This window comes from Chionomys nivalis, chromosome 6 (assembly GCF_950005125.1).
Source record: "Chionomys nivalis chromosome 6, mChiNiv1.1, whole genome shotgun sequence".
NCBI lineage: Eukaryota > Metazoa > Chordata > Mammalia > Rodentia > Cricetidae > Chionomys > Chionomys nivalis.
In genome coordinates, this window is record NC_080091.1 from 30,373,089 (window position 1) to 30,517,267 (window position 144,179).

At 44.3% G+C, this 144,179-nt stretch overlaps 1 protein-coding gene across 5 annotated transcripts; it reads right to left on the bottom strand.

The window, feature by feature from the left end:
- Nucleotides 1-201: 201 nt before the first annotated feature.
- Nucleotides 202-90,637, bottom strand: Ikzf1 (IKAROS family zinc finger 1). 5 transcript variants are annotated; one of them, XM_057772268.1, is made up of 8 exons: nucleotides 90,561-90,637; nucleotides 76,150-76,203; nucleotides 67,629-67,748; nucleotides 26,873-27,133; nucleotides 21,567-21,734; nucleotides 17,167-17,292; nucleotides 13,079-13,213; nucleotides 202-3,386 (listed from the first exon to the last, which is right to left on the bottom strand). In XM_057772268.1, the coding sequence occupies exons 2-8, from the start codon at nucleotides 76,187-76,189 to the stop codon at nucleotides 2,683-2,685; spliced, it is 1,554 nt and encodes a 517-aa protein (XP_057628251.1). In that variant the 5' UTR covers nucleotides 76,190-76,203; nucleotides 90,561-90,637; the 3' UTR covers nucleotides 202-2,682. The 5 variants fall into 5 exon arrangements, with proteins under 5 accessions (XP_057628251.1, XP_057628250.1, XP_057628249.1 ...); XM_057772267.1 differs by lacking the exon at nucleotides 90,561-90,637 and adding an exon at nucleotides 89,989-90,037; XM_057772266.1 differs by lacking the exon at nucleotides 90,561-90,637 and adding an exon at nucleotides 89,273-89,476.
- Nucleotides 90,638-144,179: the final 53,542 nt, after the last annotated feature.

Consider the following 144,179-nt stretch of genomic DNA (forward strand, 5'->3'; position numbering starts at 1 on the left):
CTGGTAACAGGGAGGAGATGGAATGAGAAATGGTGACTTAGCTGTCACTAACAGGTCAGCCTCCTCTTAGGAACCTTCCTGCCTCTGACAGCTACTCTTAAAAGACAACACGAGGGCGTGGAATCTCGGCACACTTCATCACACAGCGATACCGAAGGTATACATCACACAGCAGAACAAACCACAGAACAAAAAGTGAGGTCATGCAAAACCCTACTTTACCAACTAAAGAAAAATATCATCAACGTTTGATACAGAATATAGCCACCTTCAAACATAATTTAATTACTTGTGGACATAATATGAAACCTTATCTTAAATACAATAGTTTCAAAAAAATGCTGTTACAATATAAAACCACAACAAAAGGTGTGCAAATAGACATATCAGCTAAAAAAAAAAAAAGGCAGTGAGAGCAAGGGGCAAAGCATTCTAAAAAACAGCTCCTGAAGCCACTATTTACAATTCTGCTTTAACCTCTGAATGCCAGTGGCAGGGGTAGGGGTGAGGGTTGGAGCCATCTCCCTTGGACCAGCTGACCCTGAGGTTCTCCTGGATAAGGACAAGAGTGAACAGGAGCTGCCAACAAACTGGAGGCTTGGAAGGCTGTCACTGGAATATATGAATTTGGGTAAGGCCAGCCTTTCTCTGTAACTGCATATTGAACAAAAGTTGCTCACAGCTCTGGTTCCTCAAATTCTTACTGTAAATCATTATAGTCGCAATTTTATTTTTACTTTCAAAATGCCACATTGTTCTGGAAGCAGAGAAATCCACACTTGAGAGTGCTACGTCCGTGAACTTCATTCCTGCAACCGAACTCAGAAGCATTTGAGGAAGTGCATTCTCAAATGTGCATACGGAATTCATCCACTTCCCAAAGAAAGTGCAGCTGGAGGCTGCTGACTGGGAAAGGCTTCAAGTGCTTCTTATTTGTGGAAACTTTCCCACACTTTCCACCAGCTTAAAATTTAGATCAGTGGTGTGCCCCCAGGGAACACCTGGGAGACAGGTTTGGGTATCAGCTAGGATGCTACTGGCATCTACTGGGCAGTGACAAGGGATTCTGCTAGGTAAGCTACAATTCACAGAACAGTCTCCACCCGCCATGACAAGCCCCCTGCATCAGGAGGGTTGCAACTAAGAATGCTTGCTTTAACCCAAGTGCTGCTATAGACAATCTCCCTTCCAGTTCTTTGGAATCCCCTCAGAGAGTTTCTATGAAGACAGTGCTGTAAACATTGACAATCACATGCTTTTCATTTCATTGAGGTGGTGGAGGGTCATGACCCTAATATTGACTCTTAAGTGAGGCCTGTCCTGTTAAGAACCTCCAGCTACCTAACTTGGTTTCAGTGTGGCATCCCTGTCTTGGTTTGACTGGACCAGATCTCACCTCTACCACCTTACCTGCCTCTTTTCTGTGATATCTGATGGGCATTTCTCTCTGGGAACCCGAACTGGTCACACCGTGACCCCAGACATTCCAATATCCTAATACCTTTACCTGGTCAAGGATACATGGTTCCTGTCCTGTTTATGTGAAAACACGTGGTATTTGGTGTTTATGCTGAAGAGTTTCAGACCATTTAGAATTTTTGTTTAACAGCAAGAATATTCTGTGCTTCAGCCACTGAGATGCCGGGCTCATATATTTCCTAAAAATGGTCATTCTGAATAATGGTTTTATAGGCTTTCAAACAAAAATAACACACAGTGTGAGCAGAAAAAGATGGTTATCAGACTGAGATAGCCAGGTCCATGGCTATAATCGGAACAGGGATTCAGCTGAAATGAATGATGGGGTTGGACTTCCCAGACAGTTCAGGGAAGAACAGACACCCAGACAATGAGCATGGGGCCTAGAAGAAAGCTTTGGCTTCAGAGGGATCTTACAGTGTGAGAAGTTTAAAGGAAGGTCTCAGTTTCGGGACTGGGGTCTAAAATGCAGTGATAAGCTTCGGGAAGAGGGCTACTCCAAAAATGCCCACAGGAGAGCTCATCTCACTGGGTGACAAGCCCCCAGAGGCTGGGTGTGATCAGGCCAATGAAGAGGAGTCTACAAGGCTCTCCAATCCCCTTCCCTTCTTGCCCAGATGAATCCTAGACACTTGTCCAGACACCATGTTCCCATTCCTTATGTGACTTACTAGCATCTTTAAAAGATCAACCTTCTGCCCTGGTCTCCACACAGGCTGTGTCCTTGCTCCTCCCCAGCTGCCTTTGATCTATCTGGTCTTGCGGCTCACCTGTGGAGCTCCCTGAGATGGCCCCACCCCAGTGACTATGATGTTTTGGGGAGATTTGGAGAATCCATGGGGTATAAACTTTGCTTAGGGAAAGGTTCTCTTTGCTCCTTCTTGGATAATTCTCTTATTCAATTCTCTGAAAATTCAGGCTCTGTTGGGTGGTGATGGTGTGGGTCAGAAAGCCACTGGTCAAGGGAAATCTCAGCTGGCAGTCAACAAAACCGTCTAGAAGGGTGGATATTCTGAATGCTCCCGATGCAATGCAATCCTGTCTCTAACATTAAAAACTTGTCTTCTAACACAAATCAAATCCCAAACAACCAACTTAAAGGAACAAATGCTGCCTGCAAATCCACACCCAACATTGTCCGCTGTGGATCCAGCTGCCAGGAGGGAGGCATAGGCTTTGTGCTTCTGTGGGGCCTGGCCTGGTTTAGTTCAGGTGGTAGCGATGCTCCCCCCGTGTGATATGGGATGAGAACTCGTACCTGTCCTGGCTGTGATAACCACACATGTTACACTCAAAAGGATCCCGGAAGCCATGGCAGCCCATGTGGATGGTGTACATGACGTGATCCAGAAAGAGCACGCGGCAGTGTTCGCACTTGTACACCTTCAGCTGCTCGCCGTTTGTGCTGACCACGCGGAAGGCATCCTGCGAGTTCTCTGAGGCCGCCCTCAGCACCTCATAGGCTCGCTGCTCCTCCTTGAGGGCCAGCCCGTTGCGCACATGCGGGGTGATGTGGTTGGTCAGGTAGATGAGGCCACTGCGCTGCTCCTCAGCGTTGCTCTCGGTGTCCGTGGAGTCTTGGCAGCTGTTGCTCGGGGAGGCCTCCCGTTCCGATGACACAGACTTGGCCTTGGACAGCAGCAGCAAGTTCTCCACGGCGCTATCCTGCGCCGAGTGGTTGGGCCGTGGGGGGCCGTCTGCGGGGGGCTTGTGCAGCTGGTACATGGAGTTGATGACGGGCACCACCTCGGAGCTTCCGGGAGGTGTCTGCACCAGCGGGCGCAGGGACTCAGCCCCCAGGTAGGTGATGGCATTGTTGATGGCTTCATCCATCACGTGAGATGTCATCATCCCATCCTTCTCATAGCTGGCACTGTCATAGGGCATGTCTGACAGACACTTGTCTCCTGTGGGAAGTAGGTGACCATTAGTAAACCTATACCCAGGAGATTGGAAGGTGTCCCAGTGTTACAGCAGACAGGAGACATTTGCCCAGGCACAGGAGGGAAAAAGAGAACAGCCTGTTCAGGGTCTTACTACGGGCTAAGTGTTTTGCGAAATCCTGCTCACCTATGAAGAGGGAGACTAAAGATTGTCCATGTCAGCTTAAACTGTGCATGTTTCACAAGGCTAAACCTCATCTTTCATTGAGTAAGGTGAAATTAACACTATTATATTGACTTTAAATGTTTTAAAAGTTTTCTAAATGCATGATTTAATTTATCCCCAAATTGTTTAATTAACATACACAGCCATGAATTAATTCATGTAATAAATTTAAGATACTATATTATATTTATTATTTTAATCTAGAAAAACATGTCCTTAAAACATGATTATATATTCCTTATAATAAACTAAATATTTCTTATAAATATTTCAAAAGTGGATGGACTCTAATGAACGATGAAAGGAGAATGAATACATTAACATAATTGGATGCACCCTCTCTTCAGAGTTAGCAGCGGTGAATTATCTCAGCAGAAATCGGAAGTGGGAAACAGAGCTGGAAGGCAGGCACCATTCACTTACTGTTTACAGGTGTGCCTAATACTAAAGATGGAGGGAACTGAGAATTCAGTGGTGACTTGTTATGGAGTATTTGTTGAACCATGTAAAGATGTGTTGCATTTGTTGAACTATGTAGACATGTGTTGCATTTGTTTATGCTGTATTTGTTTAATTATGTAAAGATGCGTTGTTGTTTTATATTGTCACCTGATAGGTCTAATAAGAAGCTCAATGGACAACAGTTAGGCAAAGGAAGGATAGACAGGTTTGGCAGGCAGAGAGAAAAGGGGAAGCCAGCTGGGTCCAGCCAGCCAGACACAGAGGAAGCAATAAGCAGGATGAACAGAACATAGATGACATAAACAAGCCTTGGAGCAGCAATAGCTTACTAGAAATGGGTTAATTTAAGTTAAAACTAGCTATAAGCAAGTCTAAGCAAAGACTGAACATTCATAATTAATAATGTCTTCCTGTCTTTATTTGGAAGCTGTTTGTTGGCCCAAAGAAAATCCCAACTACAAATGGTACCCGACATGGGGCACAAATTTCTACATAGGACCTGAGAAAGCTGGAAAGAAAAACAGCGTGGTTTCCTAGTAGCCTGGCTCATAGCATACACAGGTGAAGCTCTGCCACACAGCAAGCACCTGAGCAGCTGGCATGTCGTTAAGCAGAAACAAGCTAAGTAAAAATGCCTGCCATATTGTGGGCACCGACTTCCTAGAGCTGGGGTGATTAAATGCAACCCCTGACTAAACTCAGCTCTTGGCCAGGTCTATGGGACATCAAATTTGGCTCTCACAGACCCAAGCAGGGTGGATCCAGCACCAGTGCAAAGTTGTATAGCGAGTTTAAAGTTTGGTTTACACGGTCAGAGAACACTACAGGTACACAGTAAAGCAGGTCCAGAATGAAAAAAACCTCTAAATAGGTTACAGTGTGTTTAAAAATGTACATAGAGGCTTAAGAAAGAAAATGAGTATAGATAGTCATAGTAAAAAATAGTTTAAAAAATAAGTCTTAAAAAAGAGAGTAAATTAGTATAAAGTGGAAAAGAGCCACGCAAAGATGGGAATACACAGAGATTCTGGATCCCATATGGTGTGCTAACTTTGAATTTTTTTGAACACCGATGAGCAAACAACAGCTGCTGAGAGACACTGGACCGTAAAAGGGACTGCTGAATTTAACCAGCCTGGACACTTTAGGAATGTCTTAACTTTAAAATGGAATTTAGAAAATATATTGCATTTGGAAAGAGGTTATCTTTCTATTTCCTTAGGAAATAAAAGGTTGTGGATTTCTTCAAAGTTAACAGAAAAGACTTTCTGAAAATTTTGGCTACAGACATAAAGAAATAAACCAAGAAAAAAGTACAAGACAGATAATGTATATGCTGATCCCTGTGCATGGGAACAGTTCTGAAACTGGACAACAAATGTTACAACTAGTTTTCCCAGAACTTGATCATTGTCTCAATTTTCTCAGAGTTGCCTCCAGACAATAGGAAACAGCCTAGACAATACAACACCCACATTCCTGAGAGGTGGGGCGAGTGGTTTTTGGTCATTTGGTGGGTTTTTGATATTTGCCATCATTTAGGGGGCATATAGGAATATAGGATGATAAAACAACTATTAACCTCAAATATTTTATAATGGTATGAATTTTGGTATGTTTGTACAAATTTAAAGTTATTTTTCTGTAATATTGTATGTATGTTTCTACTCTTGTTTGGGGTGTTGTGCTTATGCAGCTCATTAAAAACGTAATATACAATTAAGAGATGTAGGTTAGTAGTTAGTCATCTATAATAATCAAACTTGTAGCTATATTAGGTATGTTTTCAAGGTTAAACAGATATATTTTAGATAGGTGATCTTCAAATACTTCAGAGACCTGCAGAATATGGCATTTAAGAAGTTTAATAACCTAAGGCTTTCATGACAGTGAGACACATCTTCTCCTTGCAGCACCAATCTATTTCATAAAAAGACAATGGGCACTGAAGAACCTCCATATGGAGTTGGTTTTTATTGTGGCAAAGCTAGACATCTGGGCAAGAAACTGTCCTTGCCTCAACAGTTTAATACTTTAATGTTTACACTGGACATGCAGGTTACAAAAGAAAGTGACTGCAGAACGTTGTCAAGACAAAGCAGGACAGGCCTTCGAAACTGTGTTACAGAAAAGTCTACCAGACATTCTAGGCTGAAGATGGATGCCCAAATGTTCCAGAGGAACCTTGGGTGACTGCCCAGACGGCCACATATCTCTGTTGTTTCTATATTTTTAGAATTTGCTTGCGCTGTACTTCCGGTTTACTCAGGTAATAGCTTATCCTATTAAGTTGAAGACTAGATAGTTATAGTTGTTTCCCTTAGTTATGATAGAAGGTATAGAGCTTTTGACTCATCAAGATAGGATAGATAATAGATGATTTCTTTGAATATGCCAAATACAAAAGGACTGGATTTTGTAAATGTAATTTTGACTTGATAATTGTTCTTATTGTTTATAGTTTTTCTATGTTAAAGTTAAAATTTTTCCTTTTATTTAGACAAAAGGGGGAAATGTTGTGGAATATTTGTTTAACTAGGCAAAGATGTGCTACTTTATTTTTGCTGCATTTGTTTAACTATGTAAAGATGTGTTGCATTTGTGTTAGTTAAATAAAATTAAGCTGGACTCAGAGGTGCAGTGTTAGCAACTAGTGGACAGGAAGTAGCAGGGAGGAGTATAGTGTGAGAGTATTTTAGTTGGGGAAGTGTGGAAGGAGAGAGGTTCCAGGGACACCAGCAAAGAGAGAAAGCTAGCCAGTTTCTATCCTAATCCCGAGCTTGCAGGTCTTCACTGTAGCCTTTGAATCTCGAGTTTTATTAGACTGATAGAGATTTAGTTAAAGCTACCTTTAGTGGCAGCAATAGAACCATTGTCTTGGGGGATCTATATGAACTCTGCTACAGTCTGGACCTCAGATGCCCTCAAAGGCCCATGTTTTCAAGTATTGTCCAACCTGTGGTTCATAAACCAGATGTATGAATGTGTCTGAGCCAATTCATAGATATGCTGTTGGGATGTTCTGGACTCTTTAGGGAGGACTTATATTTTGGAGATTATATTCTCAAAGGGGATCCTGGACCCTGACATCCATATATTCCTCTCTTGCTTCATAGTCACAGGCAAATATTTCTGCTCTATGATCTACTTATGTTTCCTTGCCACAGCCCCAGCACAACAGGCCCAATCTTGGGGAGGAACCCTCTAAAGCTGAAAATCAAACTCCTTTTTATAAGTTGAACATCTCAGATGTTCTCCTGTAGTGAGGGAAACTGAGCTAACGCAAACCTCCTTCCCTAGTCCCAGTGGGAGATAAGACTAGATCTGGCTTCAGGTAATTAGTTTTGGAGCAAATGTTTTGATAATGAAATAAAATGAATTTCTTTAAAGATTTATCTTATATCCAGGCTGTGGTGGCATAAGCTTTTAATTCTGGAATGCAAGAGACAGAGGCAGGCAGGGCGGTGGTGGTGCACACCTTTAATCCCAGCACTTGGGAGGAAGAGACAGGCTGATCTCTGTGAGTTTGAGGCCAGCCTGGTCTACAGGGTGAGTTCCAGAGTAGCGAGGACTACACAGAGAAACCCTGTCTCAAAAAACCAAAAAAAGAAAAAAATAGTTTTTCTTCTAAATGTTAAGTTTAACATGAAATCATGACTCTGACAACAAAGACATTCTTTAAAGCAATTGTTTATATTCCTATGGGCAGGATTAGCCATGCGTGTGCCTTCTCAGCCATGGTAAATGATGCAGCCCACAGAACCAGATGCCCTGTTTACATTTCCCTTCCCACTCTGCCTCTTTCATCTTCAGTGCATCTGTCTTGACTAAAAGGAAAGCCAGCGCGACAGTCCCTGTCCTTGGATGCACACAGCTAGCACGAGACAGACACAGTAGTGATGTCAGACTCCATCCCCACCTAAGAAATCCCATGAGCACAGGAAGGCTTGCTGCCGGTGTCGCACAAGCATCTCATCTCGTGAGAGCCAGATGTGTGTGTGTGGGCTTCTGTGTCCCATGGCTGGGGACAGCAGCAGTGAAGGTGCTGAGGACAGAAGGGCCTGGAGCTTTGGTGGGACAATGCTAAGGTCCGGGGGCCAGAGCTCTAGGAGCATAGGAATTGTCCAAGTCGAAGCCAGGATCACATCCTGGAACCTTAGACTAAACTAAGTTTCTTTAAATAAAAAGGAGAACTTCTGAAGGGTCTGAAGACAGTGACCTACCCAGGCACAGAGAGAGGACAGACCAAAGAGGCACAAAGATGAAGGGCTGCTCACAGTCAGGCTGGACCTGACAGCAGCCGATGAAGATGATGCCAGTGTTTTTCACATAGACAATGATGTCGTCACCCCGCCCTAACTCTTTATTTACAGTAGGACAAACTATTCCACAATTCATGAATCTACCCACAGTCCTTGAAAAGAAAAATCAGCGATCATTAAATAGTAGGTTGGGATTGTCTACCTGCGAGACTCCCAGCAGCAGGCATGCCTGTCCCTGATGCTTGGCAGGTTTTTGAGAACCCATTCCTCACATTGGGTTGCCTTAGCCAGACACAATTTAAAAGGAGGAGCTTAGTCCTACCTCAACTTGATATGCCATGCTTTGTTGACACCCATGGGAGGCCTGCCCCTTTCTGAAAAGAAACAGAGGAGGAGTGGATGGGTAGGAGCAGAGAGGAGGTGGTGGGGGGAAGGGAATAGGAGAGGAGGGAGGGGAAACTTCAGCTGGGATGTAAAATAAATGAATAAATTTAATTAATAAAAAATAGTAGCCAAGGAATATACTCCCCGTGGCTCAGGATCTTTCTTTACATTGCGTTTGTGTCTTACTGCATGTGTATCACATGGCTACTTGTTTTCATTGGCTTCCATCTACCTGTGTCAGAAGCAACACATACCCTGATAAGGGCACAGAACGAGCTTCAGATTATAGAAAGCAAACTTGTCTAAGTCCAGTTACATCTTCTTAGAGACTGAACAGGACAAAAAATCCCTGTGTAGAGACAATGAACGGTTTTCTCTCTCCATTATGGGGGAAGGAATTGGGGAGTATTCTTAAATTACATAGCATTCCTAAAACCAAAGATTGCTTTTCCTGTAAATTTTGTTTTTAAAATCAAGGTGCTAACCTATCTAGTTGCACAGACAGAAGGAATTCATTCTTGCTGCTCTTGTGTCTCACTGGCTGCCAAAGCCTAGCGATGGAGGAGGGTGTGGGCCTGGTGCCCAGTTCTGCTCGCCGGCGAAGTGTGTGTTCTCTCACCAAAGGTGGTGCTTTCCTGTTTCTCCCCAGAGTCATGGTTCTGTGGTTTTCTAAGCAACCATTGAAGCCTGCTGTTTCAAGAACTTAGTTTCAACAACAAGTGGGTGTAGCAAAGAAAGCAACATACATTGTAGATGAGCATGAAGTGATAAATTTACCCATAGAATTTCTCTACCCATATGTGAAAAATTAAAAGCTACAGTGCCTCAGTGAAACCTCTTATCAGTCAGTCTGTCTATCTATCTATCTATCTATCTATCTATCTATCTATCTATCTATCTATCTATCTATCTATCTATCTATCAATCATCTACTTATCGTTACTTTATATTCATCTATCTACGACCAAGGAAAGACCAGTCCTTGAATGAGACACAAGACAAAGCTTTGGGTAATATCACTTCGAGAAACAGGTGGGATCAATCACATTTCCAGCACCCCCCCCACACACACACCCTCACGCTGACAGAAAAACAGTCGAACAGACTTGTTTTTTCCCCCTTTTCTGATCATGGAGCTGAAAGCTCTGCTGGCAGGAAGCACATGGCATCAGTGACCTTAGCATGAGGGCTAGCTCCCCTGCGTGGAAGCAAAGGCCTTGAAGAGCTGCACTTCAGGGGCAGGAAAGCCCTGAGATATCCCCTGTGGAGACAGGAGGCACCATCTGCTGGTTTAGGGCTTTAACCAAATGTGAAGAATGAGAGAGAGCTCTCAAAGGGGAACATTTTAAAACAAAAGCCGCACTTTGCCTCACCTGAACTCCCCTAACACCATCCTTGGCATTCTTTCAGGATTTAAAAAAGTCATAGTTCTCATAGGAAAAAGTCTCAGATACAATGGGAAGAACATTGAAATGTCAATCAAGCCCCATTAGACCAAATAGAATGAGCAGGATAAAAAGAAATGTCATGGTTACAGTGAAAATATTTTTTGGCGAGAAAGGAATTAAGACAAACCAATAAGTCCATCCTAGGAGAAAAAGAAACTTAATTCCAGGAAGAGAAGAAATGCGGCATAATTACTTCATGACATGGAGTGAAATTTTTTTTTTTTAAGTTTTAGCTATTTTAATTTTTGGAATATGCAAGCAGTCAAATTCAGAAAATATTCAAAGTCAATAATAAAAAAAACCCCAACAGGATATGGGAAGAGTTCAGATCTCAGGAAACAAAATGAAATTCAATCCAATAAACACTTAATACATGCATTAGAAATAGCAAACATTAGAAAAAAAATGACTAGGAACTGAATTTCTGACAGCGCAGGGAAATATGAAATAATAGTGAATAAACTTAAAAATAACAAAACGCTAACAGACATGGGAGACAATTTTTCCAGCTTATGAAAAGCCAGTACTGTGGAGTAGAGAGCACACTAGGCAGAACAAAGGGTATTTATGCAAGGGAATGTTTCCACAAGGCAGGAAAGAAAAAGAAAGGAACCTCCCAGGTGAAAAGGCAAGCGTTCATCCAGCCTGTAGAACACTAGAATGCTTCTGACTTCTGGGTTAAAAAGCACATTAAAAGAAAAAACCAGGCTGGATTCACCATCTCAGCACCACCCCACAAACAATGCTATAGGCAACGAGGCATGATCTATCACCCTCGGGGAAGGAAGAGTGGTCCAAGGGAACACCCTCCTGAGGATACGGGTGGACACCCTCAAACTCAAAGCAACGGTGGGGATGGGATGTCGACACAAGGATGCTTGAACGTAAAGTCTACTCAATGAAGGGATTAATCAAAATAAACAGAGAGGATGCTAAGACGCCTGGGTCTGACTCTTCAACCTGGTAAAATGTAGAGGGGTGACTATCTACACTATATTAAGAATAATGATTACTGAATAGAATGTGGATACTGTAGAGATGCACAATGCAAAACCAAAGTCAATAAAAATGACTCATGAGAAAATACTTTTATTCCAAGAGTAATTCTTTTTAAAAAGCAGAATCCCCTCTGGAAGTAAATAGTTATTTGAGGACTGGCCACCTCTTAACGTTTAAGGCATGTTTAATAGGTTGTGGTCACTTGAACGTACTTTCTAGTAAGGCACAGGAAGAGGTAAACACAACAAACCGATACATCCCACCCCCCAGGAAAAGCTAGAAAAGTTGGAATCTTTCTGAGGGGGCATCTTTGGAAACTTCAAAAGGCATTTACTTCCCATCTCTATATTGTAATCTACCTATTATTCATCCTCCAGCTGGAAAATACATGGCAGAAAGATATTTACAATGATGCTCATTTAATTTAGTTATGGGAATGCCTGGATGTTTGATTTGGTTCACTGAAAACCATCAAATATCTCTATCAAAATTCTTATTAGCTATCTATCATTTTAGTAACATAATAATATATTATCCCAAATGTGGAGAGGAGCCTCCGAGGGCCACCTGTTTCTGTTTTAGAGATGGAGAAATGGAGACAGTGGAAACCGTCACACAGCAGCGAGAGGGAGGCAGGCATGTGAGAGCAGAAAGAGGCACTGGGTAGGGCATGAACTGCCAATCACCTCTGGGGAACACCAACCGAACACAGCTGCTGGGAGCTCTTCCTTGCACACTCCACTTCTGCTATCCTGGTCCTTCTGTTCCCACAAGGCCACTTCCTCCTGTGTTTAACCTCTCCCCTGGAGAGAGCTGTCTCATCTCAGCCTTGCTTCACCAGTTTTGCTGCTCCCTCTCACCCAGAAGCGTGTGAATCAAGACAATGCCCATTCACCAGGGACAGTCATGGTCAGATTGCAGATGCTCCATTTGGCTGGACATCTCCCAAAGCTTTAGGACACCGCATAAGGTCATTACTAAAACATGGGGCATTCTTCAGGTTCCTAATCGAAAAGAGGAAGTCCACACCCTGCCTCCTGAGGTCAGGAGCTCTTCACAACCTCTGAACACACTTGCTGATCCTCTCTGCCAGTCTGTCTGAGCAGTCCCTCAGACTCTTTCCACGAGTCCAGTTCTTGGTGCACTCCACAGGGGGAAGACAGGGACCCTGCCCCTGAGACTGTCTAAAGTCTCAGCCATCCAGCAACTGACTCCGTGACCAAGATTCCCCCCTTCTCTGATCAGGAAACGGGGTCTCCTCCTTTTTTTTTTGGTCCAGAAGCTCCCATTTGCACAGTCAAGTCCATAAGCAATATTTCCAATAAGTTTTGTTTTGTCTTGAAGGTCTTTCTTCTCCTTCTTCCTCCCAACCCCTATGCCATGAGAAACCTCTATTTAACCAATAGATAAAATTGGAGTTCTATTTGTATTTGGAAGAGGAAAGCTGTTGCCTGAGAACCTGACCCTCAACCATATACTAATTATAATCAACCCCTAAATGATGTCCCTAAACCCGAGGACAAACTTTGCTGGGAGAGGGGACGTCGCCCTCTAGCAATTCTAGCTGTAATACCCCTTCACTAGAAATTCTGAGGGTCATTCTCTGTTCAGTTCCTATTAACCTTCAGTGTCCTTTGAGGGCAGTGATACACAGCCTCCTGGGAAAACCAGAATTGAAGCTCCAGGAGGACTGATCTAACTGCTATATTAGTGGCCACGGAAACATCATACCAAGGGTTCTAATTCCTGGTGAGAGGCCTTTCAATTTCAAGAAAATTATTAGAAAAAAACTTCAATATTTAGGAAATACTAACTTTATCACTCTCTTTTAAAAAAGTAAGATTTCTTTTTTCTTCTACTTTCAACTAATTTTCATTTGAGTCTAGAACAAGCACATAGTTGTATGTTAAGAGACAGCAAACATTTAACTCTTACCAAGAAATTTCTGAGGCATAGAGCTCTTACGTTTGGCGACGTTGCTTGCCAGTCTGTCCAGAACAAGGGACCTCTCTGCTCCTATCTTGCACAGGTCTTCAGCCATCTCACTGTGGTTAGTTTCTTCCTTAATGACTAAAGCCAAAGACAGTTAGAAAGGCTAGTTTAGACATGCTTGCACTTCAAGATGCTGCCATATCCTGTGCCAATGTTACATTCAGAAAATGCCAACACGAGCCTATGTCTCATCTTCCAGTCCCCTGGCAGAACCAGCCACTAGCCACCTGCAACCAGCCACCTGCTAACACCCCTTCCTCTGCCTGCTCAACCCCACAACAAGCTGCTTGTCCACCATCCAAGACGGAACCACAGAGAATTAACTATGTCACTTTGGAGGGCCCATTCTCAAGATTACCTTAACCAACTCTCACAGCAACCATTAGAAGCAAATACCATCAGGTACAGAAATGATCAAAGGATCTGAAGTCACACTGTATAGGGAACAGTCCCTGACCACACAGCAAATTCCTAATCATCACACAGCACTTACAAAGGGTAGGAAGCCTAGCAGTCATGAAGGAAAATGTAGAAATATGAGCTAGTTCCATCTATCTCCTTTTCTTTTTTCTTTCTTTTTTAAAAAAAGGTTTTCCCACCTATTTATTATGTATACAGTGGTCTGCTTGCATGTATACTTGCAGGCCAGAAGAGGGCGCCAGATCTCATTACAGATGGTTGTGAGCCACCATGTGGTTGCTGGGAATTGAACTCTGCACCTCTGGAAGAGCAGCCAGTGCTCTAAACTTCTGAGTCATCTCTCCAGCCCCCATCTCTTTTTCTTTACTAACTCTCCCTATTGGTTAAGTCAAGATCCAAGCCTGTCTCCTGCATAGTCTCACCTAGCTGACTTCTGGTTTGCATGGCAGGAATTTCTAAAATATAATTCCTTCATTCCCCTGAAACATTCTTAAATGTTTTCCTATTGTTTAAGGAGCCGAAAATGTAAAGTGATCAGCTTTCACTTTTGAATCAGCTCTTCCAACACTGTTTCTGTCTTGTGCATTTTCCTTCTCAGACAGATTATGTTGATTGACCATAGCTTTATCCAGTTCTATGCTGGTTTATGTCCATGTTCTTCAAATAGTTCCTTGAGGCATGGCTACATCTTCATGTAACTCTAGTCTTGCCAATCTTCTCATTTATTTTTTCAGATAGTTTTTTATAACAAGTTAGACTACCAAATGTAGTGATATTTCATTTGTACTTTAATAAATAGAGCTTGCCTGACGATCAGAGAATAAAACAGCCCCACTGATCAGCCTTACAGACAAGCCGGTGGTGCACACACTTTTAATCCCAGCCCTAGAGAGGAATATAAAATGGAAGAAGACAAGTCTCAGACACAGTCTCATTCTGAGATTCCTGGAGGCAGGATCGCCATTTCGGACTGAGGTAGAGGTAAGAACCAGGGGCTGGCTGTTTTGCTTTTCTGACCTTCAGGTTGAACCACAATATCTGTCTCTGGGTTTTTATTAATCATGCTACAACCAAATGTTAACAACATGTATAAGACAATTTTGTGTGAAAACTATGCCTAGATTTGGGAGGGTGTTTGCTGATGGACCAACCTTGTTTCCCTCTTCCATCTCCTACATTTCTTCCTTGCCTGGGATGACAACGTAGCTTTCTGCCCCTTACTCTATACTCTGCATGACGACAGGATCCGTGTGTACTTTATATCTTTACTGCTATTGTGAATGGCACTTTAAAACCCGCATTTCTAGTCAATGACTACTGCTGTGTATTCTTTTTCACAGTGGGTTATAGGTGTGTCTTGTTAAATAGTTCCACACTCAGCCCACATGCTGATTAACCGGAGGAACTACAGAAAGTCATAAAACCCAATTCCAGAAGTCATTCATAGATGTGCTCCATCAAACTAATATGCTCATTTGCATGTCCTTCTCTGTGTACTGGGCTCAGCCACCAGCCCAGGTTCCCTATCCCTCAGGTGAGACCATACCACACCTCTGAACCCAACACTTTTCCTATGTCTTTCGTGCATGTGAGGCCCAGGAGAAGGTTCTTTATCCCATGAAGATATTAACAAAGTGTAACAGGTGACCTCAACCATTTTGCTAAAGGAAACTTTGTTCAGGAAAACAAACCTTTTCTACCATCTCCTGAGTCAGGCAGTTTTTACTTAACGGACTCAATGAAAATAGGTCTAGGGAGTTAATGCGGTGACCTGAGGGACATGGAGGGTTAGGAGAGAGAGAGAGAGAGAGAGAGAGAGAGAGACAGAGAGAGAGAGAGAGAGAGAACGGGTTTATTGGCAGGACTTAGACTAAAGTTCATTACTGGGGCTGTCAATGCCAAGTTTCTTAACCCAGCACTCACTGCGTGTCTACAAGGGAGGTGTTGGAGGGGAAATAAACATAGCTTTGGCAGTCTCAGCTTAGCTTACATGTTCGAGTCCTGGGCTCTAAGGTGACCCAAGTAAGAGGTGCTGGAACCCTTAGGGGTGGAGTCTTGGGTGAGGTCCTTAAGTCACTGGGATATGTTCTCAAAGAGGAACAAGGGTGCCTAGGCTTTTCTTTCTCTCCTTCTCCCTGACTTGTGAGACTCCCCCACTCCTCCCCCAAAGCAGGGGATTTCAGTATACCCATGCTTCCTGCATGGCATGCCCAAAGCAATGTGGCTGACCAGTCATGGGCTGAAGTCCTCAACATTCCAGGGAGAAAAGCATTGCAGTGACGGAAAGCTAACTGACACTGGTCGGGGTGGTGGTGGTGGTGTAGGATCCTCTGACGTATCTTAGTGTGACATGCGGCAGAGGCAGGAAGAACCCAGTGGAATTAAATGCTGGTGCCTGCCTCTGTGGCTGTGCTGAGGGCAGACTGCTGCTTCTTGCTAGAGTAATTTCTCACTTTTTTTTGTGTGTGTTTTGTTTTGTTTTGTTTTTTTGTTTTTCGAGACAGGGTTTTTCTGTGGCTTTGGAGCCTGTCCTGGAGCTAGTTCTTGTAGACCAGGCTGGTCTCGAACTCACAGAGATTCACCAATTTCTCACTTCTTGAGAAAGAACTGGAGCATGAAGCCATCACTGCAGTGTTCTGAATCACCTGGCCAGAAGTTAGAGTACACTAGATGCTCAGAGAGACTGAGTCTCACGCGGCAGTGTTCTGGGCCACCTGGCCAGCAGTTAGGACACACTAGATGTTCAGGGTAAGACTGAGTCTCTTGACAAGGTAAAGTTTAGTAAACATCCCAGCACTCTCTCCACAGCCTCAGCACCGATGACTTCTGGGTCTTCCCACAAGCCCCCCCCCCATCTTCCCAGGTAAGGACACCCAAAGCTCAGTGTAAGTCCCAGCCCGGTGAACTTAATGAATAGCTAGTTAAAAAAAGAAAAAAAAAAAAAAACCTCACATTTTTTTTAAAAAAGATTTATTTATATTGTGTTTATGAGTGCTCTATCTGCACGTATGTCTTTATGCTAGAAGAGGGCATCAGATCCCACTATGTAGGTGGTTGTGAGCCACCATATGGGTGCTGGGGTGCTGGGAATTGAACTCAGGACCGTTGGAAGAGCATCTAGTGCTCTTAACCTCTGAGCCATCTTATTTGGACTTCTAAACACAAAGAAGCAATCACCAGACTACCCTAGCTTTTTACTTTCCTGTGTGTGTGTGTGTGTGTATTTGTATGTATGTTTGTATGGTGCTGGGGGTCAAACCCAGGGCCTCCTGCATACCAGGCAACCTCTCCGTCACTTATCTCTTTGCTCCTACCAATTCCTCTTGGTTTAAAAATCACCTCCCACAAAAAAAAACCCAAAACCAAAAACACCCCACAACACAGAATCTTATTAAGGTCACTTCTGGGAGGTCTTAAGACAGACTATGTCTGGTCAGGTGAGAACTTGGAAAACAGAGGAACACAATCAGTTGTCTCTACTGTAGCTTCAGTACTATTGGACAAAAAGTTCCTCCTGGACAGCACGGCCAGAAACAGGCCGCAGAGCCCCCTCCTGACCCAGGTGCTGGGAGGGGGAGGGGCCCAGCTCAGCAGGGAGCCTCAGCGCTTACCTGGGTACATCGTGCCTGGAAGGCCCATGCTTTCCAAGTAGTTGTGGCAACGCTCTTTATGTTCCTCTAAAGAGCTTCGCTGTTTATAGCTTCGGCCACAATATCCACATTTGTGAGGCTTACCAACTGCAGAAAACACAATTGAGTTTAAGACTCCAATTAAATATTGGCCTTCTGGGTAATGGGAATGCATGCAATACAATTATAACAAAAAAAAGGTAAAAAAAAATAAAAATATACTCTCTGAGAGCTGTGACTATTATGGATTGGGTCAAAATGAGTGAATTTTAAAAAATGCTCATGCCCAGGCAACTCACTGATTGTACCAAGTGTCCATGACTCTTGTTTCATCTTAATTTATCACACTGGCTACCACACTCCTTTCTAAATCACTAAGGTATGTCCTTTAATGGGAAGTGCACCACAGTGTGGACAGAAACATGAGGAGACTACAGATGCCACCTTCAGGGTGGACCTCCTACCAGGTCTGACCCCTCGCTGGGACAACAAATGAGGTCACTCAGAGTCTCTAAGAAGCCATGACAGCAAAAGGCTTGAATGAAATGGGTATTTGCAAATTGTATCTTTCTATATAACACAAACATACTTGACATTTGTAGTGCATACTGTCTTGCTTAAGAATATACAATATGACGGGCGGTGGTGGCACACACCTTTAATCCCAGCACTCGGAAGACAAAGGCAGGCGAAGCTCCATGAGTTTGAGGCCAGCCTGGTCTACAAGAGCTAGTTCCAGGACAGGCTCCAAAGCTACAGAGAAACCCTATCTCAAAAAAAAACTAAAAAAACAACTAATATGGATAAACCAAACTTCATTTTCATATACATGTAGACTATACAATGTATTTTGCATGGGAGAGTCTATGGAAACCCTGTTTTATCCCCATTAACACTAGGATGATAGAACTTCCAGACAGCCCTGTCCACTAGAACTCACTACGATGCTCTAGGTGTTCTCTGCATGTCCATTCCGCGTGTTATTCACTGTGCTCTTCAATTCGGCAGCCACCTGTTACATGGGGCTACTGGACTGTTCAAGTTTGGCTCGTGACATGGAGGACTAACATTTTAATTTCGTTTCATTTTAACTTGCCAAAGCTTAAATGCCACATATGGTGAGTGGCTTCTATGCAGAGCAATGTTGTTCAGTGTGAGTTTAGCCTTTTCCTAGGTTTTCTGGGTGGAATTTTAGGAGACTCGCCAAGGGCCCATACGATGCCTATTTTTAAAGACTTCAGTAAAAACAGTTTTTAGAGAAAACATTCTCCAATTACTTTATGAAGAATATAGATTTTTTTATCCCCTCATGACAACATAGCATTTCTCATGTTGTTGGATTCTGTATCTTTCAGAGTATGGTACAAAGTCATGCCTGTAGGAAAGCTTACAGCTGGCATCACTCAGCTCTCTTTCCTAGGTGATCAGATGCTCCGAAGAAGAATTTCTTATGGAAGCCAAAGCTTCAGCTGCAGAATCCAAAGCAGATTTGAAGCCTACAGGTGTTTTGCCTGCATGTATCACTGTGTACCAAGGGTGTGCAAGGCTGGCACTTGCCTTCAAAGGGCACAATCGGGGGCTAGATGCCCTGCAACTGGAGTCTCATGGTTATGAGCTGCCATGTAGGTGCTGGGAATGAAACCCAGCTCCTCGGGAAGAGCAACCAGGGCTCTTAGCTGCTGAGCTATCTCTCCAGCCCCTTTTGTCTAGAGATCGTGAGGCACCCCAAACACTAGGAAATAATAATGAAGGATGGCATGCATGCTGCCTAAAATTACATATTCATATTCTGTTGTCATAGAAATTAGTGCAATATAAATACCTACTCCTGAAAAATTTATAACTTTAATGATTTACTGAATCAAAATTGCCCCCCCCGTATAAGTGGTATCTGATTTTTCTCAGTGTATGATTGATTTTAATGTTAGAATGCAAGAAACAAACTGTCTCTAACAAAGCTTGGAGTTTCCAAAACAGTATATATCAAATTCTTTTACTATACTGGAGTCTAGAACCTCAGGTCACCTCCGGATGCTAGGGAAAGCTATATGGTCAATTTCATGTATCAATGAACTATGGGTACGGTCACTCACAAAGGGAAAACATGTGCTTTGGGGGCCTTTGAGGCTTGTCATTCTGGTAAAATCACTTTGAAGAAGCAAACACGGTGCTTCTTTTCTCCCAGAGCTGTGTGCATCAAGGGCACTTTCATCAACAGAGTCATTGACACCCAGGTCTATGACAGGTGTCTCTACCAGTTCATTGGTGACTCCGTGACAGAGATAACTTGGGGGGGCGGGAATCCACCACCTTTTTGACTATCCATCATTAGCCCCACAGAGAGGAGGAGTCCATCATGCCTCAAATGCAATGAGCAAGCATCTAGGCAAAACACAAACCCTGTGGCAATTTCACAGGATTTCATCTCGCCATCTCGCGGTTTAAGGATATGCAGGAAAGAGTTATACTGCAAACCAGGAATTAAAGAGCGACAATGCTGTGGCCGGGGTCAGCCTAAAAGTAGGTCTTTGTACTTCCCACTGACCTGAGAGCATGGTGTCTGCTGATTGGGTTTATGTGTCTTTTCATACATGACAGATGGGCAGCTGCATTCTTAGTCACCAGCTAGCATGGCATGGACCGTACGAGTCTCACACCTGACGCCTACACAGGACTGTGTGTCACTCTGTCCCTGGCACCACCCAAACTTGGTGGAGCGCACATACTCATCATTAATACATGTAGACAGTGTTACCCCCATCTCAGGAAGCCTTCATTTCTTCTCATTCCTTGCAGAAAATCTGGGTCCGCTCTGAGCTAGTGTCCTACCTAGGACAGTGAAGTGCTGGTCCCGTCTTAGCCTCTGAGAGAACAGCTCCTCAGAGGAAGGCAGCACCTTTCTCAGCAGTGCCAAGAGGCTCACCGCAATCACAGCTTTCTGCTGTAAGCTTTGAAAGTCTCCTGCATGTTCACTGTCAGTCAGAGAGGAAAGCAGACCAGAGGGGAGATGGGTCTTGGACTCAGTTCTTTTCCTTCTCTACAGCTGTCTAGGAATGCCCCTCTGGAGGGGACCACTAACTAGAAAAACCAGCTCTGGCAGACACCTGTTAAAATGTGCACCATAGTAATGTCCCATTCTGACTTGTTTAGGGTTCCCCTAGAGCAAACTCAGTTTGGGCCAAACATGTTGTTTAGTCCTTCTGCAGTGGGAATCTCTCCTGATCCTCTTATCGGGACAGATTGTCTTTTCTTTCTGCTTCTGTAGAACCCTCAGGTGCTTCCATGGCACACACACATAGGATGCTGTTGAGGGGCTTAGGAAAGGCGGGCAAAGAGATGGGTAATTTACACTGTGAAAGGCATCTTTCCTGTTTGGGAAGAGGGTAGCAGTGGAAAGTAGGCGGACTGAGGGCCTCCCTCCTGCATAGCCCCTGTCTCAAGGGTGCAGCTGCTGCTCAGAGAAGCCACTGAACAATGACAGAGTGATGGCTGGCTGAGACGGGGCACTCTCTGAGGGCAGGGACAAAGCCCATCAACCTAGTGCTCCTAAAGACAGTGTAGCACACGGCACCACACGACAGGGCAGAATGGGGGCTATATCATGTTGACTATGTTGCAAGCAAACCTAACACAATTGTCGGACAAAATCTCTTTCTCTTCGACCTGGAGCTCGTGGGGCTACTGGGTAAGAAGCCACCCAAGAGACAGACGATGAGATCTAATTAAAAACAGGTCTTGTGACAGTTTGAGAACATTTGGACAATTGTCCAGCATTTATGTAGACTGTGTGCCAAGACTCCAGCGTATCTGGGACATCCTGACAGGGAAATTTTGCTGTCTGCTGAAAATCTTGACAGCTTGCTGACGGCTCCACAGACGGGCCAGTCCCATCAAAGCCTCTGCTGGTTCCTGGCACGGGAGCTACTCTCTGGCTGGGACAGTGTGCCCTGGACTGGTGTATTCTGACCAACCTATCTGTGTCCTCTCTGCTGGGAAAAGTATGTCTATTATTGCTATTCAACATATTCTCCACAAGCCAGCGGTAGGCGTGGCATAGCAATGAGTGATCCTAAAGAGATGTGTTTGGAAGGTCAAGGGCAAGAGCGGAACCCTTCAGGAAAATCCCACTTACCCGAGACGGTGGGAGGGAGAGGCTTTTCTGAAGCACCATGGAGGTGGGGCTCCCTCCTGTGTTCACGCCCACTCACGTCCCCTGGTTCAGTAGGGACAGCAGGTCACCATGTAGGAGGCCAACACCCCCAGAGGGCTGTGGACTGGGTGGAGCGGAAGGGTAGTGACTGGGAACTTGGATCACATGATCGAGGGCCCCCTTTCCTGAGACGGCCAAGGCCTGGCATCCCCGCCATGCCGAGGAGACCTACCAGAGTGTGTCCTCAGGTGGCCGGTGAGGGCATCCCTGCGGCGGCAGGCATAGTTGCAGAGATGGCACTTGAAAGGCTTCTCGCCCGAGTGCAGCTTGATGTGGCGCAGCAGGTTGCCCTTCTGGGTGAAGGAGGCCCCGCACTGGTTACACTGGAAGGGCCGCTCACCTGGGCGAGAAGGGAAGAGGGTAGTCTGGTGAGAAGGACGGCCACAAGAAAGTTGTTTCCCGCGGGCTTGGTGACTTCCACCGGCTGCAGGTTTGATAGAACACGGGGCTTTTAGACTAAACCTGCCAGCTACTTAACGCTTCACTGGCTGGGTCAATTTGATCTGAAAATCTAATTTTTTTCCCCTAAATCAGAATGGCACATCACAATGCAAATTCAAACTCATTTAAATAAAGTGACTGCAACATTTTGTGATGAGGAGTCACTCTTCCTGATCAGCAGTTTTGGAATAAACCAATATCCAATTTTGCGTGTTGTGGCATTTGGTGGGGTTTTTAATGTGGCTTTTTTCAAAGGGTCTTTAAAATATGCCACTGAAGCAGCAAAATAAAAAGGAAACTCATTAAAAATGCATTTCAGGATCACAAGTTCATTTCAGCGTTACATTCTTATATTTAAATGAAAGGCACTTCATTATAACAGTTATAATAACTTCTTTTCATTTACATTTTCCCTGTATTTTCCCTTTCAATTTCTCCTCCATTACCTGTCTGTCCCTAAGCAGGCAAATCAGGAGAGAGACAGCCAGAGAGAGTGCGAGGGTGAGAGGGAGATTGGAGAGAGATTGAATACAATGGCAACTTAAGAAACAGGGCAGCTACGGCCTGTCCTCCACAGGGAATCCCCAGGCTCCTGCACAATGCATGGCCCTGAGACTTCCTGCCCGGTTCTTCCTTCACAACTCGGACATCCTCACATTCGTTTTTCTGTCCACACTGGACAAGCTGCAGCTCAGCTAGAGATGTCGCTGCCACTGAAGGAGTCTTCCAAGGAGGTTCCTCGGTTTGTGACTGAGATAGCCTAGCATCTCTGCAGTGTTAAGAGCTGCAGCTTACATCCCGGGTCTGGAGAAGGTACAGGAATCCTACTTATGAACAGGGAGTGAGGACTGTCCTGCTGGGTAGTCATGGGTACCTCTTGAGTCTTTTTCAGTGAGCAGTGTAGACACAAAAGTTAAAATTAATTTACAATGGCATTTAAAGAACTGTAGGCCAGGCAGAGGGGCCTTGATACTAATCAGTATGTATTCAGCGTTTTCCAAAATCTCCATCTGGGTTAGACTCAGCTGAACAGAAAGAAAGTGTTTAAAGTCAAGGAGCTGGAGAGTGATAGCTGAAGCAGCTCACTCTCCATCGCCAAGTCTGGGTCCCAAGTGCCCAACTCAGCTGACACTGCATTCACCAAGGTTCCACTCCAATGGGATGAATGGAAGAAAAGTGACCAGCGTATGAAGAAGACTCAGCTGGGGAGCTTGACCATATTTAATACCACAGCTCTTACTCAGAGAGGGTAGGCCTGTACAGGAAAGCCCATGGCACAAACATGTTCTGGAGACTCATTTCCCTCCTACAGCAAGGGAAGGCTGGCATTCTGAGGAGACTGAGACTTGCCTTCTCACTTGAGTCAATGCACCTTTTTGGGCACTGCTTGCCTAGTGTCTTAATTCCTGCCACAAACAAGGTAAGGCAGGCTTACTGCAAATCCATTGCTTTTCAATGGCTTGTGTGGGCGTGAACGATAGTTCAAGGTCGGAGGGTCTTAAAGACCACATTCCCTAAACGGACCACAGCTTCCACTCAACAGAGGTGTTACACATAAAGGGGTGTGTCCAAAGAGCTGGATCTTAAGACACAGCCCATCTCTCTCTGTTGCCAGTGGCCATGGCCTGTTTCCTGAAGGACAGTGGCTTGATACTGTTTCTACATTCAAGTTTCTCTAAGCCTGTATCTACTTACATTTAACTGGGATGAGGAATTAGATACTGCAAAATTCTAAATTTCATTTTTATCCCAGGCACGCCATACTTTTCATGTACAGGTGTTCTGCAAAATGTTTGAGACCTCTTGGATAACTTATTTGGGTAATAAATAATATCTTTGTGTTTTTTTTTAAAACTGGTAGAACTTTTGAGGGTATGTCTGCAGAAGGAAGATTTTTGTAAAAAGTATGGCATACAAGAATAGCTGTGTAGGTACTGTGCCCTTGGCTGCGCCTGTTAGACGGGAGATCACAGTGGGCCAGCGTTTTTGATCTCCTCAGACCTCTTTGGTTTTTACTATCCAGACTAATAATGCGATGGGCGGGGGCCTGCTACACTTCCTTCAGCTTTCCTACCACCTCAGGATGATTCTCCTACTCGGCCTGAGATGCTGGTGGGGACACAGAGGTTGTGACACTTGAATCCACTATGAGGCCAACTGAGCACCCAAGGGGAAGTGACACACTGCTGCCCACAAACCATTTAGGAAATGGCAGCCCTGGAACTTCTCTCTGTGAGAGGAGCAGAGTTGAGGCTACGCCTCTGAGGTTCATGTCTATCAGCAGAGGGGCAGGGAAGCCATGAGTCTCGATGACTGTGCAGAGGTCAAGGGCAGAGGGAAGGGAGACTGGTGTACATCCTAGCTTGTTCATTGGGGCATCACGTCTTACATAACTTACACACTGATGGCTCTGCTCCTTGTCTGCTCCTCAACAGCATGTCCCCAGAGACTTATGGTGCTCCAGACTTCACGCCCAGTGTTCTTGGGGACTTCTTGGGAATGCCTGCTCTCCAAACTTGTCTGGGGTCTGAATCAGAATCTGCATTTTCTCAAGATTCCGAGCTTCTTTCAGGCTGGGGAAGCATTCTAACTAGCTGCTGTAAATGTCAGCGTGTAGAACACAGACCTCCGCTGACACATTCCACCTGTCTGTCATGTCTAGTTACTCAAACCCAGTGGGCTAAACAGGGTTTTTAATCTCCACCTGTGGCTTTGTCTGTTCACATATATGAAGATAGACGGTGGAATCAGCCATAAGTAAACTCTGACGGTGAATCTCTTCCTGGCAGGCCTGATACGGTGGGTGGTATGTACCTCTTTCTGGAAGTTATTTGTTCCATAACTGAAGGAAAATCCTAGTATATTGAGGTACTTAGTCACTATTTGTTGGGGAAAGTACGTAGCAAACATGAGGTACCCTTCAGAATCTGTGCCTGGCAGGTTTATTCGTCACATGTAATTCTTCTTTTTGAAAATCAAGGCAGCCAGTCACATTTTGGCAATTTAGTATACCAGAACTCGATTCACCTAAGGGAATTTTCATTGCACAGTTAGGTCTTACAGGAATTAGCAGGACAGTGGTTCACTTGAGGTTTGCGTCTCTTCAGGAATGTATTACTACAGGGCTAAGACTGGCTGAGTGTCTGTCCTCTTCAGGAATGTGTTACTGTAGGCCTTAGACTGGCAGAGTGTCTGTCACAGTAGTTTGCCTCCTTGCTAATTTCCACCTTACCACAGAAGACAAGGGCAAGATTACCCTCACATTTGTTTTCTCAGGGCTGGAGGTGCCAGGTCTATTTCAATGGGTAATTTGAAGACTAAGGGTTTTCTTCAGAAAATTCAAATTTACCTAATTTTAAAGCTAAACTTTGGTTGAAGAAGAACATCTACTAGAAAAAAAATCATCTTATCCATCATTTCCACATATAGTATACATGGAATATATCAGTTTGGAAACAGTTTCTATTCATATATAAAACCGCAACCTTGGAAATACCTCCGTCCCGTGATGGCAACCTTTCTGCTTTATGTATGTTCTGGCTCTTGATTACTTCTGGATAACACTCCCTTGTTGGGCCTCATGTAAGAAAAAAACAAGGCTGCCATTTTCAAGGCACCGTCCTCACTCTATAAAACATGCTATTGTTTATTTTCTTTTTTTTCTTTCTTTTTTTTTTTGAATTTTTTTTGATTTTTCGAGACAGGGTTTCTCTGTAGCTTTTGGTTCCTGTCCTGGAACTAGGCTGGCCTCGAACTCACAGAGATCTGCCTGTCCCTGCCTCCCGAGTGCTGGGATTAAAGGCGTGCGCCACCACCGCCCGGCCTATTGTTTATTTTCATTGTCTTTTCTTCCTCCTGGATGCTGCAGTAGCAGATGCCAGCAATCTCATGCCCCCAAAGAAGCCGGGGCACAGATAGCGATGGCCCAGGGTGTCTAATGTTACAGGTAAGCTTTCTGTGGCTGTGAGAGCTGGTGAACCCACCAGAGGACACCTACCTTTCAAGAAACCTCCATGGAAGGAAGAGGGATGTTTCTCTTTAGTGCTAAAGAAACCTGCGGCATGCAAAACAAATGCACCGAAGGCCATCAGTGTTTTATACGTAGCCTCTTTAGTGCCCTTAGTGATGGTGGTATGACAGCTATGTTGAAGAGGAAGCTGACTGTTCATAAACATGATTGCTTCTACAAGAGAGGTGGAACAGGGGTAGCACAGCCAGCTGAAGCTGGGAGGCTTCCTACACTGCCAAGGCAGGGGCAGGCACAGCTCTTGAACACTGGATAGCCTACATTTACTCTCGTGGAGCTGACTACTTCATGCGCCTCTCCCAAAGCCTCCTGCAAACCTCCCACGACAAGAGGATTTTGGCAGACAGCTCCTTATGGCTCTGGGGTGAAAACTCGTGACACCCCAGCCAGCTGACCCAGAGACTGAGATTGCAGGGCCAACCATCTCAAGCTCATTGGTACCCTTTCTGAAAAATGTTTTGCTGCTAGGCCACCGCTTGCTAGGACACTCACAGAGAGCCCTGAGTGTCAACAAGACCAAAACAGGTGTTTTATTTATAGTTTCTCAATGGGAAAATCTGTGAAGTCAGTTTTGGTGTATCTGTAGCTTTTGATCTTATCTCGGAAAGGATGGACGCTTTATTAAAGTCAACACTGGGGCTGAGATTTTTTGGTGAGTCTATTGGGCCCTCAGAAGATGGTGTGCATATGCGGTCAACCTGCTCTTTCATTTATGGGCTTGACTAGGTGCTTGCTGAGCAGACCTTTCAGATGCTGCCCTAGAATAAGGAAGCTGAACCTCAGTACAACCTAGGAGCCAATTGTGTGCAACAGTTGCCTTGCTGGTCAACTGGAAACATGCTTCCAGACCACATTCCCCTCCTCACCCTCCTTTTACACTCTGAACCCAGGAACTCGTATGTGCTAGCTCTCCTACTAAGCTCCGTTTCCCATGCGTGACAGTAAAGTTTGCGCCTTCAGCACCCACAGGACCTCTTGAGATACTAAAGGAAAACTATGCCGGGCCTTACCAGTATGACTTCTTTTGTGAACCATGAGCACATTGGGCCCGATGCAAATGATCCCACAGATATCACACTTTAGTTTTCCGTTAGGAAGTCGAATGCCTCCAACTCCCGACAGAGCCGAGCTGCCTTGGTCCCTGTGGGAGCCATTCATTTTTTCTCCTGAGGCATCAAGCATTCGTAAATCCTCTGCACATTCTTCCCCATTCATTTCACAGGCACGCCCATTCTCTTCATCACTCTGAGTCTCTACTTTAACATTACTGGCTGAAAGAGATAACACAGGAGGCCCACTCAGTGTCATGGCAAAAAAAAATAAGTCACAAGACAGCAACACAGCAACATCAGCATCAGCAGCATCAGCATCAGCAGCAGCAAGTCATCAATTAGACAATCCGAGCTTCGGAGTAGTTCTGAGCCCGTACCTCAGGGCAGGCAGCCTGGTTTTGCATGTGCTAGCCCTCCAGAGAGCGTGGATGGCACCTATGGGTTGCACAGAAGGTGCAGGGACACAGGCAGGTCTGGACAGGGAGTATTTTCTAAAGCAGGAAGAGGCTATTTAAAGAGATCACACTTCACTGGGGGCTTGTGGGACCTCTCGGGGTGGCGGGGGACCTGGAGCTGAATCCTGTGTGCTCACAATGAGAGCACTTGGCAGTAGGTAGTGACGTGCTATCTAGATACAGAGTCAGCCTCCCTAGGACTGGTGAGTATTAGAACAACTCGTAAGAAGCTGGTTTTCAGGACTGAAAAAGCCCTTTTGCAAGAATGCACAATGAATCTGGAACAAATCTTTGCTGTTTGGAGCTCTGATTCCCAACTCCTTCTTCCAAGTTCCACTTTCTTTGCATTTGGCTTCCTTTTCATCTTAGGTGGCCCACCTCAGCCTGCGCCCTAGGGCAGAGCTGTTCCTTTTACAGCTCCTTCACCTGCTGAAGGGTTGGCTGGAATGGTCTCTGAGTGCAACAGGTCAGAGTTTTTCAAACAGAAAGATGTTGGTAGGTTAACAAAGATAAAACTCGCCTCTGACTCTGCATTCCTGCATGGTTTTATTATTCACCTATTTTTTTTAAAAGAAAATACAACATATTGCACACATATTCTCCTGAAACACTAACTACAGTGATGAATCCCACATGCAACGGCCAGTAGGGACTGTAGTGCTATGAGACTATCAGAAACTATCATGTCTCTCTGTTTTTTACAGGCTCACGAGAGATAGGGAGGCATGTTTTTCTGAGTAAAATAATCAGTGTGGGGATTATCTGACATAATTAAGAAACAATTATTACAATTATTTGTTTTTACTTGGTGTGTGCGCGGGAGTAGCTGTATCTACATATGCACACCATGTGCAGGCTTGTGGGCCAGACCCTCTAGAACTAGAGCTAACGGGCTGTTGTGAACCACCACATGTGGACGCTTCCTTAGAACTAAGTCTGGGTCCTCTGCTAGAGCATCAAAAATGATTAAAACCATTGATCCATCTCTCCAGTCCCTATTGACATAATTTTTGTTTTTTTTTAAAATATTTATTTATTTATTATGTATACAGTATTCTTCCTATGTGTATGCCTGAAGACCAGAAGAGGCCACCAGACCTCACTACAGATGGTTGTGAGCCACCATGTGGTTGCTGGGAATTGAACTCAGGACCTTTGGAAGAGCAGGCAATGCTCTTAACCGCTGAGCCATCTCTCCAGCTCCTTGACATAATTTTTGAACAGCATTTTCAGTCAAGAGTTCTCAGCTTGGTCCCAGAGAAGCAGCTGGGACATGACCCCAGAGCATGCCTGAAGTGTGTACTCTTGGATTCCTCGGCACTGTTGGTTCCAAGATCCTGGGGCGATTCCAGTCCTGTGTTTGAATGGACTCTTGGAGGTCCAAGGTCACTTTACAATGGAGAATATTCAGTTTAAGTAGCCCACCTGGTTCTCAGACTGCTAGATGATTCTATTCACCAAATTCCTCTTGACTGGGACATTTGAGGTCCAGACACCAAAAGATAAGTGGCTGGCCGGAGGCATGGCTCCTTTATTTAAGGGTGCAGAGATATTTACGATATTTATTTAAGGGTGCAGGCTATCTCAACTTCTCTATGCTTGATTACTCATCACTAAGTAAAGGAACTATCACGGCCCTGACCAGCCTGAGGGAATTGAGGAGAGCTAACTGGGATTGGGGCTGGGCGCAGCAAGTGACACCCTGCTCCACACACAATGTTCCAGAGCACAGGGCTCGGTCTGACCACCACCAGTGTTTTTGACACTTACCTTGTACAAGACCTCTGGTAACTGAATGGCACTTGCCATTTAATCTCACATGAACTCAACAAGGGCATGACATTACCATCCTGTATTCTGTCATGGTTGAGGTACAGCTCAGTCAGAGCTTGCTGTGGTCACACAGCTAGAACGTGACAGAACTGGGAGGCAAATGCAGTACAGGGGTCCCCCATCCCCACTTATGGTCAACACTGTCCCATCAGCTCTTGGCAGAAATGACTTCCTGACGAATCCTGGAATGTGTTGTACAGACCAGAACATGGGCTCTGAGGTCCCGGAAGCGAGAATGTACTCCGAGGCTGAACTCAGCCCATGAGTAACACTGAGAAATTCTGAAATGGGGGAATTCTCAAAAACACTTTTCCCTACAAGATTCTGATCTGAGACTTTGCATATCAGCAGCCCTTCCAACTTCCCTCCGAGGCCAGATCCTATCTAGGTGGCTGTGCACATCATGGTGTTTAGTGACAATGAACTCTGGGGTATCAGAATTCTTTTGTGTCTTTTGGGGGTAGCTACAAACTTGTCAGTGTCTGTACCCACTTTGCTGGGCTTCCCCTACAGCTATGGTTTGGGTATATACCAACAGACTCATTCATTAAAGGCTTGGTTCACAGGGTGAGGACGTGTTTCGAGGTGGGACCTATGGGAGGTCTCTGTGGCTGGTGGTACCCCTCAGAGAGGGCTTCGGGACTCCGTTCTCCCAGTCACTCTCTGCTTCCCAACACCTGATGGATGGTCTGCTCTAACACATACGCCCCATCATTATCATTGACTGCTCTAACCAACACACCCCTTCCTTTACCCCCAGGTGAGAACTAAATACAAACTTCTCTGTAAACTCCTTGCCTTGAGTATTTCACTTAGCAATGCAAAGCTAACTATAATGTGTTCTCTAAGATGAGGAGGCAGGCCTGGGCTAGAGCAAGTGTTCTTTCTAGCCACACGATGCCTCGGGGTAGAGATGGAGCAAGAAGACCCTTACCAGCTACGGACACCGCACTTGACTTCTCTTCCTCCAGAAGTAGAAGCGAAATGAACCTCTATTCTTTATATGCCCCTAGCCTCTGGAAGTTTTGCTATAATGACAGACCATAGACTACATCAAACTTGTTCTCTCGGGAGCACAATAAAGGTACAAAAAATCCTCAATCTCTGGTTATTTTGCAATTATTCATCTTTTTTTTTTTTTTGAAGTGAGGCAGTGTAGCTAAAAACACCCTGGAGCAAAACACAGCTTGTTGTAGCAAGGCCTCCTGCCATGACTGCTACGACACAGGGCTGCAGTAAAGAGTTTAACCCAGAAGCACCCACAGCGGGACAAAAGCCACCCTGCAGAAGAACACGTGTTGGGATGATCCCTGACTCGGCTGGATTCCATTAAGGTGAAGGAGCCTCGTCAAAGGGAAGTGACCCTGTTTTCCTGAGCGCACTGTACACAGGGCACAGAAGCACATGGCAGTCATAAGCACTTTTCTGCCCGAATAAGAACTGCAGAGTTCCTGTGCGGTCCTCTGGGGAACTCCATGGCACATGTCACCAGTGCCTATGTGGGTGCTTCCCAGAGAAGACCGGGATGGCAGGGTGCATGGGTAGTGACCTTCAGGCCTCCAGGAAGAGTTCTACTCCAGCAGGCTGCCCAGGACAGGGAGAGCAGAGTCAGGGAGGAAGCAGGTGAAACATCAGGAGGAGGGTGCTTCCTCAAAGCCACCGGGGCCACCACTAGTGTGACGAGGGAAGCTGAAGGCAGGGCTTTGGCATTTCTACCCTACAAGATGGCGCTGCCGCCAGCTGCAACAGAACTGAGAGAGAAACGCAGCTCAAATGGCACAAGAGTTGTCCATAAGTTGTCCCATGATCAGTGTGGGCACCAAATACAATTTGGGGAAGAGATGTGTGGGGAGGAAATAGATGGATGGTTACTATGGACACAGAGCAAGGATTTCAAACTTACTTGATCTGACTTTTACTGGAGTGGTAGTATTTTCATTTACATATATAATTTAATATATATAATTTATATATCAATATGTAATCATATACAATTGTGTGTGTCATGTGTCTGTGTGCTGGGTGCGGAGAGATCCACGGTGAGGGGAGGATGAACAGTAATGAGAACTTTTTAGCATCAGAAAGCTCTTGTTTCTGAGAAAGATACAATGCCTGCAGATGCCTGTGGGCGTGGCCAAGGACCATAAGTCGTGGAAATAAGGCAGAGGCTCACAAAAGGCCCTCCATCGATTCTGGCATAGGAAGAGTTCCATGGTAATTGCTGAGTGCTCTAGCTTTGGGAGCTTGGTGGTTGTGATGAGGATGTTCCTGGCCATGTTTTGAGTCCGGAAGTCTGTGATGTCTGAGATGGCCAGAGAGAAGAGGTTTTGGTGAGACACAAGTTACACTGTCAGCATGAGGAATTTCAGATCCCTGCAGTGTAGGGGATTTTCTGTACAGAGACGGGGAAGGCCCTCAGATCTCTGGGGATAAAATGCAAAGTGGGTGCTAAAAAGTAGAAGAAATCTGCCAGATTGCTGCCCATGGAAATGGGGGGCTCTGTTTAGAACTACTTAGCTGTGGTGTTCCTTCAGTGAAATGCTGCAGTCTCTCTGAATATAAGGAATAAAGACTTGCAAATATCCTGAAAAGTCTATTCCTCCTCCACTACTTAGAACAACGAGGGACTCAATAAAGTGCTGCATTGAGCTGATTAAATATAGAACACGGATCGAGTCTTCTAAGTGTTTCCTGGGAAGGTTCTAGGTTCAGCCAGCCCCATGCTCTTCCAGCAACTCACAGATAGTGGACAAGGCCCGATGTAAGTGTTCCCCAAACGTGGCTAATATTAACATGGATATTTCCAAGCCCCTAACAAAAGCCACGTTGTTTCTCAGATGCTACTCAAAATGGGGAGAAGTGAAAACCTCATCACTGTGTATTTTAGAGGTGGCCCACCAGCCCGGTGACCTCATTGTCCTAAGAGAATACTCCTCCAGTGTGCCAAGGTCCCTAGCGGCTAGAAAAAGGTTAGAATCAACCAATCCTGAGAAACTAAGGAACTCAGGCCAACAGGAGCCCAGAGGCCTGGCTTCACCATCAACTGTGCTGTACCCTTGTGAATAACTGGACATTTTAATGCAGAGGTAAGGCACACTGGCAGTTTCTGGCTCACAGATGCTGTGCTGATTCCATTGATGTTCTCTTTTCAGAATGCATCCCCATAGTTACTAGAAACGTAGTTTTGGAACTTAGACTGTGAATTTTGGAGGGAAAAGATTGAAGTTGTCCCTTCAGCATGGGTTTAGACCGTATAAATGAAATCTTAACACTGTAAAAAGGAAAATGAGATAAAGATAGCAAAATCTAATGGGATAAAAGTACTTAAGGTGTATTTCGACTTGTCTGTGGTTATTAAGTGATGATATGAGACACCTGTGTATGTGCCGTTGGTGTTTTTATGTCTGTGGTGCACAGCCATATGCCAGCATTTGGGAGGCAGAGACAAGGAGTCTTTGGTTATCCTGCACTACATGGGGAGCTCGAGGCTAGCCTGAGCCACGTGACACCTTGTCTCAGAAAACAAAATAAAACAAAATGTAAGCATTAGTTAGAACAAATTCTCTAACTTAATACCCCTTGAAACATAGTTAAAATAGTAGGGTTTCTATCTGATCCAGTATATTTTTTAGAAATAGTCCTACTTGGTGCTTTAGACTTTCAAGTATAGTGAAGTCAAAGGTACAAGAGATACAGTGAGTAGCTGATATTACACAAAAGGAGCAGTATCAAGCATATTTCTATTTCTCTCAGAAATCTAGGGAGCCAAAGTGGGGTAAAGGTTATTTTAACTTCAAGAAGGGAGTTGCCTGTGAGCCTGTGGGTCAGTTCTTCAGCATTACCACAAGGTGGCGATATTGGCCCAGAACAGTTTGGTTGTTGTTGGGTGGGGCCTTGAGGATCAACTATCCATTTGTTCCAGAAAGGGACTTACAACTTAGGGATACTGAGGGGGCGAGAGGAAGAAGACGAGATAGTCCTATGAACTAATTTTTATAAGTACATAGACATGAAATACACGAAAACATCTACAATGGCTCAGAAAATTTCCCACTGTCTTTTGTAGAATGCAGCACTGTCTCCATCTGGAAAACCTCAGCCATCTGCTTGAACGTTAGGCCACGCTGGGCTTTGCCCCTTCCGCAGTTTTAATGACAACACGTCTTAGAATGTGCTGTTTTACTATTATGAGCATCTGACATATCAAAACGTTCCAAAAAAAATAATGAGATCGATTGTCTCAAAATTCACAAGAGTTCCTGCCCTGGCACATTCACGTCTACTCACACATAAAAGATGTGCGTGCGTGCACACACGCCTACAGGAAGAAAGAAACCTGAAGCTCTCATCTTCCAGCTGAGCCCCAGGGATATCAGTAGGACTGACACCCAATAAACTTCTTATGTTCTGGCAGGAGAAGTCAATCCGGTCTTTGACCCTAAGCATACATAGATGGGTACTGCCAAATCCTGTACTTCCCAAATAGTATCTGCTCACAGGACGTCAGAAGCCTGACCTTCCTGTTACCGACACTTCAATGTCAAAAGTATAGTTGTAATAGCACAACGTCAACAGCTGGCCTAAGGGCGTGATTTTGGTGGTCGAGCACTTGCTTGGGATTGACCGAAGCACTACGCAAACAAATCTCTCCTCAAAGTGAAATCCACACAGTCTGTTTTCTGGTGCTGCTTCATAATACCAAAAAATTATTGATATAAGGCCTGAAAACCGAAAACCTAAGGGGATTAACAACGTGTAACGCTTTTGTATTAATTTTATTTGCATTAAGAAAAAAAAAGCTGAAGCTGGAGAGATGAGATGGCTCATCAGGTAAGAGCACTGACTACTCTGCCAGAGGACCCAGGTTCAATTCCCAGCACCCACGGCAGCTCAGAACTGTCTGTAAGTAACTACAGTTCCAGGGGCTCTGACACCCTCACCCCACCATGAATGCATGCAAAATAAAAATTAAATTAAACATTTAAAAAACAAAAGAAAAAAGGCTTCTCTATTCTTGAAAATACTCGTTCTGGTTGATCAAATATAATTACCATTTTCAACTCACAATACACTAAGAAACAAAATTACTATCTAGTTTTTGGTGCAACAGCTCCAAGGAGCGCAGGCTAGCTTGCATGCATGCCAACAGGGTGCATGTTCATGCAGTGAGCCACCGCGGAAGAACGGGCTGGAAACCCACGGGTTTTTTGTCTTCTCTGTTCTGAGGTTAGCACTCCAGAGCAAGAAAAGGAGAATGTGCTCCCTTCCCGTCACACAAAATTGCACAAGTTATCTGAAAAGATGTTGGTTTGTTTGATGGTGGCAGGAAGCATGGACCACAAAGTTGTTGATCACAACTCTAATCAAGACCCTGCTGAACAGACTCTCAGGGACAGACCCACTGCGGCTACATTAGCTCTTCCTTCACTATTGCTCCAATTTCACGCTCCTAAAACCTTACTTGTAAACTGGGCATGGGTGTGCCCAGCTCCCAGAAGGCAGAGGCAGGAAGATCATCACAAACTTAAGGTGAGCCTGGGCACCACAGAGCATTCTAGGCCAGGCAGGGCTAATAGGGAGACCCTGTCTCTTTCTCTCTCTCTCTCACACACACACAAAAAAACAAAAAACAAAAACAAAAAACAAAAACCCAAACCAATCAAACAGCCCCCTCACCCTCTACCTTTGTACTTTATTGAATCAGTGACGTGACCAATCATGGGTGTTAATGAGCAGAATGGCAACCATTTGGGTCATCACATTGTTTTTCCAAGTGTAAAGGAGGGCGCTGATGAGAGAACATGCAAGTTGTGGCGTGCGTGTGATGACAGAATTGTCTATGAAATGAGCGCATGCTACTGTTGTCTAGAAGCCAAGCATATACTTACGGGAGAAAGATTTGGGTATTATTGCATGAAAATCCCTAAAGCCATCAGCCCCATATGCAACTGCAACAAAGAAGGCAAAAAGAAAGCCAGGTTGGAATATCATCACACAGTACAGGTTTAGAAGACAGTGCTATTTTCAAAAGGATATTACTATGTAAAACCACTAGTTAGCTGCTAATTTGTTACCGTTGGTCAACAGAAGTTACTACTCAGAACAGGACGCCTGACCCCAAGGGTCTCAATTCAATGTTTCATCACACTGAAACTCTGTGAATAAGCTCTGATGGGCTCAGCAGCTTAGAAGTACCTGAAGACATTCTAGAACAATGAGAAACCATCTAGTAGGGCCGGTCCATGAGGTCAGCCGTATTACAGCATCTCCGGGGAGCGCACACATCTCCACAATAGCATGTTTCCTTGGGGTAGACTGTACCTCTAGTCTCTTCATTTGTTTTTGTCTTAGAATGTATTCAGAGAAAATAAAGTTTCCAATCTACATGTTGACTGGATTTCTGCAGGCTCCTTACCGAGCAGTCACCTTCAGAAAGTTTGCACTCTCTTCTCAGGCAGCTCCTGGTGAGTTCCTATTTCTAAGGCTTGGTATACTGTGTCTGTATGTGTGTATATACATGTACACACATCAGGTGCATACACACACACACACATGGTTTCTTTCTAAGAGTAGCAGTCAGAATTGTGTACACAATGCAGCTGGTTAAATTCAACTTGTTGGATCAACTACTGACTTAGCAGGAAAAAGGCTGAAGAACTCCAGGACTAGACACATTTATCAAACGTGGCTTAAACCTTTGTTTCTCAAATTTGTTTGGCCACAGACCCTTCCCTTTCTCCCCATGAAAAACTATATATGTGGATAGTGTATGTGCACTTGTGTTCACACGTGTGTTTACGTATGCAGAGATGTCAATGTCTGATGTCTTCTTCAATTGTTCTTCTTCTTATTATTATTATAGATAATGCTTTCACTGAATTTTTAGCTTGCCAATTCAACTATACTGGCTAGCAAAGACCTCAGAGAATCCCCTTGGCTTTTCCCTGCCACTGCTGGGATACATGTGTTTGTTGCCAAGCCTGGATTTCACTTGGGTTCTAGGGATCCAGACTCAGATTCTCATGTGCTCACAGTAAGTACTTTACCACTGGGCTACCTCCTCTCAGTCCTCTCCATGGAAAACAATAAAATATGGAGATAATGTATAAACGTAGTTAAGGAGATACTGTCACATCCCCTTAAGGGGAATGACACACGTTTTCGATCTATTTGTTTTGCTTCTTGGTCTAAATCTCTAGAGTTAAAGTTAATATCACACATCCCAGCAAAGTTGCCATGAATTAGTTTGTTGCCTGGTGAAATGGCTCAGAGGGTGGAGGCACTTGCAGCCAAGACTGAGGATCTGAGTTTGATACCCGAGTCCCTGCAAGTTGTCCTCTGTTCTGCTCCACACCTTCACCCTAACACGATTAATTAATACAATATTTTCATAAATCGCTGTGCCTTGGCAAACAGCTAAACCCCAGCCTATGCTGAAATCCAGTCTCTTATAGTGGGAACTCAGCGGGGCCCTTACAAATGTCAGGTACATTACAAGTCGCTTCCCACAGTCAGCCTCACATCCTCACGACGGGCCTTTGAGGTAGATGCCATCACTGCTTTGGTAGTAAGGGCTCAAAGGAAGTCCTACAATTTGCCATTTTGGTATCTAACATGTAAATATGAAAATGTAAGGCCATGGCTAGTTATATGGCACTCAGAATTTAAAAGACACACTTTTGCAAGCAGCCCTCTTTGGGTGCTTGTGAGGCTTCAGGAAATGTGTAAGCTATCGCAGCTGCACACACATTCACAGGGTAAGTGCACACACACACACACACACACACACACACACACACACACACACACTTGCCTGTACATGGCCACGTCGGGTGACAATGCATTTACGACAGAGTTCCCCAAACGACCAATAACCTACAGGGTGCTGCAAATACCATCGCCCTAGTTATGCCTGCTGCGTGGTCCTCACCGCTAAGCCTGGCATTCCTCACGCACACACGGGAGAGGTAAGCTCATGGGTCATTGAGAGTGCCTTGTGTTCTGGGAGCTGGCTGACCATCATGCCGTTTGACAACACTTCCAGGTTGCTCCCAGCAGCAGGCATATGAAAAAGGACACAGCTACTGGCTGCTCGTTCTTTTCCAGAGGTCTTCAGGTAAGGGTCACTCTACCCTGTGACAGCCTGTGAAGTCCCACCAGAAGCAGCTCATCCCACTGTGGGGAGGGCAGAGGAACCACTCAGTGATTTGCTCTTGGCTTCTCCCTCATTTACTGGACAGTCTATCCCCAACTTTAAGTTAGTGTTTTATGAAATGACAGGGATAAAATTTTGAGACAGGATTACACTTTTGAAGCCTCAGCTGTCCTGGAGTTTGCTGTGTACAGCAGGCCTTAAAAATACCCAGAGATCCACCTGCCTCTACCTCCCGAGTGCTGGGATTAATGACATCTGCCATCACTCTTGGCTGCATTGAGAATATTTACAAGTATTTCAACAATCACAAAATACATTTTTTTTTGTTTTGTTTTTGAGACAGGGTTTCTCTGTGTAGCTTTGGAGCCTGTCCTGGAACTTGCTCTGCAGACCAGGCTGGCCTCGAACTCACAGAGATCCTTCTACCTCTGCCTTCCTAATGCTGGGATTAAAGGTGTGTGCCACCACCTCTTGGCCACAAAATACATTGTTTTTATCACAATTCTCTGCTAGGGGATTCTGATGCCCCATATCTTGCCATCACCACCATATAGCACGCTGTAGTCACCTGAGATTCTGAACCCTGTTTGAACTGCCACCCTGTGAACATGACGGAAAACAGGTTGACAGGGCAGAGACCACACTCTTTGGCTGCATCAACTGCACCTCTCACGAGCAGCTCCTGATGCTGCACCTAACGGAGAGGCTGAAAGCTAGGTGAGATTTTCAGAATGAGAGAGAGGACATTTGCTCCACTTTCAAGTCCAGGTTGGACGATGACAGTTTTCTGTGGAAGGTAACCGACTCAGATTTGTATTTAAAAGCATTCAGAAATACATTGTAACTCGATTTTACACCCCACTCTTTAAGTCACCTTAGTTAACCCTTCAGCCACAGGGAAGTCATCAGTCTGTTACTAATGTGTCAACCATTCACAGCGACCTTGGCCTTCCTTACAGATCTACTGAAGGGGCAGGCAGCCTGTGGGTGTGGCTGAGTGAGCGAGGGTGACAGGGTTGTGGCTGCAAAGGGCCCTAGGTCTCCACAGACACCGTAGGCATCCTTCTCTGGGAGTGTAGGGGGAAGCCAGAGGTGGATCCTCTGAGAATCTACACACTTCACAGAAGGATACATTTCTTCATCATCCTCTCTGTTGGCTAGGTGGCTGGGGGCTTTCTCACCGGAAGAGGACACTAGCCAGCTGACTTCACTTATAGAAGATGCTGTGGTTCCAGCCTTGCAAAGAGACAGCTAAAATACAAAGAAGCTCCATGTTCTGCCCACAGACACGGAGCAGAGGAGTGCTGGTGTGTGGTCTTACACCTACTTAAGTGACTCCACCGCTCACCCAGATGCAGGTCAGAATAGCTGTGAGGCTGTCAAACCTCTTCCCCTGGGGAACCAGCTCTTCCTGTGCAGACTTCAAGGGTCCTGCTGGGCAGGTTCTGAGGTCCTGAATGGCTCCAGGCACACACATGTGGAAAGAGAGGGCAGCGGTACTATGCCAGGGCCCAGAGAACAGAATGCACACGGGCTTCATCCTGCCTGCCACGCCCCTGCCTTCCAGGCCCCAGACAGTTGCCTGTCTCCAAATTCATCCTCTTCCCAAGGACTAGTTTTCTTCCTACATCTCCACATGCATTGATGAACAAGGGTATAGCTAATCCAATCCACCAGAGCACCTCCACCATTGTTTGCAAAGTCCAATGATAACCCCAGTTTTTCCAATGAGCCTCATTTCCCCTGCTGCTCTCCAACCATGCACACCCCCAGCACCTCCACAAATCCACTACCACCACCCCTGCCACTGCTTAGTCAAGGCCATGGTCTGGGGCACCTCCTGCCTGTGCTCCCTGCTCACCATCATGCATCTGGCTTGTGTGCGCATTGTAGGCTGTGGCCTTCAGACTCCCATCCCAACACATCTGTCTGTTAGGCTCAGGCTGCCATCTTCCTTACTGCTCTTTATAGACCGCATCTAACTTCCAAATGCCCCAACAGCCTACAGAGCTATGTGAGGGGGGAAGCTTGTGTCAAAATTCCTCTAACCATGGCAACTGCTATCATGGAATCTCTTGGCAGATCACACTATTCAGTAAACAGAGGGATGAACCATAAGAAGATGCTAAAACAAACAACAACGCAACCACCAAAGCTCACAACTACCCGTGTTTGTAAATGCTGTGGTTTCTATTCAGCTTTGCACGTGCATAGCCCCAGCCTGGATCTGCACGTCTTACTTGCTCAAGTGACTTTTTAGACTTTGTGATTGGACATAGATACCCGGATCTTTTCTTCTGGAGAACTGGGTTCCCCAGTCTCCCGGCTCCCTGTGTTTGGTCCTCACAGGATTATGGAGTCTGCAAGGCCAGCTTTGGGACCCTAGCCTGAAGATGCTTCTTTAGAAGCCTGTCTCCCACCCTGTCTCTCTCTGACTATAGCCTTTGGTCTTCACCTGAGCCCATTCCAGGTCATAGGCATGCTCAGAATGAGGCCATGACTGACCAACACACAGTGTCCCCTTGGTGGTATGGACAGGAGGCACAGGCTACCCATGACAGGATTGGACTAAAAAGTACCCTACTTAATGACCACAATAGTTGGCTATTTTCAGAAATCCACTTGAACTAATTGAGAAATGGCAGAAAGCATTGGGTTTCACATGCAATTCCAGGACACAAGTCTATTTAGAGCAAAGTCAAAAATGGAGAAAATAATTTTTGACATTACTTTCACACAGTGTCATACATTACTGTCTGCTGGCTCTCCGATTCAATTGGATTTCTTTGGTTCTGGGTGTCCTTGAACTCAGACATTTACAAGTCTGTAGGAAACAAAGGCGGCCAGGATCTTGGATGAAGAGGCAGCTGACCACACCAAGTCAGTGGAGGTATCTATGCGGGGTTTGCCCTCCTGGCTGGAAAATGCATCACATGCTGCCTATCGGAGCTCACTTTCCTTATCCGCCAAGTGGGAATAATCCCATCTGCTTGGTCAGGTTCGCGTGCTCTTTCATGATAACCCTCCAAGGGCCTGACTGTCGCACTGTGAAGACAAGTAGTTAGCTTTGTGCTCGGCACAAAGTCACGGGCTGGGAAGATAAGGCCTTATCTCCTTGTCCACAAAGAATCCCATGGACCTATGGCATCAGCTACACCCAACTACCGTTTGCCACCTTCCTCAGATGGGAAGAGCCACGGGAAGACAGCTCGGCAGCCCACCCAAGACAATGGAGTCAGGGCAGGGGACGTCAGGGCGAGCACTATTCGTGTGTTCCAGCTCCGAAAATCCTAGCTGTGGTCTCCTGTGCCAGCACTCTGAATGGGACTAGCCCCACCTGGGAGAAACTTAAGGCCATCATCTCTGTGTCTTAGGCTGTTGGGTAGATTGACACTGGGGTTGTTTCCAGTGTCACTTCGCCTTGCTCCCAGTTCCACCTGCCGGATTTGCTTCCAGAGCAGACAACGTAGAGAACACAGGGGAAGAGGACAGGGTCGTTCTTGTGCTGATATAGCACACCTGGATTTTACAATCAGCAGAGCCTTGAAGATGTGAGTCAAGGACCCTGCTAGTAAATTACATCCCAACCCCTGTCCTGTTTTTGTTTATATTTTATTAATGCAGTATTAAATTATCACAGTGAGCAAGTTAGGGCAGAGAAAGCTCCAGCTGATAGAACCATGGATGGCTTAGAAAGAGATGGATTCAGAGTTTCCTCTAGAGAGTACAAGGGAAGAGCAGAGAGTAAAAACGACTGTTCTAATATTTACAGGAGGGTCTTCCAGTCATCATTATGGGGACATTTGTAAGTTCCCCGTCTTCTCTCCCCCTCCCGTTACACATCAAGTCTGTGACAGCTAGGTCAGGACCCGGGGTCTCACAGACCTCCAATTTGGAAAGTTGAATCTGGTGGGCTGAAAAAAAAAAGAAAGCTTAGAGATATTTTCTGAATGTTTTAAGCTTCATGCTCTTTCTGCATTTTTAAAAAGTGTTACATTTGGGGCTGGAGAGATGGCTCAGTGGTTAAGAGCACTCGCTGCTCTTCCAAAGGACCCAGGTTCAATTCCCAGCAACTACACCGACAGCTCACAACTGTTGGTAACTCCAGTTTCCAGGACCAGACATCCTCACATAGGCATACATGCAAGCAAAACACCAATGGACACACACACAAAAAATAAAAATAAAAAAGTGTTACATTTTAAGCAAGAACATTACTTATTTAGCTGCATGGTACTAAGTATACAGAGGGGCCATGAGGACATTCCTGTGATTCAGAAAGAGCCATGTGAGCAAGGGAAGATTAGCACAACAATTAAAGCTTTTTTTTTTTTAAAAAAAGGTTTATTAGTTTTTATGTGCATTTGTGTTTTGCCTGCATGTATGTCTGTGTGAGGGTACCAGATTCCCTGAAACTGGAGTTACAGACAGTTGTGGGTACTGGGAATTGAAACCAGGTTCTTTGGAAGAGCAGTCAATGCTCTTAACTACTGAGCCATCTCTCAAGACCCAATAATGAGAGTTTTAAAGACAGAGAAAAGGGATACTCTGATGAGTAAGATGAACACAGTGGAGGCAGAAGAAGGTGCTTGCCGGTGTCCCACGGCAGGATGACGTCATTTGAGGTCTTGGATCTGGGTTAAAAGACTATGCGTAAGAGGAGGGGGGAGAGATGATGTTACCATAATGATGACCTGAAGATCCTCCTGTAAATAGTTATTTCCTGTTCCATCTGAAATTCGGTGTAGCAAGAGACATATTTACCAGACTGCCTAAGTAAGCCAGTATACTGAGGATAGAGAGTATGTGGGGGACCTTGCTGGATAACCAGAACATGTACCAGTGCACTAATTACAGATGGCAGGAGGGACACCAGGAAATTTCTGGGGTTATCTTCCAACACCCCAGTCCTGGAAGGACTGGGAAGACATAGCCAGAGGCACCCACCGGGAGTCACAGGAGTGGTTGTGCTCACCAGACAAGTGGAGAGGCATGGGAGGACAGCAGCCTGGAAGGGTCACACGTGACAAGTCTAGTCATTATCGGAGTACTGAGGTATTAGCCAACCAATGAGCGTTTCCGTCTGCTGTATGGCTGTATGAGCTGAGCAAAGACGTTCCATACGGGGCAGTAGACTGGCCTTCCCAGCAACATGCTTCCAAGAGCAACAAGCTGAACTGTCTGCTAGTGCCAACTACCACTTGGCAAAATGTAGGGCTGTAAACATGTGAACTGCTCCACTTGACCTGGCTCCCTAAATATAGCTCAGAAGCGGACAGCTCTCACACTGGTGGGGTGTAGGATATGCCAGTCCATAAAATGAGGGGACATATGCCAAGTGAAGCGGAGTACTCTAAATCCCAAAGTCTTCAGGAGAAGAGGACCCCAAATGGGTTACTTCCTTGTGTGCTCTCCTTACATTTACGGTCATTCCGTCCCATCCCCAGAACTGGCTTTGTGTCAGCCCCAAAGATTCCAGAAGCCTAAGCCCAGCTTCAGGGAGGCCAGAGATAGTGTAATCTCTCCAGGGACACTCAGAGGGTGGATCCACCGATGTCCCTCCCTTCCAGAAGCCCAACGGGTCCCTGTCAAAATTCCAAGCAAAGAGTGACTCAGCGAGATGGCAGAGCGACGGGAAGGACGCCCTCTAGGCCATGCGCCCTGGTGCTAGCTCGCAGTGCAGGCCTTTGGTTGGGCACTTGTCTGTGGAAAGGTACTGAGACACACTCAGGCTGAGAAACTGGGGTGGGGGGATGGTTAGCAGACTCCCGACAATGCCACATGCTGCAGGAAGCTACGGAGCCCTAGTTCTGCTTTGGTTATTTCTCCATGAGCCTGTTTCTCAGGTACGAGCTCAGAGAGTGAGGAGCAGAGACGGTATCTGTAAGATCTGGTCACGAGCACCTGTGAACCTGGGACCAGTGGCCTGGAGACTAACAACCCTCCTATGGAATTCTGCCACCAGCTGCAGTTCACATGACGTTAATTCGCACGCTAAGAGGGCAGGGCACACAGAGAGTTCAAGTCCTTTACTATCTAGGGACAACTAACTGGTAAGGTCAGCCTAACAAAGTCTTTGCATTGTATGGTTCTTTTTGTAGGGAGGTCTTTAAGGCTCGTTCTCCATTTTCTTATTTTCCTTCCTCTCCTCTATCTCTCTTCTGGTCTCCCCTTATAAGAACTGAGCATGGCAAATGCTAACCACATCCTATCTTGTTTGGCCATCACAGCAAAGCTCTCAGGTGCTAGCAATGAACATGGCCCTAGCAACTGGCCTCCACGCTTTGGAAGTTGCCATGGAAATGGGCCCACAGAAGCAAGCACTGTTCAGGTCCCATCTCTACCTCATCATTTCTGTGGGACAGAAGAGTTACAGGTCGTCACCCCGCTGTAGCTTCCTCACAAGGAGACCCAGAAAATTGTCTGTCTCTTGAGAGAGCAGAGAAGACACCTGGCCCTCAGGAAATGTTGGTTGCTCTTTTGTTCAGGTGCCATTACCTTTTCCTGAGCTCAGTTCATTACTTAGAAAGCCTTAGGTTACTGGCACTTTCAGCAAAATGTCACGTCTCTCGGGAAGAACCTACAAAAGCCACATGTTCTTCCTAGTAGGGACCAGCAGTTTCTTAGGATCAGGGCATCTCAAAAAGTCCTGTCCTTCTTATCATTAGCACTTCTTGGAAATGAGAGAATTTCTTTCTTCCTTTCCCGTTTTTCTCCTTTTATGATTCAGTTGCATTTATTGGGAAATGGACAGAAATGAGTAGTTCAAGTCATGCGCTCTTCCCAGCTAAAAATCAGATGTATTGCACACATCACATCTCCCAATGGCTCCCCCGCAGCCCTCAAAGAAGCCTGGGAGCTTTCTCTAGGTGAGGGAGCTGAGTTGAGCATCTACTGTAGATTTCTTTAGTCCTTTAAACAACCCTTAGGAAAACACCCCCTATATTTTGCTAGAGAGAGAAGACTCACAGACAACAGACCTGCCCAGGGTCACCAGTGAGACTTAGCAAGTTATGGCTGTGCCCTAAGTCCATGGGACCTAAGAGCACACTCCGCCCAGGTCACCCCCTAAGCCCTGACATGGGTTTTTATAAACTTTCTGTTTCTCATAGTTAATGAAACAAGGCCTTTCCAATAAGTCAAACATCACTAGGGAATGCAGGCATTCCGGAAGTGGGTTCACAACCCCCCCGGGGGGGGTCACTTGAGAACTTACAAGAGGAAGATGTGTTTCTACCTCCAGAGTTTTTAAGCTGCCAGCACGACAGGAACACAACAAATGCAGCAGCCACTGCCAAGGGTCCCCAGGAGCACCAGCGGAAATGGGCCATGGGCCCTGGTTTCCTAGTGACTTGTCAGAATCATGTAGGTGACTCACGCCAGGGAGAGATCTGAGGTGGGCATGTAAGTGATCCTCTACCTGCTCAGAGTTATGGAGACAGTGTTCTGCCGTCCTGGGGTGGAGGGGTAGGAGGCTGGGAGCCATTCTAGGGCCCTCTGGAAGCAACAAGGACTGTCTGAGATGCTTGTTCAGTGGGTCACATAGGGACTGACTTAGGAATGAGGAGCCCTTCAAGGGAGGAGACCAAAACACCCCACAGGCAGAAATAGGGAAGTTGGGAGTCAACAGGCTTTTTGGAGGAAAAGCAGGATTATGAGGCAATGACGGGGAGGCCCTGCCCTCTGAGGCAGATGCATGAACCCCAGCTGCCATTGGAGAAAGGCACGGAATGGCCTGCTTTGGTCACAATACTTCTGGAACAGCAGCTATGAGGCAGGAAGCCCTGGACTTCCAGAGTCAGGCTTCTCTAATCTGTCCCTGTCCCTCCCGGCCTCTCCTAGCCCATCAACATCACTATCCCCAGGAGGTAAGGCTGTGCTCAGTGATTGTGACACTGTGTTGTGTGTCATATTGTAACTGGGTTTCCACATCCTCCTGACTGTATGGTAAGAGCTTGAGAAGAGGAACGAGGGTGAATATTGAAATATAGGAATACAGGAAAAGAGGAAGCTGCCCAAGACACCAGCCTAACTGAAATCAAAGAATTATGGAGAACTGACAGAAAGGGAAGTAAGAATAGGGAATCATACCAGGGGCTTAGCAGAGAGCTGGGGGACAACACACAATACCCAGACGCGCATACAGACATGCACAGGTACACACACACATGAATACTGGCACACACCCCCTACATACTTAGACACACGGAAGTGCAGGCATAGATACAGATACAGGCACAGGAAAATAATATACCCAACACACACAGCCCACATAAATACCCTCCTTCACACACACATGTAATGAATAGGCATGTATGCACAATTTGTACAACAATCATGCCATTAGATATATACAGGTACAAAAATCCAAACATACATACACATATATGTATGTTCACACACAGGCATATGTGCACACACATCCATACACAGCCCTTTCTTGAACTTAAAATAAGAGTTTGAGCTCTCCAGTCCTCGTCTCCACAGAAGAGTATGACGACCACCTTAGTTATTCAGTGCTAAAATCCAGGAACTAATGATACTTCTAGTAGACCACTCAAGTATTTGTCTCTTGTATCTTAGAAAAAAAAAAACAAACAAAGTAAAAACCACAATACGATTTTCTTACAGTCTAATAAAGATCCAGTGTTAGGGCGGAGACAAAAGCAAGCAAGCAAACAACAACAAAAATAGACTACAGAAACAGAAAACAAAAGTATATTTAGGAAGGGCACATTTAGAAACCTCTACAAGTCAGTTTTTGAATGAAGGGAACAGACGAAAAGAGAGTATCCCAGAAAAATGAGAACAAAATTACAAATCAACACGTTTGTCTGTGGCATTCTGTTCGTCGAGATAACCGGCAAGCAGAGTTGAGTCAAAGGCACCCACCGGCCAGAGTGTGGACACCGCTTAGCAAAAAGTCCTTATCTAACATGGCCACAGGCTTGCAGCAGAGCCGGCAGGGCCCACTGAAGAGGTTAGAAAACAGCCTGATGCAAATGGAAATTTCCCTTAGCAATCGGGTGAAAGTTCCCATTCTGCTGTCCCACGATGTCCCTGAAGTCACTGCTCCAGAGAAGCATCAGCCACCCCAGAGCTACTGTTGCTCTTACAACAAACTGATGCTCACACAGACTTCCTACGCCAGAGGCTCTGAGGATTGTTCCTGTTGATTTATTACTTTGTGATCTAGCATCTGACACTTCGACTTGCCACAAGAACGCCTTAGGTCAACTTAGTCGGTCTCTCTAGCCTCAGCTTCATGCGGTGGGTCTGTGTGTATGTCTGCCCCTGGGAGGCCACGCACTGAGCGGGCGAGGACTCTGCTGTGCTCGGAGCATTCTTCACACAAGACATTCTTACTCAGACACGACCATGTTCAGCCCTTCGCCAGGTCCCAGAAGGTGCACTGTCCCGCACAAGGACACCTGTATGGGACAGGTGTGTTTCTTTGTGAGTAAGAAGGAAAGTTCAGATGTCTCAATCCTTCCCTGGAAAATGGAGGCTGGGGAAGATCTGCCTCAGGAGGCTGGTGGGCAGGGATATGCAGAAGAGGGCTCTGCCACCCACTGAGTCCACCTTCAAAAAAAAAAAAAAACTCAGGCCCATCCCCACCTGTCAGGCTGTCTTCAAGGCCTCTGATGGGCACTCCCCTGGCTAGATGCTCTGAATGGTATCTTCTCTGTGTCACCTACCTCAACTATCATAAATTTTATCTTAAAGTATACACTGGAACCTGCAATGCCAGGTAAAAGAGCAGAAATACTGGAGACTATGTAAAACCACGTGCCTGGAGATTTATAGATGGCTGCCTGGGGTGCTGTGTCCCTGCTTTTCTGGTACCTCCACGTCCACACTCAGAATAAACAGCCCAATGCCATCTCCTCAAGCCTGGCATCCACTTTCTGTACTGGATGCTTCAGGCTGTGGGAAGGGCTGTGCTCACACATGCATAGGTAGAGAAAGGAGGTTACCCATCTCTGCCATGCCACCCTAGGGTAAGGGTAAAGAAACCCAGAGCAGTGGCTGCCATACAACCTTTATGCTGTCTTTCTCTCCATCCTATTCCCATAAGTGCCCCGGACCAGCAGCTGCACACAGCCCAGGGGAGCTGATAAATATGGACTTCAGACACGCGACAGGCAGACACGGCCCTTTAACAACCATGTTGCAGAGGGATTTAGCAGAGCCCAGGAACCAGTGCCCTCCAAGCAGAAGCTGGGGATTCTGCTTTCTCTGCACCCTTCTCCCACCCTAGTTCAGTGCCAGGCTGGATCCCAGAACTAAAGGTTCTGGATATAGGGTTGCCTGGTACAAGAGGACCTTCCCTGAAGAACTCAGGCCAAAGTTGTGACATGGAATGTCTTGGGTACAGAAATACTAAGAGGGTTGTTGATCCTTTGTAATAAATGAAATGAGAGTAATTTAGATATTTATAAAAATAATTAAAAACAATACAATTGAATAAAAGTTAATATTGGGAGAAAAGCCACATCTTCTAGTCCTTGGCCATCAGTCTGGCACTACAGTCTCTGGGACTTCACAGATGTAAGCTCAGGTAGGCGTGCTGGTTCTGGTGGCCTGGGCCTTCACTGGTGCTACCTTTGGTTCTCTTGCATATTGACAAGGTTTCCTTACTTGTGCCATTCGTTACCAGAATGTCCCGATGGTTGTGTAGATGGTTTAACTTGTGTCACCAGGGATTGCACTAGGTAGTCGGCCACACTATGTATGCTGTGACACCCACGGTGGCCTGGGAGAGGTGGTAAAGGCTGAGACAGCTCGTCATTGCAAGGTTGGGAGGAAGGGCTGAGGTCAGGAAAGTCAGTCCAAAAGCCTTGGAAATCTTGGATGCATAAGTTGCAAATGCCTTCTAGTGCAGGAATGAGCACTCTCCTTGTAGCCTGCTCCTGCCCCCCAGTAGCCCTTGGGACTCCGATCCTTACTTTTTGTCTTACGATCTTATGAAGAGATCTGACCGCGAAAGCAAGACCAGGGCAGAGACACAGGGACCCATATACCATCCATGAGCGCCAACCCATTTTCAACAACCAAGTTTAAACAACGTGAGACATATCTGAGGGGAAATGCACACTGCATGAAATTGGCAAAGTTTTACACTCTTCAGGGACAAGAAATTCATGTTACTGATGCTGCCAAGTTACGTCAGGGAAGGGGTCCAAGTAAAACACATTCTTAAATATAAAGACACATTTGGACAGCAGCTAAGGAGATGGGCATGTTTCACATCAACTTGAAGGCTTCTGGTTTAAAAGACGGAAATACAATGGAAGCTTAACTAGGAAGAATCTGAAGAGAGCAGGGGTTGAAAACGACAGCCTTGCAGCCTGACATAAAAATGCTAAGTTTAAAATGTACCCTCTTGAGAAGACCAGCGGATCCATACCTGGCCCCTGCTACCACCTCTCTGCTCACTCCTTAGCCATTCACGTCCATCTGCACTAAGCAATAAGCAGAATGGGGAAGAGAGAAGAGCCAAATACCAGGACGAGCAAATCCCTGAACTACTACAGCTCACCCACTTACCCTGGCAAATCCCCGAGACACCCACTCTGAGGATGAGGATCCCTGTTTTACACACTGCAGCAGGGAAATATCCTTTCTTATCTTAATCTTCAGCAGTTTAACAGAGGAAGAGACAGAACTCAATACGAGACCACAGCAGGCCTCTCAGAGCCAGCAGCTCCAGAGGCAAAGCAACTTCTCTTGAGTGGAGTGTGGGACCCGTGGGTTGACAAACACAAGCATGTTTTCTGCCCCTGGGGTTCTAACCATCTGAAATTTGAACAGAAGCGAAAACCTCAGGCCAATACCCCTGCTACATGGGAAGCAAGAGACACGCTTGCTGAAGGAGTGAATAAATCAATGAATGAGGCGTGGGAGTGTGACTCGGTTGTATACCATGTGCCAAGCACGCACGGCTGCTGGGCGCGGTCGTCATCAACACCATCACCATCACCATCAACAACACACATACGTCTTTAAGGACTCTCGGCGCAAGAGGTATCAAGCAGACTCAATGAATATTTTTTACACGCAATGGTTCAAGTGCACCAGAAATAGAATGGGGCAAGATTAAGTAGTTCAGAAGTTTTGGTCTCGAATGCCACCCCTAGCTCAATGACAGACTAAAAACACTGTCTGTGGTAGACTGGGAGCAGGAGAGCTTGTGCGTCAGACACGGCACATGGCTGCTCAATGACTGGCTGTGACGTTTTGAAGAGACTGCCCTCACAGATCTGTGAAAAGATAGCTCAGCATGGACGGCAGCTATGTGCAAAATGCGCGAATCTCAGGTCGGGCAAGAGTTTGATGTTGACTTCCAGGCCGTGCTACTGGGAGAGTAGATATGGAGCAAATACAGAACAACCTGAGATTAAAAACAGGAAACGGGTGAATTGAGTGCCCCTTCTGGGAAATGATGAAATGTGTTTCAACTTTAAGGTGTAACCATGAAAGGCTGAGTTTAATCAAGGTTCTTAAGTTGTACACTACAACATCTTTTTAAACATAAAAGCCTTCCAAATACTACGGTTCAACCCACTCCTCCAGTATCATAAGAATACCCCGGTGAAGCCCACAAACCATTCACCCCATCACAAAAACTACCTAACAAAGGGTACGACTACGAATAACTGCAAAGCGGTGAAGGTTTCAGAGTTCCTCGACCTGAACTCACAAGGTTTCTTAGTAGTCAGGGTGTTCGATTCTACCCAGAGATGTCAGCACACAAATTAAGTAAGCAACCAGGGATCTTTTTTTTTTTTTTTTGGTTTTTCGAGACAGGGTTTCTCTGTAGCTTTGGTGCCTGTCCCGGAACTAGCTCTTGTAGACCAGGCTGGCCTCGAACTCCCAGAGATCCGCCTGCCTCTGCCTCCCGAGTGCTGGGATTAAAGGTGTGCGCCACCACCGCCCGGCGCAACCAGGGATCTTAAAGCGAACCCCATAGTTCAGAAGCAGGGCTCACATTTAAAGGGGCTTTAACCCAGTAACTGCGTCAGACAGATCCACACTTTGTTTCCTCAGCCCTTGGCTCCGGGCCAGCTCCTGAGGCACCACCTGTGGCTCACTGACATCTAGCACTTGCAGACGAAGCAGCACCAGAGGCCAGCCCACCTAGCAAGGCCCTTCTGCCAAGTGACAGAGCAGTTGTCCAAATCATACCCAAGATCTACATTTATGAGTAACCCATGCAAATGAGCGGGATCGAAAGAATAGAAATGATGGGAAACCTGACAGTGTCAATAGTTTTACACTTCGGTGACACATTTCTAACGGTCAGGAGTGAGGCAGAGCTCTCTGCGGGCAACCTCAGCACCACTCGGCAATGGCCAGCAGCCCTCGGTGCCGGAGGGCCTGCAGTGCAGCTGCAGGGCTCCTTGCAACAGATGCACTGTAAAGAGCAGCGCAGAGGGGAGGGAGCTTCTTTCTCTTCAGTGCACCACAGGAGGGTGCAAACCAAACCTTGGAGACTTACTACTGGACCAGTGGCGAGGAGGAAGGTTTACAGAACTTGGTGAGATATCAGGGAAATATGTCTACACATGTCTCATCAAAACTGCTTTCTCCCTTCGCTTCTTGTGTGCATTGCAGTTTTTAAAAAATATTCTGTCCCCCCAGAAAAACTCAGGTTATGGCACATTCATCTATCCTCCCCCCCACCTGGAACATTAAATGCCTGGCAAATATGTCCTGAATGAAATTAGACTTGGTGCTAGATACCTGGCTGTAAAATGCCATTTGGCAAGGATTTGCTCTTTGGATGGCAAAGAAGGTTATGAACACATACACTTAAAGGAAAAGTCAGTAATAGCCTAAAGAGGGTTCATAGTACTGCAAGATTCAAAGACTAGAAAACTGAGCCTTTAAGCTGACCAGCTAAGCAAGCATGGTGACTGGCAACTCGACCCAGGGAACACTCTTTCAGCCTTGGACATGCACTTGGAAGTTCTCTGTCTACGGCATACAGGCCAGCAGGTCCATATCCAGCCCCTACAGCAACCATACCCTACATGACCCATGCATTAGCTGCCCATTGTTCAGGGTGTATCTCTTCATTCCTGTAAGTAGTTCATGGACATCTATTAAAAGATACAGAACAAGCACTCATTAAAGCTGTTGCCTCTGATCTCAAGTTCACTTTTCTCCATGTCTACCTACAGAAGCATTGCTCACTGCAACCACATCTGGTCCATCCAGTGTTCTGGTTGGTTTGTTCTTGATGGCCCAGTGCATTGTTCCAGGGAAGAGGGCCCCTGCTTGGGTGTTATCCATGGTCTTAAAACCATTTCACCCTTGTTCCAGTCTTCATGGCATGTGGCAGGGTGGCGGCACTTAAGAGAGGTGCTTTGCCTCAAAGAATGTGCCACAAATAACTTTCTGAGTGTGCCTATCCCCTCCTGTTTTTCTTTTTTTGAGGTGAGACTGTCACTAACAGCTCATTTATGAGGCATCTCTGACCAGCAAATGTTCTCCCATCTTCCTTGTTGGCACTCATGTAGATCTGAAAAGATTATGTGGTATCTCTCTGGATGCCACAATTCGAGGCTTCTAACTTCTCTGACAAACTCAAACAATTTCTGTCAGCATTTAACGGTGTGAGTGACATATGGAAAATCAAGCAAGGGCATTCTCTTGGAATTGCTCCAGGCACACAGCAGGAGAATCTTGGGATTTCTGTAATCCGTTCTAAACCAAAAGCTAAATATTTACATCTTGATTATAGCAAAACATTCTGTCTTCCAAGCCAGCTCCTGTTTCTTTGTGTATTGGAAGACGAACCTCTCTGACATGAAGGATGCAAAGGGGACTTCACCAGCAGCAAGCCAATGCATTTAACACAAGCCAGGAATGCTGTACCAACAGTGACAGATACATCTCCACACATCACGATTGCCAAGCATTCTTCCTCGCTGGTCCCCTGTCACTTAAACCTCCTAAGAAATCTTTCTGCATTTATATCCTGCTCTTGAAGGACTTAACACACTATGTGGCATGGCACCAAACCTCTCAGCTGACTCTCAGGAACTCTGAATGTTAGGAGAAAAATCAATTGCCAAAGTAAAAATCAAACTCAATCCAAGACCCAATGGATAAATCTCCTTGTGAAATAAACTTCACTGGAATAAGAACTGAACAGGGTGGGGCAGCAGTAGGTTCTTACTCCTCTAATTGAGAAGTATGGGGTGTTTGTGGGCCCCTTTAAAGAACTGTATTTTGAATAGATGGAAAGCAAGACTTTGACTTGAAGCCTGGTCCATTAGCTGTTTCCTCCTGCGGGTGTGTGTCTAGGGGAGCAGGGATCAACACAGAACTCTGAGCAGTTCAGCAGCCCAAACTCCACCATTTCCATATTTTATCCACAGAGTATCAAACTATCAAAACAGAAAAAAATGATGTTTTCAGCCAGACATGTTATGGAATAGAGACAATGAACCTCTTAAGGGCAGGGATCTTGTCCTATTCAACAATGCCCATGCATTCTACACAGACTGAGCTGAGATACACTGACCTAAGCAGGATAAAGACTATGAGCAGATCCTGCTGTTGAGTCAAATGTTCCAGGATGTGCAAGAGATACTTCTTCTGGGGAAACTGCTTAGGTTTGCTGGTAAACAGGAGACGAGGGATGTGACTGTAAAACTCTCATACATTCTTGTGTTTGTATTCAGGCAACGCACCAAAGGTGAGGGAGACAGCGGCCTTTCTACTCAGCCTTGTGTTTGCAGAACTGTAAGAGTTGATAACGATCATGTGCTTAAGAAGCCACATGTTCACAGGTCATTATTAGTGAGTCCCTTGGAGATCCATGCCTGGCTGTGACATGCTGTCTGCTAGCACACAGACGTAAGAGAAATGCATACAGGCAAGCACCCTCTAAAGAAGAAGCACAAATAGCAAGCCAAGGTACAATAGTTTTCGCTCTTTGTGTTTATTATATTCCAAGGTAAGGAGCAATTAGATAGAAGAAGGGGATGTTCAGTGGGCCTAATGTCTCACCTGCAATTGGAAGGGCTCTCACTGATGAGAAAGCAGTGATGTTGCAGACAGAAGCAAGGAACTCCAGATGGACAGACTGAGCTCAATGCTTGCTGTCTCACCCCCATCCCCTACCCCATGCTGCTAGCACCTACAGTGAGTGACCTGCCTGTTGACTGGTTTAAATGGATGGCTGAATCCACATGGTGTTTGAGTGGTCTTTTACCCAGCGTCTTTCGTGGAATTGGGACCTCTCGGCCTTGCAGCAACAGGATATTGCTCGTAAGCTGTGCTTGCATCTGCCTTGCTCCATGGGTACTGGGTGTGGGAGAAAGGTATTAGCATCAAAGGCCGGCCATGTATATTCGCTATCTGTTCCATCCATGTTCAGACAGAAGCTATTACAGAAATGTATCACTTGATAACATGGATATTCTTGAAGAAGAAACGTATCCTGAGGGGTTTCATCCCCATGTGATCATCAAAGTGTATGAGGTACAGACACAGATGGCTGTGGTACCATGAGCAGATACCATCAATGGGACTGTCACATACGTGGTCCGCTGGTGACTCAAATATCATTTACTAAACATGACAGCTTTTGCCAAGAGAATGGTCACACTGCCATCAATGAATTCAATAAAAGCAATGAAAGCTATGAACTTCAGTTCACCCAGCTAACCATTTCCATAAATATCTAAGAGAATTTTAGGTGTCCACAACCAGCAGGTGACTTCTGCCCAACAGGGTGCCTGGGAAGGAGCAGATACTTAACCCACATCTGTCTCAACAGCACCTTCAGTTGTCTCTTGAGTTCTAAAACGTTGAATCCACCGAGAAAACACTCCCCTTTAGGTTCAAGTCTGAAGAACAACCAGAGGTAAGACACAGTGTATATTTAACTCTTTAAAGGACCAGGATCTTGTCCACCGGGGACTCTCATGACACTCACTCCAGAGGTTGGAAGTAGGTGCGGTGGCAGTATTCTGGAGACTACACAGTTTTGAGAAATATGATGGGAATTATTTCGATTCCTTATTAGTTTTCACAACTAGGTAGGATTAAACAAACCCACTTCTACTTCAAAATTTGCTATAATAATGCTGGTTCCAATCTGGAGCAGTCAACAAAGTCAAGAATCTCACGTGCTCAGGAGCGCTGGATTTATAACTATGGAGACTGCACGGTAAGTTTTCTGTGATACAGCCAGCTAGATCATTGCACCACAACAGATCCCGAACCAGGGAATACCTAACTCACTTAACAGGAAGCAAAAAACAAAGCTAGTCACCTTGAGACATGTGGCTTTGACCCTGCTAGTTACCACCAATGGGCACATAAAGATGCTCCGGGTTCCTCAGGACAACAGGACTGTATCTGATGGTTCTGCCATGCCTCTTGAGCAGAGTGCTGAGGGTAGATCAATGCAACACAATCCATCTGTTGGTTCCTAGATCCATTCAAGCAACCAAATTCCGATGATAATGCATGCATGATCAAATAAAGGAATAGAGGGAAGAAGGAAGGGAGGAATAAAGGAATGAGGGAGGGAAATGAGAAGTAGAAATAGGGAGGGGAGTCAAGGGTAGAAGAAAAGAAGGGAAGGGAGGAGAGTGGGGACAAAGGAAGAAGGGTGAGCATGAGGGAGGGAAGGAGAAAGAATAAAGGGGGAAGGGAGAGGGAAAGAGGGAAGGAGGGAGAGAAGAAAGAAGAGAAGACAGAGGAAGAGACAGAAAGAGGACAGGGAGAAAAAGGGAGTGAGAAAGGGAAAGGAGGGGAAGGAAGGGAAGGAGGGGGGGAGGGAGGGAAGGAGGGAGGGAGGGAGAGTCATAAGACAATAACAATACAAAGCCACAACGACAGATCCTATCTCTGTGCTCTGGATCATGGTGTGCTCAGGAAACCCAGCAGCCGCATGCACAGGGACACGCCCTGTCTCCTGAGCTGTAAGAAGAGCAGTGGGCAGTGGCAGTGCAGACATCCGCAAGGCTGGGGTCTGTGCTGGCGCCAGGTGTGGCTGGAAGCCTAGGGGGTGGGGGATACCAGAGCCATCCGTGCCTGGGCCTTCAGAACAGCAGTGGGTGCTGAGGCAAACACGAGGTTTACAGGAAGGAAGCTGGCCTCTGTTTCTCCCTTAAAATCCTTTCCAACCCCTTTCCTCCCTGTTGCTTCATTAGGTTGCAGCAGCAGTCTGTAGGAAGTAGCAAGAGGATTCGGTGGCCACCATTTTTTTTTTTTTTTTTTTTGTCAAAACCAGTTTCAGAGCAGTGTCTCTGAGGCTCCATTTGCTGGGAGCTGTCTCCGGGCTTTTCCTGCAGAGCAACCGCCATGTTCTGTAGACATTTAATCAAATAAATAGCTTTGCACCAAGACCACAGGAGAACCCAGGAATAAATGAAGGGATGGATGGACGCCAGGTAGTAGTGGTGCAAGCCTTAAATCCCAGCACTTGGGAGGCAGAGGCAGGTAGGTCTCCGATTTTGAGGACAGCCTGGTGTACAAAGTGAGTCCCAGGATAACAGGATAGCACAGCCATACAGAGAAACCCCATGTGGGGCCAAATAACAAAAAAAGGGGGCGTGGAAACAAAAGCTAGCATTACCCCGTCTCTGAGCTGCGGTCCGCTGGGGTCAGGGAAGCAGATGGGCTCCCAGGCCACTGATGCTCTGCACATACCGCTCTCCGTGCTGCAGCAAACGCCTGCAGGGCCGGCTGCTAGAACACTGGGGTCCACAATAATTGAAGGGCACAAATGGGACAGGACTCAGACTGAGCAAAAGTCCGTACTTTTGACGTAGAAATAAAACTCAGCCTAACCCCATAATATTTTTCTATAATGTAATTAGATCCTTTTTCTCAGGAAGTCTCAAGCTCTGCCTACCTGGGGCTACAGCTCAGTGCTAGAGCACAGTACTGAAAAAAAACCAAATGAACCCCTTACAACCTGCTGGCTTAGTTGGTTCCTGAGCATAAGAAAAGCGACCAATTCAAATTGAGAGGTGATATAAGCATCAAATACACACTGGGCTCAAACACTTAGTCCAAGGGAAAAGTAAAAGTTCTCACTTTAAAAAAATCCTACTTAGAGTGAGTACATATCTGTAATAATATTTGGGTACATTGACTAAATAAAATATAGTAACATTAATTTACCTATGCTGTTTTTTTTCCTTTTTTGAAAAAGAAAATAAAATATAGTAACATTAATTTACCTATGCTAGTTTTTTTTTTCCTTTTTTGAAAAAGAAAAATTCCTTTCTCTAGGGAATTCAGAAACACCTTTGCATGTGACTGCATTTTCAGTAGATAGTGCCACACTAGGACAGGCGACTCACGCATAGATGCATTCCAGAAACACTGTCTACCATGTGTCTGGCGTCTATGAGGCTCCTGACCCAGACAAGGGTTGCTCATGGTTGTGGGGCAAGCCTGTCAAGGGATGGCAGCAAGTCTGGACATGTGTGTGGTACGAAGGCACAGAGCAGGTTGAGAGAAGGGTGAATATCCCACCAATAATAAAAGTAGTTACTGGACTATGAAAATACACCGGTAAACATAAACCCTTAACAGGTGTTTCTATACCCATCAGCACAAAGGCAAATGCAAAAACCAGCGCGAGGACCACAAGAAAGTAACAGGCCTCTAAAACTGTAAGGAAATGCACATGGTTTTACAGCAACCAGCCAGCATCTTCTCAGGACTAAAGCTTCTGCGCTGAAGTCTCAGCATTTCTCCCCACAAAACACTAGTTTCACTAAAGGCCATTTCAACTGTCAGGCCAGAATCAAACAAGTGGTCACCACGCCAGGCAATAGTTAATAGTCATTATTAAACATTATGGTGTAAACAGAAGCTGAAAGAAGCACTCTGGGGTCACTGGAGATTCGTATTTTTATTGCAACCAAGTTCAAGCAGAGTGTAGAGACATTGTGGGAGCAGTCAACATTTTGCCAGGTCCTAAGAATAATAATAATAACAATAATCATATAGTTGCCTACAGGGCTGTAATAAAAAAGTCTTTTTCTCATTTCAGCAAGGTTTCCCTTCTAGGGTGACAGTCTTTCATTCGGAAAAAGTGAATACCCACAATTGCCTGGGCCCTGCCGGGTAGCGGGAGCCAGCCTGGAAGCCAGCCGTTGATCACACGTCACAGGTTACACTCTGCTGGATGGGGAAGATGGCGGCTGTTCAGTGCTTCACCGGAATCCTGGCCTGGTGACTTCCGTGGAAATCACAGCCTGCAGCCACATCCACCGTAGGGGAAGTGCTGTCCTGGCAGCCAGCCTTGCAAAGACACACCTCAGAACTGTGGCCAGCAGTGCCTGCCTTGACCTGACTTCTGACAGAGGTGGCAGGGATGGCTCAGAACCAGAGAAGTGAGTTCCAGCAAGTGTCACGTGCTTCAGAGCCCCAAGAGTGCTGGGTCCTTCCACGGTAGGGTGAGCTTTGGATCACCCTCCCCCACATTTGCATACTGCTAAGCCTTACTGAGAAAGTAGCTTCACAACCACCCCAGGTGCAGGGGTCAGGGAGGGAGTCCGCTCTTGATCTGTGCCCGGACTTCTGGGCCCAGCATAACTGGTAGATTCGGCAGAAGGGCTCTGGTTTCTTATGAGGCAGAGGGCAGTTGCTACAGGAGGCCACATTTGTGATCCCCACAGCAGAGAGCCAATGGAAGCCACTACTTGGGAGTCAAATTTACCCTTTATTGGACAGATAGCTATCCAACCCCACCATACTTCATTGTAACTGTCAAGATATGAAAATTACATCAAGCCAGCTCTCAATTCAAACCAAACTAAAACAAAAGAAAAATAAAAAAGGCCTAATTTGTAGCATTGACCAAATGTCTGTGGTGTAAATACTTCTAACTATGGTAGACTACAAATTGTTCAATTAAGAGTCTGGGAGCATAAATAAATCTCTCCAAAGTGTGCTGATTTATCTGGCTCCAGGCTAACTGAAGCAAACATTCTGAATTCTTTCCAAGTTTCTCTTATTCCCCCCCGCAAAAAAAAACAAAAAAAAATTCCCAGGAAAAGTTTAAAATTTTGGGCAGACCTGTGATGTGTTGAGTGTATCGGGTACAGGCCAGAAGCTGGGACCCGAGCCTCAGGACCCGAGGAGGAAGCTTCCTACAACCCACTGCCTCCCCCAGCAGGCATCTGCACTGCACTCAACTGCTCCTCTGCAAACTTGAAGGGTGCTGGGTAGGTTTGCTGTCTCTACTTAAACCTTTCTGCTTTTGCATAAAAGGAAGGGAAGCTGCTTTTTTTTTTTTTCTGGGTTATATTTACACTTCCCAAATCAGAAAAATGTCCTAACCAGATAGGAGGACAGGTGGCAACTGGCAACCACAGCACAAAACCTGTTTTTTTTTTTTTTTCCATTTCTTTCTGAAACCCCATACAGAAGGAAAGTTAACGGAATGTCAGTTGACTGCTCTACATACAGAGTCCCCAATGCTTTCAAAACACGGAGAACAAAGCAGAAAATGACACTGAGACCAAAACCCAGAAACAGAAAGTAGAACTTGTCTTATCTACCCTGAGGCCCTTTCATCTTGGACTCTCCTTCGTCTCTCTCGGCAAATTAGTGGAGCACGATCTGAATTTTGAATTTTGAAACGGTCCAGAGTAAGGTGAAGAAGATAAGATGAATACTGGGTTTTAGTTTTAGAAACAAACCATTTTCCACAGTCAGTCTGAACATCTGGAGACACAAAGGGAGAAAACCAGGAAGAAAGGATTTACCTCCAAGATGGAATCCTGTTACCTCTTTTGGTTCAATTTTCTACAGTATACTTTTAATTTCTGTGTTGAGGTCTGGAACATCATGACCACAATGAAAAGTCTTAACCTGCTGAAGACGGCCTGTGTGAACTCGAAAGCTGTCCTGTCGGGGAGACACTGAGGATGACATTCAAGTCAGTTTCTCACCTGGAAGCTATATGGAGCTTATGTGGTTGCCACAGTGACCTGGGTGGGGTAGCGCTGCTGGTCATGTGGCAGGGACAGCCTCCCACAAAGCCTCTGACCTCTGCCCCCAGTAGGAGTTAAGTCATTATGAATAAATAAAGAAGGTGGTGAGCATCTGATCCTGCCTTGTTTTCTCTCCTTGACTTCAAGCCCTTCTGCCTGCCCTCCCCTCTTTCTCTGTCCTCAGTAAGACAACACCACCCAACATTCCATCCTCACTGCTGGGACACTGCCCTACTATACCGGACAACAGGTGCTGAGGGCACCTCAGGAAGGATATCAAGGCCAACACCACCCTGTAGGGACGAGGTGTGACTCTAGGAAGGAAAGGAAGGCTTCAGAACACCTTCTTGTGGGTCAGGCTTCTGAATCCAAAGGGAGGGAGCAGGGCGCCATGGGAACCACCTTGCTTGCCTCCTAGCACTCTTAGCTCAATCTTTTCTTTTTCTCCAGTCCTACTTCCTAAAGTGAATTTAAATATTCTCATCTAACGCACCAGCCTGGAAATCTTCTTCAGCTAGCAACTTTCTCAGCTCCTTTTTCCACCCCATCTGCTCTTTCCATCCCCCCTACTCCCCACCCCCATCCTGCTGCTCATCCTCCCCATTTGATCTTTCCACGCCCCCGCCCTCCCTTTCCATTCCCCCCTGCTTCCCGCACCCCCATCTTGCTGCACACCTGCTTGACCTCCCTGGCAGTCTGGTTTCTGCCTGCATCTTGTTGAGATGCATTTGGGAATGCTCAAGTGACCCACACCCTCCTTGGAGATCACTTCCTGTGCACCCTTTGGCATTTCTCACCTTGGCTACACGTCTCCTGTGTGGCTTCCATGCTCTATTTCTTCTGAGAAACTTCACCCAAACCATAGGACGTGTTCTCCTTCGCCCTTTTCTCTTTTCTACTCAATTAAAGACTACTGTTCCTACAAGGTTTCCAATGTTGGCCTGAGGTTACATATTGTCCTATGTAGTAGACTTTACCCAAAGACGGAACTTCTGCCTCTTCTATCCCTACATTCCAGCTAATTCCCTGGCTTGGAATCCTCATTGAATTTTATCTCAATCAACTTTGGATTCCCCACTTGGCTCAGCAGAATCACCGTCGCCCCAATCACCGCAGTTGGTCACTACACACAAGGACCTAGACCAAGTCAGTAGACAGACACCATCTCTACCTGCTTTCTTCTTAGCCACACTGCCTCCGGGCACAGGTTCAAACACCCTTCTGAGGAGACCAGTTTAAGGAGACCTGCAGAGACTATCATGAGAACAAACTCTAACATGCAGATCAGCTGGGCTATCACTGGGCCAGCCTGTTGGGAAGGGCCCCTTGCCAGCACCACTGCTCACACGCAGACCAAGCTGCTGAGGTCCTTCAGGGCCTTTGCTTCTCAGCATCCTTCTCTCTTTCCTCAACTCTACCTACAGTCAAAATAGGGCCAGGTCCCTCTCATACCTCTGCTCAAACCATGAATCTGAGCCTCAGTCCAGTTAGGGAAAACTCTTCCTTGTATATATTCTCTAAGAAAATCATATTCTTTCATTGCACCATTGGAATACAGGCATCACTATCCAGCCATTCCTTAGCTGTCATGGGTTCCAAGGCAGTGGCCCAGGCCATCTTGTACACTAAAGGGCTCTAGGAATAGTTCTGGGGTCTGATGGGTTTACCTGGTCCCCGAGGGGTCAGACAACCCAAACAAAGCCGAAAGGTGACACAAACAAAATCTACATAAATACTAAAATGAATTAAGCAGAGGATGGGGCGGGGCTGTGCTTTGCACCTAAGTGGTTCTGCTTTGGATCAGATATTAAGGAAATTTCAGGGCACTGTGGTCACCATTCTACAAATATAAGGAAGTGAACGGGTATAGAGTGGCCTTTGCGTACAGGAAGAGACTAGGGCAAAGTATGAGCCATACCCCCCCCCCACCTGACCCTCCATCAGCACACTTGTCTACACTCTCTCTCCACCAGGGCCTGGCAGAGGTGCCTTAGGCTTCTTGTGCTCAGGGGTTTGGAGTTGATGGTTCAGACAGGAAATTAGTTCTTTCAGGGGGCCTTGAGTAACCCTCTGTTGGGACCCAGGGAATGATCTCATTTTAGGCTGTGTCTAGGCTTCTGTGCCAAGCCACTTACTTAGGGACAGGGTCACCCAATTGAGATGACATGTAATTTTTGTCATTAGCATGACACGAAGACACTCACAACACCATGAGTGCTGGCCGGGGTAAACTCCACGCTGGGGTGTAACTTGCATGCATCGCCTGGGTAGGGTAAACTCCTCATCCTCTAGGTGCAGAGATGGTAGTCACAGCAGAGCTGATGAGACAGGGGCTCCAACAGCTAGCTGAGAGCCAGCATCTCCAGGAAAACAGCAGTGGTATACTATCAAGCTTTTTGGCCAGTGAGATGGCTCAGGAGGTAAAGAACTTGCTGTCAAGCCTGACTTCAATCCCTGGTACCCACTTGGTGGAAAGAAAGAACGAACTCTTGTAATTTGTCTTCTGGCCTCCACACATGCTCCAAGGCACATGCATATTACACCTCTCCACACCTCAAAATAAGTGCAATAAATATTAAAAAAGCAACAATCACACATTCATCTCACAATACACAGCACCTATACACATCACCATACATGCACACCCATACCACAAACATTATGTACAACATACACACTATACAAATTGCACACATAAATACCATATATATATATCATACACAAGCCCCTTACACATCACTCACAAGTAACTCATACCACACATATACATGCCACATGCAAGCTATACACATACCCCACACATAAATACCACACACAAGACACAAACATACATATCACACATAAACTACACAAATCACACATGCCACACACACACATACATAGAGCATATATATGCCATAAAAATGCCACAAACATACATACCACATGAATACCAGACTACCAGATACACTATCTACACATTGCTACATACAAATACACATGCGACTACACAATCTCAGATATATACTACATAAGACACCATACACACATACATACGGTGCATATGCACATATATTCACATATAACATATATGCATCACACACATGCCAATATGTCACACAGTACACATATATACCACACATCATATATACACATGTGCTATATAACATATGCATACATAGCATATACAAATACACATATACACACAACACACACATTTCTTACATGCCTCACACATATATGCCACACACATACCATACATGTTTATGTATCACAAATATACATGCATAAAAATATTACAATCCATATTCACACATATGTACATGTGCACAGATATACATATATGTGTATATGCCACACACAAGAACACATAAACAAGCATACATATGTCTACCACACACATAAACAAATACACATCCATCCATCATACATACAATACATAATCTCCATGTACACAGAAGCAAGTAAGCATGCACACACAGGTGCTGGCAAGCAAATAACAATTTGCATTTCCTCCAAGGTATGGTCTTAAATTCCTGCTGCTTGGTCTGCATCGTGTAAACCCAAGCCCAACCAAAGATGGCATGTGTTGCACAGAGTCACTTCCAAGATCAGGCATAACCAAGTGTCAGTGAAGATCACTGTGATTCCCACTGGTTGACAGATTAAGGGAGATACAGAAGGCATAAGGCTTGGTTGGCAGTCTGCAATTCTCATTTCTGGAGGCTGCAGACACCCATCAGCCTCTTGGGCCAAACGTGGAAAGAGAAAGAGGGTGGGAAAACCATTTTTATAATACTACTTAGTATCTCATGTTTTGAGAAATTCATGAAATAGGGATACTTCTCGGCTGGTTGGGATATGCCTATGGAGTGGGAGAGGGCACGCCAGTGGCTGTTACAAGCATTCCAAGGTAGAGATGGACAGAGTGTGACAGATCTGCCCCACTGAAACCACAGCATGGAGCATTCAGCTCCGAAGAGGAACAAGGGAGCAAGAAAGAGAAAGCAAAGTGCACAAAAAGTCAACCTACATTCTCCAGACATCCCCAGAGAAGAGAACCCGGGGTCAGCAGTGGCTCCTGAGGCTGGAGACGCTGCCTGCTTGCGCCTTCAGTCCCTGCACTTTCCGCAGCTGCTCAGATACTGCCAGATAATTCTCCTTCCAAGCTGAAGTGGGGCTATCGCTTCAGAAGAGATGCATTTCACCGATAAAAACAACTTCCTCTAGCTGCTGATTAGATAAGGGGGCTCACATCCGCACTTGAAGCAAGCTGCCCACTCTCCAGCCAGGCCTGCTGTCTCTCTTCAAGTCCTGAAAAACTCCATCAAGCCCCTCTTCCCTCTCCTAGGCCTAAGGGAATCCTCATAGCTGCCACCCACCCTGAGGATCACCCTTGCCTGCCTCAAGCTGACCATGGAGACAGGAGAAATGTAAGGATGGTAGTGTCGGGGGGAGGAGGGGATAAGCCTTGGTATATAAGTATGTCTGAAATGCCACACAGAAACCCAGAGTTTGGATGCCAACTGAAGCCCAAACTAAACGCCACCCTCTCCATAGGAGAGGACTTGGCTCCAAGACTATCAGTCAGTTACAAAATAAGTGACAATATATTTTATATGCCCTCATGTAACACAATACCATCTACACTGCCTAAACGCAGTGAAAACTTGAAAACTTGAAAGGATTGCTTATAGTTTCTGTTTCAGTCCTGCCCTCATGGCTGAATCAGTGTAATGAATGGAGCAGAAAACAAACCAAAAACAACAAACGAACAAAATAAAAACTAGGTTAAGGTTTTTACACACGTCCTTATTTCTCTTAGGATTCCTAGAGGAACGGAAAATGCAGATTTTACTTCATACCTTCTCTCCACTTCCATCTAAGCTAAGGAGAGCCAGACTCTGGCACAAGCACTCTTTAGAGGCTGTGCAGGGCCAGCCTCTCTCAGAACCAGCAGATGAAGATCAGACTGAGATGAACTCAAAGGGAAATGGAGAGTTACACAGCCTAGAATACACACACCCTCGCAGTGTTCCTCCCATTCCTTCTGTCTGGGTTCTGTACAAGGCTGTCCCAATGTCAGGGGCCGAGCAGCCCCTGAAGCCACCACTCAGGGTGATTTGGGAGCACCTAGTCCAGCCTCGGGCAGGCCTATGCCTCTGCTGGCTTTTCCCCTGGACACTATGCTAAGCCAGTGTCCCTTGCCTGGTCTTCTCGTGGCGTGTGTCTGTGCTGTTAGCCTGGAATACCCCTCCCTACACTCCAGGTCTCTTCTCCCTCTGCTCGGACTTCCCTGTGGTTGCATTCAACATGGAGTGGTACTCTGGATTCTCAGTGTTTGCCCACAGCCCAGAGTCCTCAGCTTGTCGAGTAGGAAGGGCGGTGCAGCTCTGGTCCCTTCTAGGTCACACGGGGCAAGAGCAAAGCCAAACCAGGAGAAAACTCCCCAGAAAGAAGTAGTACTGAGCAAAGGAGGGGAGCGTGGAGCTGCTATTCTCTTTTCCAAGTCGCCCAGCTCTGTCTAGACTTCAGCTTGGACATCATCCCACAGGAAGGCCTTCACGAGGCCCTGGAGTTCTGTGTCAGTGCAATGGTTTCTGCACTCCCTGCAGCAAACAAGCGAGACTTGGTAAACTCAGGGCTGCCTGAAGAGGTCAATGGGTGCTTCCTCAGCTTCAAATGGTTTCAGACACAACCACTTCAGAGAGCTGAGAGTTCTCTCAATTTTAAAGAGACCACTTCAGAAAGAACAAGCCACAGTGTCATTAAATAGACCATTCTGATGACTAAATCCCTGCTTGCCAGAAAGTTCTCCTTTGGGTCTGACTTAAATTCTTCAAGCTGCCCTTCACATCTTTTGTTTCTTCTCATTCAGACTTTGAAGAAAATGGGGGGGGGGGCAGTACTGGTGCATGTCTTGCTCTGCATGTGACTGTCATTGTCCCAATATTTATACATAGATCTAGGGTGGCCTTTCAGCATCATTAGAAAAAGCAGCAGTGTGTGAAACCCTAACTTTCAAGTCCTGGGAATGACCCACTAACCAGTTGGGGGTTGGTTTCTAGTGTTTCCTACTGTTGATTTTCCTACTTGGTCTGCTCTTGTCTGGTGCTAGAGATGCTTCTAGGATGGGTCACAGCTGTCAACAGCAGGCCTGCCTCTCTCCCATTGAGTGACCCAATCTCCTCCACCCTCACTGCTGGTCAGTTCTGACCATGCCTCCCTAAACTGTCCACTCTGATGGCTCACACCCAGATTTGAAGTCAGTCTCCCCTTCGGTACTGTCCTATTATAACACATTTTTCTCTTTTCTGGCTGATTTCAGTTTGCTTTTTTTATGGGTACGTCACCCTCTCCCCAGACAGAGGTTCTCTGTGTAGCCCTGGCTGTTCTGGAACTCACTTTGTCTACCAGGCTGGCCTCAAACTCAGAGGTTCACTTGCTTCTGCCTCCAAGCACTGGGATTTAAAGGCGTGCACCACCACTACCTGATGTACGTATTGGTTTTTAATTAATAAATCCATTGTCTCTTCCTGGTGACCTGCTGCCTGTTCCTCTCTCACTCCTGAAGCTACACTGAGCCCCTTTCTCCAGGGCTGTAAATCCTGGGATACACAATATATGCTTTCCCTACCTTTTACTTTTTGTCTGCCATTCTGTCTTCTGCTTTTTTTTCATCTGGCCCACAAAGTCATCCTGGGGCATGTGGTAGTTACTCTTGCTCACTTGAGGAAACTGAGGCTTGGGGAAGATGAGAAGCTCTGCCCTGAGAGTCACAACCCGGGACTAGGATTCTGGAATGTGTCCTTTCTGGGACTGGCCCTCCCGCATGACCACATCCCTCTTACTGACTCCCTATCTCTATGGTGACTCTTGCTTCCTCCTACTGCCCTCTGCTCCCATCCCAGACTCCCCTGGCATTTTTGACTCCTTGGTTCTCATGAGCCATACCATGGGACAGTGTGGTGAAGTACTGCTTCAACTTTATTTCCTTCAATCTGTGAATTCCCCTACATGTTATCTTCACACCATTTTATTGAATGTGATAGTCTGCAAGTTACGAAACCCACAGCCTGCAGCTGACATGTGGAACAGTTGGCGCTCCTTCAAGAGTCACACAGGACCAGCTGGCCACCATGTAATGTGGCTGGGGGCGTTTCTAGGGCAGATCCTCACACCCCTTTCCCACATCTTATCCTCTGGGCTTTTTCTCTCATTTTCCCGGCAAGTGACTCTTTGGCCTCTAGTTGCCCATGAGAACCTTTGCTCCCTCTATTTGTGGGACCCACTTCAAATGGTCTCCCCTGTCTCCAGGGCCGAGAGAACGGCTAATGTCAAATCAGGCGAAAAGGTTTACCGGGGCCTTTTATTTTCTCAAGTTTGAAAAGACTGTTTTCTAAACTCTGCTCTGAGAGGAAACTGAACTGAAAATTGTGCATGGGGACAGTCAGGGAGAGGAGACTCTGGAAATGACAAGTCCAAAGGAATTCCCACACCGAGAGTACCTGGGACTGAGTACTTTACTCGGGATGCAAGGGACACAGTCTGTCACGGAGTCAGCCATGGTTGGTCCCCACTCACACGGCATGGTCACAGGGATAAGGTGCCTACCGGCTTTTGCTGGCACTCGTGACCCATTCATCTATGACAAGTGAAGGACACGTCTTCCCTGCTCTCCAGGAACCAGCCTTGTTTTCAGTTCCCTAAAGCATGCCTGCAGCATGATGATTCTGCAGAGGCTCCACGGCAGCTGTGGGATTGCAGGGCAAGCCCACCTCTTTCTCCATGAGAACCAAGTCAGCAGCCCGACTCTAGCGGGGGCGCTCTCTGTGTGGCGTGGTCAAAGGACAATGCCTTCTGTTTCTCAGAACGAGCCTCTTGCTTTGTGACGAGAACCGCAGGCAGGTTGTGAACATCTGTCTATGCCTGGGTTACCTTGGAAAACAAACCCCTATCACACAGGGTGCTTCTGGGACTAAACAAAGGAGATCTCTATGTTCCAGCCCTAGTTGAATCCCTTGATTTAAACTGACCTTTAAATTTATGTAAATGTGTTTCAAAAGGCACCCATGCTAGCAGTTCAGCACACAGTAACACCAAGACCACTTGCAATAAGCAGAAAAACACCTTAAAAATATACGCATCAATTAAAACAGATTGCCCAAGTCCCAACTTTAGGAAACCCTAAAAAATGAGTGAGCTCAGAGGGCAAGCGGGACTGGCCACACCTACCTTACCCTACACAGCAGCCATGTCCTAACTGTGAGTGTGTCACAGCCTGAAGGACATTACAGTGACCCACTTACCCATGCCTCGCTCACTCTTGGGGTTCTGCTGTGCTCCAGACGTGGTTGAGAGGTCTTCGGGGACAGGCATGGGTTCATCCCCTTCATCGGGAGTGTCACTGACTGGGGGGCTCTCCTTCCCTGTAGACACAAATCAGAGACTGAGTTTCTGGCGGGCACTGTCAGCTGCTGGGAAAACCTTAGTGCCAGGCTTCCTCGATGGCATGAGAGGGTAGCATGGAGGGGTATCTGCTCTGAATTGCTGCTTCCCTGTTAGGACCAACACGTATTTCTCTTTCTAGGAATGAATATCACTGCCAAGCAATAAATAAACACCAGAGAACAAAGATTTACACAAGGCAAACAACACCTGTAGCTTTGGCTATTCCTGGGACTAAATTACTATATAAACATTGATATATTACAGGGCAGATGTGATGATGTCATTTTTCCAAAGGAAATCAGCTTTTAGATACTCTCGATACATTTTGGTGTTACAGAGCTATTTCTACAATTGTATTTGTAATGGGCACATGAAGGGTTCCAGTTTTTTTTCTGCCTTTGACTCTATATTTATTTTATTTATACTTTTAAACAACACTGAGCTGAGCATCCTAGCCGTCAGGTTTTGGACATATCCTTAAAGGCACCATTGTGTACTCTCTGGAAGGGTTACTGCTCGGCCAATGGCACCTGTATCTCTGAGGCTCTGCATGTGCTTGACAAACTCACAGTCCACACAGAGACAAAAGTTTTTTACATTTCATGAAGTAAGGTTTCCTCCCTCCCTCCTTCTCTTTCTTTCTTTCTTCTTTGCTATTATTTGACAATCCCTTACACCTATATACAACACTTGGTCATTTTTGCTCCCCGTTACCCTCACATCTCCTTCTTAGTCCCACTGACTCCCTTCTCCCCAGGAATCTTTGGCTGGATTAAAACGAAGTCCCTCTAGCTCTTTTAGGTATGAGAACAACACAGTGAAGCTGTCATTGAAAAGCGTCACCTTTCCAGAGCTGTTTAAAGGGGTTAATAGACATAAACGACACAGGAGACGGGGCTCGTGAGGCCCTAAGGCTATGCTCACTGATCCACCGTAGCTACTACAGAAGACAGTCTTGCTTAAGAGACCGAAGGTAGTACCAATATACCAGATGTGTGCCTGATGAGTTGGCAACGTGGCCCAAGAGGCAGAATGACCTCCACACAGACACTAACCCAGACTTTTGGGAGCACATGCAAAAAAAACCACGTCAATCATTAAAAATTTCTGAGAACATGACAAGACATGGTGTGAAGACTGGATCAACTCACAAGAATTGCACCAACATTTTAGGAGATGGAGGAGAGCAGTAAAAGTCTCAGTACACGAGACAAGCATTACTGGAATCTTTAAAATAGAATCTGTAAAGGCACCAAGGACATGCTTTGGAGGATAGCATTACAATGTCTAAGAAAGAGACATTGCAATGTAATATCCCAGGTTAGCTGTGATGAGAGCAACTGGCATATTTTCAGAAAGAGCATTATTGGGTATATTTGGATAGCTGATACAAGATAAATAGTTAAAGACGGGGTAAGATTATAATAATTTCCCAAAGAAAAGAAAAAGGCCCGAGAGACTGATAGAAAGTGTTATGCTAGAGTCTGGGTTCATTAGTCGGCGCTGTCTCCATCAGCTAAACAGATGACCTTTAAAGGAACAGTGGCTGGATGTGTGGCCTTGGCTCTCATCTTCACAGCAAGAGAGGAAAGACTATAACCAAGAGGATGCAGAAGGCATACGAACCATTTGACAACTCTTACTTTCATACAGAACCATGGCCCAGAATAAAGTTTGAGGACTTTAGGGAGGGGTTCAAAGATACTGACCACACAAAATTCTCAGCAGATCTTCTTTATAATATAGAGACACTGCAGTGGGGGAGGGAGGAGTCAGATGGACAATGACCTATACCGCTTGTCTTCTGAAAGGCCAATGAAGAACCTCCAAAGAGGAAAGGGAAGAGGGTAATGACGTAATTACATTATGACCTCAAATAAAAGAGAAATAACTATAAAAAGAGCCTCCATCGGATTGATAGTGGGGTCCCTGGCAACAGAGCCACAACTTGAGAAGCTGGTGCATGAGTTGATACACACAAAATGTATGGAGCATCGGGTTCCTGTGATTAAGCAGCTGTTACTAAGATTGAGTGGGAGGGGGGAAGGAGAAATGGAATTGCTTTGGCTTATTTTGTTATGGCGATCTTTCCTATAATAACTTCTGGACCCACGGAGATACCATATCACACCAGGGCTGGGGGGAGGGTATGTGTGATAAGAATCAGGTGTTAGCCAATGAAAGCATGCCACACTTCCAGCTCGATTCATGTTGAATTGTGTGCCCCCCCCAAAAAAACCCAAAACCCGAAAAAACCCTCTTAGTGACCCATTTTTAAAAGTGTGGCTGACCCATCTTTTAAAGAACAATATCAACTACGTCTTAGGGAGGATGTTCATAAAAACAGCTGTTTCTTAAGACTCACAACTGGCTCAAGTCATTACACTAAAAGGCCAGCTCCACAGCATTCCTGATCTTATATCTCCATACTTTATTTTTTCCCTATGTGGAGGACGAGGTGTAATGAAAACAGTAGGGATCATGACTCTAAAATACCCGTGGGCCAGACTGATCAATAGAAACTCTCAGAACAGAAGAAACCACACAGAGAGATGAAGAATAACAGATCACTCCCCATGTTTCTAGGGGCATGGAGTACAACACCGGACTGGAAGGAGCAAAACCAGATGTGCTCACAAGGGCAGCCGAGAGCGTGGCATTAATTCAACCCTGCCTCACCTCGGCTTGCTGATGGTTTTTAAGAGGTCCTCTGATTTGCCTAAAAGCCCCCCAGTGTGAATTATGTTGCAGAGCCATTCGTCTCTCTGGGGGGCTCTGTGCCCAAGGACCTTTGCATTCTTTTACTGCTGGAAGGTCTTCCTGAGGAAAATGTACCATTTCATGGAAACCTCCCTGAGAGGCCAAATCATTGTGCATACTACATTTCGCCCCACTCATCATTTGAGCCATTTCTTTATAAAAAGGAAGTGCTAGGTCAAGCCAACATGGCCCCATCATGGATACACTGAGAGATCGGGGTTACAGGTCTGAATAGAGCAGCTGAAGAGATGGCGGGAAGGAGAGATGGCAGGAAGGAGAGATAGCGGGAAGGAGAGATGGCGGGAAGGAGAGATGGCGGGAAGGAGAGATAGCGGGAAGGAGAGAGGGTCACCATTTTAGAACTCTCTCCTCAGGCAGAGTTGGAGGCTAAAATTCAGGATTCTGGTATAGCTCAGAGGGTTGTGGAGAAAATAAAGTTAACAACGAGCGTGAACGCTAACCTGTCAAGCTCATGTAACCTATCATGCACCATAGAAGCATAGGCTACGGCTTGTACCTTTACCCTGCAGCATGAGCAGTGGGGTGGAGAAAGCAAGCATTTAGTAAGTCACGGAAAAGCTCTGAAGAGGCGAGTATAATTTCACTTACTTGGGAAACAAAACTTCTGGCGAAATTATAAATGCATCAATTTATACCTAGTTTGCCTGTTGCCTTTGTGTCAAGTATGTCTTTGAGATGTTTCTGTGATCAAATTAAAGAAACTGTGCCCTTAATCTGAAACTAAAAGTAAATGATTTCTCAAGTAGATTATAATTTACCCTAGCTACCCAGCAAAGCTCTGGGAATCTCTCCCAAAGGCTGCGTCTTTAATACACTGAGGGGCCCAAGGGAACATAATACTGGGTGAATAGATGCTCCCAACACAGAACAACCACTCTAGAGAAGAGTGAGATGCTTGGCGCCTAGGGCTGGAGTAGGTTCATACTCCCTTGGAACTTCTTGTCAATCTCTTATCAGCCATGTTTTAGTTTCCTACAATTTGGAGATAACTACATCCTCCTTCAGTGGGTTTTTATATGATGAAAACAAGAAAATGCTTAGGCTAGTATTGGGTAATTCAAAGTGCTCAATCAATGTTATTTACTATGATTAACAGGGCAGGATACTTCCATTGTTATTTAATAGATAGGAGGCGTCTTTCCTTACACAGATTAGTCATCTTTACAGGGTGTTCTCCTTGTGTGCGTGTTCCAACAAACACATTACAAATAGCATTAAGATAATACCAAATACACAAATGGATGGATCTAGAAAACATCATATTGAGTGAAGTAACCCAGACTCAGAAAGACAAATATTATATGTACTCACTCATAAGTGGCTTTTAGACATAAAGCAAAGAAAAACCAGCCTACAAATCGCAATCCCAAATAACCTAGACAACAAGGACCCTAAGAGAGACATACATGGATCAAATGTACACAGGAAGTAGAAAAAGACAAGATCTCCTGAGTAAATTGGGATTGTGCCGATCATGGGAGAGGATAGAAAGGGAGGGGGGAAAGGGAGGGGAGCAAAGAAAAATATATAGCTCAATAAAAACAATAAAAAAGAAAATATCAAATACATAGTTCAGGCGATGGGACCCAGAGGATCCTCAGAGAATCACTGGCCAGAGTCACTGCTGCAGCAGGAGACGTAGCATGGTTTAGGAGGCTTGGGTTCCACAGCTGCAGTCAAAAATAGGTGTGAAGTTGGCCTTTCAACTCCTTTACGTTTTTTCCTACGGACTGTCTCTTTCTTTAGAAGGCAAACAAAAGCCCAAGCCATATGCACGAGTAATTTGAAAAGACTGACGTAGAAGAGAAGGGAAGAATAGCTTCACTCAAAAAGTTAGGGAGGAGTTCCCCAAAGGAAACGGCAGCTTTCTCTAGATCCACACGTGTTCAACTCAAAGTCTGAGGCCTGTAGGCCAGGAGAGCTTTGATGCCCCAATTTGTAAACATGCTTAAAACATTGAGGGGTTCTTGGTGATTATTTTGTAACTTTATTGCATGGTCCCTGGGTGAGATCACTGTAGATGACCGGTAAGGCTGGACACACCGGTAGCGAGCCTTTTCCAATCAGTGGACTCAAGTCAGTGAGCATGATCTGTAAGGCCTGTCAACCTCTAGGATTGCCCCCAGCCCCTAGGTGGCATCAGCTAGAACAGAGTCCACAATGAGGATAAATGCCAGGAAAGAAGAATCCAAAGGGCTTGAAAACAGGGGCTTAGCAGGGTCTGTTTTTTAAGTATTGCACATGTTTGGGGGAATCCTACGAAACTGCTGATATTTGAACATTTTATGAAAAAGAGAATGACTCAGTAATACATTCCTCCATGTCTTATGAAGAAAGTTAACCCCCAGGCTGAGAATATAGCTCAGTGACAGAGCACCTGCCTCGCACAAGCAACATCCTGGGTTCCGTCCAGGGTTGCACCCAGGGCTACTAGAAAAAAAAAAACAAAGAAATCAAATCAACTCCTGTTTAACTAAACGTGCATCCCACCACACAACTTCCCACTGCCTTCCCAGCCTTAGCAGACAAAGAAGAAGACCCGGTCTGAATTGGGAAAGTATCAGATTTACAGAAGCATAAAAGCGGTGTTCAATCCCTTCCTAAATGTGACACACTCTATGGATGCTCTAGACATGGTTTAGAATGTGACACACTCTATGGATGCTCTAGACATGGTTTAGAATGCTCAAGGCTGAACAGAACCCAGTGGTTCCAGCAGGGTTGGAGAGAGTGGTTCCTTTGCTATGGGCATACAGAGAAAATTTCGGACTAATCTTTTCAAACGAAAAGGAGAGTGAAGGAGTTTTCTTTTTTTCAAGCTGTTTGTGATTGCCTGCCCCAACTGTCCTCTCCTTTAGGGCAATCCACAATGCACTAAGTATTCAGCGTAACTTTTAAGGGCAAGAAAAGGAAGTTCAAGAAAATAACGCATTTGTAAGAATCGGGATCAAGACCGAAAAATGATAGTACTGGCTATTCCTCCTAGCTAACATGTTAGAGGTAGTTTTCAAGGCTAAGGTATATTCGTGTCTTTATTGTTTTAAATTTCTTATTGATACCCAATAATTGCTCATGTTTTTGTGGTACAGTGAGATGTTTGAGATTTCAGACATATATGCAGTGCATAACAATCCCTACATGTGTGTGGCACATCCCACCATGCCAGACTCTCCATTGGAGTGAGCAAATTCAGAATCCTGTCCTGTAGGTATCTACATTGTTGTCAATAGCAGCCACCATACTGTGCAAAAGCACACTTGAGTTTCTTCCTCCTAGCTAACCACGCTTCGTATCCACTGACCCACCTCTCTCTGCCTATGCCCTTCTCCCCCAGCTTCTGGCAGAAATCACTCTCTTTCAACTTCTTTTTAAAGAGAAATGTTCAAATATGACACAATTCGTCCCCAATAAACATAAACACATTGCTTACTCACTGGACAGTGTTGAGCAAACAATGGCATGTCTTTTATGGGATAAATCATGGAAATAAGTTTAAAAGGTAACTATAACAGGGGCTAAAGACCATACAAAAGGTGGCGGCTTAGGTGAGGGAATCTGGTTCCTCTGCAGTGTATTCTTTTTTTGTTAATTACAAACATGCTGTGAGCATGTTACCTCAATAAATCGCCACATGTTCTGTGAAACACTGACGATATTGGGGGTTTTCTGTCTGCAATGTGTTTTTCTTCTCTTCACTTTGTTCTTTGCTCACCTTTTAGGAAGCAGCTTATGGTCTTACCTTACTGACTTTTTAAAAATTACACTTCTCTGTGTGCGTATATACAAGCACACTCACACACAGTGTGCATGCCATTGATTTTTAGTTCCTGGACTCTTTCACTTAACTGAATGCCATTTCCATCTACTCATGTTGTCCTAGATGACAGGATCCCAACCTTTATAAGTAAATGGTATTCCATTGTATACACACACCACACTTTCTCCACCAGCGGACATTTGGGTTGATTTAATCTCTAGCTTATTGTTTTGACATCAGGACATCAGAATGTAGGTGCCATGTGGACCAAGAGGTCTCACTCCCGCTGAGGGCATTTTGTAAAAGTCATCTGAGGTCAAAGACATAAAGAAAAGCAGAAGAAGAGAACCAACAAAAGGGTTCTTCTTGCCCTTGGAGTTTCTCAACATCCCTGTTTTTGTGACATTCGAGGCAATCCGGCTGTAAGGGGTGAGCCCAGTGGGTGAGGTCTTCCATCAGTAGAAGCCATGCTTCTTCCCTAATTATGTTTGGCACACACAGTTTTCCTGGGTTTGAGAAGCAGGTAGGGAAGCTAAATACAAAGTTGCAACAAACTAAACAGCATTTTTTTTTCATTTAGCCATTTTGCTTAAAAAGCATAAAAGAAAATAAAGCCAAATAACTCTGAAAAGTACAAGATAAAAGCAATGTCTTCTTCCTCTCCCCACATGCCAATCTTTCTTTTAACCCACAGCTTCTAGGGGGAAAGTCCAGGTTAAGATGTACGCTCCAGAACCACTGTAACTGTTCACACAAGCATGTAGAATGTATGTGTGCACACATGTGTGGAACTCATTTTCTTCTTCTTCCACATGGAATCATACTTTGCATCTTCTCCACTTTCATACATTTCAGATTTATTTCCATAACTGCACATCCATATCATCCTCTATTTTAAGTGTTAAGGGTACACGTCTGTGGACATACCATGGTTTTTAAGTACTAATAACAGCGCCACAGTGTGCTTCAGTAAGGGGTGGGACTCAGGGCATGCAGGTTCTCTGGAGAGCAATGCAGCACCATACATTCAGGCCAGGTCTCCTAGAAGCACCCACCTGGACCAACTTGCAAAGTTAGAAATAAACACTTCCTCAAAACCTGAGGTGGGGGGCAGCTGGGCCAAGGCACAGATGGCAGGCTGATCAGTGAAACATAGAGGCCAGGCTTCTAGGGCTGGGGAATTGCCTGGAGGCTCTGAAACAGAAATACCGACCAGACCTCCAAGTCCAGGAAGCCTGCTTCCAGGTAGTGTGCTGATACAGGGCCAGGCAGGAATGGACCTCATCTACTCATCACACAGGAACAGAGCAGGATCTGCTGCATGGCACATGCTCAGTGCTACCCCACTGGTCAGCCTGGGGCCTGACTTGACTTTCTCCCTCCATAGCTTTCCATTTTCCAGGTCTTCTAAGAGGAGAAGACCTCAGCAGCTATGTTTTTGCCTTCCTCCCTTGGTAAGTTCTCAAACCCTGAACTGGGCCCTGTTAGTAGGTGTGCTTTCTTTGCAAGCTTCTGTCTCCTATTCTTCCTTTCCCAACTTTTACCTCTTAAATGCCACCTTTTGGCATGCATTTTAGCTGTTTGATAGATGAATCCATCATAATTTTCTCCAAAGCACAGTATTTATTTAATCCTTTCCGAGTTGCTGTCAGAGTTGACACCATAACTCATTTCATTTGGGAGGCTTTTATGTTCAGGCTCTCAAACTGGGATGCTTTGAAAGTTGAAGTAAACACTAACACACATCCCATCTGGGTGTTTTCCTTTACGACAGTCTTGCTGGCTCCCCCAAGCACAGCCAGCACGACTTCTGAACACAGGTCTATCACCCAAGGTCTCACCTGAAACTTGGGACATGTCTTGACCCTCGTCAGCATCCATTGCGTTCAGATTATCTGTGAAAGAAAAGAGAGGAATGGATTTAGTTTAAAGCAAAATGAGAGAGAGAGAGAGAGAGAGAGAGAGAGAGAGAGAGAGAGAGAGAGATTGTGCTATTTAACAACAACGCTATCTAGCAAGAAGAATGCATTTTTTCCTCTTCACATACTTGCTGGAGTATCAGCCTAGCACAGACCTCGATCCTTTAAAAAACAGCATTACAAAGATTTATAAAAATATCATTACAAGCACAGGAGGACCAAATTTGTTATTTATTGTTAATTTCCTACTGCATAATAACCCAAAATGCAAACTGACTGCAACAAAATTAAGCAGAAAATTAAATGGCCCTGGGTCATTGTAGGCACAGAATTCATTCTCTTGGCTGATCCATAGTTATGTTCTTTCTAATTTACTGAGCATGCATCGATGAACCTTGAGTCAGCTTGGTGACACGCGTACAATCAGCAATCAAAAAACGAAGCAATTTGCTGAAGAATGTCTCATTTACCCAGGCAGGCTGCATATCTGAACAGCAACGCACTACCTCCATCAATAATGAATACACCTCCAGCCTGGCAGATGGGCAACACACGCTCTGTCCTTGTCCCCCCACTCCTCAGATCCCACCAGGAGAAGTGACAGAAGTAGCCAGGAGAGGGCCCAAGCCTCCTGTTTTGCAGGCCTGCGGCTGGCTCCTCATCTTGGTTTGAACTGCAAACACCCATAGGAAGAGGCTGTCCTGTAGCAGCCATGGCAGGTGCTCCAGGACTAGACTAGAAATGACCACAGACACCAGGGAGGGACCCAGAGACAGAGGGAGAGAAACGACGGCAGTGGGACTTGGCTAGGAGGCCACACCTCAGAGCACTTAGGTGCCCTTAGATGTTACATTCTTAGTGTGCAACATCTAGTAGCTCGATAAGAAATCCATGCCCAGCAGAATTCTGTGGTGACTTCACTGAGTCTGCTCACCATACTCTACTAGAGACCTGTCACTGTTGTCAGACTCGGGCTATCTGCTTGAGTCTAAGCTGAGTGCCTTTGTTTTTACCTGGGGACCACCATGTCTCTGCTTCAGCGAGGTGGATATGAGCTGAAGCCTGCTTTCATCAAAGACCAGGAAACTGATGGGGGATGCCAATCATTTGGAAACCATGTGGGTTTCCAAACCGGTAGCGCATAAGTAAATAGCTCTATATAACACAGAATCATATGGAAGGCAGGGTATGGATATACATAACATATGCATATATTCATGTGTTGTATATATTATCTATATGTATACAGATGCCATGTATTGCTAATATGTATCTTATGTGATGTTATATCTATCCATCAATCTAAAACTTGATGTCTCTTTTTACATTTTGTGATATACATGGATAGAACACATATATTTTTGAGGTTTCTTTCTTTCTTTCTTCCTTTTTTTTGGGGGGGGGAGAAACTCAGGTAAGTTCCACCACTTAGGACTCATAATATTTTTAACTTTCAGCTCTTGTTCCTGTGTGTTTCCTATGCCTTTCATAAAATAAGACACTAAATGTATTTCAGAAGTATTTTTATTTAACTACTACATAGTTATATAACATACCACTATATGTTAATGGATATGCACTAAAGGCCCGATTGACTAGATGATAGCCCAGTATAATATACCCACGTTCCTTCCTACTCGAAGGAAAACAAACATTTCATCAGGCTGTGAGTACCTGCCCCCTCTCAACAGTATCTCATAGACACAGCAAGCAGCTCTCATGGAGCAGGCAGACAGGGAAGTCACTTGGAGCAAGACCCCATGGGCAGCGTGGCCATCATGGTACATGACAGGATGCCAGCAGCTCGCCTCTGCTCTTGGTTGCTTGGCTGGGTCACCTGAGGACAGACCCCCTCCCAGCCAGGGCACATGGACCCTTGTGGTACAGTCTACCTCACTTCGATTTTCAAGTACATTTTCAACCCCACCCCCTCTGGACTTGTGACTAGTACAGTTGTCAACAGGGCCCCTTACTTGGTGTAAAGTTCAACCGTCAATAACGTTTTCAGATACTTAACAATAAACTAAGGGTCTGAGTCTGCCTACACTGTGTCCAGTGGATTCTCAGCCTGACTTGTCTGTCATTGCTGGAGTGACTTCTCAAGCCCCTCAAACTTTCCAAAACTAAAAATCTGAACCGTTTTTTGGGGGAAAGACTAAAGAAGTAATCCATCAAGGGCAGAGTGAGAGGGAAATACATTTGATTTCTTTCAAGGGAAAACTTACAAAGGTATCTGGAAGGGTCCTGAAGGACCCTAACCCATTCCTGGGTCCTATGCTGACCACCAGGGGCTGCTTACAAAATAAATACCTACTTAGCACCTCTTCTCCCATGTAGAAGCAACACAGAGCACAGGAGGGGGAAAAGGTGGGGTTTAAAGGGCCGGAGAGATGTCTCAGCGGACAAAGATGATGCTGCCACACCTAGCTCCCCCGCCCCTCCGAGCTCTATCCCTAGGAGCCACGCAGTGGAAGAAGAGAACTGACTTTGCAGCTGTCCTCTGACCTCCACATGAATGTGGACACATGAAGAAAAGAATCCACTTAAAAACTTCAAAAATGAGAATTCAAGCTCAGTTAAGTTATAGTCTCAGCTAAAAATAAAATAAAATAGAAAGAGCTTTCGTTCACTAAAACGCATTAATCATCAAGCAAACTAATAGCATGTTTTCCTCAACCCATCTGAGAAGTTAGCGTCTTCGGGGCTCGGCAGGGGTGTCAGAAGGAATAAGTATGTCACAGAAACCTGCTGCGATGGTCCACTTTGCCCAGGAAAGGCAAGCAGTCTCAGGTAAGAGCCAACCCAATAGAGAACACACCACCGTATCAATAAATGAGCTCTCACCTGTGCAGTTCTTCTAAACATGAATGCTTTTATTGTTTCTCTGGAGCAAGCAGTTCTGAATCTTGCACAAGGGAAAATAGATGCAGAGATAAGTGCAGGCCAGCATGACAGAGGCTGCCCAAGGCTGGCCCTTTAGGACAGTGAGCAGTGAAGCTTCCCTTATAACCCACCATCTCTCCAGACCTCTGCATTTCCTGTCTTCCTCAGTCAACTCTCCTCCTGTCTCTATTTCTGCATCTCCCTCTCCCTTCCCTCTGTCCCTCTCCCTTTCTGTCTGCCTCTCTCTCTCTCTCTTTTTTTTTTTTTTGATTTTTTCTCTGATTAAACAGGGACAAATAGGTTTCGTTTCCCTGATTCAGACATGTCACAATGTTAGGGAAGAGGTATGGAAGACAGGAGAATAGGTCACAGAGGAAGGAACCTATTGCACTGGGGATCAGCCAGAAAGCACAAACTCAAAGCTTCTGCAGCCCGTGGGAGACTCCCTGGGAAACCAGGAGTCCTTCTTTCCTCTTGCCACACAGAGGCCACAGCCACCAGGCTGGAACCTGGCTGGCTCCTGGGGAAAAGCATCCAACAGCCCTGGGCAGTTGCTGCCTCCAGGTAAGCAGGCTGGCCAGGAGTTCCTTACTGTTGGCCAGGTTCTAACCTGCAAGGCCCAGAGGAGGGTTTACTAGAGCTCAGGAGCACACAAGTCCCCAAGGGGTTCAGCAAGCACCTTTCCCAGTGGGGCTCCATGTCATAGCCCACTGTCTTCTCCAGAATTTTCTCAAGCTGAGCAAGCCTAGATTTATTAAATCAAAATGGAAAAGGAGATGCCAGCCGGAAACCACAAACGTTTGTCTTTTCAAGTTAGTCTAACATTATGGCTACCAGAGAACTGCTAAGCACATGGTACGGAAAGCCTGCTGCAGGTAGGAGGGACAGTCGGTCGGGGGGGGGGGATCAGCCTCCCCTGTACTTCCACAAGCTTTGAAACCTGCCCCCTGGGATTCAAAAACACCATACACTAACTTTTGTATTTGTTTTCAAGATAAATGCCCTTTCCCGTCTTGAAACGGCCTTGCGATCTCCCTGGACAATGATACTCCACAAGGACCCTTGAGGACCTGGTCTATAGCCAGAAATGGAAGAGCACCAGTACCATTTAGGCAGCTCGTTATATGTGAGGTGTTCGAGAGGGACACCATTATGTTTCCTGACATGGTGAGACCCTGCCTTGCCTTGCATTTTACTGAGCAGCCTGGTTCAGATTCCAGTATGCACTGAGCATTTCCCTGACAATGCCTATTTGTCAGGGAGACCTGTTCTATCATCTCCATTTTACAGACGAGAAAACTGAGGCCCAGAACAGAGTCACAAAATAGGAGCATCCAGCCCAAGGCTATATCCAACCAACAGCAGAGCTGAGCTCTAAAGTCACAGTCATCTGGGGACAGTATCTACGCTCTGCTATTCCTTCTCTAGGTATTCCATCTCTACACAAGATGCAGAGGGGACAATATCCGAATGTCTGACCAACAAGGAAAGGCGCCCCTTATGTTTGGCCAGAATATAAACTTGCTCTCAGCAATAGCCTGAAACCAAGACATCGTTTTCACAACAGAACTTCTGCAGCACAATTAAATTCTTGCTATGCAGCTACACACATGTTCCCAGTGTGTTTCTTTCTTATGGGTGAAGCTGCCCCAGGGATACTTGGGACTAGCTGCTTAAATACTGGACAGTACTCTCTGAACGTAGTTAAGTCTCTCTGTCTCTCTGTCTGTGTGTGTGTGCGCGTGTGTAGGGGGAAATGGGGTGGGTCTAAAACCATAATCTATTAAACATGTCTAAGTTACAGACCTCTGTAATAAAACACATTATTTTGTGAGAGACATGTCTTTTCACCTGTACACTGAAGATTTTACTGTTTTTGCAAATCTATCATAGCGCCATGAATTACGCTGTGTTTTTCAAAAGGAATGCTCCACCAGCAAGGCCAGCAATATGCAAATCTTTGTATCTAGTCACCGACCTTCTAGGTTTGCGGAACAGTCTGACAAAGCAGGTTGGGGAACATAAAAACTTCTGAGCACTCCTATTTCATCTCTGATTCTTTTCATTTTACCAAAAATTAGCTGCCAATCTACACAGTTTCATGATTATTTCCCAGAGCTTCGCTGGTGCAAATAACAATGAAAAACAAGATTTAAACAGGAGCCTAGGAATCTAATTTAGCGTTCACCATGCCCCTCCCCCCCACATCCAGCTAAACTGCAGAAGCTCCTGCAGTCTGCTCTGTGAACCTTCTTCTCCAGGGCAAATCACTCAGATGTGCAGCCCTGGCTTCACATTTTTCCCTCTGTGGGCAGGAACTGATATGCAAAAGGAGAAGGGTCAAAGGGAAATGAGGAAGTCGGTCACAAATACAGCAAGGGGCCAAAGGGATGCCTCAGTCAGGACCTGAGTTTAATCCCAGAAACCCAGGGAGAAAGCCTTGCCTGGCAACTGTAATTCCAGTGCTGGGAGGTGGAGACAAAGGATTTGTGAGGCTAGGCAGCCAACCAATGGAGCCAGTCAGGGACAGACTCTGGCCTTGAAACATAGGGAGAGATTGAGGGAGAGTCTCCATTTTGACTTCCGACTTTCACACACGTGTGCATAGGCACACGTGAACACACACACACACCACACACACACACACACACACCTGAGAGAGAGAGAGAGAGGAGATAAAATAAAGAATGCTTCCTAGTAAAAAGCTGTAATTGAGCACCTGCTCTGTGACATGTAATAGAAAATGGTGGACCCAGGCATGGAGGCTCACATTTGTAATCGCAGGACTTTCAAAGGGGCACATGAGTTTGAGAGCAGTCCAGGCAACTTATGAGTTTATGAGTCTCAGGCTAGCCTGGGCAATGGGGTGAGCCCTCCCCCCAGGCCAGAGGAAGAAAGAGAAAAGATGGATCTTACACAAGAAAGACGATTTTAAAAAACGCAGACAATGGAATTGGAGACAAGAGGCCCCTAAGCGTCCTGGCATGGCCATCATTCTTCCCTTTGCTCTCTCCGCCATCAGGGAAGCCATGTTCACACAGCAAAGCTGGGTTTCCTGTCTACCCTGCACATGGGCCACCTACTCACAGCCACTGAGGAGAGACATGCAGAGACAATTAACATGCCTCCTGATTTGGACCATCAATACTGGCCACTTCTTAAGTAGCTTCCTCAAGTACAAATGGCTTTTCACACTTCATCACGTAAGGGAAAGGAGAATGAGTTTAGAAACATTGTCTTTTGCTCTCTCATTGTGGAAGACAATTATGCATGGCCAGGAGAAGAGTGAGAGAAGGGAGATGTAGCCCAAATGAGATTTCTATCTTTAAAACACAGCAACGGCTTCCCAAGACTGATTCACAGAGATAATTCCCAACGCGCTGATACTTTGTAATTGTTCTGAAGACACAGCAGGGCCCTGTTCTCCCCAGTTCCTATTTGTTTATTTTAATAGAGGTAAGTGCAAGCTTACGACATTATTATTTTCTTATATGGTAAGGGGATGTGGTGTCACAACAAATACAGTATCTCATCGTGACTATAGTATAAGCAAATCTTCTCAAGTGGACACTTGAATATCTAACCTTAAACTGTATCTGCTGGAGAAAAAAAATGCTTACATATCCATAGCATTAAGAAAGGCACACCTCTGATCGTGGTTGCCTACAGTGCTTGGGTCAGTTTATTTGGCTTCATTTTATTTAGGCCTAAAAAGGTCAAACCCTGCAGATCTTCATAGGAGCATCCCATTGCTTGGGAATACTTCCACGTAGACTTAGCAAACGTAGTGAGTACTCAGACTTGATTCGCTCACGGATGACATTGACATGCACTTCTAGGTACCAGCACACACTGCTTTCCATTTTACCTTTCATTTCAACAAAATGGGACACTGTTCATGTGCCAGCTCAGAGCCAGCACTGAACTCATCATGGTCTCTTATTCTCTGAAACACAAAAGGCCATTTTGGCACACCCCAGACATAATAAGGAACATCTAGTCTTTGTTCCACAGAGGAGGACAAATACGGTTGTCCTGCTCGCTATCACCCAGTTAGGGTAGAACACATGGACTCTGCGGCCATTTTCCCTAAAGGACTGGAACTGGTGTTTTATTGACAGCCACTTCAAAAATCATCAACTGTCATCACTTAAAGTAAAGGAACTTTTTCATAGAGACTATTAAAATATTAATCTATAATATTTTCTCATTTCGAAGCTATGTTCACAATATTGTAACTTATATTCAAAAATTGAGTTCCCTAAATCACATCATGGTCTTTTAAGGGCTTTAGTACTTTGGAAAGTTACTTTGCTCACCCAAATTCTGTGGGGTAAGTAAGACACTTGTAGTTGTCAATAGAGAGAAAACCAGCTATGTATTAACGACTACAGGCAATAAACTGAATGAGGACAGAAAAAAAATAGTACCTGACTATCTGCAACGGTTTTCTAGTGAGATCCTAAGGAATGTCTACATGTTTTATTTCATTCTATGGGATGGCTCAGTAGCAATGTTCCCTGACCCAGGCCAGGGAGCATCCTCAAGACATTCACGCCAACATCACACATCATGAATAAGACTGAGATCCAAGTGTGAAATGTGTTCACCCAACCCAGGTTATTTGAACGGATCTTATAATCTTTCACCTTCAGCCTACAAGGTCCTCATGCAAACCCAGGAGGGTCATCAGCTGAATCTCATGGAACCTTACAGCTTCCTCATTTGTTCGGTTACAAAAATCGGCAAGTCTATTTATAATTGGGCAGGAAAAGCCCTTACCCTTTGAAAGCCAAACATAGGGAAGCTTGGTTTTGATGCCGGCTTGGACTGTTCTGCAGTCTTCCAACAGACAGGATCAAGGAGTTTTCAACATTCTACATCTTTTTTTTTTCCTCTAAAGTTCATTATTTTGACAAAAATTCCATGTGCTTTTAGTAAAAGTGAAAAGCAAAAATCCTTCAAATTCAGTCACACATATAGAACAACCTCATGGTGGAAAAGAGCTAGAACTTTCCAAACCATGGTTTAAAAAGTAACAGGCAAACTTTGCTTTAAGGACTGGAGATACAGAAACCCTGTCTTGAAAAACCAAAAAAAAAAAAAAAAAAAAAAAAGGGCCTGATACTTAGCAGCTTGTTTTCATTTGATGGAGTAGGATACACAATTTACCTGTTTTTACAACAGGTCTCTCTGAATATCACTTTAATTTTCTACTCTACACAAAACTCCGCACAAACAAGGGAGAAAAGGTCACTTTTTTTTTTCAGACTGAAAGTGGGGCTCACACGAGGGGGTCGATGGCTTCCTCTAGTTTCCATTAAAAGCACTGGGACACATTGCAGAGTGCCACAGCCCACAGGTAAGCTTATAAAAGGTCAGCTCCTCATTTTCATGTCTCTTAAAGTTGCTAAATTAAACATTTTTTTCCCATTAGGTTAAAGGAACTGTCTTATGGAATTCATCTTGCTCCAAATTTACCACCGAAAAAGAATCAACAGAAAATGATCAAAACTTGAGTAGTTGGTACTCGCGGAGTGCCTAGCTTTGGCAAAAGTTCATTCTAAACCACACAGTTCATTTTCCAACAGTTTAAGCATCACAGAAAAATGTCATAAAGTGTAGAATCAGTGTAGAATCTAAAAAAATGCAATACACACACACAGACACACAAATCTACTTGATGCATAGAAAGACTTTGAAGAACACTCTTTGGTAACTGTTTCAATAGTTTAGTCAAAATACCACATACGAGAGAAAAATAAAAAGAAAGAATGAGAAGGGGAAGAGAGTGTGGGACAGAAAGGAAATCAGACTGGATTGGGGCAGGGCCAGGCTTCTCTTAGACTCGGGAGTCCTTTACCCATAGCTCTCCAGCTATCCATCTGAAACTTCTATTTTGAAAATGGCGGCGAGTGTCAGATTTGCTGCAGAGGAGAGCCGCTTTCTGAAGAAAAACGTCTCACTGCACACTCGGTTGAGAAAATACGGAGAAGCTCTTTTGCTCTAATTAGGGCCCACTTTAGGCAATTCGTTAAGCCGTGGCCCCATGCCACAAGCTGTCAGGAGGTGGAGCATGGGGCGAACTTGAGAGCGAACACACAGATGGAGTCTAATGATGCGTTCCATCAGCCCAAGACAGGGAGCTGGGCAGGAGTGCCAGGGAGGCTCCCGGTGAAGCCTGCTCACCAAAAATCCCAGCAGGAAATGGAAAGAACACTGGCTAGGTCAAGCCAAGCAAGCACATCGAGACAACAATCACATGTGACACTCACCAACAAGCTTGGGCCTCCCCAAGGCCAAATAAGAGCAGTCTCTCTCCCCCACACAAATCCAGACTTGGTCTGAGTGCCCTCTGAGGAGCCACCCGGGAAGGATCCTGGTCCCTGGGCTGGGCCTCAGATCCCTCTTCCTCCAAGGTCCCACTGCCGCCTCCACTCACCACTGGGGCTCAGAGAAAGGTGGAACCAGCCGCCAAGTATGCAAAGGAGGAGGGAAGCTGGTTTTCTCTCAGGGAAGCTCACACAGGAAGGGAGCCTATGCTTCCTGTCCTAACCAAAGTGAGTTCAGAAATCATTCGGATGTCTGATTTGTCAGACACGGGGTGGAAAGGGGGTGTTCTTTAGTCAACGGGAATTGTGACTTCCCCCCTAGCAAGACATGGCCATGGGAGAAAAGTAGCTAGGCCAGGCCTGTGGAGAAGCTCAATGGCCTACATGCTTGAGACTTGGGCTTTTCGATATTTTTTTTTAAGCAGTTTATCACTGGCATCCACTTATTTATCACAGTCAAACATGAAAATGGGGAAATGCCAAAGAAAATAATCTGCCAGTTGTCTTTAGATTGTGCCCCAGGCCAGCTGTGTCCCTTTGGGACTTTCTCATGAAGAACCAGTGGGATACCCCAAACCAGGGCAGACATCCATTTCTCCCCTAAGAAAGTTTTTGCAAATCATGTTTGGTTGGCTGGTATAGTTCACTTGTGACATGCAGTACAGTATGCAAAAATGCTTACCCATGTCTTAAAAGTAACTGTTCCATTATCACTTAGCAGCTAAAGGCTATCCCAAACAAACACCATCAAAAAGGAGGCACTGGAATTCTAAGAGCAGGAGCATATATACTCCAGCAACGAGACAAAGAACCCTGAGGTACGAAGGCTTGTGCTACTGTGAGATTGAGAGGGACGTGAAGAAGCAGGGGTTTATCCTAAGAACACGAGTGTGAGCGATGCATCAGCATCACAGTGAAATAATTCTGTTACTGTTCATATGGATTTATTAGAGTGCTGACCCAAGACTCCAACAGACCCCACTTCTCCATCGCTCATCATCTGTATTGTGTGTGTGTGTGTGTGTGTTTAATGCTAATTCTCTGACACTCAACACCTAAGATTAAAAAACAATACATGTGTCTTTTCGGAGCAGGAACCAAGATCTCTTTCAAGACGTGAAATGGATTTCTGTCTCTCCGCCTGTATCCTCAGGAGCCATGACTTGTTGCATTTACTTTTCATGTGTTTTCCCGTGAAATGTAATGCTCACACAGCGAACCTGTGGAACGAGGCAACGTGAGAGAGCTGCAAAGGAGAACAGTCCTGTTCTTAGGGTTCTAGTCAGAGTAGGAGCTTCGGCTAAAAGGAGGAACTGCAATGTCCCAAAATATTTGTCAGTCTTAAAAACAGGCAATAACGGTTCCCAAGGAACTCGGAGGCTCCTGGTTTGCCTTCTGAGGCGAATTCGCTTCCGTCATTCTTCTCTGAACACAACAAGTGCCACTTATTTTACAGAGAGATTGTTTAGAAACGTCAAATAGTAGAGAGGGCATAGGGCATGCCGCTACTCACGCGCGCCTTGAGGAATCTTACTGACTGCAGTAGCAGTACTTGAATGTGCAAAATTTGACAAGCACTCAAAACGACCTAATATTATAAAACTAACATTATCTATGCCCAAATTTGCCATTATAAAGAAACCATTTTTATTTTATATTAAAAAAGTAAAAAAAAATAATAAGAGGAAGGGAATTTATCTCTCATGTTAGGTGCTTTTATTTAATATTAAAACTCCTTTCATTGCCACCTTCAAGCCTCTGTCACTCCACACAATGTGTTTGATGTGTGCTTGTGCAAGCAGGAGTACATACGAACACACGTAATTTATTTCTTGTATATATTAATATAAATAATCCTGATCTATAATAAACACACACACATGATCCCCTTGGATTTCAGAAGTTCTGACATTCTCATGAACAATTAACTAAAGATGAAACACACAAATTCAGATAAAGGAAAATGCTTCCTCAAACCAAAGAAGCATCATTCTGACACTCAGTCTCAAGTGAAGTAGAAAATGCAAGGGGCCTACGGACCTGCTGGGCTTTGGGTCTTTTGGCCAATAAATTCACTATGATCTTAATTTTTCAACAATGGAAATGCGCAAGAACGACCACCATTTGCTTTCTCTTTAGGGCTCAGTACACAAACTTCTCAAAAGAGTCAGACATCCCTCTCCCACTCTTTATTAGCAACCAGTGTCTGCTTGTGAGGCCACCATGGTGGGATATTATTGCTACGATGCTACTAAATTTGGGGGGGGGGGCTTGGGGTTTGCCCTCTACTTAAAAAACACCAAATGAATTATACAAACATGTATTTTGGATTTCTTAACTCTAGGTTTCAATTATCACCATGAACAAAAAAATCAAAGCCATTAGACTTAAAACATTTTTGTCACCAGCTCTAGTGAATTTTAAGTCTGGGAAGCACATTTTCTTTTTCTTCTACGAGAAAAGGAACAAGCATGCATGCTTGTGGGAAAATATAAAATTATACATGTTTTTATAAAAATATAAAATACTCCATTGTCATTTACATGATGTACTCCACATTATGTCCTCAACATGTTCTGTGTATTACAGGGTGCTGATCCAATACAGGGAGATGAATCTTTTGTCATGGATATTTGTCCCCGTTTAAATTTTGAGTCACATATCAAATAATCTGATTTGTTACTGAAACCATTTGGACACATACTAACATAATAAGAATCATGCTTAAAATTTTACTTTAAAAATCTCATAGAAAAAATTGAATGAATTCAATTAATCTCATAGAACAAATATCGCCAAACAAAGAAACTAACACAGGCTCTGGGATTTTCTTACAGATTTCAACCCCCTCTCCATTCATAACCCAAAGGAACTAATCATTAAAAGCATTTCAGTGTCTATGAAAAATACTATACATTTTTGACATTTTAAATTTTCTTTTGCAGGTATGTTGGACCAGTGAAGAGCTATTTCCCTAACACCACTTTGGTTCTGGAAGTTTAGGACAAGGCAGCTCAAAGGTAAAACACGTTATCTGTAGCAGGGGGAGAAATTACGCGTGGGTAACTTGGGCAAACGGCATGTTAAAATTCATTCTGGATGGGCTCCAACCCGAGAGAAAATGTAAAATTGAAAGGGCTTCTGGCTTCTTACTCAGACCTTTTGAATTGGTACCTCTTTGGGTCACTATATGTCATATCCTGAAGCCTACAAATTAGAAGGAAATCAAGGGCTTATAAGATTCCTTGGGAATCACTAGTGATGCTTCGCAATTAAAAAAAAACACACATTTCAAATAAATCGCAAGCCTATTTGATAACAGGGTCTCCCTGCCATAGCTCCATGACCTGGGATCACACAGTGAGATGAGCAAAGTACGGTTTCTATACCCAGATCATTTCCATTTTGCACAAAGCATACTAAGACTGGATTCTACCAGGAAAGTAAATAGCCCTCGCACCAAAAATAAGGAAAGTCTTTACCCACGACTTTGGAAATGTTTTTTTTTTTTTTTTTTTTTTTCTGTGATCTCACTAGATCTGTCCATAGAAGCCTAAACATGAGTAGGGCATGCTCGTCTTGGGACTCTAGGCTACTCAGAAGTGGCTCAGGCTGGCCTGGTCGCGCACCTGCTTGTCCCAGCCTAGAGAGGCGGAGGGTCGCTTTGGTTAAAGCTCTCCGTCCTCAGAAAGGAAAAAACAGACGTGAGCAACACGGACACTATGGATTTCAACTGACTTTCCTTTCTTTCCTACTTCTAATTAAAAAAAGAAAAAATATCCACCAGTTATCCCAAGTTTTCCTACTGAAATTAATTTGAAAACACTCACGTGGATTTGTATGCCGCGCTTTGGGGGCCAAGACTGATCCTGGGGCGCGAAGAGCAGCCGGGGATCTGGGGCTCCTGTACCCCGCGGGACCTACTCGGTCTCCGCCTGCCACGGCCGAGTGTCCCGGGATGGGCTGCACTGCGCCGGGCTGCCGCTGTTGCCGGCCCGGGCGCGGCCGCGCACGCACTTGTTAGAGTGCCCTGCTAAGTTGGCCGCGGAGCAATTCCCAGCTTTCTTTCACAATGACTTCCTCAAGTTGCTCACTCTCATTGTTCCCCATTTCTCTCCACACTCCCCGCCCCCCGCGGCTCCGACCGGGCTCGGAGCCCCGGGCCGCCCGGCCGTCCCGCGCTACAGCGCCGCCCGCGGGCAGCGCACCTGGCCCGGGCACACCGCGCCACCACCTGCGGCCGCCCTGAGCGCGCGCCCCTGGTCCCGCACCGTGAAAACTTTGGGGGAGGTACACGCGACCTGCCTCCCGTTCTGCTTGTCCCGTAGCCCACCCAGCCCTCGCGTACACCTCGAGGCTTCGCAACACCGGAGGGGACAAGGAACCGGGCAGAGAGAGGCGCCGTCCCGTCCCCGCGCCCGCCGCCAGGTCCCGCAACAGACCGCAACTCTGCGACCTGCCGGGCCGCGCGCACAAAGTTTGCAGCCGCGCGGGGCTCGGGCCCGGCCGCCGAGGGTCGCCGGGCAGCGGCGGGCACCGGCCGTACCTGCTGGCGCCGCCGGCGGCTGCAGCCCGCTCGCCCGCGCCGGGCCCGCTCGGCGCGCCGCCGCCACCCCCGCGCGCAGCGCGCCCGGGCCCTCCCCTCGCCGCCAAGCTTCCTCATTCCAGTGCAGCATCGCGCCGCTGCCCCGCGCGGGATGCCGCGGCCGGAGCTTTGCCCGCGGGTTAGCCCAGCTCAGCCGCGCCACTGCGGGACCTGAGCTCAACCCGCAGGGGTGCGGCACGTGCGGACCCGCGGGGAGGGGGAGGGGCCTCCTGGCCCCAGCGCCACGCGCGGGGCAGCCGGGCGGTCGCGACACAGGCGCGCTCGCCCAGTCGAGGAACTCAAGGGACACGGGACACTGTAAGGCACTTTTTTTTCTGGTGTCTAAGAGCACCCGCTGCCTGTGCAGAGCCAAGTCCCTGGGACCCCTGGGCTCCCACGTTCGGGCTTAGACCCCAAAGTACTAATGCCCACCCTAGGGGGTGGGAAAAGTTGATCCTGTGCGAGTGAGGGGAAGGTGCAGTTCATTTTTCCAGACAACCAATGGAATACCTCTCGCGTCTCTTCCCTCCCACCTGCTCACAGCAGAAGTTAGGATGTCGCCTTCCATCCTGGCCTGTGTGCAAGCGCCAGCGTGGAAAGGGTCTGCGGGCAGAGGTTGGAGCAAGGCAATCCTGCACCTCGCTCCGTAGCGGGCGCCTCAGACCTCTCCCTGGAGTGGCAGGCACGGAGTGTCTGCGTAGAAACAGGACTGCATCCTCTGACACCGCACCCTTCACACTCTACAAAGAGCCCAGCACCATTCTGATTAGTTGGGCCACACCCGAAGGGGGCCAGGCAATCCTTAACCCTGAGCACAGAGGGAGAATCTTGAATTCCATAGGCGTAGCAGTGTTCCTGCGGGGGTCCTTGCCTTACCACATTTCAAAGCTGCTTACTAAAGCACAAAACAAAACTCTGGAGCATCCTGGAGAGCTACAGTGACTGGGAGGAAGACTGTGGGCCTCAAAGGGGTAAGACACACAGGCTTCCCAGGTGGTAAGAGGAGTAAGTCACAGCGAGAGGCAGAAAATGTGACTTCAGGGCAGTTAAGTGTGGCTGGGGACACAGCTGTCCAGGATGATTGTGGTTTGGCTGAGAAGGCTGCCACAGCACGACCCAGGCGCCACAATGACAGGCTTTACCTCTGCCCTCCTTGAGAGAAGTCCTTTCCACCCATCGCGAGCCCAATCAACACGTGGACAGAGTTTTCTCGGACCACTTAGACAATATCTACTACCCAGTTGGTCCCCACAGATGTTTCATGGTATAGAGGGACCCTGAGCCAGTCAACTCGTGGGTAGAAAGCCAGGGTGGACGGACAGACTTGTAAACCGCCCTTGGGTCCTATTGCTGGCTCCCGCTTCTTCTTGTAAGTGTTGCTAACACTGGCTGTCAATCAGCCTTAGGTCTAGGAGCCTGTAGACTCTGGAGGAGTCCTATCAGGAGTCACTGGAGGCTGTAACCATAGAATGCAAGATGCAAAGGGAGATTAGATCGGTGATAAGGTAGGGGTCTTGGGCATCTCTAGTTCTTAGATGCTCAAGCTCTCTTAGATTTCAGATATGAATCTTTAAATGTGTGCCTGGCCCAAGGGAATGGACTCAGACATGGTAATCCTGGCAAGGTGTCTGCTACTAAGTCTACAAGTCCAGATATGTTGGGCTTTTTGATATTATCTTATGGTCTTTCTCCCTCTAAGCCTACTACCCCCATTTTACCTTGGGAGGAGGGGGGTAATGATCAAAATTTTCCTTAAGGGATCATTTGAGAGCAAAGAAGGACCTAGATGGAAGACATTGCCATAAGGCCGGAGGAACGGAAGTATCAACAACTGTTATTTATTGTTCAGCCCATTAACCACAATATCCCTCTGTGGTGGGGGGGCGTACTGCAGAGTTAGGTTCCTGTGTCTACTTCCTGTTAACCCCTCCCCCACAAGCAGGTGGAGCTGAAGTAACTGGTTGTAACTTGGGGTCTCTGGAGGGATACCAAGAGACCAGAGGTCACTTAAAACACTGATACCTTCAGAAATTAAAAAAAAAACCCAAGATACTTTTATGCTTGTCATTTTATTTATGAATTAATAACATGTATTGTCGTTTTCAAAATGTTAGAGAACTATAAATTCAGGAATTACCAGTTCTTTGGGTAGAGAGGGTTTTGTCAAAAGGATGAACGCCTCCCATGGAGTTAACCTGAGGCTCCTTATTCCCAGCTTAGTACTGTGAGGACTCAACTGGGAACATGGTTCTCACAAGGGCTGGAAGACACTCTAAGGGAAAGTGAATGCTGCAGAGAAGAAGGGTGCCTGGGCACCGTGACTAAGCTAGCCAGTTGCCAGTTTTCAGAAGTCTCCCGAGCTCTCTCAATGTCAGGATCTCTTCTGCAGTATACCTCCTCCGTCCGCAGTGGTGTCGGTGCTTAGAAGAAATAGGACAAGCTCTTCTTTCTTCCTTCCTTCCTTCCTTCCTTCCTTCCTTCCTTCCTTCCTTCCCTCCTTTCTTCCTTGCCTTCTTCCTTCCTTCCCTTCCCTTCCCCTTCCCCTTCTTCCCCTTCCCCCTTCCTTCCTTCCTTCCTTCCTTCCTTCCTTCCTTCCTTCCTTCCTTCCTTCCTTCCTTCCTTCTTTCTTTCCTTCCTTTGAGGCATGTATCCCAGACTGGCCTCAAATTCACTATGTAACAGGAGATAACAGTGAACTCCTCCTCCCTCCCAAGCGCTGGGAACTCAATTATGTGGCACCATGCCATCTATGCCACTGTTAATACAAGGGTCGCTTTCTTCAGTCTTAAAGAATCTGTGGCACAGCAGTCTACTGGATGCTTGTTTTCTTCCAGACACCAGGAACAACAAATATATTTTTCGAATAACAGGAAAAGAATTTCTTGTTGATCCTTTTTCTATAAAGTTAGCTCAAGAGAACTCTGCTAATTCCGTCTGGTAAGAAACAAGAGCAAGAGGCAGGGAGCCCGGAGCTCTATGAAACTATTGCAACAATGTCCAGAGCTTCAGTTTCTTTTTCCCAGTTTTCATGGCTTCCTGCTTCTGCTTGTGTCTTTGGACACCAGTGGTGGCTGCTGGGGTGGGTGACGTCCTGGATCCTGGCTTCTAGTTCCCATAATGGTTTCCTTCCTTTTACTTACAGATCACAGGCTCCCACCTCCTGCTGAAGTGAAGGAAGAGTGGACTAAGGAACAGGTCAAGGTGCCTTTGACTGTGGCTGGCTGGGAAGCCTCCTCAGGAGAAGCCCCCTGCAAGTTCCCTTGGCAACCAGGAAAAGGTTCCCTCTGTTGCTTTCCTGGCTCTGCTTCAGAATACAGAGGTTCAGATGCCAGACTCATTCATACTCACATCTCACCAAAGGCATCAGAAATCTCCTCACCTTATTATTTTTGGATTTGTATGATTTGATCCTTAGATATTCAAAAATAATTGATTTTTAAAATCAGTATTATTTTCTTAGGTTGAAAATTAAACACAGAGAGTGATTTGGAGACAAGAGATTTATATGAGAAGCTTTCTGATAAAAAGTTCTGAAAATGTTTTGATTGAGTACAGATACATAGATATTCCTCTTACCATAAAAAACCAGGATGAAGATACCAGGCTTGTGATAAACTCTGTTGACTTTGCTAGACAAGAAAGGTTTGGGATGCTAGTTTTGAAAATATAAATACACATCAGCTTGTAAATATTTACTTGCTCAGAAAGTACTTATTTATGGTTGCAGGTGCTGTTTGATAGACCAGGCATAATAAAGCATAAGATACGGCCTTGCTCCCTACAGGGCTCAGTGCAACAGGAGGAGAATTAGACAATTTCATTTCAGCCCAAAATGTGTCCTGATAAAATCTTCTTAGAACACAAAGAGTGGAACTCAATGGTTGTAGAGCCACGGAAGCTTCATGGGCACATAAAAAGAGGAGAGGGGAGAAAAGAACACAGAGAAATGTGTTCTTCACAGCTAGACAGGGCCCCTTATAAGAATCTCTCAAAAATAAAAACAAAACAACACCTACCCAAAGACTAACGGTAACCTGTGATACCCTCCCTGAACCTGACTCAACTCTCTGATAGGTGTTCCCAGGCCTGACACCCATATCAGGTACAGTACTGCTGTCCTAATTTTACATAATATTGAAGGTCAAAGCGGGTCACTCCTCTGCGGCTGAGGAAAAGCAGAGGCTAGCAGTTGAGTGACAGAAGCCTGGGCCAAGCTGTTGGGCTGATCTACAGGTATCAGGCTTCTCCACACCTCAGTTTCGTTTTTTGTAAAATGGGAAACACAGTCACCACGATAACAGTAGCAAGAACACCTTGGTCAGAAATGCTTTGGGATCTAGATGAGTCGACGCGTCGTAGGTTTCCTGCAGTGGCTTCTAAGCACGAATATGTGTTTAATATTTTGTCGAATTTGGTTTTTAAGTGGTTGGGCTGGGATGCAAATCTTGTCTGTTTTGTCAGCCAAAAGGCCGTCTTGTCTTTCTAGTCACTTTTCAATCCAGGAGGCCCCTTCCTCTGGTTCCTTCCTGATTGCTCATCCCTGTCCAAGCTTCCTGCTCCAGATGACTCTTCCTCTCTGGTCCTCAGGCCTCCCCAGCTTGGAGCAGCCTCTGAAGGTTCTTAAGACATCACTCTAGCAGACAGAAGGAAAAGAAAGCAGACTGTCGGGAAGTGCTTCCCAGGCTCTCTGTTGGGACTAACCTAGACTAAGGTGCAAGCACACCATGTTTTCTTTCGCCTTGCCTCGCCTCGCCTCCCCATCTCCCCCCCCCCCCCCCGTCTCTCTCTCTTCCCCCATCCCTTCCTTCCTTCCTTTTTTTCCCCCTGAGGAGAACTGGGAAAAAAATCTGCTGTGGGGGCCAAGTGTAGTTTGTCTGAAAGGTAGCAGAGGCTTCTTAGTTCTTGCTGTATTTTAAAGTCCTCCCCCCAATTTTATACAAGCTTTTCAGTTTATTTCAGTGAATGAAATTTTTCAGGGCTCTGTTTATCTGTTTATCTGGTTTTTTTTTTCTTTCTTCTGTGTCATTGGCAACTTGGCCTCTTTCCCAAAAACGAAGGCTCTACTCAGGCGAGGCCTTGCAGAGGTCTCTCAGTCGCCAGGGACTTAAAGGCCTCTTTAGCATCAGAGTTCAACGTCTGTATTGTTCGTTCTAAACATCTACTCCTATGCTTTAGACCTTCTAAACTCTAGCCTTGTATATCATTCTCTCTCTCTCTCTCTCTCTCTCTCTCTCTCTCTCTTAATTGATTAGATTTTTTTTTAAATACCAATCCAAGTTCCCCCCACCCTCCTCCTATTCCCTCCACTCACCCTCCTACCCCACTCCCATCCAATCCTCAGAGAGGGTAAGGCACATTGCCTTGTGGAAGGTCCAAGGCCCTCCCTACTATCTCTAGGCTGAGCGAGGTATCCATCCAAAGAGCATAGGATCCTTGAAAACCAGTACATACATACAATAGGAATAGATCCTGGTACCACTGCTAGTGGCCCCTCAGTCTGCCCCAGACATACAACTGTCAACCACATTCAGAGGACCATACGGTCTCCTAACAGGAATTCGAACGGGCATCTCATGATTTCGGTACCACAGATGGGTCCCTTCCTAGCCTTCCCTTCAAGCCTTGCTTTCTTCAACTAGACACTGTTTAGTTCATACTCACTGTTCTCTTTTCTCTACCATCCACACTGCTATCTCTGCCGGGGGTAGGGACCTGCCGCCATATCTTCCAGGTGGTAACACTGCTCCCCTCTGTCCTACTCTTCACAGAGGTCAGAGATGTCTGGTTAGAAGCTGTGCCAGGTGAGATAGCTTCTGTACACAAGTCAAAGCCTGGGCCTAGGAGACCCCAGTCACGTCCCTCTGCTCCTCTCCCCTGGTCTGGCCTGTCTAACAGCTCTTGACTTTGTCTTCTCTTCCAGCCACTGCCCAGGCTAGTTCTCCTCAAATACTCGGACTGGTTGCTGCAGGTGCGGTTATTGTTCTGTCGTCTAGAATGTTACACGGATATCTGTCTGTTTGTCCCCTTTTCTCTGTTCTTTCCCACAGCAGTATTTTCTAATGTCTTTATTAACATTTACTTTGTTTTCTTTAACATAGAGACTGTGGGGGGGGGGCAGGGAGAGGGGGTTCCTCAATGCCTTAACCATTGAGCAGACACCGAGAAAGTTTGCATTCAATAGTACTGTGCTTTGAAGCATTTATAAGACTTTCCTAATTTCACAAACAGGTTTTCTTTTTTTTTTTTTTATTCTTTTTTACTTAAAATTTCCAACTGCTCCCCGTTTCCCATTTCCCTCCCCCTCCTCCCACATATTGCCCCCTCCCCCCCGCTCCCCTCCCCCTATCCCCACTCCACTTCTCCTCCCCCTAGTCCACTCCCCCTCCCTCTCGATACTGAAGAGCAGTCCAAATTCCCTGCTCTACAGGAAGACCAAGGTCCTCCCACTTCTATCTAGGTCCAGGAAGGTGAGCATCCAAACAGGCTACGCTCCCACAAAGCCAGTTCATGTAATAGGATCGAAACCTAGTGCCATTGTCCTTGGCTTCTCATCAGCCTTCATTGTCCGCCTTGTTCAGAGAGTCCAGTTTCAACCCATGCTTATTCAGTCCCAGTCCAGCTGGCCTTGGAGAGCTCCCAATAGATCAGTTCCACTGTCACAGTGGGTGGGTGCACGCCTCGTGGTCCTGATTTCCTTGCTCATGTTCTCCCTCCTTCTGCTCCTCATTTGGACCTTAAGAGCTCAGACGGTTGATCCAAATTGGGTCTCTGTCTCTCTCTCGATCCATCGCCAGATGAAAGTTCCTGTGCCATTCTCCTTGGCCTCTCGTCAGCTCTCGTTGTCCACCACAATCAGAGAGTCTGGTTTTATCCCATGTTACAAACAGGTTTTCTTGCATGCCATGACAGACTGGGTATGTTAGTTTTGCAGTATGCGTGTTTGTGCATAGTTGCTGTTTCTCTAGTACTGTGGCAAGAAGGGGCTCCTTTCAATCCCTCCTCATGTTCTCTCTGGTCTCCAAGTTCAGGTATATTGTGTGATTTCTTCTTGATTTATTTAAGTTTCTTAGAGAGAAAGGATTCAGCACAGAATAGTTCAAGTTTCTCTCCTTCTTGGGTCCACAGAAAGGTTACCAATATTATTCATACTGTTCTTACCTGTGCACTAGCCTGCTCATTTTTCTATTTGTTTTTAAAAGAGGAAACAAAGATGATTTTTTAAAAAGTACAACCTTTGGTATCATAATGACTTTCCCTACCTATGTTTTGGTTGTAACAGGAAAGTATCATAGGAAAACTGATAAGTTTTTATTTCTGTAGGAATGAGTATACTTTATACTTTAGAAAGGCCACAAATAAAGTTTTCTTTGTTTAAGCTTGATGATTTAAAAATTATTTAAAGATATCATCTATTCTGTGACTATACACAGCCAAGTGGTAATATGTTTCATTAATACTTCCTCATAATATTCTTATTACTTGCAGAGATGTTGTTCCAATGAAGAAAAAGAACTCATTTTCTATGATATGCTTCTCAGATAGTAGCAACTTTATTTCCACTTCAGAGCTCAAATTCACAATTTTCTTGAGCGTACACACTGTTTTGCAATTAAGCCCAAGGGCTGACTTCTCATTTGAATATCCCTTATTTTCTATGATTATATCTGATAAACACTTTCTGCCCGGCACAGTGTCTCCAGCAAGTTGTAACAAATGACCCTGAAGTCCAGGAGAAGGAACAATTCTAATTTAAAGGTGACAGCAAAGGTTACCACTGAAAAGAGATTTACAGACTGAGGATCCCGTATTTTGTCACAATTTGAAATAAGGGACATGGACATATTCACAAGAGAGTTGGCTACAGTTGGGGATCCCTTCCGTGGCTGTGAAAAGGCGGCAGTCTGAACGAGTGACTTTGTAGACCTGGGAGTTTGGCTCCATTGGTTAAAGCTGACGAGGACATTGGTTAAGCTGTGGTTACTGGCCATGTGATGCTCGGAACCTACAAGCTGCTTTATTTAACTACCTTTTTATTGGACTATTTGCTGTTAGCTAAAGCAAAAGGCACTTTTAACTTTCCAAGTGCTTCAGGCTTTGGAGAGCCCATTGCTCACCTCCGAGGGCAGCTTTCTTTTGGCCCCTTAGATCCCAATGCCATTAAGCCCGTAAGACACAACATTGCACCTAATGATTGATGTCATTTGAGTGGACTATTTGATGCAGCAGTTCTCCCAGCAAATCCAAATGTAGCGGTCGATAATCACACACTTAACGGCCGCCCTCCAGCACTGCAGTGTGCTTCATAATCGCCATGGAAACGCTCTGGACCAGCTCTCCTCCTACATATTTCTTCTCCATTCCTGGAGCTCCTGTTGACGTCGGTGAAAGCTCCTGGCGCCTAAGGTAGAGCAAAGCAGCCTACATAGCACTCAGAGATTGATATTTGCCTGGCTTCTGAGCTAATCAGCAAAAAGCACTCCTGAGTCTCCTCCCCGGGAAGTTGGACCACGTTGCTATTCTTATTTTGTGGATGAGGAAACTGAGGTTCAGGAGCCTCCCAAGTGACGGCGGTTTTTCTTTTCTTTTCTTTTCTTTTTAACAGAGGAAATGCAGTTACCTCTTAACGACCCCAAACTAATGCTTCACAGATGGGTGTCTAATGGGTAATAGTGAGCATTTTGCTTGCTCATTAAAAATTGCATTGGGTAGAGACACTCCAGTCAGTGGGAAATACTGCCACAATTCTGTGTTTTAATCTGAAACCTTTCTTTCTTTCTTTCTTTCTTTCTTTCTTTCTTTCTTTCTTTCTTTCTTTCTATCATCTATCTATCTATCTATCTATCTATCTATCTATCTATCTATCTATCTATCTATCATCTATCAATCATCAAGTTAAACTGACAGATGTACAAAGGCAAACAGGACTGAGTTCTTGCTCAGCTTCCCTTTGATCAAGGTAGATAGAGAAGAGCTCATTGGTCAGCATCCATGTGCTTGCCTACATTGATTGGCCTCTGTACACACATAGTAGAGGGCAATGGCTCTCATTGAAGAAGACGCTGTATGCCTTGCTTCTTTGCTTCTCGTGAGATAGGAGTGTGCTCGAATCCTTTCCTAGGCATAATAAATTTAGGAGCCTCCCACAGTGGAACTGACAGCAAAGGCAAAAACTGTCAACCCGCCTCCCCCCGCCCCCCACCCCCCGTGCTGGGAAACTTCTCAAGGTTTTCCCAGCAGTGCATTAGGCGGCTCTGTAAGAACCCACTGTTGTGCGCGTTTTGAGACTTCACGCCTTCCATTAACCAGTTCTCAGACAGAAGACCAGTGTCTTCATTTCCCATGTTGTTGAAGTACTTTACATAGACTTTAACCCAGTTGCTAAATTGCTTGAATTTGTTAAATGTACAAAAGGGCCGACTCCCCGTTGATGGAGGGAAAGTAGATGTTTGATGAAGCAGATAGCTAGATGTGCTTCTCCCCCGCCATCTGGATGTGCTAAGGGGATAGGTTTGAAACTGAGCGCTCAGTTCATGCCTTTCAGAAGGGGAGGGAAGAGGGTACTTAACAAGGTTAATAATGACAGAAAGAGGAATTGACACCACAAAAGAAAAAGAATCATTCTAGCATTTCATGACAGTTCAAAGACAGATGTCGTTGGCTAAGTGAGAATCTCGTAGACATGGGGGTAATATACACCTTATATGCATATGGATTAGTGAAAGCAGACTGTCAAGTCGGGGAGTGTAAGATTGTCAAATATGAGACATTGCTGCGGAAAACCTGGAAAACTACTTACTATTTATTTCTTCACTTAAAGACCCAATCCTGTTGCATTTTCAGAGACAAAGGATCAAGTTCTTACGGGCTGAGGCAGGTTAAGGGTCGGATGGGACCGGTGCTTTGTTTGAGGGCCTTCTGAGGACATCAGGGAGAGTTGTCCATTCTTCTTTAGAATCTATTTACTATCTGATCCTTATGCTCATTCTTGTCTTTTGTTTCAGTGGATGCTAGCTTTCAACAGGGTCATGTGTGACTGACGTCCTGGGTGCAGGAGTCCAGAACTGCAGCTAATGTGCCCTCGTGTGGAACCATTTCTGGTTGAAGTCTTTGGGAATTAGTGTAACAACTGTAGCCAACACCACTGAGTTGATTTTAGGCTCTGCTGTGACACAGGATGCCTTGACGAAGCAATACTGGCCTTCCATGCTTGGGTGACAGCTTCGGTGCTACAACATGCTACCAACCATAGATGCTCTGCCTTGGTTTGGTAGACGGAAGAGTCGGGAGAACCACATGTGGTAATGATTTTTCTCTTCAGTCTTGAGCAAATCATTCAGTTCACCTTACTAAGCAATAGTGTTTCCAAGAGACATTATCTATGAATTCTCTCAACTGATATTTTATGGGTTAGTTTTGACCTAGGCAATGTGTTTCCATGAAGATGGTATGGAACTGAGAACAGCTTCTGGGAAAAAGCTTGCTCATATTTGTCACATTGTCTCAGCGCATCCTGCCTCTCTGTTTTTGTTTGTTGGTTTGTTTTTATGTTATTCTGCCCCCGAATGCTCCAAGCTCCAAGAGGCAGCTATCTTCAATGAGTCAAAATCTGTTGTACTCTCAAAAACACATATGCCCAATCACTAAGCCTATCATTTATGACTTGATCATGAATAGACACTGTTACTGCTTCAATATGAAATGCCCCTCCTCCAGGTTCATATTTTGGATGCTCACTTATTTCCCCTATGATGGTGCTCTTCTGGGTTTGTATGGAAATCTTATGCAGTAGAACATAGCTGGTGAAAGTAGATCACCAGGGATGATCCTCTAAAGGTGATAGCTGAGCCCTTGGCTTCAATCTCTACTCCCTATTTCCTGGGCTGCTGTGATATGAACAGCCTTTGCTACGTGCTTGGGCCATGTGAACTGAGCTGCTCCACTATGTCTCCCCTGCTATAGTGGTGAAAACCCTCTGAAATCATGAGCAAAGAGAAATCTTTACCTTCTTACATTAGTTCTATCAGATAGTGTGGTGATGGTGTTGCAAAACCATGGCTGAAGTTCAGTACTGGGTGAGTGATCCTGGAGAAGTAACAGATTCTCCTCACCTGAACCATTTGTAAAACACACAAAGAGCCAATTGGCCTTATTCTGTTTGCTGATGCCCTGAGAGAGAAGTTAGACAATGTCTTGCTAGAGGCATGGTTTTCCTGGGAAAGTCCTCCTGTGTAAAAGAAGACAGAGAGCTGGTGAAAGCAGTGTTCTGGGAAAGATGCTGGCTGCATAGGCAAAGGGAGATTTAATGAGGATGTGCTAATTTGGCACTAAAATAAGTGTATTGATCTGGGGAAATCCTGAAGTTGGCTGTAAGCTGGGTTGTTGTGGTGAGTGGGAAATACTTTGGGGAAAACCCGTAACTTCCCCAAATGCCTATGTAAATGCCCACAACATGGAAAATTATCAGGAAGAACTTGTGATTTCAGCGTGTATTGTTGTTTAGATTGGAAATACAGAGCTCTGGGGAAAGGCAGTGGAGGCAAAAATCATGACTGACTGACTGACTTCGTCTGATGCTACAGTCTGTGGAAAACAGATAAATGAAGGAATAAAAAACTTTGTGAAAATAGATTTCGATAATGAAGACTGTAGAAATGTGTCTAAGAAGCTAGGAAAAGCAAATGAAGTCTCAGAAGGCAGTCCCTAGGGGAAAGACTGTAGCAAGGGGTTTGGAAGGGGCAGATGTTGTGCAAGGGGCTTCACAGGGGTAGCTAGTAGTTGCTAGGTATTAAAGGTGGATAAGTTGGGAAAAGGTTGTGCATGTAGTTGTCATGGTAACCTCGTAGTTCTGGGTACATACTGACGAATTTATAGGTGGAATGAGCTTTGCTTACAACAACAATGGTACTGAAGATTTCACACTTAGAGCTAAGCTGCTAAAATCTTTGTAAGTTTTGATGATAGGACATTTCTACATGTGGTTTGATGATACAATTATTTTACTTTTGTGTATCAATTACAAGGCTTCTGAACTAAAGAGGAGAACAATATTATTTAAACACAAATATTATTTGAGATTATGTTTGCAATACATGTAAAAGAATACTGCATTCCATAATATACAAAATTTCTTAAAATGAATGAAAAAGAGATAACAAAAAATGAAGAAATGGCATAATTTAAAAAGAAATAGGTGGTGGCACACGTCTTTAATCCCAGCACTCGGGAGGCAGAGGCAGGCAGTTCTCTGTGAGTTCAAGACCAGCCTGGTCTACAAGAGCTAGTTCCAGTATTGACTCCAAAGCTATAGAGAAACCTTGTCTCAAAAAACCAAAAAAAGAAAAATACAATACATAACTGGATACAAAGAAAACACCCAACTTTTGTAGAGGTTAAAAGAAGAAAAAATAAAAAAAAAAGAAGAAAAAATATGAGTTGTGCCATTGAATGTAGAGATTGGATTCTATTGATGGCATTTATATTTTAGTGGGAAGTCAGTACTACCCATCAGTATGCCAGTGTAGAAAGTACAAGATACTGTGCTTGTCATTTGATGGAATGTACTCAAAGAGATAAGTGATTGTGTAAGGCAATCCCTTTATATGTATGTTTAATATTGTTCATTAGAATAAAGTTCCCAGAAAAATGAAAAAAAAACCCTAAATACTCACTATAGATAAGATAGTGGTTGAATATTATTATTATTATTATTTTGATTTTTTGAGACAGGGTTTCTCCGTAGCTTTTGGTTCCTGTCCTGGAACTAGCTCTTGTAGACCAGGCTGGCCTCGAACTCACAGAGATCCACCTGCCTCTGCCTCCCGAGTGCTGGGATTAAAGGTGTGCGCCACCACCACCCGGCAGTGGTTGACTATTATAATAACTTGAAAATAAATGATGTATGACCATTAGCTGAATGAAAATACAAGATGTAAGGGAGTTTTAAGGAAAGGCAATACTTCATACCTATATCCGAAGTCTGTTCACTAACACACAAACATTCCTGTGGGTAAGGAGCTCCTGAGTCATGTATACACTCCTGATTGTTTGTTTGTTTCTTAAATGTACTCTGTTATAATTTATCAGTAAGTCTCTTCAAGCTCTTGGAGAAACAGAACCAAGAAGAAATGTGTCTATACAGAGCAAGAGATTCACTATGGGACAACTGGCTCAGGATATTACGAAAGCTACAAAGTCTTGCGTCTATCCTTAGGAGCTTGGAGACCCAAGAAACTGGGTGTGATGTTTCCAGTCCAAACACAAAGACCCCCCAAAACTGGAGTACCAAAATCTAATGGCAGGAAAAGATGGGTGTCCCAACTCAAGCAGAGAGAGGGGAGCAAATTTGTCCTTCCTTCTCTGGCTTTTTCTTTAGACCCTCACACCACATTGGTGAGAGAGCTTGAATCTAGAGCTCAAGGGCTAATCTCTTCTGGGATGGCCCCACGTACACACCTAGAAAAAGTGACTAACCAGGGATTCCTCTACTCAGTCATATGGACCCCAGGAGTTTATCATCCTAGTAGAAATGCTCTCAATAAAGGGATGCATGTTAAAAGTGTACTTGAGATAACTTAATTCATTTTATTCAAACAAATAAAAATTTAACAACTCAAATTAGGTCAAGATTATGTTGGAAGCCGGGCGGTGGTGGCGCACTCCTTTAATCCCAGCACTCGGGAGGCAGAGGCAGGCAGATCTCTGGGAGTTTGAGGCCAGCCTGGTCTACAAGAGCTAGTTCCGGGACAGGCACCAAAGCTACAGAGAAACCCTGTCTCGAAAAATCAAAAAAAAAAATAAAAATAAAAAGATTATGTTGGAAACTATTATAATTGATTCATGCTTTGAAGGGAAATAAAATACATACCACACAATGATTGCAGAAAGAATGATTGAAACTGAAGAGATGAATTAATTCAAGGGTATAAGATGCACATATTTTGATAAGTTGTTGAATTTAAGAAGAAATGGAAAGACTGTATTTTTTTTGAAAAATGGTGAATACAACCTGACATAGACAATATTTAGAAATATATATCACTATACATCCAAAAGCATCTATAGTAAGCCTACCCTATACCTTGATCTCCTATAAATTTTAGCTAATACCTACAAAGGGTAGATTAAGTGGGAAAAACAGAGGAAAAGGTGGCGGTACACATTCTATCAATATATCAAATTAAGTGCTCTAAATACATGTCACAAGGCCTGGGGCTGATGCTAAGGCGCTCAACACTGTCTGTCATTCGGGACTAGAAGTTAAAGGAATGTGGTAACACCACACCCCTTCTTATTATTGTGATAAAACATCTGGCAAGAAACTCCTCAGGGAAGAAGGGCTTATTTTGGGTTTATATTCTCAGTTAGGATTACACCATTGAAGTCTGCATATATTGGATGTTAGCAGAGTAGAGAAAGAAACCAGTTATTGTAAGTTGTTGAGAATCTACTGAAACACAGACTAGCAATGCTCAGGCATTTGAGTCCTCCATTCACCCTAATAATCTGAAATCCCTTAGGTGGAACACGGTACCTCCACAGGTGACTTGAAGTACTGATGCGTACCTTAAGTGCTACCTTAAGAAGTACTCTTCTAATGTGAGCATGTGTCTTGCACACCTGTGGAGTTCAGTGAAAGAAATTGTTGATCGCTATCTCATTTCTGCGACAGGTGGAATGGGGTGTGGTTTAACGCTGTGCACCCTACCAGTTCTTCTAGATGGATGATCTCAAAACTGTGTGACTAACCAGTTCTCCATATTGATGAGGTGACGCCCATTTTGAGGGATCCAGTCTTTGGGGGAACTATTTTGAAAGAATTAGTGGGATAACTAAAGCATCTGCAAATAGGGGTTTGGTGAGGTGGCTGTGGACTCTTCCTCTTCACCAAAAATGTTACAGAGGTGTGGAATCTTTTTTGTATTTTTCAAGAGAGGGTTTTCTCTATATATCCTTCGTTGTCCTGGAACTCACTCTGTAGACCAGGCTGCCCTGAAACTCATAGGGATCTGCCTGCCTCTGCCTCCTGAGTCCTAGGATTAAAAGTGTGTGCTACCACTGATCTGCTCCTTAGGTGTTTTTAAAATCTAATCACTAATGATTAAGATTAAGCATCACCCCGGACCCTGAAGAGGGTTTGAGAGCGGTTGGTTTCTCTGAAGGATATTTCACAATACTGCTCTGGAGTTAGGAGGGAAATGGGCAAGGGGAAGAAACTGGACGGAACAATAACGCACAGATAATCAACTGTAGGCATCCAAGGATTGTTGACAGACTACACTGCATACACTAGTATGTTGTTATGCCCCTCCCTGCACCGATGACTGAGAAAGAAAGCTAGTTACTGACTCATGTCTATGCTTCATTATGCTTCTCAGGGGGTGTTAATATTACTGTATTCCTCTTCCACGGTGTGTGTGTGTGTGTGTGTGTGTGTGTGTGTGTGTGTGTCTGTTTTCATGCAAAGAGTCACTGCCGGTCTAAGAATAGGAGGAGGACCCCCACATTAACCGTTACTGAATTTGCTTCAAGAAGACGAACAATATTTCCATGTAAACAAAAAGGGCATACTTTGAGGTCTGAGTCTGACAGAGAACTGTCTTCCTCTCAATCTGGCTATTGGTGTCTGGAAATCCCCTAAATTGGATATTTTCCCAATTAGGGATGAAAACTTAAAAAAAAATGTAATGAAGATATTGAGCAGACATGAGTAGTCCCTAATAACCAACCCAGGTCTATGAACTCCTGAAAACACATTCATCAGTGCCTGAGTTTTTTTGCATGGGGGCCCAGAGAAGGGTACATTTTCCTGAGGAGAGCCATAAATTACTTTTAGTGAACCATCAGGACGGGTCTGTGACAAACCCAGTCAACTGTCCTCTCTTTGTGCTGTAAATATGAGGAATCACTGGGTTAATGCTGACGCAATAGTTATAGTACAATATGACGCATCTGCAGGAGCAAATGAGCACTGTCAGAGATGGCTGATGCTTGAGGAGATAAGGGGGCTCAAAAAAGAGGGAGCCAAGAATCCAGAAACTACCATGATCCTTGGTAAATCTGACTTCGGATGAAGTCCACCAGCTTCTTGAGTGGAGCCAGACGACAGCTTCCTGTTCGTGCCGTGTTTGGTCTAGGAGGCTGCACACGTCTGCGGGCAGTTGCACACCAGTACTGCTGACTATGAGCACCGCGTCTACTGCTGAGGACCCTCTTCCCTTCCCCTTCTTCCTTCCCTCCTTCTGTTTATTCTTTCCTGTTTCCCACTTCATATAATTTATTCATCCATGTAATGCCAATTTATCGCTACATTCCAGGCCTGGGACCAGGTTGGAAGCATATGAAATGCTGAGGTATGATACCATCACTCAAGAACACCGATGTTTAGTGATGAGGACAGACCAGACATGAATTGATGCCATTCAGGTGATGATATTATGTAATGATTATCTGAAAGCCCCAAGGAAGTCAGAGATTTCTTTAAGACTCATTTATGATTAAGGTATTGAAATCTGGACATCATTATAGCTTGGCATTCTGCCTGTCACCGGTCTCCCACTATTAAAGTACTTCTGCATTTCATATTTACAAAGCTGATAGGTAGAGTGCTTTCATGGCTTTCAGATTTCCTTCCTGCAAGGGACAGATGGAGATTGGCTCTCTTGTGCTTACCTTGTGGTCAGCAACACACACTGAACATCAGTTTATTAGTAACAGAGGAGACTATAGACCCACTAGTGAGCTGATGCACAGTTGCTAGTGTGTGGGATTAGTGGGATCTACTTGTGATCTAGACCGTGACCTATTCATCTACTTGTGATCTAGACCGTGACCTATGAATGTAGTCGTTTGCTTACTGCCGGGATGCAGGCCATGTTGACCCTAGTTCTAAGGTCTGAAAAGGTACTGGGCACTTCCTGATCTTCAATACCACAGCATGCCTCTCATTCTCAGTGAGAAAAGTTCCGTCAAAGTGAGGCAGCATTAAGTGGGTTCCTCATAAACTACAACGTAGAAGTTTTAAGTGGGTCATCCTTTCTAAGACTGACCCGTGTTCTTTTGGGCCAATCATGGAGATTTTCAGAAAGGAGATAGCACTTGCTTTTCATGGACAGGTGAAAACACGCTGAGGGTGAGGGAACCTTTGTTCTTCGGTGCCCCTCATTGTGCACCTCAGGGAGTGTGCATTGAATTGGGAGCTGTTAGTTCCTGCACCCTAGTCTGGCCAGCCTTGTGGGCATATTACCTACTTCCAGGATCTATTTTACTATACGCTTTGTGATTGAACCTTTGAGAAGTACCTGCTCCATAGTCTTCAGGGTCCCTCCACTTCAGGGAGCTCCTCTGCACTGCTGTTGGAGAATGAGCGACTCAGTAGAGAGAAATACTGAGATCAAGCAGGACAGTTGGAAACAGTGAAATGCACATCACCTTTCCCTGTCCATCGCTTGTCTCTAGCTCCCTGGCCAGGATTCATCCTGAGAGACTATTTTTACACTGTTCCTGACCCAGCGAAACCTTGAGGTTCTGCAAATCTAGCCAGATTTAGACTCCATTTGTGTTTTCTCTATAACCTCTGATTTCTGGGAAAAGGAGCCTATCACAAAGAACTGTATTAAGCCTGTCCTCATTTGTCTCCCTTTACATGGAGAAGGGCTCACTTCTTTTAGGGGGACAGAATGGGGGCCTCAAGCAGCCTCCCCAGAGGAAAGAATCCGTGACAGTGTTGAAAAACCGAGGAAAGACACATTGTTTCTTTCTTTCTAGGGCTCTGGGGGCTCAGCATCTCTCTCTCTCTCTCTCTCTCTCTCTCTCTCTCTCTCTCTCTCTCTCTCTCTCTCTCTCCCTCTCTCTCTCTCCACCTTAACTTTGGGAACTTCAAACAGAGCAAAAAATGGGGTGTGAACTGTGCCTTCTCACTGTAGTTCCAGAAGCGGTCTTGAACTGCCTCAGACCTTCCTACAGTCTGGACCTTCTGATGTCATCTGGGGAGGCCCGTTGCAGACTCCCAAAGTGCTGAAGACAAGATGTCTCCAGCCCAGCATTTCCTACAATCAGCATGTAGGGCAAGGAGAACCCAAGGTGGAAGAGCCCCCGTGTCATGGAAATCACAAGGAAGGGGCCGTTGCAGTAGGAAGGGTGGCTGCAGATCTTGCCAGTCCGAGTTTCTAAGCAATTCCAAATCATTATGTCATTAACAGAGGAAATTGAGTGGAAGAGAAAAGCAGTTTTGGTGGGAAATATTTCTCCTATGTGCGCCCCCCCCACCCGTTCAGAACAAGCCGCTTTGTCCGAACTGAGAGTGAGACCTGGGGTCTATTTCTGGTTCTGCCAACTGACTCCTGTGTGACCTCAGTCACTTCCTCTCTTAGAGTGTTCAGAGTTCCTCTCTCCGAAAAGAACTTTAAAATATCCTTCCAACCAGAACTCTAGTCTAAGAACCTAGCGTACACAACAGACACAGATCTTGGTTGCCATATGCAGAACTGCCATAGAATTGGTTGAATCAGGGTCAATAAAGTCTAACCAGAATATTCCCTCTTCATTTCCTTGCTGCAAAGGAAGTGTGTCAGGCTTCTCTGCATGCCATCTCTGACCTCACAGATGTCCATGGGTGAACAGGTTTCCATCCAAAGCTGGCAAAGAAAGATTTTTGGAGAGCAGGGCTCTGGGCTACATTCACATTAGAAGCAAAAATGGCTTCAGGAAAATGTCATGTACATAAAATCCAAGGGTATTTATTAGATGGTGTGGGACAATTCTGTATTTTGTCAATTATGTTTTAAATAAATGCTGATTGGCCAGTAGCCCAGCAGGCAGGAAGTATAGGCGGGACAACCAGACAGGAAGTAGAGGCAGGAGAATGAGAACAGGAGAATTCTGGGATGGAGGAAGCCCATTCCTCTGCAGTTGTGAGCCTGCCACAGAAGAAGCAAGATGTGACCTACCCCACCCAAAAAGGTACTGAGCCGTGTGGCTAGCATATACTAGAATAATGGGCTAATGTAAGTTATAAGAGTTAATAAGAAGCCTGAGCTAATGGGCCAGCCAGGTTATAACTAATATAGACCTCTGTGTGATTTCTTTGGGACTTAACGATTGTGGGAACTGGGCAGGACAGAAACCTCAGTCAACAATTAGATGTGTGTTTTAATGGCACATGCGTAAGCCAGTAAAATAATAGGAATAAGGTATGTGTGTATGTGTCAATGTATATATGCATATATGTATGTACATCTTCAAATTTAGTAGCAAAAAAAAAAAAGCTGAATCCCAAAAGAGTCAAGAAAAGTGTAAGAAAAGAAAATCTAAAGGGCAAATAGAAAATACAAGATCAGATACTAGAAATATGTCAGAGTATATCAGGACCTGAAATCAATTTCAACAGATTCCTTTCTCTGATTGAGATTGAACTGGATTTCCATCAAGAGCAATTTCCAAGAAGTTAAGAACAGTGCTGAAAAATATGGTAGCTAAATAGAGACTAAAATATCAGACAGGCAGGCAAGGGCAGCCACACCCTTATTAACAAAGGATACTAAGGTAAAAGAGATTATGAGAGAACCATGTGGTCAAAACAGTCAGAAAAATACAGTATCTCCAAACCTTTAAAGATAAAATGGAGAGGAGAAACCTAAAAACACATACAGGTCTAGAAAGAAAAATAAACCAACCTGTTAGCATCCACTGCGATGGAAAGATGCACCATGTTCATGGATACACAGCTGGGTGGGTTTAAAGAAACCAAGTTAAAACATTGGTTTTGGGAATCCAACTTAATCCCAAACAAAACTTCATCTTTTCACAAAGACTGGCGAGCTGATTTTTATTGTTTTGTGAAATAGGTCCAGGGGTAAAGAATAGCTAAGCAAAGAAACTGACCACTGGAATAGAAAAGAAGGTGCCCCAAGCCAACTCACAAATATGTGAAATTTACTTCATAATTGAGCTAGAAATATAACCGAGAAGACAGGAAAAAATTCACTTTGTTGTAATTGGAGACTAATTTATTATCCACATAAGGAAAGAAATGAAAATCAACCCTCTCTTTAATCAGTTCCTCTACAATCAAATCATTAATGGTAAAATTGTGAACTACTAAACTTTTGTTTTAGAAGAAAATATACCCTGCAAGTGAGATTGTTTGAATTAATAATAAAGCAAATAACAAAATAACCAAAAGGTTTGAATAGGCACCTATAAAAGAGGAGTATGACTTATAAAAGACGAAAATGACTTATAAACATATGAAAAGATCCCCAATCTTAGCGACTAGGGAAATGCAAAATTAAAACCGCATTATCCTATCACCAGATTGGTAAAAATTAGAATATTCAAGACTATTCATAGGAGCACTCTTTGTAATAACAAAAGCTTTAAGAAGCCAGGAGGTCCATGGGGAAGTGAGTATTTTATGAAGTGTGATGTGTGCTTACAAAGGAATGCCACATAGCATGGAGAGGGATCTGACTGTATCCTACACATTCGTGTAGAGGAATGAGCAGCTCATTCTTGAGTGGAAGAAGCAAACTACAAAAGAATAGAAAAAACATGGCTTTTCTTTCTTGCGGGATCAAAAGACATAAAGCTCTTCAAAATATATTATCGACTAGATACTGGAAAATGAGAAACAATAATTTTTCTAAGGAAACATAAGACAGTGACTCCAGATTCAGGATAGTGATTAATATGAGCAGGGGTGGAGGGAAAAGGTTAGGGTCCCTGACAATTTTCCTAAAAGGTAGTAAGTGAGTTCATGGCTCTTCAAAGATTGGATGTTGTGTTTGGGGGATGTTTTATATCATTGCATTTACTCAGTATTTAAGACAATATAATTTTGTGGTCAGGTAACTTGAAACATATCACTATTTCAAAAACTTCTTAGTACGCACTCATCATTTTTTCCACCTAATCGTTTTCCTGTTGATAAAAGATTAAGAATATTGTTTCCCAAAACAGAGCACCCTCATGTTAAATAATGTTAAAGTTCATCTTAATGGGTGATTTTTTTTTTTTTTTTTTAAGAAAGGAAGTGTCCTTATTTATCAAGCAAGCACCTCCCTGCTTTTCACTTGCTCCATGAAAGGATTAGATGTTAAGTTTATTAGTGTGGTCAAAGACTGGCTAAGAAAGCAGGTGACTAACCCAGTGTGTGTAAAAAAGAGAAGAGCCCCTTTTCCTAGGGAAACAATGCAAGCGGGAGGACAGAGGACTAGAAGGGAAAGGGATGGGTCACTGAGAGGCTGACTCATTCTGAAATGCTGGACTTTTGGATGGTACAGGAGACTTGTCTGCCTTTAACAGTGAATTCTTCAGTTTGACTGAGTCTACTCCTCATTCCTCACCCTATCGCATTTTCTGCCTTATATGAAGTCCTCTTACATGCAAATTTGGTATGTTTTTTTTTCTGTATAACATTGACAAATTAGTGATGAGGACAATCGCAAAATATAAGACTGAGGGGCTGGATATACAGAGGGATGAGGGAGAACAGGAATGAATGAATGATGTTCTTTTCCAAGCTTCCTCTGCCAGCAAGTCAGAGTAAGGCACCGGTGAACCTCAGGCATATGGCTGCTACCCTTCTTCTGATGTTTAAGGAATGCTGGTTGATTATTAAATTTGCTGGCTTTCTAATCAAGAAATAATTTCTTCAATTTTGAACAGCCCATAAATGAGCTCTTTTACTAGAGATAACTCTATTTATAAAAATATGCTATTGTAAAGATGACCAATGCCACCATTTAAATACAGATGCAATATTTAATGAATCCTAGAAGCCAGGAGCACAATATTCGAGTGATTTAATGACAGTTTAGAAATATGATCTCTATTAGGCATGCCTGGAATTAGAGTATCCTGCTTTTACTGCTTTCCAACAAGAAACCTTCTAAATTCCCAATTTAAAGCTGATGCATTTAAGCTCATGAATTAGTTAGGGTGCGTATCTGTGTTAAGAGAATAAATTGGGCCAGAGATGTGTCATTGTAGTAGTGGTGTGCAAACCTGATTGCTGGGTTATTAAAAATTCTGGGCTAATGTTCTGGAAAGAATGAATTTGCTGTTATAAAAATCTTCCTGCCTCATGATGCCCATGCAGCTGAAGCCCCACGTCTAAATTTAGCTCAAGCTTGAACAAGGAGATTAATTGAATTAAGAAGTATTTATTAAAGAAGAAATAAATAGCTCTTACCAATTAATGAGATCAATCAGGCCAACTACTAAAGAGAGCCAGGGAGGTCTGTCCGTGGTGTAGGCTTTGCAGATATGGAGCCTGATAGGTAGGGTTCCAGAGCCTGTGGACCCATTCATGGGCTGTATGAATTTAGTGAGGGAGTAAATGAAGTGTAAAGAGAATAATTGAGCCGTCGTGAGATCAGATTAGAGAAACGCATCCCCTCTTGGCTTACCTTTCTATTTCTTCCCTCATCTCCTGGCCATTTCTCTTATATATCCCTCTATATTGACTATTAAATCTGTTTTTTTAATGCACAATGGCCAATAGTTGCCATATATTAACATCTGTCATAGTCTCTCACTATCAGGAAGGCAGCAGTTTGTGGATATTGGTTTCCTTCTGTTTAAAAACAGTTGTGCCTCGTTTAGGCATTCTGGAGATGCACGAAAGCCTTCCAGTCACTTCCTGAACATGTCAATCTGACAGTCGACAGATAGATGCATACTTTCCTCCAGCTTCAGTACTCCTTTCTGGAGAGCTGTTATTTCTGCAATGTGCAGGAATGGAGGGAACACTCATTTGCACTTGTAACTTGTACAAGTTTGATGCATCTATTATATCTATTTCCTGCTTCATATGCTATAAATAAGGCAAGGAAAGCTTGCTTCAGGAGCATTAGTGTCTGTATATGAAGTACAGATTATCTGGTTTTTGATGACTGTCATTAGGATAACTGGACTGATGGAACATAGATAGGTTAAGCCAGGAGGAACTCTGGGGGCTACTTGGTCACATCACCAGGACAACCTCGGTGCCTGAATTTTCGTCAGAACCTGGTAACATCTTCCCCGTGACTGTGGATGTGTCTGGAGAGCTCACAGGATGAATGCTGCCTGGTCCCACCTTCATGAAGGCATGGTCCCGGCTATTCAAATGGTTAGTAGTTTCTGTTTACCAAAACATGTAGAAAACACGGTATGGGTAGCTATTTATGCATCTCTGATTTTTTTTAACACATTATGCAAAACCTTTCTTCTGTGTAGATGGGTAAACTGAAGCCTCCAATGCTGGTTGTATATGAAGTCAGAACTTTTAATCATGGCATACTTACCTCTCTTCATCATGGCCTGTCTCCCTTTGCCCTCCCAACCCAGGAGAAGGCAGTACCACTGCCTTCTCAGCTGACTGCTAATAGGAAAGGTATTTACCAAGTAGGCTCTTCCAACTCTTGCTCCCAACTCACTCTTGCTGCTTCCGCTCCTAGGAGAAGAAACGTCAGGAATTACGAACATGGAGCCATGTTTGGATAGAAATCCCGACTTGTCCTCTTACTATACTTTTCCTGGACATATTTTTTAAGCCTCTCTGATTTTTAGTTTTCTCATATGTAAAATGAGGTAGCAGTAGTATCTCTGCATATGATTGCTCAGAACACTAAATGAACTAGAATTTGCAAGGCATTTAAGTGCACATGACACTCAAACCTACGTCAGTGGAATTGTGATGGCACAATGGCAGGCAAAGGCTCTGGAATGGCACCCGGCTTATGTCAGACTCTCAGCTGAGCATGCTAGTCTCTAAGTACTTAGTCTGTTTATCTTGCGCAGCTATTCCTGTGTCTTCTTTGACTTAAGTGACTTTTAACTTCTTGGCACGACAAGAAGAGTAAGTTTTTGAAAGTCTCTTGGGGAGACCACAGTTCTTTAGGGTGGGACTATTTGGATCCCCCTTGTTTAAGACCACCTTTTATTTAGGACTCCCTGATGTGATGCATTTTCAAGGACAGGATCCTAAAGCTGTGTACATATGTGCACATGTGTTTATCCACAGCAGGTCTTTAATAAATGTTTACTGGAAGAATAAGTAAAGTCTTGGTCCCTATTCCAAAACAGCCAACTCTGAATCAAAGACTAGGAGGCTTCCACAGGGCAAGTTGTGCGTTGGCGGAGCCTACAGGACCATCTCTCCCTGGCTCTGCACTTTTGCAGGGTTGCCCCTTTTCAGTGTGCAACAGTTTGTGACTGCACAAATACTCCTGTTTTTCAGTCAAGGGTGATGACTCTTCCCATCCATTGCAATGCAAGGATGCCATGGAACATGGCATCGCATAGGAGCCATTCCACAGCAACTTTGCAGTCAGGCAGACGAAGGAGAAGGCTTGGTGTAATGGCCCTTTTCCCAACTAAGGGGAAGAACTGTATTGGACACAAGAAAAAACAATCACGGAAGTATAAACCCATCACTCATTATTTCCCTTCACATTAAAAAAGTGGAAATCATGCAATGTGTCTCTGTAGATAGTGAGCAGTGTAAGAGGTGACATTAAGAGTCAGAATGTGGTCCGTGTAAGCTGCATCTCTCACTGTGCTCTGCACAATTTGCATTACTGCTGAAGACAAAGCTAAAGGGACTCTGGATTGCAGGTATGAAAATAACTACCCAACCTGCAGGATATGTCTGACAAGGGTCTTTGCTCCTTTGGTTGGAACCCTAGTAATGCTCAAAGGGTGTGCAACTGAAGAGATGGCATGGGAATGGTGACTTTTTTGTTTTGTTTTGTTTTACCAGTGTCTTGAATGCTAGGGTTTTCTGTCTCACAGGAGTGATACGGCTCCTGTCCATCTTTCCTGCATCCCAAGGGGCATTCTTCTTCTGTGAAAATTTTCATCCCAACTTAAAATCCCAGTGTCTGTTGCTATATACAGTTGTATTTAATGGTGTCAACCACCCCTGTATCTATACATCTTTGGTGGCTGCTGAATTCAAGGGAAATGTTTTCCCCTACAGTTTAAGCTTTCTAAAACATTCTGGCAGCTTTCTTGAGCCTTGGCTATGATCGTCTCCCTTCTTCCTGAAGGCATTATTGTCACTGGTTTAGTGTGAGGGGAAACAGGACTCTCACCACAGCACATTCTGCCTCATTGTGAATGTGGTTCTCCATCCCACATTGACTGGGTCCACCCCCACCCTCAGCAACTGCAGACCTCTGAGGTTTTACTGTTTAACCCCTTCACACCCACGGATGGCACTGTTTAGACCATGCCTCGCTAAGTGAACTAAATGCAACGTTGGTATGCATGTTAGCACGCAGCTCGGGACCTCTGCTGATGAATTTATTCTAGAAGCAAGCACTTTGAAGATAACTCAAGGCTTCCAGGTGTGGATGTGGGCTGTTGACACACAAGGCCTGCTCCTAGGAGTCATTTCTGCCGTCTGCAATGGTTTTTAGGTTGGGCTTTTTAATAGCAAAGGCTGAACAGGGGCAATACTTCCTTTACTTAATTCTAAGTTCATTTTTAGCACACACAGATAGCACGGCTCGTTATACATTTATTACCCTGTAATGCACTTGGCAACACACACGAGATCCCTGTGGCTGTCCATAACAGGGAGCTCACACAGCTTGAGCCGGACCTGTCTCAGCCCCTCTGCAGTCCCATTAAGTTAAAGAGTAAATTATTAATAATGCTGACTAAAACCAAAGCTCTAAATGACGCAAACAAAATTAACCAACACTGGAAAAACAGCAGAGAAGCATCGGCTGCCACAGAAGAATGTATCTCGACAGTTTTCATAAGGTATTTCAATGGACCATCGTGTGAGAAAGACATTACTGCAGAAGCTGACAGAGGGGAGAAGGGAGCCTACAGGATTCATCAACGGGATGCACAGCCTCAAAAGCAGACAGTGATATTTAGTACAATGATTTGTGAAAAGATGCTGCTTTTTGACCTCTTTATTCTTTTAAAAATATCAGGGAAAGAGCTGAATTCAAATATTTTGGATTTGGTCTTTTTTTTTTTTTAATATCCAATGGAGTCCAGATTCAAGGACCAAAACATCTTTCTTAAATTAGCTAGTAGGGATTAGATTCCTTGTAAAATGACAGTTATTTTCCAAACCTTATTTACAATAGTCAGCAGAGTATAAAGAACCCCCGGCAGCCTGGGGGATCCTAGTGACCTAGTCACAGCTGGTGACCCAGTCGTTCTAGAGAGAAGGCAGAGTCTCCCAGAAGTTGCTCAGTTTTGTAAATTAGTCCACAGCCTGGTCTTGATTTGTAAGAAGATCAGGCCAGAAAGGGCTCAGGCCTTCAGACAGGCTTGGCTCTCCTGTCCATATTTCAGGAGCTAGTGTCCTGTCACCAAAGGAGGAGAACATTTTTCTTGAAACTCCAGTTTAAAGTAAAGTCTTCCAAAGGCCTTCATGAACTGTTCTTGGCTCTGCTTGGGTTCCATCCTGTACTCTCACCATTACTATGGTTGGGAAGTTGTGAGTCCACAATGGGCATCATCCTGTAGACGGCTACATCTAACAGCAGAGCTAGTCCTAGCTCAGCTCAGCTCGGCTCGCTCAGCTCTGAGGAGGTTTGCCAAAGAAACTCTCACAGAAATGGATGCTCGGTAGCAATGCCCTGTATTGGAAACTAAGCACGTCAAAAGGAGAAATACATCAAATTACTTGGAACCTACTTAAGCTCTGAGATATGCAGAAGTGATTTGGATAGGGAAGAAGGCAGCATCCTAGTAAGCTCTGGAAGCTCTCTCCACCATGGACCACCATCTCACACAGGCCAGTCCTGCTTGAAGATTCACTCCTTCCGACCTTGCCAGGCCCCCGAAGCTAACAGCCCTGCTTGTTCCCGCATTTCTGGAGGAGGTCACAGACTGATTCCTATCTTGCTCTGGGTAGTAGGGCTTGTGCAGCTGCATGCCCAGGCTCCCGCGTCTCTGCTGCACGTGCACTGCAGTTTGCACCACTCTCAGCCACACTTGCCTGGCTGAGTGGCCCTGCTAACTGTCCTTCCAGTAGGTGGGAATTTCACTTCCTTATTTCCAGGCATAAATAATCGCAGATGCAAAATCGGGGCCTTATTTTAGATACAGGCGTTGAGAACGTGACTCAAATATTCAACCATATTTTTAATCCTGTTTTTTTGAGTATGAGGTAGCCTGAGCAACTTGCTGGTTAAGGCTCTGGATTTAGCATACCACACATGTCAAAGAGGTGGCAGGTGGGAGGTGAGGTTTCTGTGCTGCATGCAATTTGCGTTTTACCTTTGCTTCTTATAGTCTGCACCTTATGAAGAACTAACTATTCTCAAACATACCACTGCATCAATACCCTGGGGTTCGTGGGTTAATTGACCACATCTGCCTGGAAAAGTTGACTCCATAACTTTCAGGGCCCCATGGAAAATGCATATCTCTTCCTCCAAAAAGCACATAGAAAACATCTCTCTCTCTCTCTCTCTCTCTCTCTCTCTCTCTCTCTCTCTCTCTGTTTCTTCTACCCTTGTCACAGCATTTTTACTGGATGCTCGGCTAGGAGAATACTCACAGGAGATACACACACACACACACACACACACACACACACTCAACTCTGCCCCATTCCTGCCTAGGTCTAAGACATTCTCATGTCCTGGGGTCCCCTTGCTGCTGGGTGAGGTGCTGATAGAAAGACAGCCAGGAAAGCTAGTTGTGTACGAGCTCAATGCTTCATTGCTCCTCTCAACTTCCCTGACCAAACACAAATTTAAGACAAAATTATTTCAGGACTGTGACCACAGGACATGAGAGAGCCTGGGGCACATGGGCAGGCCCAGGAAGCTTGCCATGTTTAGTAGATGGCTAGGGGAAAGGAACAGTACAGCGGCTTGGGTCTACCAGCACGCAAAGCCTCACGGAGCTGGTCTTTGTGGGTTACAAGGTTTGGACCCTCGACTTTCTCATCTACACCACCTGTGTGGCATTAAGTAATGGAGACTTTGTGAGTACAGAGACCTTGGGAAGTATGTAGGGCTTCCTTGGGAAAGGTGATTGTCGGTCAAAGAAAGTGGAGGATTCTGGGACTGCAGCAGCCATGATACCAGCCTCTGAGGTCTGCTATTAGGTAACGGGGGTAGGGTCAGTGAGGAACCACAGGCAGATCTGAAGGTGGCCGCTGTAGAGTCTGCCTTTGGGACTAGCTGACTGCCACTGATCTGGGATTTTCTTTTAATTGTTGTACAACTAGGTGGCTGAGAGAAACCAGGGCCGTTCTGATCTCCAACCGACAAGCAGGGCCTATGTCCCTCAAATGGCCAGACCCTGCTTGGCACTAGGGATGGAGGACAGGCACTGCTGGGACGGCTTTGTCGCCAGGGCCTCTGTCTACGACAAGAAACAGGTCATTTCCTGCACATCTCAGGTCGTAAAAGTCTAGCACACAGCGCTTGGCCATCTCTGTTGAAGCAGTTGCTTATGATCGAATGGGAAAACGGGAGACCAAACTGTGTCTTGGTCAGGGCAAACTGTGGTCTTTCCTGGTTACAGTTGAGTCATATAACAGAAGGTGACCCATGAGACATTAAATGGTGTGCATGTCTTCGGGACACATAGGACAGGGCTCGGAGAACCGCAGGAGCCTGTGGTTTCTGAAATACTGGTGGGTGGCTTCCTGTAGCTGCAAGGCACGCTGGGGAGATGAGATAGGACAGGCTCCACCTCACCACCTTCTCTACCCAGGTCCTGGCAGTTAGGCTCCTGAAGTCTGACCTGGTCTGCTGCTGGTCTGCTGCTCCCGTGCAGTTAGAGCAAAGGAGCTGACCAGCTGTAGGCAGAACCGGTGTTAGGAGTGACTAGTGACGTGGCCAGAGGTGCAGAAGTCCGTGGAAGTGTGTCTCAGACCAACATCTGCGGGAGAGATTTGAAGCCGTTCACTCTGTTTTGTGTCTGTAGACAGTGATTTTAATGTTATGTAAATGCAGCCCCTAATTCCTAATGGTCCGGAAATGTATGTGTCAGGGCTGTGGCAGCTCAGGTTGTGGATGATCCAGATGATGGAAACAGGCTGTGGTGTGTGTGCGTGTGTGTGTGTGTGTGTGTATGTGTGTTAAAGGAAAGCTTGCGATTATCAGCTTCTGGGTTTTTTTTTCTTTTTTTTCTTTTCTTCCTCACAACAAGATTTAAATAGGACAAGACAAGATGATGAGAACCAAGGAGCAGAACAGATGTTGTCTGCGGAAGAAGCCACTGGGAGGCCTCACTGGGAGGAAGGGAAGGAGGTGAAGGCTTTGGAGGGCAATGGGCACTCTGGGTGTCAAGGCACAAAGTGATACCCACCTAGTCAGAATCAGTTATCTAAATAGAAACTCCAGGAAATCCGTGTGAAATTTGGGTCTAGGAAGATGAACTCACTGTGACTAAAGTTTGCCAGGGGGACACATATGTGGGTGGCAGCAGAAGGCAGCAGCAAGGGCCAGTGGCAAATACACTAGGACCAGGCTGGAGGAGCCTGCAAGGCCATGTAGGCCCTCGCTGCACACTTTGTCTTCCCATAGGAAGCCCGTGGCTCAGCATAGACTAGTTGTATGGTAGCTGTGCAAACAAACGGGCTGCCCTTTGCTATCTTCAAGTCCTCTGTCTTTCTGGGGACGGTTAGGATTATGGTTAGTGTGATGAAATTTGCCATCTCTTTAGGCACAAGGCAGCCTAAGAGACCAGAGACTGGAATGACTATCTCTTTAAGATGACCCAAGTAATCAAATGTGTATACTTGAACCCAATTCATTGCTCTTATCTATTATGTCTCATTACAGATGGTTGTGAGTCACCATGTGGTTGCTGGGAATTGAACTCAGGACCTCTGGAAGAGCAACCAGTGCTCTTAACCACTGAGCCATCTCTCCAGCCCATAATTCATTGCTCTTAAAAGAGACCCCGTAATGCTTTTTTTTTAATTGACATAGAAAAATTGTTCATTTTTTCTGGGTGTTATGTGATGTTTGGTACATGCATATGTTTGTAGTGATCAAATAGTTCACACCAAACACCTACATTTCTTCACCTTGCCACCAAGATATTAGAGTCAGATTTGGCTGGCAGTTTTCTTTTGTCATAAGGAGTGTTGAAGAAAGAACAACACAGTCAAGCCAGTAGCGAAGGATTATAGTGCCAGAGTCTCTGCAGGATGAGTCAGGAGTATGGGAAAGTTCCAGATCTTCTAGGGTTACAGAGTGAGGTCAAGGCCACTTTGAGCAATTTAGTGAGAGTATGTTTCAACATGATGGGTAAAAATAAGGCTGGAGATACAGTTTAGCGATAGGGCTCTTGTCCAGTGTGTGCAAGACCCTACATTCAACCCTCAGTACCACAAAATGAAACAATTACAATTACATTGTTGGTCAACTAACAAAAACCCAGGTATGTTAATGATTACGTTTTCTTTGTATCATTCTAAAAGCACACGGGTAGGGAAGCGCGTTTTTCCTCAGAAGGCACAGACTTCACTATTCCTGGGTCATGTGACCAATGTAATCTGGAGACGGTCCTTTGCAGTGACTTAGACAACGATACTTAGAGCCAAAGAATTTTAGGCAACTCCGTGTTTCTCTGCACCTTATTTTCCCCCCAGAAATCCTCAAAAAAAAAGCGTCTTTTTTTCCCATTAAACCCTCCCCATTCTTTATATTTTGTGGTTACTGAATTTATTATTAATATGAATGAATGGTTTTTAAATTGTGAGCCAAATTTCAAGCAATTTTGGAGTTACTGGCAACTAAGTACAGATGTCATCAGTTGGGTTCCTTGGTCATGTCTACTGGCGTTCCACTTACACACTGTAGAAGTGGGTGTGACTGCCTTTCCCAAGACATGCAGATAGCCTTCTCAGCTTAATAAATCAGTTCGGTGGAAATTCCACAAGGTATGAGAGAAAGGAAATAAGCTTTGCTCTTAAACCGGTTTCAAGCCATGAATGAGTCATGAGTTACATTGGTGATCCTTTGCCTTCATCAAATCTTCCTTCCACGCCTACACATACATACATACTCACACATACATGCACACACACACCCATCTACACACTCACACACATATTTACACAAAGCCCCTCCCCCACTTCCTGCTATTCCTAGAGGCTGTCAAATCTGGAATCACTTGGATCACTCCTGTACTCCCCATGTTCAGAGACTGACCAGGCCCAGTGACAGAAATCGTAGGTATAAGCTCTATTGCCGTTGTTCTCTTCCTGTGGTTTCATAGGCCTCTCTTTGTAGCATCTCCCTAGTGGAACTCCTCCTTCTGCTGCACACTAGTGCTTCTGGGCCCGGGTGTTTGCTTTGCCTGCACCCATAGGCCTTCATCCGAAATGGCCTGTGCTTGCCATTCATTCGTTAATAAATGTCCTTGAAGACACCTCATTCCTGTTCACTCAGCCCGTGCTTGTCACCGGTCACTCCACCTGACCTTCCTGGCCCCATTATCCAGGATTCTCCTGCATGGACTATATTGGTCAGCTACAACTTTGATATTATTTCTTTCTTAATTGTTCATCACTCTTGCTAGAATTTAGATACTAGGAGAAAATCGATCGTATCTATGTAGTTCCTTTGATATAGTTCTTCAGAGCTATTTGAGAATATGGAAGAGAATCAGTGAAGAAGAGAATGCTTGTTCGGCCAGCTCTGGCAGCCAGGGTCTCAACACCATTCCTCTGAGCCCTTCCAATGGCTTTCCTTCCTTTATCCGACTCCTTCCTAATTCTCTTACATGAGAGCCCATCCAGTTCTCCCAGAGTACTGATTCCCTGCTAATGCCCCTTAAAAGCTCCCCTTTCTAAGCGCAGAGCACAGCTCCTAAAGTAGAGGTGATTCCGGGAGTGACGCGGCTGTGTTTCTAGCCCTGTTTTACTGGGCAAACCACGACATCCTAACATTTTATCTTCTGCGTCAACCAGCAATTGATCCGGAATGGTGTCTGTTCTTCACAATAGTAATTCACTCTTCATTTCACTCTTTCCTCATATTTTCAGGTAGGTGGGATTCCCACGGAGAATGGAAACATATTTTTGGGGGAGTCAACTTTTGATTCAAATTCTGACTGTTATTTACAATGTTGGCATTTTCCTCTTGCTTGTAGAACACTCCTGGAAAAGGTGAGGTTAAGATGCGCAGCGAACACAGGGCGATGTGTCATTTTCCTTCCCCACACAGTTCAGTCTTTGCAGCCCTTCCTGTGAGGCCGGTTGCTGTCTCTGAGTCCCCAAAGGCTTGCCCACTCCTCTGTGCTCACTTCATTACCTGTTCGACTGCATTAACTCCCTATGTACTGCATATTCAACTTCAGCTTGCTCAGCGCTGCTTAGCTTTATGTATATAATTTCTTCTCAGTTACATTTTATCCTCAAAGAACCTCTGGTGAACTTGACTTCTATGGATTTCTTTTTCTGTTTGATATCTGGTATGTATTCAACACATACTTGACTTTTTTTTTTTTTTTTTTTTTTTTTTTTTTTGCTTTTCGAGACAGAGTTCCTCTTTAGCTTTGGTTCCTGTCCTGGAACTAGCTCTTGTAGACCAGGCTGGCCTCGAACTCACAGAGATCCATCTGCCTCTGCCTCTCGAGTGCTGGGATTAAAGGCGTGCGCCACCACCGCCCGGCCATACTTGACATTTTGTAATTTCTTTTTTTTTTTAAAATATTTATTTATTATGTATGCAGTGTTCTGTCTGTATGTATGCTTGCTGGCCAGAAGGGGCACCAGATCTCATTACAGATGTCTGTTAGTCACCATGTGGTTGCTGGGAATTGAACTCAGGACCTCTGGAAGAGCAGGCAGTGCTCTTAACCTCTGAGCCATCTCTCCAGCCCCCATTTTGTAATTTCTTTCATTTTATAGGTATTTACTAAGGTCTTGATATGTTGAAGACTATATGCTAAGTTCTGAAGAAAGGGATATATATAGATATATAAAAGAGGTAAAGATTTTGTCTTGGGAACATTCCTGATATACAGGGTTTTAACTCTCAGTAAACCCCACATTGTATCATAGTTTTGTTTCTTCTCTTAGCTGGGAAGGAAGCCCCATACCATTCATGCTATATCCTGTGTTCTACAAATTAGGTTGATAAACTAGAGATGATTTCTGATTTCACAGGTGTTTAAAATAAGGAGACATGATAAATATGAAGATTACAATGCACAATTCAGTGGCAAGATAATGTTTCTTACTGAATTTTCATATTGGAAACAATCAGGCATGCCATGCTGAGGTATCCAGGAGTGGCAACTACTTAGTGACCTGTTAGTTTAACTCCAAACTCACCTACCCAGGGGACACTCTGCCACACCATGTTGGAAGGTGTAGGTTTCTAGTTAATTACAGTTCTTATTTGTCCAGTGCTGAGTTTGACACTACTAAATGAGAATGAAATTCAATGATGATACATTGGCTCCCCAATTCTAGGCAAGGACCCCATCTCTGACCCCCTGACTTGCTTTTAACTCACTGAGTTTCATTCAGGAATAATCACTGTTATTGGAAATATCCAGAAGAAAAATTCAGTTAGCTGACAGAAAAGCAAATTTGGTCCACCAAGTTCTACGGATCTATTTTCACACAGAAGACCTCTTCCACTGAGAACCACAGCCGCCCTTGTCTACATGTCCATTTCCCAGTCATCAGTACCAACTTGGGGTACAGGCTCCAAACCACAGCTCTGAGCAGAAACTTCTTGATCGTCCCTTAGTTCTTTTTTGTTTGTTTGTTTGTTTGTTTGTTTCGAGACAGGGTTTCTCTGTAGCTTTGGTGCCTGTCCTGGAACTAGCTATTGTAAACCAGGCTGACCTCGAACTCACAGAGATCTGCCTGCCTCTGCCTCCCGAGTGCTGGGATTAAAGGCGTGAGCCACCACCGCCCGGCTCGTCCCTTAGTTCTTCACCATGTGTTCCGCTAATACAGATAACCAATATTATATTTCATCACCAGAACATGTCTTCTAGGTGAAAAGGGAGTAGAAAGGGGTAGGAGCTGGCATTTCAACATTTAAGCTGTTCCAGGCAGTATGTGTTAGCTTGTGGGCCCCCTTGTGAAATGGAGTCTCTGCACTCATGTTCTGGCGTGGCACTTGAGCACAGAACAGAAGATCTGAGCTGACTGTCGTACTACTATCCACCTCCAGAGAAGGTGCAGTGAAATTTTGAGTCCTCTAGGTGCCTCCAGTCCACTACTGCTGGGATCTAGTGGGTGCTGGTGTCTGCTAGGCAGGCTTTGTCAAGGAGCAGAAGGATGACATTGTCGATCAACACCTCTGCCTGGTTCTCTCCACTTGCCACCACAACAAGTCAGTACCAGTCACTTTTCTTCTGTGACCCCTGCAACTTTTGTCCCCATTAAAGTCCCAAAAATTTGGAAATCAAGCAATGAAATCTAATCACATTATTTTCTACCTAAATGGGCACAGAAACCTTGATGTTTCCAGGAGGCATCAGACTTTCCTGACATTTGTCCTGACATTAACCTAAAAGATGAAATGTTCTGAAGATCACTAGATTCCAAACCAAAGAAAGTGATGAGGCAACTCTTTTCTTAAAGGAACAAAAACAGTTGTCACCTACATTGCTATGATCTAAGGAAGGATAGTCAGGACTCGGACTTCCTGTTTAGGTTCAGGAATGAATACTGTCCTGCAGGAGTCACAGTGTATGTGTGGGTGTGGAGGGATCAAAATCCAATCAGTGAAAGGCTGTCTTCACCTAGATCAGGGTGTTCTAGCTATCTGAATACCCACAGATAGAGATCTCTCCCACACCAAGGTGGCACAGTTACCCGAGCTGCATCCAGGCCCGCAGCACATGTCAACAAAGTTCCACAGGCTTTGAAGACACAGTGGCTGACTCATAGCTGTATGCCCATTTCTCAGAATCAGAGCCAATAAAGAAAACATAAATTCTAAACATTGGGCCTGGGATATGGCTCAATGGTAAAGCATCTAGACCCTGCGTCCAACTTTTAAAAAGACCTATTTCATTTAATATCTGTGTGCATATGCATGTATATGTATTTGTGCAAGTGTGTGGGGCATGTGTCCTCTGAAGCCAGAAGAGTTGGAGCCCTTGGAGCTGGAGTTACAGGTGTTTGTGAGCTGCCTGACGTCAATGCTGGAATCTGAACTCTCATTCTCATAACTGAGCAGTGTGGACCTTAGTTGCTGTGCCATCCCTCCAGCTTCCAACCATTGAGCTGTAAAATGTTTCGTATTCATCCAACATCCCTCTCTCTCTCTCTCTCTCTCTCTCTCTCTCTCTCTCTCTCTCTCTCTCTCTCTCTCTCTCTCTCTCTTTTTTTTTGCTTGCAAAATAAATAATGGTGTCAGGATTGCTCTTCCCTTTCAAGGAAATAAATACTCAAATACAATGAGTGACAGATATAAAGTCTTGTAGGGGACTGGAGAGATGACTCAATGGTCAAGAAAACTTGCTACTCTTACTAAGGCCTGGAGTTCAGTTTACCATCAGCCATACCTTCAGCTCCAGGGGTTCCAACACCCTCTTCCCTGCACACACATGACATGTTATATATTTATGTCCTAATAGGAAGTGCCCAAATCAAGACTCAGATCTCCCTGAGAGGTGATTGGGCTTCCTATAACTAATACTGAGAATTCCAAGGTCAGCGGCTATGGCTGTAGAGAATGCCATCATGTCCATCAAGAGAGTGTTTCTACTTCAACGAGAAAACATGGATCTTAGAGACACAAATTTCCTACATCTCTGCTTTCGTCACTTGGTATTTCTTGGATCTTGATATTTGACTTAATTTCTCCAAGTCTTAGTTTTAGTACTGCTAAATTGAAGGGCTCTATGAGGGTTAAACAAAGAAGTGGATTGGGTACTTCTATGATGGAATTTTACCATGTCAGATTCCATCCTGAGTTCTTTCTATCTGGGATTTACTTGCAGGTTTATACATTTTCAAAACTCCCCAAATGGCTACTTTCCCTATTTCATTCTAAGCTTCTGTGGGATGCCCATGCTTATGTTACCTTACGTATGAACTGGTTGGGTGATGAAGAACTGAAACCACACAATATCTTCTTCACGGGGGGTTAATGCTTATAGTTTATTTCCATCTTTGTCTCTATCATGTATACCACTCTGAACAAACTGTAGTTTGTGGATCAATTTGGCTCACCGACAATAATATTTTCCAGTACAGAGAAAGTGCAGGTGATTTAAAGATCAGGGTGCATAAAGAAAAACTTTGAGGCCAGAGAGGTGGCAAAGTTGGTAGGGTGTCTGTCGCTAAGTCTTGATGGCCCGAGTTTCACAGCAGAAACTCATGTGGTAGAAGGGGAAAAAACCCATTTCATTTCTTCAAACTGTCCTATAACTACATGTGTTGTGACGTGAGCGCACGCGCGCGCGCGCGCACACACACACACACACACACAGAGTGAATAAATTTAAATATTTGTAGCATACATCTTGTCCTCCCCTGCAGGAATTGCGAATTGCTATTAGATCCTGTGGCTCAGAACCCTCATGTTTTATTAACTGACCCTTTAAGAGAATGCTTTCTGCTAGAAGTCGTCGAGAACCAAGCTGAAGTTTGCACCATGCTTTCAAGCATTTCTACCTGTAAATTAAACTTTTGTGAAGACAATGTGCAGCCTCAAACACTTGATAGTCATAATAGAAAATAAATTAATATATCTAATATAAGAGTGCTTTGAGATCTAGGAAAAATTAAAAACTAAGGAAATACACCAATAGTACTGTTGAAGTATTTTTGATTCCTATGGCAGCGGTAGCAACAAACATTGAAGGGAAAACATGAATAAACTGGTTACTCACAAATGTATAGCTATCACCACTTCACAACTGTGTCTTGTAGTAGAACGTGTGGAAAAGCAGTAGAAATGAACGTTCAGTGCAAAATACACCCAGAATGTGATCTGCTGGTGATCGGCAGACGATGAGACGATGTTTCCTGGAGACTCAGAAATGATGTCGCTCACCCAAACCGTTAATGATGGTGCAACTTTGTTTCAGCTGACCAAGAAAGGAGGAAAAACCAAGTTAAATCAAAGGTGGGTGTGGTACTAGCCCTTGGGATTCTAGGCAGGAAGAGTATGCATTAGAGGACAGCGTGCAATACATAGCGATGGACTCGCGCCAAAACAAACAGGTGTTAAAAGACTAATGGCGAAAACTCAATTTAATTTATTTAAAATTGGCTTTGAATTGAATGTAGCTGTTAATTTTACTTCTGAAACAGGAAAGTAAAATAACTTAATAATTCATCTAAGTAATTGCCATTATAGCAGAGAGAGAAACCAATTTTTATCTTGAATTCTTATGTGAATTTTGATCTGCCTAGAAAGAAGTACGACGAAGGACTCGGAGGCTATGCCTGTCTCACAGAGAAAGACTGTTGTGATTGATAGTGGCAAGTCCCAGGATTCATCTACTATGGCTTCTCTGGGTGCACAAGTAGGTGTGAAGGTTCATGTGTCACTTTCACGACACCTGTACCTTTCCACAGTCTAGAACAGTAAAAGTAGTTCATAAACTAGCTGAAAACTAATATAGTTTTTTTACAGTTATATGAAGCTGCAGAAGGAATAGGCAACAATATAAATAATATAACACACATATATATATACATAGCCGCAGAAAAATTATAAACTTTACTATATTATAGGTTTTCAAGATGGAGATTTTATTTGTTAATGGTTAAAATTAGTACAATTTTCAAACTACTGTTGAAATATTTTTGGAATGGTGTCTGAATAATAGAAGTTCTGTGAATATATACTAAAAGTTTTCCAAACTACATGAGCCAGCAGCATGGATACTGACAACAAATGCTAAAATAACAATACGTTCAAATGATAGGCTTGTCGTCAATAGATAGTATACTAAGTCTCTGTGTCTGTCGTAATGCTTAGAGTCACAACAAAGAAGATAATACAAAGATGCGCACCTAAATGCCATAAAAATAGGATGAAAACGTTGAGCGATGGAGAGTAGTGATGAGGCGTTAGGAAGGAGTTGTTGCTGTTCAACAGTATGGGGCAAAAAGAGTTATCAAAGCCCACATGGGGTGTTATGATGTTAACAGAGCTTGCTTATGCAGTAGGTACAGACACATACACATCATAAAATCGATATAAAACACACATACACACACACTCACACACACACACACTCATAAGTAAAAATGGGGAGATGTGCATTAACTTGATGCGTGTCTTAGGATCATTATTGCTGTGATGAAACACCAAAAGCAACCTAGGAAAGGGTCTATTTGGCTAACACCTCCACATCATTGTTTGTTATCGGAGGAAGTCAAGACAGGAACTCAAACAGGGCAGGAACCTGAAGGCAGGAGCTGATGAGGCCATGGAGGACTGATACTTACAGGACTGCTTCCCATGGCTTGCTCAGACTGACTGCCAGCGCAGGGATGGCCCTATCTACAATAGCCTTGGCCCTCCCTCACCAACCACTAGCTACAGAAATGCCCTATAGGCTTGTCTACAGTCCAATCTTATGGACCCATTTCCCCATTTGAGGCTCCCTCCTTCCTGATGACTATAGCTCATGTCAGGTTGGCATAAAACTAGTCAGCACAAGGGAAGACATTAATGCCCATACCACAGTTATGATTCTGTTGCTATGATTTTGTAAGATAACATCATAAGCAAAAACAGGAAGGTGTAATATATGATCTCTATTTTTATGATTCCAAATGAATGTACAATTATCTAAAAATTATGTAAGTTTCATTAAAAGACTTTCTTTTCCAAATATGAAACCAATGAGCCAAAAAATAGGACAGAAAATTTAACATGCTTATTAAGCGCTAAAATAATAATAAGGAAAAGAACTAGATATAGAGGGGAAGACCTATGATTCCAGAGATTCAAGAGGTGAGGAAGGAGGATCACACATTCACTATCAACTTGGGCTACTGACTTAGATTAAGGTAAACTTTGACAACTTTGTGAGACTTTGTTTCAAAAATAAAAAGCAAAAGAACTCCTGAGAATGTTGTTCAGTGATAGATACTTACCTAGCATTTGTGAAGCCCTGAATTCAATCTACAACAGTAAAAAAAAATCAAAGGAGAATATTGCAATATGTAAGGTAACAGATAAGAGAAAAATAGGAAGCTATCACCATCAAGTAACAGAATATTTTTAAAGTTGATTTAGGACAAAATGAGGAAAATGGGGTTGGTTTAAGAACAGAGATGGAAAATATTAAGCAAGACTTGCTTAATATTGTTTATGCTGGTTATGATTCTAATTTTTATACTTGACTTCTGTTCTTATTGTATGTAGTTTTGTATTGAGTTGGAACTCTCTTATTTAGGAAAAGTGGGGAGGTGCTGGGGAATTCCTTCAGCCAATGGCTGGACCACTTTGGGTGTGGTCTTGGGGTACTATAAAAACATGAGGTAGAAACATGCTCTCTCTCTCTCTCTCTCTCTCTCTCTCTCTCTCTCTCTCTCTCTGTCTTTCTCTCATGCTAGACTTGGTTCCTGTTCCCCACTTGTGCAGAGGACTGTTGATCTGTGAGTACACCCCCAAATAAAGAACACTTTATTTATTTATTTTTAAAAGTGATAGATACATCTCTCTGGATCCCTGGGAACCCCTCTAGAGTCAAGGCTCTTGCCAACCCTAAAATGGCTCCCTTAATTAAGATATATACTTCCCTCCTCCCATATCCATCCTTCCATTATCCCAACCATCCCATTCCCCCAAGTTCTCCCTATCCTCCCCTTCTCACTTTTCTCTCCCCATCTCCCCTTTCCCCCATCCCACCCACCCCCCAGTTCCCAAATTTTTGCCCAGCAATCTTGTCTACTTCCAATATCCAGGAGGATAACTGTATGTTTTTCTTTGGGTTCACCTTCTTATTTAGCTTCTCTAGGAGATGTACCCAACTAGGTCCTTGGGCAGCTGAGGAGAGAGAGCCTGAAATGGCCTGATCCTATAGCCATACTAACGAATATCTTGAACATCACCATAGAACCTTCATCTGGTGATGGATGGAGATAGAGACAGAGACCCACATTGGAGCACCGGACTGAGCTCCCAAGGTCCAAATGAGGAACAGAAGGAGGGAGAACATGAGCAAGGAAGTCAAGACCGTGAGGGGTGCACCCACCCACTGAGATGGTGGGGCTGATCTATTAGGAGATCACTAAGGCCAGCTGGACTGGGACTGAAAATGCATGGGATAAAACCGGACTCTCTGAATATGGCAGACAATGAGGGTTGCTGAGAAGCCAAGGACAATGGCACTGAGTTTTGACCTTACTGCATGTACTGGCTTTGTGGGAGCCTAGCAGGTTTGGATGCTCACCTTCCTAGACCTGAATGAAGGGGGGAGGACCTTGGTCTGCCCACAGGGCAGGGAACCCTGACTGCTCTTTGGACTGGTGTTGAGGGAGCTGCGGGCCTCTTCCCACAGCCCGGCTCCCACATGGTTAGCTTTATACCCGAAATAACAACACACGCATTGTATTCTTTTAAACACTGCTTGGCCCATTTCTATTCATGTGTGTAGCACCCCAAGGTGTGCTTACCGGGAAGATTCTAGCCTATGTCCATCCTGGGTCGGAGCTTTATTGCGTCTGCCAGGGAGAGGGGAGCATGGCGTCTGGCCCCAGAGAGCAGAGCTGTCGAGTCTGAGCTCACTTCCTCTTCCTCCCAGCATTCTGTTCTGTTTACTCCACCCACCTATGTTTTAACCTATGAGGGCCAAGCAGTTTCTTTATTACTTAACCAATGAAATCAACAGATTGATATATGACACTCCCACATCAGACTGGAGAGGGAGGGGGAGAGGAGTGGGTTGTGGGGAGAGGGGAGGGGAGGGAAAAGGGAGGCGGGGAGGAGGCGGAAATTTTTAATAAAAAAAATTTAATTTAAAAAAGGGATGGAGCAACGAATGGAAACGGATGACAAAATGGTAGATTTAAATCTAAACACAAAAGTAAATTTAAAATATTCAAAATAAAAAGAATTATCAGCTGAATAAAAATGGTTTTGGATGAAAATAAAAACTATAGCTTGAAATTATCTCTTTAAGAAACCAATCAGGATGTGCATGATAGCAGCCTGGGATGAGGTAGACTTTGGGCGAGTGCTGGGCAGTAGAGATGCAGTTGTTGTCACGTAGCTGTGTGCTTAGACATGCACAGACCTGCACAGCTCTAGGTGCCCTGTGGTACAAAGCACAAGGTTTGGGTGATCCCAGGCCTACAGAGCCCCAGGTACCAAACACCAGAGACTGAGCAGTTTTGCATACCAGAGGTGACCCACGTTTGGGGCAGTTCTAGGTACCATGTGTCATTGGGGCCTCAAACTTTCTCAGCGGTGACCAAGCCCGGAGTGGTGAAGTGCATACCAGAGCAGGGTCAAGCTGTGCCTTAGGGTTTCTATTGCTGCGATAAAACACCATGACCGAAATAACTTTGGAAGGAAAAGGTTTTTTTTTTTTTTTTTTCTTCCACATCACAGTTCATCATTGAAGGAAGTCAGGTCAGAAACCCAAGGCGGGAACCTGGAGGTGGTTACTGAAGCTGTGGGAGAACACTGCTCAGTGGCTTGTTCTTTATAGCTTCATTGCAGGCCTCTTAAAGAGGTGCTTTCTTCAACTATGTTTTGTTCTTTTCAGGTAACTCTAGTTTTTGTCAATAGAAAAATAGTCAATCAACAAAAACCAATAAACTAAGACAAATTATAAGCGAAGTTGGGCTCTGGAACTCAGAATTCTGTCTTCACACAAAGATAGGCTTAATTGGACTGAATTACTAAACACACCAGTTTCCCCTGGACTTGTAGAAACTGACATGAAGGACAGCTGCAAGAGCAGGAGAAATCACAGCATCCTACCGAGGGCAAAAAGCTGGACCAACTTGCACTGAAAAAAAAAAAGGTGACTTTTATAAACAGACAAAAATACAAACAAATAATTAACCAACAAACAAACTTCATATGTACTAGTCCCAACACAGAAGCAAAAGTAGAATTAGAAAATAAGATAGTGTATCTCTCTTCCAAAATATACCAGCTCCACCGTAAGAGCAAACAATTCAAACCAATGACTATAAACACATTTAGTGAGTACAAAGAACAAGGGAACGTGGTCAAGAAAGCACAAATATCTGTTTGAAATACAAACGCCAGCTCAGGATATGAAAGTAGAATTTATAAAACAGATAGAAATTGCAAAGAAAGGTCAATCTGAAGTGATGCTGGAAATGAAAGGGCCTAATCAGTCAAATGAAAAACTCAGGCGAAGCCTCATCAATAGGACAGATCGTGTGGATGACAGAATACCAGGGTTTGGAAGATGAAGTGGTGGACCTGGATCCCTAGCCAAAGTCAGTGACAAATTTTAAGGCCAAATAAGCCACTAAAGCTTTCTTGTGAACAGGGATGTAGAACTCTTAATTGAAAGTAGAACCAGGATCTATCCCTGAGTCACATCCATATGGTGGGATGCCATGCTCAGCCTTAATGCAGGGGGGAGGGGTTTGGTCCTGCCCCAACTTAATGTACCAGACTTCATTGGCTCCCGTTAGGAGCCCTCACTAGTTGGGAGGAATGGATGGGGGGGTGGACTGGTGGGAGGTAAGGTATGAGGAGGGGTAGGAGGGAAAACTGTGGTTTGAGTGTTAAATAAATAAATAAATAAAATAAAAAAGAATTATTAGCCAGCTAAACACATTACCAACACAAAGAACAGGACGTCGTGCTTAAATTGATTCACTCCGGGAAGGCAAGATTTGCTTGGCATTTGAACATTAGCCACCAGGATTTGCCACATTTTCAGATGCAAGAGAAACATATTATTTCTCTAACTGAAGGAGAATCGTGTGATAAAGTCGAATATCTGTTAGAGGTAGCAACAAGTCTTCAGAAAACTTTTTTTTTATTTTTATAAGAAGGATATAAAAATACAAAAGAAAAGAAAAATCCCAGGCTTTGTCAGCCCCTACGCTGGTTAACATGAAGATGAACTAAAACTCTGCACTAAGCTCAGAGACATGCCTTGAGAGACCTCCTCAAGAGCGAATGTAGGCAGATCTCTTCGGCGAGTTGGTGGTTAGAGTAGGGAGGAAGTGTTAGGTAGGGTTCCTTTACTTGACGCAGTTATCATTTTATAATAAAATCTTCACACGTGCCCTGCAGTTTGGTGTGGGGTAGCTAAGCTGGACCAGAGAGGTACCAAAGAAGGGGAGGGTTGGCAGGATAATGGGAGACTGCTTACAACAATCAAGTAAATATCAAAATGACAGGCATCGGGTTCTTCTTCTTGAGGAAGAATGCTAGCAACCTGTCTAGAAAACAAAGTAAATAAACCTTTAATTCTGGTAATGCTGGGAGCTATCTGGGTAGCTGTACATTACCCATGCAAATATACAGGTATGTCCTAGTCTGTTGGTACACCAAGTCTCAGTGTCTAAGAGCAGACAATCTTCACTTCTTCAATGTGGCGCCTTCTTCTCTATGGCTATGAGGGGAGGCTCCTTTAAGCAGTTACTAATAATGGGGCTCGGTCAGAGAAAACACGACACAAGCCTGAAATATTTGTTGCTTCAGAAAGCAATGAAGTTGCTAAGTTTGGATATATTTAGCAACTCAAAAGATCTTGTGAGAATAATAAACCACAACATATTGAATGACACAGAATACCATGTGTTTTCACAACAGGCATATCAAATTCATGAATAGATTATAACTTTACCTGCTCTTGGAATGTTTATGAAATTTCAAAGTAGCTACTCATAAAAGACTTGTTTAATAATAATATTAATAACAACAACAATGCAATAAAATATAATAGTTTAATAGTAAAGAAGTTTGGTACGAACCCAATTGCTGTCAACATCACCAAATCAATTAAATTTAATCAAATTAAATTCTACCTGATGAGATTTACTAAGGACACAGGAAGAGAAATTGATGAGAGGAGTTGCCAGGTGATGAGGTCTTACTTAAAACATCCTCATAAGTTCCTGCATTTGTGCATTGAATACTCTGTCTTCAGCTGGAGAAGCTATTTTGGAAGGTTGTGGAGACTCGGAGGAAGTAAGTCACTGGGGAGGGGTGTTGAGGTCTGATTGCCTGTCTCCACTTCCTGCCCGGTCTCTGCTCCCTGGGTGTGAATGCAGAGTGAGCAGCCACCTCACACTCCTCATGCTACGTCATCTTTGCCATGATGGGCAGTCTGCCCTCAAAGGGTGAGACCGCTCTTCCTTAAGTTGTTGCTTATAAGGGCTTTTCCATGAGACTATCGGGGGTGGGGGACAGGAGCAAGATGTGGTTTGAATGTGAAATGCCTCTTCCACCCACACAGACTCACGTGTAGGAGAACTTGGTCTCTGGCTGCCACTGTGTTGGAAAAACTTTAGGACGTAGGGGCTCGCTGAAAGAAACGAATCACTAGGGGCGGGTCGTGAAGCTTGTTAGCCTGCCTAGTCCTGCTTCTACATGCTCCCTGCTTCCTGACTGGACAAAAGCTGCCTAGAGGCTTCACGATTTTTCTGCCGTGCCTTCACTGCCTCAATGGATGAAATCCTCTTGAACTCTAAAGTAAATTCAACTCTTCCTGCCTTAAATTCTTCTTGTAGCATATTTGGTTGTAGCAACAACAGAAAGCTAACTGAAGTACCAAACAAACCCAAATTTTGAGAAATTTCTCAAATTGCTGATCTGTACTCTTTAAACGTGTCTAGAACATGAAAATAAAGAAAATACTGGATAATTTCTATGTAGAAAAAGATGGAACAGAAATTCTACCACAAAGTAATACGTGATCCCTTTGCTATAAAAGGTATTTTTTTTTTTAACATTAGAGGGAATGGTCTGCCCATTCAATCCTATTTAAATGGGATTGCATGATTATAACTCATTCATGTTTTTAGTTTCAATGGGCCTATGTATGGGTCTGTGCTTAGTATATCCTCGTTTAAGATTGGTGGAACATCATGCTGTCAATATGAAATCACATGATTCAACAGCAAGGAGGACTAAAATGCTCTGGAAATATTCCTCCAAATTTACTACAATTTCCAAAAATGATTATAGCCAAGTGTGCCTTAACTGAATTAAGTACCCAGGACAGAATAGTCACATAGGGAACTGGTCTAGTTAGCCCAGAGTTTTAGAAGTGCAAAGAAAAGGCATCAGCGTTGGCTTGACTGTGGTGATGAGTTCAAGTGCAGGGACCACATGGTCAGAGTACCTATGGGAGGAAAAGATCACATCTTGAAATTAGGAAACAATAGAAAGATCACAGTCCTCTGCTCTCTTAGTACACCTAGGGAACTCCCACTAGTCTTGAAGACACTGCCGTCTCCCACATTATCATACTGGAGGCTAAAATATACAACCATTTGAGGGACATAATCAAGCCAGAGTCATGACTAATTTGAAACTTTTCTTGTGGGTTAGTGTGTCTGGAACATAAAGTGCACGAATAAAGAAGTGTGGGATTCTTAAAAGATAATGAAGAACTAGTGGGAAGTGGAACTAGACCAGAGAGACATTGCAAAGAACTCAGTGATCTGTATGTTTGATATATTAGGGTTTTAAGGAAAGAGGAGCATATTCATACTATATTTTGGAAAAGATTCCTGCATCTTTTTTTGTTTTGTTTTGTTTTTTTTTTTGAGACAGGGTTTCTCTGTAGCTTTGAAGTTAATTTTTAATTAAAAAATAAAAACTGTGTTTATTGATTGTGTAAACTCTTGTTTAAACAAACACACCACATTGTGAAGTAATTCAGTTGAACTAAAAATGTCTACTATCCCACATGACACTTTTTGATGAGAGAACAATTAATATCCCCTTTCTTTTTGTATATTTACTTACGTGTGTGAGTTTATCCTTATGAGTGCACATCAATACACATATGCTTGTGTGCTTGCAGATATCAGAAGTGGGTGTCAGATCCCTTGGAGCCGGTATTACAGGAGACGTAAATTTTTATTTTTCACATCTTAATAAATAGTGAACATTCTGTGTCACGTAGATAGAAAAGCTCAAGTGTGTTGTTGTAGGAGACTGATCATTTGTTTCCGGCCACCCAGACTTGAAATAACCACACAGAAAATGTATTAATTAAATCACTGCTTGGCCTATCACTTAAGCGTATTGCTAGCTAGCTCTTATTTCTTTGGTTAACTCATTTCTATTAATTTGTGTACCGCCAAGTGGCTGTAGCTTATCTGCAAGAATCTGGCTGGCAGCTCAAGTCTTTCCCCTCTGGCAGCTCCATGGCGTCCCCTTGACTCCGCCTACTCTCTCTAAATACATCTCTTTCAGTCTGGCTATATTCTGTTAAGCCATTGGCTGAAAGAAGCTTCTTTATTCATTAACCAATGAAAGCAACATATATACAGGAGGACTTCCCACACCAGTGTGTCAATATATATCAATCCATCCTATCATCTCAGATCAGCATATCACCAGGCAGGCAGAAGTGAATCCGAACACCAGTGTTTGGAAGATTGTGAATGGGAGCCAGGGAAAGGATGGTTCTGGTGTCTGATTGTGACTTCGGCGTGGGAGCAGTCTAGTTGGCCTTATTAGTGCAAAGATTTGCATCTGAGGGATGGAGCTGGGGTTAGATAATAAGAGCAAACCAGACACAGGGGCAGAGCTAAAGAGAGAAGCGAGAACAAGCGTGGGCCAATCACAAAGCAGCCGCAGGTGGAATGATGGGCCGCATGGGAGATTCCCAGAACCTGTTCTGTGGATACCTTTGGGGTTCACTCTGGCCTCCTGATAGCAAATGTAACAGGCAGGAATGGGGACAGGCTGAGCAGGAATACACCAAGGGCTTTTCTAGCCAAGAACAGCCTGATCATTTTAGAGATGTAATCTGCCTTGCTTAATCTTTACAGCATGCTGCCTGCTGGGTCTTACTTCGATATGGTTTCTAGACAGTATACCTGGGGCAATGGCAGTGTAACCTGCTTCAGGGAAAGATCCAATCGTGTTAGCTTTCAGAGTAGAATGTTTGCCTATCCTTCTAGTCTATGGCAAGAAATCATGTAAGATGACATCAGGAGAAAATGTCAAGCCACGCTGCTCTTAGAATGCAGGAAGAACTGACCTTAAGGCCTTGCGATCTCACCAGCGCTGTCAATTTATCACTTTACTCAAACTGGTTTAGAAGTTGGAGCCACTTTGTAAACACCTACGGAATTGAGGCAGCTTTGCACAAAAGACACAGATATTAAACAGCACGGTATATGAAGAGCCTTTGAACCTTGTTGAAAGAAACTACTTGTTATTGCCTCTGTCTATGCAGCTCTCTTTCATAGAATCATTTCACAGAAAATGTAAAAGTAAGACACAACATCAACTAAAAGAAAAAGAGCCAAGAGCTTTATTTTTTAAATAGTTTCCACAATAATATACTACAAATAATTTCTAGTTCATTTTGGATTTATTAATTTTATTATTTTGTGGGTATGAGTACTTTGCCTGTTCCTATGTATGTGTGTCATATGCATGACTGGTATCTGCAGAGGTCGGAAGGCATTGGATCCCTTGGAACTGGAGTTACTTACGGTTGTGAGCCACCATGTGGGTGCTGGGAATCCAATCCAGGTCTTCTGCAAGAGCAACCAGTTCTTTTCACCACTGAGCCAACTCTCCAGCCCTACATAATAATATTTCAATAATATTTTTGTGACTTCGGCATCATGATGAAGCATTTGAGAAACACAGATGCTACTTATAACCATAAATGCTATAAAATTATATCAGTGACCATATTTATTATTTTTTAAAATTCTATGTGCAGTAGTGTTTTGCTTGCATGTATGCCTGTTGGATCCCCTGGAATTGGAGTTACAGATAGGTGTGAGCTGCCATGTGGTCTTTGGGAATTGATCCTAGGTCCTCTGGAAGAGTAGCCAGTGCTCTTTACCCCTGAGCCACCTCTCCAGCTCCTCATATTTAATTTATAACTATTTAATATACATTCCCTTTATTCTGAGCAGGTGGCAGCAAGCTACGCATTCCTGTCCTGTTCAGTATTTGGTTTAATTTGTGCGTTCAGCCACTGCATGTATTTCATGACCACTGAACAGCCACAGTGTGACTATTTTATCTTGCCTTTTGGGACTTTAACTTGAACTGAGAACCACTTGGCTTTCACATGGCCTTGTCTCTTGTGATCCAGTCATGCTCCATAAACCAGATCTTTATGCAAAAGTCATCCTGTATTTGAGGGGTAGAAAGTACCACTGTATCCCCAAACTATCATGACTTTGACAATTGATTCATCAGTTTTCAAAGGTGTTGCAATTCTGATTATAAAACTGTAAATGTTGCTGTTCTTTTAATTGGAATTCTACTGATTGTTAATGTGATTAATTATGTTTCCTTATTTTCTCTTTTAGCAAGGGCCCGTGAACTAATTTCCCCACTTCTCTGTTAATGTTTATAGATTGGGAGTGTTTCCCATGTTTTAGGGAAAATACTAGTGATTTGCTATTTTTGGTTGTTGTTAAAACCAGATGAGCCATTTCTCCAGATCCTAGTGATATGTTATATATACTGGCATTGTCTTGTTTCTGCCTGAGGATTTCGTATATGGCTATAATGCATTTTGATCAAGTCCCTCCTCTCTAACTCCTTCCTATCTGTTACAAAAATTTCCCTTCCAAATTCCATGTACTCTTTTTAAACTCACTGAGAGCATAGGTATGGGATGTCTATATGTACATATATAGGATGTCTATATAGTGCTGCCACTGCTTGCATAGGTATAGGGTCACCCACTGTAACATGGCAAGCCTATCAGGGGTTGCATCCCTGAAGCAAACAGATACTCTCCCTCCCCCAGAAATCATCATCAGTTGTCAATAATTTTTCATATACTCTCTTTTGGAACTCTAGGGCATATTATTTATAAGATCAGTTGGTCTGTCCCTTCCTTAACAGGGTGTAATTCTTGCATCTTTAGGAAAGTCCTTCCTGTCTTTTGTAGTTGATTAGAATATTCTCTTCAGCTTTGCAGTCTGCTCTAAACCTCAGTTCTGTCTTCACAGACAATTGTCCCATGTTCTTTGTTTCAAGTTGTTCATTTCATGTTGTTATTATCATCTTTTTTTATATTTAGAAGTCTTCTTTTTCTTTTGGCTTTCAACAGAAAGACATATAAATATTTTGAATAGGGAATACAAAAGTATACCAGACTTTCCCATATTTATCTTACATTCAATATTTTTAAGACTTAATTATCAGCTCTAATAATTCATCAGTTGTTTTACATTCTCTAAAGACCAATACATCATCTGCAAATAACAGTGATTTGCTGTATCCACCAAGAGTACTTTGATTTCCTTTTCTGGTCTTGTATGCTTGAACACTAACTCAGACATAACACTGAAGGCAGTGTGATACTTGGAAATTATATATTGTTATTTATTTTAAAGGGGAGTTTTTAAATAGCTCATTGCTAAACATAATATTTTTCTAGAGTTTTTAATCCTTACTCTTGTCAGTTTAACTTTTCTTAATTTGCTAGTATTCTAAGCAATGCTATCGACTGTTAAATTCTAGAACATTCATATTTCTTATCTCTCAGTTTATTTATTAATTATTTTAAATGAGTTCTAATGCTAAGTAATATACCTGAAAGGCTCAACCTATGTCTCTACAAAATAACATTTTACATATTGTTAAGCCCTCTTCTCTTTTCCCCTCTCTCCCTCCTTCCTCTCTTCCTATAAAATGATTGAGATTAGATTCTTCTCTTGGTTTGCCATCTTTGTCTTGTCACGTGTTTGGGGGAAGTTGACTTCATAAACTGAGCTGACTAGCATTTATTATTCTCTTGGCTCCAAAAATTTGCTAAGTTCAGAGGCATCCTTTAGCGAGGTGGTTACTAAGGAAGAGGCATCCTTTAATGAAGTGGTTACTAAGGAGGAGTTACCACACATAATACTTTCTTTTGGAAGCACAGTTTTAACCTAATAGTTCAGTTAATGAATGTTTGAATGTGGGGGATAATTCTCCTTGAGTCATCTTGCTACATTTTTCTAGAGATTGGCCCACTACGTATAGGAAACTGTCATCAAGGTGTACTTCCTCTCTTTGTAGTCTTTGAGGCAAATTTAGTTCAAATTCATTTTCGTTTTCAAAAGTTTACTGTGTGCATTTTCAGTTTCTGATGTGAAGAATTTCATTGGAAGTTTCTAATTTGTCAAGCGGTTGAGGTGTATGCCTTTAACCCCAGCACTTGGGAGGCAGAGGCAGGAGAATCTCTGTGAGTTTGAGGTCAACCTGGTAGTCTTCAGAGGGAGTTCCAGAACAAGCTCCAAAGCTACACAGAGAAACCCTGCCTTGAAAGAAGAAAGGGAAGTTTCTGAATTCCTGAGACTTAGAACAAATCTGTTGTTTTTCTTGTCCATGTCATCACACTAATAATCTATTTCATTAATTTCTGTTTTCATTTATTGTTTTGTGCTCTTTTCTTGCTTAGTTTTACATTTCTAGAATTAAAGTAGTAATTATCTTACTTGTTCAGCTTTTAATTTTACAAATATCCTACAGAGTACTACTAGACATCATGCCATGTGGGATTTTTCCTCAGCTTTAAAAGATGTGGGAAAAGACACATAACATAAAGTTTACTATTGCTACCATTTCAGGATACAGTTAAGTGACAATAGGTACATTAACGTTGTGCAACCAGCACCACTCACCTTCAGAAGTATTTCACTTTCTAAGATGGAAACTCCTCTTCTCTTGAACAACGACTCCATTCTCCTCTCCCCTAACCCATAGCAGCCACTGTGCCATGGTCTCTCTTTATGGTATCAAAGAAGAGTGTTTGAATACTCTTACAGATATGGTATTATGTAATATTTGCTTTGGGTGATTCGGGTATTTTTCTTAGCATGATTTCTGGTAGTTTCTTCAATGTTTTAATATGTCTCAGACATAATACCCCATCATACATATAGATAGAGTCTGCTCATCTATCCATTCAACTATGGATACATGGGACACTTCTATGTTTCAACTCCTGTGAACAGTGATGTTCTCAATATGGTATGCAAATTACTTTCAATTATTTGGAGTATATGTCCAAAATTAGGACTGCTGTGTCATATGGAAATTTTATTTTTATTTTTTGAGGAACTACTCTACTATTTTCCTTTAGTGACAATAACATTAAATACTTCCCTCTACAGCGAACCATTTCCAATTTTTTTTATTTCGTCACCCATATTTATTCATTTGTTTCTTCATTTTGTGTGTGTGTGTACTTACCTGTGTAGGTATGTGTGCGCCTTTGTGTGTGTGTGTGTGTGTGTGTACATGCATATGAACATCAGAGGTCAATGCCAGATATATTCACCAGTTGTCCTTCTCCTTATTATTGAGACAAGACTGCACAGTAAATTTGGAACTCACCACTTCAGCTAGAACTGCCAGAGAGCTCTTCCTGCCTCTACTACCCCAGTTCTGAGATCACATGTGCATACCGTTGCCCCAGCCATTGTGTGGAAGCTAAGTATCCAAATCCAGGTACTTAGGCCTATGCAGGAAGAATTTTGTCAAATGAGACTTCTTGTCCCCTCGTTTTAATATTTTTGATGGAGATATTTAAATGAGTATAATGTATCTGTATGTTGTTATATAGCACTGTCAATAATAACGCTTAGTTAAAATTTGCAAAAATGTCCTAAATCGTTTATTCTTTAAATGAATAGTTATTTGAAAGTATGATTTAAAAACAACTTACATATATTCTATTTATTTTTATTATGTATTGCTTTCATGTCAGTATTTATTAAGATTTTTATGTCCATAGCATTTTATGCCCACAGATTTATTTTTATGATTATAGTACTTAAAAATTTATCCTTTGAGAGTTTCATAGATGTATACCATGTATTTAATCTCATCTTCCTCTTCCTGCTTCCTTCTAATTCTCTCCAGAACCCACCAATCCATCTTGGTTTTGAATCCATGTCTTTTGTGATTATTATAATTTCAAATAGTACACTGAGTCCAGCTAGTGTCGGTTGTATGTGTATGGCTGTGAGGTCATTATTTGGTGCATGGGTGACCTTCTAGCAACCGCCTCCCTCAGCAGCCACCAACTGCCAATAGCGTTTCAGTTTGGGTGGTGTTTCGGGAACTCCTTCCCCATCTATGCTTGAAACTTTTCTGCTTTGATCTTGTGCAGGTGACCACAGCTGTCGAGAGTGGATATATTCACCAGCCATATCATGTCCAGAAGACAGTGTTTCACAATTCTCTTCCCTGCCTTCTGGCCCTTACACTGAGATGCTCATTGAGCATTGGATGGGGGAGGTTGGTACAGATGACCCAATGATGGCTGACCACTCAGCAACTAGAGTACTTTTCGTAAAGATTTCCCGTGTCTGAAAAGAATATTCGATCAATATTTTGCACAATATTTGCACACCTGGATGAAGTTGATAATTAGATTAGTTTACTCAAATCTAAATTTTCACGAATGCTTTGGTCTAATCTGTCAATAATAGAGTTGTAGCGAAACTCTCCCACCAACAAAGTGATTAATGCATCATTTTCTCCTATTTATTTCAGGGTAACTGTGATGGTTTGAAAGAAAATGGCCCCCAAAGAGAGTAGCTCTATTAGGAGGTGTGGCCTTGTTGGAGGAAGTGTGTCACTGTGGGCATGGGCTTTGAGGGCTCTTTTGCTCAAGCTTCCCTCAGTGTGACTGTCAGTCAACTTCCTATTGTTACATGATGTAGCACTTTCAGCTCCAGCACCATATCTACCTGTATACTGCCATGCTCCCTATCATGATGATAAGGGACTGAACCTCTGAAACTGTAAGCCATGGCCATGGTGTTTCTTCACAGCAATGAAATCCTAATTAAGACAGAAGTTGGTACCGGGTCAGACCATGCGTTTGTTTGGAGGAATTTGGACTTTGGTACTTTGGGTTATGAAAGCAGTGGAATGCTTTAGGCACTGATTAATAGGCCATACTAGTAGAGGCATAGAAGGCAGAGGTGTTAAGAATTGTTTGATTTTTGGGGGGCTAACTCAAGACGTTTCAGAAGAGGAGAATTTTAGTATGTTGCCTAGAGATCATTCTTGTGATATTTTGCTGAAGATAGTGGTTGCTTTTTGCCCTTGTCCAAAGAGTCTGCCTGAGGCTAAAATGAAGAGTGTTTGATTAATTCCATTAGCAGAAGAAATCTCAAGGCAGCCAAGTATAGACTCTGCCATGTCGTTTTTAGTGGTAATTCTATGAAGATTTACCAGGCTAAATGACAAAATATAAATTTTGAGGAGGAAAAGAGCACATGGAAGTAGAATGGAGCTAAATCCTGCTTTCAAAGAGATAAAAATATTAAGAAATGAAATAAAGGGAGTGATGACTGTAGGGTAAGATCCCAGGCAGCTAAATTTCCAATTTTTGTAAAGGAGCTAAAGAAAAGCTTAGATCTTGATGTGGTGGGGCACACCCATAATCCCAGCACTGGGAAGGCAGAGGCTGGGATCTCTGAGTTTAAGGGCAGACTTGTCTGTAGATCAAGTTTCAGGACAACCAGACTTAGGCAGTGAAGGACAGAAAACTAGTGAAGATGTAATGAAATGAATAGGGCATGTTCTGGTTCTGCATCAGAACTTGGTTTTAGCCTTATGGTTCTGACTTTAGAGTTAAGGATAGAAGAAACGGGTTATGGAATTTAAAGGAAACCACTGAGGCCAAGCATGTTTTAGGGGTATCCCTGAATAGAAGCCAAATAGAGAGGTGTTGCATGAAGCTGTGATGTTGAAGCCTGGATTGCCTTGGAGAACCCAAGATGTTAGAGATGCCAGAGTCATGGGATACCTGCCAAGGAGAGTTGCTAATAGGGAGTAGAACCAGCCCAAGAGAAAGAAGTGTGTTTCAGTCAACAAAGCAGAATAAAGTTGGAGATGTGGAGAGCATTTTGATATTAGACATGGAGATTCAGATTTGGAGTTGGCCCAGCTGGTTTTCTGTCTTACTTCAGCCCAGTATTTCCTTGATATGTCCCTTTCCCTGTATTTTTGAATGGTAATGTATTACCTATACCATTATATGTTAGAAGTAAGTGATTTGCTTTTTGCTTTTGCTTTTTACAGATAATTTATAGTTAAGAGATTGCCATGTGTCTCAGAAGAGAC

Bases quoted from the DNA above. Each gene is read 5' to 3' on its own strand.
- Ikzf1 (XM_057772268.1), bottom strand. From the start codon at position 76,189: ATGGATGCTGACGAGGGTCAAGACATGTCCCAAGTTTCAG. The intron at 67,749-76,149 runs GTGAGACCTTGG...TTGTGTCTACAG, and splicing joins AGACATGTCCCAAGTTTCAG to GGAAGGAGAGCCCCCCAGTC. The intron at 27,134-67,628 runs GTAAGTGGGTCA...TATCTCTTTCAG, and splicing joins CAAGAGTGAGCGAGGCATGG to CCAGTAATGTTAAAGTAGAG.